Source organism: Crinia signifera, chromosome 1, assembly GCF_055691185.1.
Source record: "Crinia signifera chromosome 1, ASM5569118v1, whole genome shotgun sequence".
Lineage (NCBI taxonomy): Eukaryota > Metazoa > Chordata > Amphibia > Anura > Myobatrachidae > Crinia > Crinia signifera.
In genome coordinates, this window is record NC_139217.1 from 454,611,095 (window position 1) to 454,739,258 (window position 128,164).

General features: G+C 45.3%; 2 protein-coding genes, 4 non-coding genes and 1 pseudogene across 12 annotated transcripts; 5 read left to right on the forward strand and 2 right to left on the reverse strand.

The window, feature by feature from the left end:
- Nucleotides 1-42,353: 42,353 nt before the first annotated feature.
- SUB1 (SUB1 regulator of transcription) lies at nt 42,354-48,826 on the reverse strand. Of its 2 annotated transcripts, none has more exons than XM_083155037.1 (5): nt 48,668-48,826; nt 46,906-46,975; nt 45,045-45,176; nt 44,842-44,950; nt 42,354-43,240 (listed from the first exon to the last, which is right to left on the reverse strand). In XM_083155037.1, the coding sequence occupies exons 2-5, from the start codon at nt 46,972-46,974 to the stop codon at nt 43,161-43,163; spliced, it is 390 nt and encodes a 129-aa protein (XP_083011163.1). In that variant the 5' UTR covers nt 46,975; nt 48,668-48,826; the 3' UTR covers nt 42,354-43,160. The 2 variants fall into 2 exon arrangements, with proteins under 2 accessions (XP_083011163.1, XP_083011167.1); XM_083155041.1 differs by lacking the exon at nt 48,668-48,826 and adding an exon at nt 48,488-48,564.
- A 17,302-nt stretch (nt 48,827-66,128) lies between these two features.
- Nucleotides 66,129-121,248, forward strand: ZFR (zinc finger RNA binding protein). Of its 6 annotated transcripts, none has more exons than XM_083155048.1 (22): nt 66,129-66,286; nt 74,244-74,370; nt 77,785-77,866; nt 82,037-82,319; nt 82,933-83,037; nt 84,026-84,170; nt 85,477-85,722; nt 86,980-87,224; nt 87,722-87,916; nt 88,647-88,914; nt 91,456-91,643; nt 93,125-93,244; nt 93,371-93,516; nt 94,348-94,510; nt 94,953-95,158; nt 96,840-96,990; nt 98,218-98,359; nt 105,910-106,007; nt 106,876-106,971; nt 108,506-108,617; nt 117,807-117,904; nt 118,328-121,248. In XM_083155048.1, the coding sequence occupies exons 2-22, from the start codon at nt 74,334-74,336 to the stop codon at nt 118,505-118,507; spliced, it is 3,306 nt and encodes a 1,101-aa protein (XP_083011174.1). In that variant the 5' UTR covers nt 66,129-66,286; nt 74,244-74,333; the 3' UTR covers nt 118,508-121,248. The 6 variants fall into 6 exon arrangements, with proteins under 6 accessions (XP_083011174.1, XP_083011180.1, XP_083011187.1 ...); XM_083155054.1 differs by having other exon boundaries at nt 85,501-85,722; XM_083155061.1 differs by lacking the exon at nt 82,933-83,037.
- On the forward strand, nt 77,937-78,068 carry LOC146045541 (small nucleolar RNA SNORA66). Its single transcript, XR_014465466.1, has one exon. It is a non-coding gene; the product is annotated as a small nucleolar RNA SNORA66 (small nucleolar RNA).
- Nucleotides 87,463-87,593, forward strand: LOC146045535 (small nucleolar RNA SNORA66). Its single transcript, XR_014465464.1, has one exon. It is a non-coding gene; the product is annotated as a small nucleolar RNA SNORA66 (small nucleolar RNA).
- Nucleotides 91,241-91,375, forward strand: LOC146045532 (small nucleolar RNA SNORA66). The gene has a single exon (XR_014465463.1). It is a non-coding gene; the product is annotated as a small nucleolar RNA SNORA66 (small nucleolar RNA).
- On the forward strand, nt 94,629-94,765 carry LOC146045546 (small nucleolar RNA SNORA66). Its single transcript, XR_014465468.1, has one exon. It is a non-coding gene; the product is annotated as a small nucleolar RNA SNORA66 (small nucleolar RNA).
- On the reverse strand, nt 111,955-112,072 carry LOC146040793 (5S ribosomal RNA; annotated as a pseudogene).
- Nucleotides 121,249-128,164: the final 6,916 nt, after the last annotated feature.

Here is a 128,164-nt window from a genome sequence, read left to right on the forward strand (position 1 = left end):
AGACCCCCACAACCCCCCCTCCCGCAATTCGCGACCACGACCACCCCTTCCCACAATTCACGCACCCACCCTTGATTCACGGTCCCCACAAACCTTTTCTTTATTCACCTAATCATTGAGTACCGTTTCATCTATTCTACTCGACAAATTTGCAGCAGATGGCACCGGGCGAATAAAATGTTTGGAAGCGAGAGTGCCGGATATACAATTCGTCCATATATATATATATATATATATATATATATATATATATATATATATATATAAAATGAACACCAGCTGCAAGTGATTTGTAGGATTTAGCAAAAAATCCTCATATACTGTAGGAAACAAAAAATGGGGGGGGGGGGGGGGATTCCTGCAACTGGTGTAACATAATAAATAAGGTGAAAGTTACACTGGAAAATATATTGAGTATAAATGTTATGCTTTGTACAAACCATGAGTTGGGCTCAATTCCCCAATTTTGATGCGATTTCGACCGATTCTGATCCGATGCGCGTCCCCACCAGTCGTTTGGTCGCTTTGGAGATTTTACCTGCTGCACTAAAGATCTGTCATCTACATTGGATCGGGTACAGATCGGTAGCAGATCAAGTGCGGTTCGTGTGCTCCAACAGATCGTGCGACCATCGTACAATGTCAAGGAAATCATTGCGCGATCATGGTCGTTCTGGTTTGTACCCTGCATAAGATATGGATAAAAATATATATGGAGAGATTGCTTGCTTTCACAGACGGTACAGTGTGTGGACTTTTTAAGTTAATTTATTGATAAAATATAGTAATGGGCATTCGCTGGGGCGGCAGGTGGTGCTTACCTGCTCAATAGGCAGCGAGTGTTCGCTGTCTAGCGAGTGGGTCTGAATTAGACCCTACATTTGCTAGTCTGTCCCATATGCAACATTGCTGCCGGCTGGGATTTTATTGTGCGATTCGGTTTGCTGGCGTTGGAACTTGTGTTGAATAAGGAAGTCTAGCAGACCTTGACGTCCAAGCTTTCCGAGATGAACTCACTTCTCTTTGTCGTAAAATGGACTTTAACTTTTGCTAGAACCATGTAAATATTAATATTTAAAAAAAAATTCATACAAACTATGAAGAAATATTTTGCAATAAGTCCTAAGAAATCCCGCTTTGATGTATTTACTCTCCCAGTTTGATTATCGCTGTGGACAATGGCCCTTATTCTGGTTGGTGTGGTAATGTCCGTGTGCGGTCGGTCCGCCGATGTTTTGTGTCTGCGCATGTGCAGAGGCGTCTCTGCGCATGTGCGAACGGAACGCACGTCCAAATTCCGCATGAAATGTGTACACTACGAACAGGGGGTGGAGAGGGGCGTTAAGGGCTGTTTGGACTCATTACCATATGTTTACACCCCGCGTTTCATGGGCGTTCCCATGAAAACGCTGGGCGTACGTATGGTAATGCGGTCGTGACGCACGTGTAGGGGGCGGACATATGACATCGCCGGATGTCAGCTGCCCGCCCAGATCCCTGCTTTTGCACGGAGAAATGCCCGTGTGGTCTGAGGTTGCGACCATCGAATGATGGGGGAGGTTCCCTGAGATGGAGGAGGTGAATTCATGAGAAATACACGTGCGGTCCATTCGGTCAGCTTCTTACCGCATTCGGACGGAGTGAGCGATCCGTGCGAAAGGCGGGGTTTAGGACGCACGGTCCTGGCCGCATATTCGGCTCCGGACGCACAGACCAGAATAAGGCCCAATGTGTTGGGATCAAGTCGATGAAGCCAGATATTCAAGTGTTTGCACATAAATATTATTGAAAAGGGGATTCGGTCACTAGGTCGATATGACTGAAGGTCAAAAGGGTCATTAGGTCGACAGGGTCATTGGGTAAACCTGGGGAAGGTCGACATGGGATTTTTCAGTGCCCACAAGGGGTTTTTCATGCCCTACCATCCACTAGGGCATGGAGGGAGAATAAAATACTTCACCAAGCATGCTGAGCGCAGCGAGCTATGCGAGTGGACGCGGTGCACTTTTTAAGTGCCCGTGTCGACTATGTCAACATTCGGGACAAAAAAAAGTGAAAACCCTCATGTTGACCTTTTGCCTGTCGACCTTCCCCATGTTGACCTAATGACCCAGTCGACCTAATGACCCTGTCGACCTTTAGTCATGACGACCTTCATTCATGTCGACCTAGTGGTGTCGACTGAATGCTTGTCGACCTAGTTGCTGTCTATCCAATGACCCATACCCTTGAGAAGATAGAAATATTTAAATTATAATTTCAAAAACTAGAATTCCCGAAGAGTTTAATCTTTTAATCTTATTTCCTTTCTCGTATAATGAAAAAATGAATATCTTAATTTTGATATTATTTTGGCACACTGGCAATGTAATATACAATTACAGTTATTCAAAATAAATTTAGCAAGTTTAATAAAGAATTATAAATAATAACAGTGAAACCTTCCCAAATATATGTATTACTAGTATTGGAACAGGTACAGAGAAGGGCGACTCAGCTAGTAAAAAGGTCTCGAATCACTAGAATACACAGATAGGCTAACCAGGCTGAATATGTTTTCACTGGAGAAACGGAGGTTGAGCGGTGACAGTGGCGTAACTATAAATTTTGCTCCCCCCAGCCAAAAAGTTTGTGGGCCCCCCCATCTCCTCTCCAGCGTGTTTCCCCAGCGTGTGACGTGATGACATAACACGTATAACGGAGAAGCTGGAGCAGGAGAGAGGAAGAGAGACCAGCAGACACTGCTGCTTCCCTTGGCTCCGACGCATCCCAGGCAATGTTCCCTCTAATTTTACGAAGGCTGTGTGCGGCTAAAGGTTTTGGCTGTGCAACTTTGGAAGGAAATTTACATTTTTGTGCGTCACTTCTAACTAACTGGAAAATGACGTTCAGTATTTGTGTTAACTTTGCTTCAAAATGATATTAAACATTTAAACATTCAAAACACAGCGCACAATGTAGTTAATGGGTGAAACACACATTAATTGAGTCCACAACTGCAAAAAGAGACCACTGCTGTTTTGTGCGCTCTGTTGTAATGTCTGTGCGCAGGCTCGTCGAGGTGTGTGCGCGCACAGCTTAGAGGGAACACTGATCCCAGGCTGCCCCAGCACACCCATCTGCCTGCCCATCCTGTACACAGTAGCCAATAGCCTGCTCTGTGTACAGTCAATTGAATCAGTGGGGGGATTTGACATCTCTGCCATGGCCCGACCCGCGCTGCGGCTGACTCGGTCCAGTGCTCAGTCAGTGGGCAGCGGCAGGCAGCAGCATGTCAGTGCGTTGTACGGGTGCCGGCGCCCACACAGACCCGGCTGCTTGCTCCCCCAAGTGGCTGCTGGGGCTGCCTTACAGTAGTTACGCCACTGAGAGGTGATATGATTAGTATGTTCAAATACAGGACTGGGAATCATATGGAACTGGGAGATGATTTATTCACTAACAGGCCAATACTTAGGACACGCGGGCATGTACTGAGGCTCAAGGAAAATAAATTCCTAACTGAATTAATAAGAGGATTTTTCACCATTAAAGCAGTAACATTCTGGAACTCATTGCCGGTGGGGGTGGTTACAGAAACTACTGTTAATGAATTTAAATCAAAACTGGATACATTTTTGGCCACTAAGGGAATCCTATAGATATGACTTACTCAAATCAGTAGTTACAAGTTAAATAGGTTGAACTCAATGGACTAAGGTCTTTTTTCAACTATAATTACTATGTTACTATGTTAGTAAGCACGCTCGAAGCAAAAGCTTTGAAAGCTTGTTTGCTACCTTCTGTGTTTGTGCATGTGTGAGAAAGAGATGTAGTTTAACTCTTTGCCAGCAGATGGCAGTATTTCGGAGACTCATGGACACTAGCCATATATGAAGATGATTGTTCAAATAAGCTATTTGCTCATATTATTGATAGCAGACCTCAGACAGGGGCATCAAATATCCTTTATTGTGTTTTTTATGATTATGTATGTTTTTCATTTGGTTAATAAAGTTTATTGAATATGTACAATACAAACCCCAACTGTATTAGATATACTTTTACAAATATTTGTGTTTGTTTAATATATTTGCCTTAATTGATGATTTAATTGGATAATGGATCAATAAATTACTTTTGTATATTTTATTGGATTCTTTTTTTTATATCCCCCTACATTGTAAACTCTCCGACCAGAGTCCTCTACCCTCCTTGGTTTGTAATTATGTATTTATGTAAATTGAGCACAGCCAATCGGTGTGGTATGATATATTGATATATTGAATTGATCGATGTTCTTCATGTAGACAGTTATGAGCTGTCAACATAATAGAATGTCAACAAATCACCCCTGGTGGGCGGTGGCCAGGGCCGGTTCTACCATTAGGCAGCTTTAGGCAGCTGCCTAGGGCGCTGGGATCTGGGGGGGCGCCACCAAGTCTGCCTATCATAAAATCAAGGATGTCTATGAGGATCCTTGTTGTACTTAATGCAGGTGGCGGCTGTGGAACTTCTAAGACCTCACCACCATACTTTCCCTTGAGGCATACTTTCCTCCTTGTACTTTGTTGTGGCAAAGAGAGGCCTCCTGGAAAATCAAGGGATTTGCCCATCTTCCTAGGGGGCTTTGAGGACCACCCGATTTTTGGGGGCCGCCCTGTCATTCTCTAATGTTGAGGAAGTATGCCTTAAGGGGTTGAAAAGTGGGTATTGGTGGCAGTATGGGGGGGGGGGGCGGTAGGTTGACATTTTGCCTAGGGTGTTGAGAGGCCTTACACCGGCCCTGGCGGTGGCCCAGTAATGACTTACATGCACTTGATATCTGCAGCGGCTCCATCGCAGCTTCCGGGTCCAGGTGCGCATGTGACACTCACTTCCAGGTGAGACCTCTGATTCCCAGTATTTCAGTGAGCATTTATGACTTCAAATAAATGTGGTGCAATGTAACAAGATTTATAGAAATATTGGTACTTGTTTAGTTTCATGGCGGCCGATATATCGGATGCGATATCGGCTCATATATCATCCGATGCGACCGATGCGATTTTTTTACCTGTTCATAACCCCACTATCCACTACGCATGGAGTTGATTTTATATAGTGTGGTGAGCGCAGTAATCCGCGTCCGCTCGCCACGCTTCGGGCTCGGTGGCTCGCTTTGCTCGCCATACTATATAACATCAACTCCAGTGGCGGGCTGGGCCGGGTGGCAGGGTGCCACATGCCCCCCGTGCCGGTATGTATTGCTGTGTCCCGGGCCGGGCTTTGTGTGCCTGGCGGCTGGGTTATGCAGAAGATGGACAGGCTCAGCTTGCTGCTCCCGGGTAGAGAATGCCGTTGATAGCCCTGAGAGCCTCCGAGAGCAGCAGCAGCTAGTGAGGAGGCTGTCAGGTACTGCTGCTGGAAAAGACTGTGCGCCGAGCTCGGCTGTCCGTCTCCTGAATGCTGTGGCCGCACAGCCCCTCCTTACAGCCGACGTGCTCTCCTGCCAGTCTCCCGCTCGATCAGCCGGGGCCGGGAACAGGGAGATTTAAAGGTGGACAGTACAGTATGCCGTTCACCTCCCCCTGCTCAGCCCTGATCTCAGGTCCCCGGCCACATTGCTCATAGCTGGCTGCGGGAGGGAGACAGGCACAGAGGAAGCTTGCTGCCCAGCCTCTCTGCGCTGATTACAGTATTAACATGATTACTGTAATGATTACATGTATTAACATGATGGTGCTTGGAGGCTGAGCATGCTGTCCTCAGGGAGCAGCCTGCCACACTACACTGGGTAAAAGGTAAATTTGTGTGCACTGTCTGGGGGGTGAATATTGGGGGAAGGGGGATGTTTTATTGTGGAAATTGAACGGTGTGAGTGGATTGGGGGGGGGTGCTGTGTGGCAGTGTAGCTGAAGTAGCGATTTGCATCATTTTAGTCCATTCCCCTCCCCGCGGACCCAGCGGAGAAGGGGGGAGCGGGGGCTGCAGCAGTGATTCGGGAGACCTTCCCTCAATGGGGGGGGGGGGGGTTTGGGGGGTCGCGGGGCCGTTTACTAGTGTTGGCCCCCTGGGCTGAAAGTTGCCAGCCAGCCCCTGATCAACTCCATGCGTAGTGGGGTTATGAACAGGAGAAAAATCGCATCAGATAGACCGATATATTGGCCAATATCATATCCGATATATCTGCCGCCGTGAAACTAAACAAGTACCGAAATATTATATTTATATATAAGCTTGTGTGTTTGTACCAATATTTATTTTGCCTCCGGGCAACTGGGACGAACTTATGCCACTGGTTACAGGCTATGCTTAAAAAAATAAAAGTTAGAAGATGTTAAGGAGCCCATACACGCTCCGTTCTGTACTATGCGATGCGTGCTCACATAGTACGGTACAAAAAGTACGTGCTGCACATACTTTTTGTACTAGCTACACATCGGATCGCAGTGCATGCACAATGCATGCACAAGACATGCGATCCGATACAATGTGTACTTTAAAAGTACATAACGGAGCCGAAAAATGGAGCGTGTATGGGCTCCTTTAGGTTGTTGCTTTATCTCTCTCTACTTTGTAATTTTCCATAGTTTGATACATCTCCCCCTAATAGAGAAAAAACCAACAACAAAGTAATATAATGTTTCAAACAGTAATTAAGAAAAAAATACAAATCACCCTGTTTGCATCCTGACTACATACTGGAATGTATCTGTATACTGGAATGTATCTGTATACTGGAATGTTTCTGTATACTGGAATGTATCTGTATACTGGAATGTATTTATTTGCCTTGGAGTTGCGCCATTAGTTATACAATACATGTACGTTTGTTTTACTTTCTTTTTTTTTTGGTGTCAAGTTTATGTTCAATAAAAGAGGGATTAGTGGGTCTCTGGGAGAGCATTCTGGATGATGATATATATTATATTTATTAAATCCCATCCCAATACATGTATGCGAGGAAGCTGGGGCAGCCAAATAAGAGTGAACGATATAAAAACTGAGAACAAAGTTATAATTATGGAATGACCGAGTCTCAGCTTTACAATCAGAATCACAGAGTTCAGAACATCTGTATAAATTTGACATAGATTTACATGGTAGAGTCTCGCTTTGCACTAGACAGAGATAGACAATTAATGTGGCTCTTATAGAGGGAAATTAGGGCTTTTTCTGTAATAATAGGGCACATTGGGCCTGACTCAACATTGATTGGAAGAGGCCGAATTCGTATTTGCAGTTGTGCAGACTCTCTGTGCAAATGCTCTTGGTGAGTATCACACTCGCCGAGGTCTTTGCACGCTTAGGGGAGGGAGAAAGGTGGGCAGGGGGCAACATCAAGGGAAAGATAGACATGCATTTATTAGATAGTTAGACACTGACAAAAGGTAGACATGCATTAGTCAGACATTCACAAATGTCAGACATGCAATAGTTAGACATTGACAAACGTTAGACATGTATTAGTTAGACATTGATGAAAGTTAGACATGCATTAGTTAGGCACTGACAAAAGTTAGACATGCATTAGTCAGACATTCACAAAAGATAGACATGCGTTAGTTAGACATTCACAAATGTCATACATGTAATAGTTAGACATTGACAAACGTTAGACATGTATTAGTTAGACATTGATGAAAGTTAGACATGCATTAGTTAGATGTTGACAAAAGATATACATGTATTAGTTAGACATTGACAAAAGTTAGACATGCATTAGTTAGGCACTGACAAAAGTTAGACGTGCATTAGTTAGGCACTGACAAAAGTTAGACATGCATTAGTCAGACATTCACAAAAGATAGACATGCGTTAGTTAGACATTGACAAAAGATAGACGTGAATTAGTTAGACATTGACAAAAGGTAGACATGCATTAGTTAGACATTCACAAAAGTTAGACATGCATTAGTTAGACACTGACAAAAGTTAGACATGCATTAGTTAGACCAGTGGTTCCCAAACTGTGTGCCTAGGCACCCTGGGGTGCCTCAAGACATTTGCAGGGGTGCACTTGGTTGGTGGACCAGGATCAATTCATATTATTTATGGTCAATGTACCAGGCAAAACCAGTGCTTGTGGCTGCCAATCATAATATATGTGGACAAACAGAAGCAAATCCTGTCCCTCACCAGATAACTGTGACATATAAACACAATGCACTTAATTAAAAAAAAAATCTAAATTTCTCGATAAGAAGCATTTGGCCTAGGGGTGCCTTGAAAATATTTTGATGCTCTAGGGCGCCGTGATTCAAAAAAGTTTGGGAACCCCTGAGTTAGACATTGACAAAAGTTAGACATGCATTAGTTAGACACTGACAAAAGTTAGACATGTATTAGTTAGACACTGACAAAAGTTAGACATGCATTAGTTAGACACTGACAAAAGTTAGATATGCAATAATTAGACATTCACAAAAGTTAGACATGCATTAGTTAGACAGTGACAAAGGTTCAACACAAGTAAAATGCTCCAGCTAATGAAAAGTGAATGACCACGTGTGTGCGAAAAACACACATGGATCCCGAAGTGACTACCTATATTCCCCAATAAGCATCTGTCATTGTCCCTTTGGGACATTTACTTAAAAAAATACCTTATAAGGCCTTGGAGAATAGACCAAAAAGACCAGGTATTGTTAAATGGGACCTTAAAACGGGTCTGAGCCTCAAACCCCTTTCCCACTGCATGTTGTAAACGGTATATTACTGGTAAATTACCATTTTTGTACCTTTCACATTGCACCTGTTTTGAAAGGTACAAAAACGGTAATTCACCAGTAATATACCACCCCTCCCCTGGTACCTGTTCTGCCCCCCCCCCAGTACCTGCCAGTTGGTACCCCCACCCCCTCTCCTCTCTTGGTACCTTCGAGCTGGTACCCCCGCTCCCCCCCCCCCTGCCCTGGTACCCCTGCCCCGCCCTGTCATTTCATTGGCAGCGTCCCTGCAGCGAATGGGAAGTGGCAGAGCCGCTCGTTACATATGCGCATATGTAACGAGCAACTCATTAAATATGTGCATATTTAATAAGCAGCTCTGCTTAAGGCATCGGCCCGCCTTCATTCCCATGGGGCAGCCCAGCTTTTCTCATGGGGACGTTCCCCGTTTGTGCCCCGTCCTTCCTTTCCCGCAATGTTACTGGGTTCTGTACATGCGCAAATACGTAATACACCATCAGAATGAGGCCAAATTTGCCCTGTTCCAATTGTGCTGAATCGCCCTCAATATGTGGCAGAAGAATGCTGAGGACATAATACTAACGGAGGCGAGATAAATATTGGTGCCCCCCTCACAAACACTACATTTTACACTATATATATTTATATAGATAGATAGAACACATACATTTCAGGGGATGCGGTCACAGCATGATGGTCAACAGTCATTAGGTCGACACCATTAGGTCGACATGGGAAAACGTCGACATGGTTCTAGGTCGAAATATTATTAGTTAGACAGGTCGTTAGTTCGAAAGGTCATTAGTTCGACAATGTCTAGGTCGGCAGTCAAAAGGTCGACATGGGGTTTTACACTGGTTTTTGAGCCGACATGTGCCGACAGGTGGTATTTCGTGCCCTACCATCCACTGGGGTGTGGAGGGAGAAAAAAATAGTGTGCCGAGCTTAGCGAGCGATGCGAGGGGATGCGGACCACTTTAAACTGTGTCCATGTCAACTGCGTTGTCATTCAGGTAAAAACAGTGAAAACCCCATGTCGACCTTTTGACTGTCGACTAGACATTGTCGAACTAATGACCTGTCAAACTAATGACCTTTCGACCTATAACCATGTCGACCTTTTCCTATGTTGACCTTTTCCCATGTCGACCTAATGGTGTCGACCTAATGACTGTCAACCAAATGATCCCAACCCAGGTTCAGAAGAGATATATATCTAGATTCTGCCTCTCAACGCAGTTGTAATGTGTTTTATCCGAGTCGGCATTCTAACCATCCACAAGATGCTTTACGAACGTTTCAAGTCAAAATGCCGACACAGATGGGTGCCAGACGCGGTCCCGAACATGTTTAAAGTAAGATTACAGCCGTTTCGGCATTGACTGTCGACATATTGAGTGTTGATAAAACATATGTATTCCTGCTGAGTTCCAAACGAGATAATAAAAGTGAACAGGTTTTGCCATGGAGATCTTGGTTTGGATCCTGTTTGGAACGTTGCAGTTACATAGTTCCGTCCAGCATTGTACAGAATGTCAGAAAGACAACAGCAGATGTTTTTGAGAATAATCTCAAAAGGAAATCGGAAAACATAAACAAGAAACAACCAGGAAATATCGGTTTCAAGACAGAAGGGGGGGGGGGTAAATAAAAAGTAAAAAATGACTTACATCTGCTTGGAGATGGGGATGCTAAATTGAAATTGAATATACAATAGGAAAAATCATAGGAGGATTGAAACATTTTTATTTTGCTGCTAGAACTATGTTTTAAAATTCCCCAGTTATTTCATCAGCATTTTTGATAATTGGACGAAATGGAACAGTGTTGGCAATGTGCATGTGGGCTGGTGGGAGTATAGGATTCAGCTACGGCAGAGATCGACATATTTCTCATTGTTTCTGCAAATTGCAGGCAAACCGGATTCCAGACTGATTATGTTTCATTTGCACCTCCAGCACGATTTTACAGCAGGACTCCCGGCGGACGGTCGTAAGAGTTGAACAAAGTTACGATGTGATAGAGAGGTCATCGGACACAAATAACCAATATAACGCAAGTATTATCACACAGCTGCCATCGCTAAGATTTATCAAAAGTTATCATTATGTGATGGAGAGAGATAAAGTACTAGCCAATCAGGTCCCAGCTGTTATTTTGCCGGTGTGTTTGAAAGATGACAGGAGCTGGTTGGTTGGTCCTCTCTCCTCTTTTCCAATCTAAGGGGGGTTTTCAGAGGTAATTGCTGTTGTCCGCATTTGCACGGCTAACAAATATTAAAAGTAAACATGAAGAATCGAATCGCAATCCCCTCGCAACTTGACTGGCATGAAGCTGGCATTTATGGGTATCAACCTGTCGTTTTTCTGGTGTTTTAGAAGAAACGCAGATGTGCCAAGGCGTTTTTAGGGAGGGTGTGTGATGTCAGATTCGGCCTCGATATGCCTGTTTCTGTTGAGGAAGCATCAGGGTTACGCACAAACTGCACAAACTGGATAAATCATTCGGGATTGGTTTGCGAAAGGATTTGCAGCTGGATAACGATCAACGATATTTTCCGAAGCCATTTGCAGCCTTGCACAGAGCGGGTTTTCAGTCTGTATGGGTGGTGACTATCTGTTTGCAGGGCTCGGCAATAATCAGCAATCAGGTAGGAATAACCCCCTAAATATACACTATGACTATGGGGCAGATGTATGAACTGCAGATATGGGGGAGAAGTGGTATCAGAGCATGTTGTGTGCACTGGAACTGCTCTTCTCCCCCACTTATGACCAGGGGTGCCGACAGGTCGCGGGGCGGGGCCTCCGGGAGGGGGTGGGATCATGCCCCTGTGAAAAAAATAAATAAGAGGGAAAGAGGGGACAGGCTGCCACTGCAACTGTCTCTATCACCAACTCAGCAGCACTGAGCAGCGTGTACTGAGCAGAGGAGAGAGGCTGTGCTGCGGCACAAGCCTGTTATCTCTCTCCCCACTTCCCGGCTCCCTGCAACGGCGGAGGGCGGAGCTGGACCAGGGCCCCTCCAGCAGAACTGACCCTGCAGCAGCCTGTCATCTCTCTCCCTCTCGCACCCTCCAGGAGGCCCCACCCTGTCAACACGCCCCTCCATTTTACCGTGGCCCGACTGACCTGTTGTCACCTCTGAACACATCTACCGATCTAGGAGTACAAAATCGAAGACACATGTGCGGTGTGAATCGGACGTGTGCGCAGACAGTAAACATCGCTCCACTGCATCCGACATCGCTGCTACTGTCCGACTCTGGATCACTCCCGCTGTCTATATGCAGACAAACATATTGGCTGATAGGAATATATTTTCCTAATTGCCATTTTGATATTTTCAGCCGATTTTGAGATACAGATCACGGTGGTGCATGATGATCCCCTATAAATATCCTCCGAATGTGTTAAATCTCATATTGACAGAGGGATAAACCAGTGGACTCCCAATGTTTAGCATGCATTTATTTTAATTGCTGCAGCTGCCTTCAGCAGTTCAGCCAGGTGTATTTGTCTTTGAAGAATATAATAATATTTACATAGAGAATTAATCTTCCTTGTGTATACTTTTTAATATTGCCTGTGTATTTTCCAGGCACTGTTTAAATTGGCACCTCCACGTTTTTATGATATCACTTTGGCCATAGATCCCAACGCACAGATTTTCAACGGTACGTCCTGGCTTTTACAACTTTGTCCCAAGTTGCCCTGTACCCATCCTGCATTGTGCTGGCACCAGGAGCCACATCGGGACCTGGTACATTACGGGGGGGGGGGTTGGTGAGATGGACATCTGCCACCACAGCTGCCATCTGACTGTCCTCTCACTCGGTGCCGTTACTAAACCCAGGAGAAAAACTATTATCAACGTTCTATATTGTGAAATTATGGAGATAAAGAATCAACCAATCAGCTCATACCATTCAAATAATGACAGTTAGGAGATCTGACTGGTTGGAACAGTACCTTTCACAAAGCAGCAACAAATCTCCCCCCTTCAACCGCCACAAGTTTCACCATTTACAAAATGTTTAAAGTGCAATAAGTTGTAAAATACAATTTTTTTTTAAATCACCTGACCTCACTTGACCATTGGCCTAGCACTGCTAGCAGTACTCTCTTGCAAGTGATCTTGCTGTGCCAGCCCCCCTCGGCACGTGCCTCAGGTGCCTAGTGGAAAATACACCAACGCCTCTTGTTCTTCCACCAGAGAACACACTCCTGTATCACATGATATGGCAGAAAATGAGTCAGGCAAGAAGGGATGGACATCGACCATGAATGGATACAAACCACCTATGCTTTGCATCAAACGGCAATGGTTTCCTCAGTGGTAGAAGTCTCCATCCTCTCTGCTTTGTACTGGGTTGGGATCATTTGGTCTACAGCATGATGGTCGAGAGTCATTAGGTCGACACCATTAGTTCGACATGGGAAAAGGTTGACATGGGTCTAGGCTTCGCTCGCAATGCTTCGGGCACACTGTTTTATTCTCCCACCACGCCATAGTGGATGGTAGGGCATGAAATACCGCCTGTCAGCACATGTCAGCTTAAAAAACGGTGAAAAACCCCATGTCGACCTTTTGACTGTCGACCTAGACACTGTCGAACTAATGACCTGTCGAACTAATGACCTTTTGAACTAGAAGGTCTTTTCCCATGTCTACCTAGGCCCATGTGACTGACTAATAACTGTCGACCATGATGCTGTAGACCAAATGACCGCATCCCTTTGTAGGGTACAGGGGAGAGTGGGATAAAGCTGTGGTAACACTGGGTACATTATGCAACCAGAAACTCAGCTCCTGATTGGCTGATGGGCGGCCAATTGCGCACTTCAGGGGGAGGAGCGGAGAATGTAAACATTCCCCACTACTCCCGGTCCGCTTGGTGCGCGTAATGTTTTTTATTTTACCTGTCTGAGATGCCTACATGGCACGAAGCAGACCGATCTTCGCCGGAGGAGTCGGTAAGTATAATTTCCGTCCATGGGTACACACACTTGGATTCTACTGGACAAGGGAACAGACCAGAGGTGGACCAATATGTGAGTATAGTATGCTTAATTGTATTTTAAGTTAAAGTTATAATTTACTGATGTCTACTGGTGTCTGTGTGTTTTATTTAACTATTCGCAATGTTGTAGAACTACAAGTAACAGCAGGCCCTTTATTGCCCTGCATGCTGGGACTTGTGGTTCACCGAGTCCCCGCATGTGGTGCACACTCGCTGGGACTTGTAGTTCCACAACAATGCACAATAGTTAAGCCACTCACTAAGCAGCGAGCAACTGTTTAGCGAGTGGTGTAGAATTACCCCCATCATCTGTTCGCATTCAAGGACTATTCAACATCCCCCCCCCCCCCCCCCATCAATGATGCAGCAAAATATGAAGAGTTGCCCCTCTGGCCATCTGAGGTTTATGTTGCTTTTTCATGAAATCCCACTGGGGGAGATTTATCAAAACTTGGAGGGAAATAAAGTGGAGAGAGATCAAGTCCTAACCAATCAGCTTCTGTCATTTTACAGGCTGTGTATGAAAATGACAGCTAGGAGCTGATTGGTTAGGACTTGATGTATCGCCAATGTATCTCTTTCCAAGTTTTGATACATCTCCCCCTTTTGTCATATCTTTTCCCTTCATTGCAAAAAATGGATTTTTGAACTCAAACTGGCTGAAATGACTCCATAGCCTCTGTTTTGGTGCAATTGATCCAGTAATGTGTCCTAGGATTCAGCTCAGATCAGTAAAGCAGCATATTGCGTCCTGCTGCATTACCATATTAGCGCTTCCGTGTAAGCAGGCCCACTATTGGCTGCAGAATCACATGACCTCAGCACCCGCCCCGAATTCGGCTATCTCCAGCCAAGATAAAAGTCAGTCTATTTCTACTTTCAACTCTATTGCAGCAGGGCCTCCCATCGGGATCGATTTTGCAATGGGGTGCTGCAAAACACTGCAATAACGGTGCTGCCCAAGATCTTGGAATGAATCAAAATGTGAATGATCTTAGGGAGAATGAATACAGAACTGATTTAGAGGAGACTTTGGGCATGATTCAAACTCGTAGCGGGTCGAATTCTCACCCCTGGCCGATGGTACGGGTTTGTGCATACACATGCTCGATTCTGCGCATGTGCAACCCCCCCGAGCGAACACCGGGGTATTTGCTCCATAGAGTGCGGAATGGGGCAGGCATGGGCAGTGTTGGATTAATCCTTCGGGGGGCCCGGGGAACTTTAGACAGGGGGGCCCCCTCCCACTTGTTACTGGCCACAAACTGCATGGGAGAATATTTGACTGTCAAAACACAGAGTAAAGGCAGTATAACCTTGGTCAATGGGTAACTGCAGGGGGGGGGGAGTAAATATATATATATATATATACATACATCCCTGAGGACGGGCCGAGTGCCCGAAACATGTTGGATGAATAAATAAGTTTGTTCACGTTTTGCAAATCCGTGAGTGCCGCCTGATTCATTGACCCTATACAAGGACCAGCCAGTCCATGCTGGAAGGCACCGGGTCAGTATCGACTGCATCATCCACCTGGGAGTGCCGGCTTACGCAGCATATATATACATACACACATATACACCACATTAAGGCCCTTATTCTGAATCGGACGGTACGGCCCGCGTGCGGCCGTACCGCCGATGTTTTTAGTCTGCACATGCGCAGAGGTCAATCTGCGCATGTGCAGCCCCATTCGCCGCAGACGTATTTCGTCCGCCGCAAAGGGGGCGTATAGGGGCGTGAGGGGCTTCATACCCTCATTTCCCTATGTATACGCCCCGCGTTTCATGGGCGTTCCCATGCAAACGCGGGGCGTATGCATGCTAATCAGGGTATGACGCCACTGATGGGGGCGGAAAGCTGACGTCGCCGGATGTCAGCTCTCAGCCCCCATACAAGCTATCACACGGACGATTGTCCGTGTGGTCTCAGCTTGCGGGAGCTGCTGTGGCGTGCGGCCCTGCCTTCGATGGTCGACGACCATCGAATGCAGGGGGCAGCTCCCACCATGGTGGAGGCGTACGCCCCACCATTTTTATGCGGATCGCCAGCCGTCCGTGTACGGACGGCCGTGGCGATCCGTCTCGTGGGCGGGGATTGGTTTGTGCGGCCGGAGCACCGTGTGCGGCTCCGGCCGCACCAACCAGAATAAGGGCCTAAAAGCCTGATTGTCCGTCTGTACCTTACTCTGTAGGAGACCTCATAATAGGCTCAGCGCTGCCTCTGAGTAAAAACCCTCCTATGATGAAGCCGCTGCTGCTGCTGTCCTCCATGGGCCTGAGAAGCATGTGGTGTACTCCACCAATCAGAGCTCAGCACAAGTCTCTCAGCCTCTAACCTCCTAGTCTCATGGGACTTAGTCAACTCCCAGTAATGCACTCCACACTTGTGCGGTCAGTGTGCTGCCGCACTACCCCACGCCCATGCACAAAACTTTTAGCTAAAAAATAAATAAAAAAGTGCAGATGCAGGAATGTTGATGCCTGCTTGGGGCGGGCAGCTGACGTCACATGACGTCAGCGCCCCAAATTCAGCCATCTGCAGCCAACATAGAGCCTATGAATAGGAGAAAAATCATTCGATGGTGAGTGACAATCGAATGATTTTTTTTGCCCGTGTGCCCGCATGCGAGTGGATGTGCAAGCATACACATTCAATCACATGCAAATGCGGGGAATCGCTCGGAAGGGGGCGGACTTCCGCCGGGGCGACTTTTACCTGCTTAATGGGGCTCTACTGTGTGATGACACGTGTATAAGGAGCTCTACTCTGTGGTGTAATGAGTGTAAGGAACAACAAGGATAAATTGAGCGCTAGAAGGATAATACAGTTCCAGCTGCTGTCTAGAAGGACTACTCACTCCCAGTGAAAAAAGCAAATAAAAAAAGGGGCCAATAGGAACAGTATTAAACAAGCCAAATAACAAATTACCAATTTACCACTCTAATATAATACAGGGGACAAAATGAATAGGGGTCCCCCGTATTTCTGCAACCAGCACCAGGCTCAAACAGCCAGCAGGCAAATGCCACAGCCGGGGGACACATCGTATACCAGATCCCCCAGCTAAAGCATCAACCTGTGGCTGGTCAGCCAGGCCGGGACCCTGGGGGAGTGGGGATGCCCCATTATAAGGGGTCCTCCCTGGCCCAGGCTGAAACCCGAGGCTGTCCCCAGCCCCCCTGGGCTGTGGGGACCGGGCGGATGCCAGTAAAGTGTAAAAAGAATAGAAGCAAGTATTGGGTCTGTTATGGAACAACAAGATCCAGCAATCCTCCCCCCACATGCAGGGACTTGGAGAACCAAGCATGCAGGGGATCATTGGACCGCTGGTTATTGTAGTTCCACAACAGAACCAATACCTAAATAAAACACACGGTACTTGTTTCCTAGCACGGCCACAACGATTTAGATCGTTGTGGTCGTAAGATAAAAAATCGGATCGATCGCATCGCATGCGATTTGGTCGCATACGATGCGACCGATCCGACCGACCGATTTTTCACCCGATTTTTTTTTTTTTTCACCAGATTTGTTTCAATTGCCCCCCCAAATGTTACTAAGTGGGCTAGACCCCACGATAGACGTCAACCCGAAGCGTGGCGAGCGCAGCGAGCCCGCGAGGGGCGGCGGTGCGCGTCCTCCGACCTTTTCATTCCCCTACTATCCACGTCGGCGTGGAGTTGAGAATATATAGTGTGGCGAGCGCAGCGAGCCACCGAGCCCGAAGCGTGGCGAGCGCAGCGAGCCCCGCGAGGGGACGCGTATAACTTCACAGGTATACGCGTCCCCTCGCGGGGCTCGCTGCGCTCGCCACGCTTCGGGCTCGGTGGCTCGCTGCGCTCGCCACACTATATATTCTCAACTCCACGACGACGTGGATAGTAGGGGAATGAAAAGGTCGGAGGACGCGTAACGCCGCCCCTCGCGGGCTCGCTGCGCTCGCCACGCTTCGGGTTGACGTCTATCGTGGGGTCATGGCGGGCACATAAAAAATGTGAAATGGGTCATATTGGCCCATTTCACCTTTTTTATCATTTTTCCCTATGTGAGATGGACTTAATGAAGTCCATCTAATCTTGTGCCATTATAATGGCACAAGACCGACAAGATCCTCCCGATTTCAATGTTAAAAGATTTTTTAACATTGAAGTCTATGGAAAAATCGGGTGAATCGGTCGGTCGCATCGCGGCCGATTTTAATTGGTCGCGACCGACCGATTGACCCGATTTCTGTCATTCAAAGGGAAAAAATTGTAAAAAATCGGCCACATCGTGAGGATCGTGTCCCTTAATTAAGAGCCACGATCACTCACGACTGTGGCCGTTCTAGGAAACAAGTACCAAACACACTCACTGTAATAAAGTATAACTTTAATACACACCATGCACATACATACTTACCTATAGGGTCCACCGTAAGCCTGTCCTCTTCTCCAGTAGAATCCATAGGGTACCTGTGAAAAGAAATCATACTCAACACCCTTCTTCCGTCCATGCAGGCAATTGACGGGTTAAAAATAAACAAATGCAAAGATTCCCAAATCTAGTGAACAATGAGGAATTCCTCAGCCAATCAGGAGAGGGTTCACTGAGAGCTACGCACCTGATTGGCGTGCATGTTCTGAATTTTGACATGGGAACTGGCAAGTGAAGCTGACCGCAAAGTCAATTGGGGTCAACCACAAACTTGACCTGCTGGCTGTTTGACACCACTGCTGGTTGTCGAAATATGGGGGAGCCGTACTTGGCGAACTGGTTATAGCCGGGAGGGGGGACCACACGCATTTTTTTTAATGAATTTATTTATTTTTCCTATATTTAACACTGCTAGTAAATGAGCCAACCAACGTATTGCCATATACGGCAGAGTTCTATTGATAGTGTACTCATTCATACACTCAAGTGCACATGAGCTTGCCGTTCGTAAAAAAGCAAATCATACGAATTTGGATGATAGTAAATTTGCCGATGCGGTGATATCAGATTTATATGTCACATCAAATGGCTGCGAATCGGCGCTTTCGTAGCCATTCGATCTTACTAAATTTCCCCGAAAATGTTAAAAGTGTATCACACTGTAAGATATTAAAATCTTTTGGGGGATGATGATGATGTATAAACGGTCTCATTTTAAATATAAATATTATTCATATTTTGGAGAAATACGGTCAAAGAAACATTTTGATGCAAGTTTTCCTGTCTGCAGTTCTACAGTATCTACAATAAGGGCTTCTGAATTAATAAAGATTGTTAGTCTTTCTGCAATTTGGTGTTTGGGCCTTATTCTGGTTGTCACGCAAAGCTGTGAAATTTGCACGCAAGAACGGACGCTTTCTCCGCACGCTTGCGAATAGATGTTTAGCATGAACATTCGTTCGCAGCCTTGCGTTCGGGAGACAAAATCATTAGATGGTCTGCGGACCATTAAATGACTTTGCAGGTGCTCGCAGACCTCTCTGGTGTCTTATATCTGCGAGCGCTCTGTGCAGGAAGATGCCCGCCCATGTAAAGCTGGGAATTCTCATGGGCGCAGCGCGTTGTCGCCACCCCCCCGCCCACACTGATAGGTGCAAACTGGTGGCAGTTCATTGCGCCCGCACGCACCAAGGGGCTGCAAATGCTTATAACAGATTATGCGCATGCGCAGTCACACGTCATTGCAGTAGCAGTGTAACTGATCGATGTCTGCTGCAAATACAGCCGTGCGATCAGATCTGAATTGGGCCCTATGTCTCTGTCTCCCCAGTTGCTGCTGTGCAGATTTGACCATGTTACATCCGTTCCTTTGTGACTGCAGTGCAAAAAAAAGGCTGCCCCACTTGTGATTTGCACAAAAGACGCATGCATTGATTATTTTTTTGTGGTCTGAGGGTGCGTCTGGTGTTAATATTTATCGAAGAATTTGTGCTCAGTATAGAGAAAGGGTTTTGTTGCGAAAAAGTGTGCATGAATGGATAGAGAAGTTCCAAGAAGGTTGCACAAGTGTCAGCCATGAAGAAGGAGCCGGGCAAACATCCTTGTCTGAAGGATTATGCTGCAAATCATTTTTTAAAGAGGGAATACAAAAGATTGTTGACAGATAGACAAGTGTATTGAAAATCCCGCGGATTATGTAAAAAAAAAAATTACGTTTTTGTCTTTTCTGCAAATTCTGCAGCCAGAGTGTGGATAATTTTGACTCACCTTCGTATATTGTGTTTTTATGTACTTTCCATATGATCTTAGGGCCTGGCGCTGAGTCACAGGCTATGCCGATATTTGTGCAAATGGTCGATGTTTTTCAACTGCACTTGTCTAAGCGCCTGATTCTGTGTGACTTGCTAAGCAGCGTAACACCCGCCCTCCGCCACGGTTCGAATATCCCCACTGCATTGCAAATGGATGTTTAGCATAAATATCCATTCGCAGGTTCTGGGGGCGAAATAATTTGAATAATTTTTCCTCTGCTCGCAAATACAAGTCAGTCTTGACTGAACTATATTTGCGGCGTTCAGCTGCAAGGAGAGGGCGGGCGTCTGACGACCTGTGACACACCCGGGGGGGGGGGGTGCTGTGCCCACCTCCCCACAGCACCCCCCCCCCCCCCCGCCACCCAGGTATTACTGTAGCATAAAGTCACAGGGACTAAATCGTTCGCAGCTGCGATTCTGAATCAGCCACTTAGAGGGGCTCACACAGTCCAAGGTCCGAAGCAGCGCAGTACAGAGAACGCACTCTCCTCTAGCAGGCATAACAAACAATAAAGCCCTCAATATATAAACAAACTCTTAATTTCATGCACACATGCAGGAATTACACTGCCGGCTAGTATTTCATCCAATATCAGCTGTACGTGGCGCTGAGTCTCCTTGTGACACATTCCACCAATTCCTGTGTCTCTGGCTACTCTGTACATAAGACCACAAGAATGAAACCAGAGATGCTCATGTCTGACAGTAACACCGACCTAGGAGGACGGTTTGCCAAACAGCCTTGTAAGAGAAAGTTATGCTCACTCCTTACATTGCTGCTGGCGGGATCTATCTTTGCTGTGTGAGGTGTTTTCTGCAGGCGCCGGAATACTTCTTCTCCCCATTCCTAGGTGGTGGAGATGTGTAACCGCCACGACCTTGGGTAGGGTGATGTGATTACTGATAGCAGCTCATATGCTGCGGATTACCCAGATGGCGTCACAGGCTACTGTGGGTTGTTATAATGATGGATGTAGAGACTAATAATTATTGATGGGTTAATATGTTACACAGAGCTGTGCAGCTCAACAAATAAAGAACTTTGATTCAGCATCAGTTGCGGTTCTCTGAAAAATGCTAAACTGCCACTGCCCTCTCTAACAGACCGGGCAACCGCATCGCAGAAATGCGAGAACTTTGCAGAAAGCAGGCGCATAAGTCGTTGTCCCCTGCCGTCACTCAGAAGGCATGGGGCAAACGCAGGATTTTCAGAAGGGGGTTTCCAGAGGGGCGGAGCAAAGTATGGAGATGGACACTTAGGTGACCCAGTATATGCTTTGATGTCCCCCGGTGGTAGGGGGTATTATATCAACCGCTCAGCATGTAGGGCCTGGATCAGTAATCTCCACTAATTACCCCTTTACTGCACAGATGGTGGGAGATGAGGTGGGAGAGGGGGCATTGGGCTGAATGAAGGGGCCCTGATACATAACTTCCAGGGTGGTAGAGGATGTTTAATATGCAGAGGAGGGGTGTATAGTGGAGCGGGCTTATTATTCATAATTTTCTGGTGGGAGGACAACTTGCTTGACTGCAGATATCTCCAGTTCCCGGAAATAGATTTCTTAGATTTTAATGTAATTAAAAACTAGAGAATCCCACCTACCAAATGGTATTGGGGACTAGGGGATGAGAGTTCAGGAGGCAGAGCAATCTGCCAATAAGTATATAAAACTACATACCAGGTGTGTGGAGCTGGAGCAGTAACCAGCTGCTGGAAGGCTGATATCTCTGGTTCTGGGAACAGTACAGACAAGCTACTAGTGTCCACCAATGGGGGAGAGTCCCAGCTTTTGGAATATACCCTCAGAAAATCTCCAAGTCAGAGACAACCTGAAATATCTGACTGGGAATAGCAATTAACAGGCTTGGATGGGGACCACTGTTTTGAAGTCAGATATCTCTGGTTTCCAAGGTCCGATTTTAAAAATTCTTGTACTCATGGAAAGAGGGGACCCTCAGCTTTCAGCCTAGGGCCCTTAGACTCCTGGGGGGGTTTCTGGGTACTCGGAACCCCCCCTGCGTGCACTACTGAAGGCGGTCGCAATTTGAAGTCTTGCCCATGTGCGCTGTAATGTGGGCACATGCGCAGGTTTGATATAATCGCCGGTTTGCGATTTGAGCAAATCTAAGAAAATGGCAGAATTAGGCCCAGTGTTCAGATCAAAATAGACACGCTGCTTCAGAGTTGGACACAGATGTAACCTGTGTCTTTGGCCCATTTGGTTGCCCGTCTGTGCCATCACAGTTTACTTTTGTGCAAATTAATATGCAGATCACGTCTTGCAATGTCACTCGCGGATCCCTGTCAGCTGCAGCATGCATTGGGAGGGGGGGGGGGGGGCAGAGCAGAGCAGCACTGACAGTGAGGACTCCACCTCCCAACTTTGTAGACAGGCAAAGAGGGACTCCTGCGCGCGCCCGAAATTAGGGGGTGTGGCTTAGCCATGAGGGGGCATGGTCTGTAAACCACTTTGCTCCGCGAGGCCATGCCCCCCGTTTTTGCCGCTGAGGGGGCCTGACCAGCGGGTATGCAAGCTGCTGGTCAGCCCCCCACACTGTAGGTGTAGGGAAGCCAATCCCGGGGCATTTTTTCAATCCCGGGATTCGGGATTGAAAAATGCTCAATCCCGGGATTCCCGGGATCCCGGGATTGACTTTCCTAATAAAAAAAACCACCCTGGCCACCCGCATTTGCTTACTTTTGTGGCCGGGTTGCTGGGTGGGTGGGCAGTTTCATACTGCCAAGACCCCGGTTGTTGTTTGCTGGCTAGGTGGGCGGGCTGGAGTGCGCCTTCGTAGTCCGGGAGCCATGGGGGAGCGGGACTGCGGACTCTGCAGTGTCGCTTGCTGTGGGCGGGCGTGATCTCAGCCTTCCTGCGCAGCGTGACCTCTGATGTCACGCTGAGAGGTCACGCTGCGCAGTGCTCTCCGGGTATGGGAGAAGCCGGGCAGAGTCTGAGCGTGTGCTCAGACGCTGCCCGGCATTAGACTGCGCATGCGCAGTCTAATCCCGAAATCCCGGGATTGGAATCTCCAATCCCGGGATTGAAATCCCGGTGTTTTGGGCGCCAAATCCCGGGATCCCGCCGTTCCCGATCCCGGGATTGGCCACCCTATGTAGGTGTGTGCTGCTGCTGCTGAGGGGGGGGGGAGACAATAACAACTCCCCTTGACTTTAGAGTGTTTTCTCACCCCCCTTTAAACATTTTGTGGGGGTGGCCTAATCACGGGAGGTGGTCACGCCTCCTGTGATTAGGCCACGCCCCAAAATTTTCCTGGGGCCCGTCATACCTCTCGGCTGCCCTGCTCGTATAATCAGAAGGATAAGAACCATTTGGCATATCTAGTCTGCTATTAAGTTCAACCAGTTGGAGGCAGAGGAAGTAGGAATGGCATAATCTAATTCCACAATGGGATAATGCTTTTTTTTTATGGTATAGGATGATATATTTTTTTAAATCTTTCGATAGTTTAGTCTATGAATGGTTCAGTGCACAAAGCAATAGCTGGTTTGGGCATGACTGAAGGGGCACTGGCTCTCGGTCATTGTTGCTATATTTGGTGTATGACATCACTAAAGAAAAAACTTTATTACTGTATTCAAATTATATGGATGTATATGGAGTTAGGAGCTGATTGGCTGGTACTTTATCCATATTTGCCTAATTTGATTTTCACTTCTCCGGGAGAAGCCCGGAGAGGCAACACGTCAGGGAGGCGGGTGCTAGGCTGACATCACTTGGCCCTGCCCCATGCCATAAAACTCCCTGATTCACGGGCTGCAGAGAGGGTGCGGGGCTTAAATGCTGCATAATGCCGCTATCGCGTCATATTAGCCCCGCCACCTCTCCACGGACCTGCTATTTGCGGTACTTGAACCAACGGGCAAGGTGGAAGCAGGAGACTTGCAATCCTTCCCAGGGGGCCGGGAGGTGGACCCGATTTTCAGGAGCCTCCCGGCCATTCTGGGAGGGTAGGCAAGCTTGACTTTATCTCCATCCACTTTGTGAATCCCCAAGGCTTAGTACATACTGTATGCTCCGATGGGAATAATGGGGAAATAACAACAATAAGCAAGTTAGAAAATTGAAGCAGGCCTCGACCAATTGTGATTCTCCAGCTGTTGTGGAAACAGAGGTCCCAGCAAGTCCTGCCTGTCAGAGCATTTTGAGACTTGTGCTTCAAGCACATTAAGATGGTGCCTTCCGTCGGTACACGGGGTGACATAACATATAACGGTAGTTAATAGACTGAAACAGTTAACACAAATCTCCACTCTTTCTTGACAAATGTTTTCGTTTATGTCATGGAACAACACTGCCACCTAGAGGAGATATTTATATGTACAATAACCTGTACTAATGGAAACACATTTATTTATTAACAGTTTCTTACTGTATACAAAGCTATAGGATGAGGATGATATTTATACCTTCATTCAACTATTATTATTATTATTATTATTATTATTATTATTATTATTATTATACATTCTTCTAGCACCATCGTGGTAAATAAATATAGTAATAAAACAAGACTGGCCATTGACAAACAGTCAAAGAGATAATAGGTATCTGATCTCAGGTTCCTAATCTATAGATAGTATAGCATATTGTTTGTTTAAATAAATAAACATATACATACATACATACATACATAACTAGATAAATGCAAACATACATACATACATACATTCAGGGGCGCAACTATAGCACCGCAGCCCCCGCCACCGCGGGGGGGCGCTGTGCATGTGGGGGCGCCGGGGGCTGCGGTGCTATAGTTACCCCCCCCCCCCAATCCCCCGCAGACTTACGTAGCTCGCTGGTCCCGGCGGCTCCGTTCTTCTGATGAGGACCACCACAAAATGGCCGCCCCCATATAGCACACAGTTCTCTGAAACTGTCTGCTGTATGGGGGCGGCCATTTTGTGGTGGTCCTCAGCAGAAGAACGGAGCCACCGGGACCAGCGCAGCGCGATAGGTAAGACTGCGGGGGAGGGGGTTAGCATAGGCGACGGGGGGGGGTGCTTGACGGGGCGGCGGCGGCGGGGGGTGGGTATGGGCGCCCCCCCCCCTAACGGCGGGGGGGCGCCCAAAACGTAGCTACGCAACTGCATACATACATACATACATACATACACACACACACACACACATATATATATATATAGGTACTTATGTAGTAACTGGGCTGCCGATTTTTTGATTGTATGCCTTAAGTTAAGGCATACAATCAGATGCGATGCGATGCGATATCGCATCGCATCGCATCGCATCGCATCCGATATCGGATGCGATGACCCGATTTTTCCATAGGAATCAATGTTAAAATGATTCCTATGGAAAAATGGGTCCTTTTCATACCCCTACTATCCAAGTGGGCATGGAGTTGGATATAAACCTGTGGCGAGCGTAGCGAGCCACCGAGCCCGAAGCGTGGCGAGCGAAGCGAGCCCCGCGAGGGGACGGTATTCGTCCCCTCGCGGGGCTCGCTTCGCTCGCCACGCTTCGGGCTCGGTGGCTCGCTACGCTCGCCACAGGTTTATATCCAACTCCATGCCCACTTGGATAGTAGGGGTATGAAAAGGACCCATTTTTCCCATTGAATTCCATGTTAAAATGGACTCAGTCCATTTTAACATTGATTCCTATGGAAAAATCGGGTCATCGCATCGCATCGCATCGAATCGCATGGTCGCATGCGATGCGATGCGATCTCCCGATCCGACCCGATTTAGAAATCGGCAGCCCAGTTACTACATAAGTACCTATATATATATATATATATATATATATACTGTATATATACATAAATAACTAGACAAATGCAAACATACATACATACATACATACATACATAAAAAACATACATCACTTCATAAATAAATATAAACATACATACATGCATACAGTACATACATAACTAAATAAAACCATACCTGCATACATACATACATACATACATACATACATACAGTACATACATACATAAATAACTAAATAAATAAAACCATACATACATACATACATACATACATACATACATAAATACATTCATAAATATATAACTCAACCAAATCTAAAGACCCATACACACTGGGCAATTTCAGGGGTATTTCTAAGCAATCTGACTAGAACGCCTGTGCGCGCCGCTATTGCCTGACGAGATCTTGTCTGCATGCAGCCAAAATCTAGTCAGATCGCCAGTGTTCCCACAGGAGAACACTGGTCTGCACAGATCGCTAAGCACCATACTTAACTATTTTTGAAAACTAGTTTCAGGGAGATTATAGTTGGTAGCTGAATTTTGCACAGCGCCCCATTGAGGGGGCGTGTCATGCTAGACCCAAAGGGTGTGGCTAGTTCCATATATGGAGAGATTGTGAAAAGAGATTGCGCCCGTGGCACCTAGAAGCGCGGGGGTGTACTGCTACATGTGAGAGGAATCTTTAAAATGACTTATATTCAAATGTAGGTGAGCTCCAAAGCAGTTAGTAAGAGCTACTATACTTGGTAAAGTGCTGGGAAATGGCGCTGATGATACAATTTAAATGTATCTATCTCTCATTCCTTTTTCCCAAAAAATGTAACCGTGTATGTGGGCTAGGTGACATGAGGGAGATTGCTAGACTAATGAGGGAGAGAGGTAGATTGCTGCTATGTCAGAGAGTCTCCTGCAGAATGCGGGGGGGAGGTAACTATGGTGTAACAGTGTAATGTGGGCTAGGTGACATGATGGAGATTGCTAGACTAATGAGGGAGAGAGGTAGATTGCTGCTATGTCAGAGAGTCTCCTGCAGAATGCAGGTGGGGAGGTAACTATGCTAAGCACACATTGCTCAGCATGTGTGTATGGACCTTAACTCTCTCTGCACACTTTACATCTGCCCCACCTGCAGTGCAGGCTGCAGCATGGTTTTGCCCAGTTGTGTACGTTTTGACAAAGCTGAATTCGGCCTATTGGACAAATGCCGCAATATCACAATTGTTTATGAAAAATATATTTTTTAAACAAGTTTCCTAGGCTATCACAGTGACACGAAAACCGAAGTCTCCTACAGTCTACAGTCTGGTCATATCGTCCTTTTGCTCATATTTCAATGTTCATGTTGTCAGTTATGTCAATGCTGACAAAATAATTTGTTTTGGAACATTGAGATCTGTACATGGCTGTAGTCAGACTAAAATATTTTTCCATGGTCTGGAATATGTATAAACCGGTTGAGAATATTTTTCTCCAAAACAGACACTTATAAGAGATAAGGAGAATCGTGAAGGTGGAACAAGGAGTTGAGACCTTCTCAACCATGGGTCAGGGAACTTTTTACCTTTTAGGGAAAAGTGGCTCGAAAAGTGGCTATTTTACCCCAAAATATATTTAGATACGCCGACGTTACCCCCTTGATTTGAAAGGAAGGAAATCATATCATTGTAATAAACACTGTACCCCCCAAAAATTGATGATATATCCTGCCAGTACATATGGGTAGAAAAGTTTGGACTTTTTTTCCCCCAAGTGACTTTCTTGCTGGAGCAAAGAAAAAAAAATATTACCCTAGCATACAGATGGGATGAATCGTACGCTGGTGGTTTGGCTGCCATGCTGTGTTACCATGCTGTCACTTCAAACTCATAAAAGGATCACAGAGCTACAGCTGCGAAAACAGTACAAGACACAGCCGTGACGTTAATGTGGGACCTGATAGATTAACCATTAAAACCTCAAAGTAAACAGAATATTTTGCTGAGAAGATTAGAAGGGATTCATTGTGGAGAATGGGGACGCTGCACATTGGTTCCCTTTATTACACCAGTAGGAAGACTGGGGCAGTACGGACGGTGTAATGGTGAGCATTACTGCCTCACAGCGCTGAGGTCATGGGTTCAGTTCCCATTATGGTCTTAACTGTGTAGAGTTTGTATATTCTCCTTGTGGTGAAGTGGGTTTCCTCTGGGTGCTCCCACAATCGATAAATATGCTGGTAGGATAGTTATATTAATTGTATGTATATAAAATTTATTTTTACCTACATGCTCATTGCCATGGGTTTTATGCTCATTGCCAGCAGTTTCTTGCTCATTACCATGAAGTTACATGCTCGTTGCCAGGGGGATTCATGCTTGTTGCCACGGGTGTCATACTCGTTGCCATGGGTTTAGTGCTACAGCCAGTGCTACCACTTCCGGGTATCACTATATCCGCTGCACTCTCCTGACAGACAGCAAAGGTCGAGTAGAACTTTCAGCATCTGTCTCCTTTGAAGTGGTGGCTATTTTTGACCATGTGCCCCTACAGTGCCGGCTCCCCCCAGCCACCCCTAGGACTGCGGTGGCAATGTTATGCTACTGTGTGAATGTAGGTGTGTATACACGTGGTAGGCAATATAGATTGTAAGATCCACTGGGGCAGGGACTGATGTGAGTGTTCAAATATTTTCTGTACAGCGCTGCGGAATATGTGTGCGCTATATAAATGATTGGTAATAAATAATAAACAAATAAGACAATCTTTGTGCTCTCCGATACTGGCTGTATGGCCCAGTACCCAATAACTGCTGGTCTTATTGCACCAAGAGCCCTTATATTTCTGCCATTCATATTAAACCTTTTGTCTGCCACTGTAATATATATATATATATATATATATATATATATATATATATATATATGCGGAGGGATGCCGGCACTCCAATCCTCTTAGTAGTAGGTACCTGGTGCCTTCACAATGCGAGCAGCAACGCTGAACGCTGGATACAGTCGGGGGTGTAGTGCGGCACTCAGGACGGTGTTAAGAAAGAAAACAGGAGCCAAACTTGACGTTGACGTTTCTGTTATGTTAGCTGTTTTGATAAAAGCCGCAAGGCTGAAACGTCAACGTCAAGTTTGGCTCCTGTTTTCTTTCTTAACACCGTCCTGAGTGCCGCACTACACCCCCGACTATATATATATATATATATATATATATATATATATATATATATAAATATATATAGCATTCTAGTAGTCCCTTTCGTACCACCAAAACCCACACCCTCTATATTTACCCCTTTCACATTGCATCTTCAGCCCGGCAATTTGACCCCGGTTATAAGAACGTTTAAGCCCGGGTTGCCCTCTGTATACTGGGCAACCTGGGTTTAATGTCAGAACTGGGAACGCAATATCTCACACATGCACAAACACAGAGGCAATCACAAGGTAGCAGACTAGCTTTCGAAGCATTTGCTTCAAGCGGGCTTACTAGGGTAACTATACAACATATGTGGTAAATTGAGAACGGACACTAATATAAATCTGTCACATAGTACAAATACACATATGCACACAGGAGAATTGTGGAGAGTGGTAAAAAAAAAATCAGCTCCTACCAGTGATTTCTCAAACCCAGCCTATTAGAAGCTGATTGGCTAGTGGTTTATCACTCTCCATTTTATCAGTTTTTGAAGTTTGATACACCTGGCTGGAAATGTTCACATATGTGCGATTAATCTTAGGTACAGTATATTCAGAGCACTTCGCAAATGCTTTGCCTGGGCAGGTCTCCATGTAACTACTGGCTTCATTAGTTATCTATTACCAATTGCTAGGTGTGAGGTTAATGAGAAGCACATGCAGTGATTTGAACAAGAGATACATTCATTGGTCAGTATTCTGATCTTTTAAAATAAAGGTTTCCTATTCGTTTTTTTGGGTGTCCAAAAATCTGTGTTTTTATTATTTGAATGGTCTTTTTTTATTTAAAAAGATGCAGTACATAAATATATTTAAAATAAAAAAAAAATTCATGACGTCAGCAGGCGGGCGGGGACCCGCTCATTAGATATTCACTGCACTTGGTCCCGCTCATTACATATGCACGAGCGGGACCAGCACAGCTTCTGTGCCTGTCTCCCTGCCAGCCCTCCTCCTCCTTGATAATAGTTGCAAGGACCCCCTGCCTGCTGGTGGGTGGCATGCAGCGGGGTCTGGCAGCGCAGGGTCGGGTAGCGCTGGTGGGCAGGGGTTCCTGCAGCTTATGTGAAGTTAGCGGTTGGGTCCCTGCGGCGGGTGGAAACTAGTAGTTCACCTCCAACGTAAGGACCCCGCCGCTGATCTGACATACAATGCAGGGACCCCCTGCCCGCCAGTGCTGCCAACCTGACCCTGGGCTGCCAGACCCCGCTGTATGCCACCCAGCAACAGGCAGGGGGTCCCTGCAGCCCTTATGTGAGGTCAGCGGCACCAATATGTAATGTAATCTGCAGCGCAGCCCTCCTGCCTGCCTGCCTGCCTGCCGCCGCCGCCGTGTTGCCATTCTTGGTGACTTTCGCCGTCAGGGTCAGCGAGCCCCTGAGGTGTTCAATAGAGTGCACGGCGGGGCAGACAGTAAATCAAAATGCCAGCGAAGCCCGGTGAGCGCAGACGATAGGGTTGCAGTATCACAAATGTGAATATGGTGTTGGCTAGAGGTCTTCGCAGATTTGCGATCGCAATCAGTGTGCATTCATTCGTAATTGCAATCCATGCTGAACAAGGCCTAAGGTTCTAGGTCGGACCCCCCCTTTGCACCCAGAACAGCATGATTTTTCCATGGAATGTTGGACAAGGTAGTGGAAACATTCACACTTTGCTACCTCTCTTCAAAACCTCAAAGGACTCTCATCCCACTTCTTCACCAAACCCAGCCGAATTTCATCCTAACCTGTTCCATGCTCACTGTCTACCCCATCTGTGTCACCCCTGTCTGTCTGCCCCTCCGCTTTAGAATGTAAGCTCTCATGAGCAGGGCCCTCTTCACTTTTTCTTCTCTTACTTATCCGTTCGAGTGCAAACATCTCTGTGAGAGATGTTCAAAATATCCACTAAAAATGCCAGTGTCGCTCACATTTGTTATATAAATTCAAATAAAAAGTGTGTAAAAAAAGATGATGGGGGAAATTTAATAGGATGAGAGATTCAGAAAGTGACAGATTTGGTAAGAAATCTCCAGTTTTTTTAAAGCGGCAATCATTTACACTGCAAAACCAGTTTTATTTCAAAGTGTAAATGATTGCCGCTTTACCAAATCTCTCACTTTCTGATCTCTCATCCTATTAAATTTCACCTAAATTTCTTATATAAGGTAACATTACAGGCAATGTTCCCTCTAATTTTACGAAGGCTGTGTGCGGCTAAAGATTTTGGCTGTGCAACTTTGGAATGAAATTAAAATTTTTGTGCGTCACTTATATATAACTGGAAAATGACATTCAGCATTTGTTTTAACTTTACTTCAAATTGATATTAAACATTTAAAAATTCAAAATACAGTACACAATGTAGTTAATGGGTGAAACACACATTACTTGAGTCCACAACTGCAAAAAGGGACCACTTCTGCTTTGTGCGCTCAGTTGTAATGTCTGTGCGCATGCTCCTCAAGGTGTGTGCGCGCGCACGTGCGCACAGCTTAGAGAGAACACTGATTACAGGTCAATATGATGAATAAAAACATTTTCTTGGCAATTTTCACACTCGTTTTGACAAATTCACATCGTACTGAAAGGGTTAAGCCATTCTTCTGATGTAGCTATGTTTATGGACCCTGTACTTGTCTACTGTAATGGTTTTTGGTTTTGCTTACTCATTTTTCTACTGTAATTGGGCACTGCGGATCCCTTGTGGTGCCAAATAAATAAAGGACACTGTGTTGAAATGCGTTGGTGGAAAAAAAATTCGGACTATATTTGGAGCCGCCACCACTGTCACAGTGCACCCACTAATACCGGTCGGAAAGAGCAAAGATACCTAGATATGAGGATTTTCCACGTATACAAGTAAGCTTTGATGTAATCTGTGTATTTAAAGATACCTTTATGTGTTTAACCAACACTGTCCCAAAGTAAGCTTTAAGTAAGCCTTCTTTTCATTTCATGTATGAAATAACCAACATTCGTCGATAAGCATTTGTCAAGTTTTTGGACTTTGAAACTTCACGTATGTACCATATATATAATGTGTTTATACGCATAGTCGGCGCAACAGAGGTGGTTTTACTTTGTTTAATTCTGTGTACTTAATTGGTGTGTGCGGTGACACATCTTGTATTCCCACCACAGGTGCTGCCCACGGCCAGGGCTGGCAACAGAAATCTTGGGGCCCAGTACACTGATATATATTCGAGATGCCCAATACCCCGCCCCTTTTAGTACACTGCATATTGAACATGTTTTTTTATTGTTAATAAATAAACAAAATTAATATTCACTAATACTGGAGGGGGGTTCCAGGCAAGTACCCTTACAGGAATCCAGGCGGGTGCCTTTATAAACCATTGCTAGGCACTGCACTGCCGCAGACATGCTTACAGCCCCTGAGCCCCTCAGAACCTTGGGGCCCCTCAGAAGCTTGGGGCCCAGTACAGGTGTCCCCTTTGACCCCCCCTGTCGCCTGCCCTGCCCACGGCGCAGTGTTCTCTGTTCTTTTTTGTAAAGGATAATAATAATATGAAGTATATGGGGTTCATGGTGACATGGCAGCATTAAACAGTTCCTGCATATTTGATGGCCACACATTCACCCTATAAATCTCTGGCTGTGGTAACAAAGAGACATTCTGCACATGAGCAACAATTCCCAGGAAGGGTGTGACATTTTAACAATGATCTATTGATATTAATGGGTGCCAAAAAAAAACCTTTCCCCATGCCATTGCACCGCTAGCACCATCCGGAACTGTTGAAGACAGGGTGGATCCATACATTCATGGTGTTGTATGCTAAATTCTGACCTAAGGAAGAGAAAGACATCAGATCAGGTATCACTGCTCAACCGTCCATTGGTGGTGAGCCTGTGCCCGTTTCCTGCATGTCACTGTTGTAACGCACGTCATTTTCCTATTGGCTTATTAATCCGTCATTCTTTTCTTATATTTCTTATTATCAAGGGATGTTCACAGGGGCAGATTGGCAATAGATATCACAGGGCAGTTTCCTGGTGGGCTGATGATTCTGCTGGGCCATCTGTGGCTGGGAGAGAATGACAGGCTGGTGGTGTGGGTGTATTAGGAGCAGTGATGCAAACAGAATTTTTGGTACTTGTTTCCTAGCACGGCCACAAAGATCTTGATCGTGGGCATCGTGAGGAAAAATCGGGGGCATCGCGGCCATCGCATGCACTAAAAAATCGGGTGCGATGGTCCCGACGCGATGCCCGCGATTTCCCCATAGGGAACAATGTTAAATACCTCAATTTACCCGCGATGCCCCCGATTTCCCATAGGAATCAATGTTAAATGGCTCAATTTACCCAAATCACCATAGGGAACAATGGGAAATGGGCCAGAAAACCCAAAAAACACCACTGAACACTGAAATGTCCCCCCAAAAGTAGTTGACGCCCCCCCACGATCAACGCGAACCCGAAGCGTGGCGAGCACAGCGGTACGCGTCCTCCGACCTTTTCATACCCCCACTATCCACGTCGGCGTGGAGTTGAGAATAGAATAGTGTGGCGAGCGCAGCGAGCCACCGAGCCCGAAGCGTGGCGAGCGCAGCAGATACCTGTGAAGCCCGCGAAGGGACGCGTTTACCTGTGAAGGTATCCGCTGCGCTCGCCACGCTTCGGGCTCGGTGGCTCGCTGCGCTCGCCACACTATTCTATTCTCAACTCCACGCCGTCGTGGATAGTGGGGGTATGAAAAGGTCGGAGGACGCGTACCGCCGCCCCTCGCGGGCTCGCTGCGCTCGCCACGCTTCGGGTTCGCGTTGATCGTGGGGTGGCGTCAACTACTTTTGGGGGGACATTTCACTGTTAAGGGGTGTTTTTGGGGTTTTCTGGCCCATTTACCATTGTTCCCTATGATGATTTGGGTAAATTGAGCCATTTAACATTGATTCCTATGGGAAATCGGGGGCATCGCGGCTAAATTGAGGCATTTAACATTGTTCCCTATGGGGAAATCGGGGGCATCGCGTCTGGACCATTTAAGCTTTTTTTAGCCGCATACGACGCGACCGACGCGACCGACGCGATATTGACTTTTTTTCAATGGATTTCAATGGGAAAATCGGGGGCATCGCGTCGGTCGCGTCGCAGACCACTAAAAATTACACCCAAAGACCCGCGATTGTGGCCGTGCTAGGTAACAAGTACCGAATTTTTTTCTTAGCGGTACTGATAATGCACACCCCTTTTGCCATATGACTACGCACCTCTCACGTGTTATGAGGGGATGTGGTCATAGAACAATTGGGGTGTGACCACATTATGCCACAAAATGTAATGTCCATTACACATAATGCTCCTGTAGTGCTGCTTACACACATAGTACCCCCTGAAGTACCGTTTACACACACACACACAAAATGCCTCCTACAGGTGCCGCTTATACACATAATGCCCCCACTAAAGCCACTTACACATAATGCCCCTAGTAGGACTTACCACCCTACATGCTTGTTTCCAGGGGGCTTATTTCTCATTGCTATGGTTACATGCTCCTTGCCAGGTGGTTTCCTGCTCAATGCCTGTGGTTACATGCTCGATTTGATGGTGTAAGTGCACATAGCGCTGTGTACACTGCGGGTAGCACTGGGCACGATGGGTGTACCGTGCTTCCTTGACAGACGCTAGAGATCCAGTAGGACCTCTAGCATCTGTCTCCTCCAAGGTGGCAGACATTTTTACCAGTGGCGCCGGCCCTTGGTCCGTCACTGCCTCTTGGCGCCTGTACTCTGGCTCCCCCGGAGCTACTGGGGTACCAGAAATATACTTCTTAAAGATATGCGGTGGCAGGCTGGTGGGTGTATTAGGAGGCAGAAGGTGGCAGGCTGGTGGGTTGGGTGTATTAGGATGCAGAGGGTGTCCTCAGCCTCTCAAGAATGGTGAAGATGCAAAGTGACAGTGACTTGTAAAAAATCAGCTAATGAAAACCGATGAGTCTGGACTAAGCTGAAATTCATAACACGAACATCTGCCCCGCTCACTGTGCAGATTCTCCGGAGTTACATAGTACACACCGGGCAAAAGCGGACTGTTGGGCAACTGAAGATGGGGTAGAAGACGTCAATGAGTTGGATAAAACTTTATTGGAGTTGGAGACCGAGTTCTCTTTGAACAGAAAGAGATAAAACAAAAGTTATCACTTAAACTACAAAGAATTAGTAAATCCCCACAGAGACCAAGTGTTGCGTGAAGTCATCTGAAGCTGAGCTGTAGAAACACATACAATGTAGATCATCCCAGACTTAGTGGTCGGAAAGCTCTGGTGATGACAAGGGGGCTGTTCTCACCTCTCTCAGCAGAACCCCCTGGTCGCAGTGGAAACAGTCTGTGTGTACAGAAGTATTTGCAAATGTGTTTTTTTTTTAATTATTATTATTTTTTTGCTGGTGGGTCGGTGGTTCACCAGCGTGATGGAAAAGTTCTCGGAAGTGCAGTATAGATGTGCCAAACATTTGGTAATGAAGATCAAAACTGATTTTGGTGTGATTTTCTGCTAAACTGCCAATAACTGGGGAAAAAAGAAAGAAATATTACTAATAGCCATTTAGAAGTTTGGGAATGAATTCACTTTGAGATGGCCACAAAAACAAATAACTTTTCTTGGTAGCTAAGTATGCGTAAAACATTTCTAAATTGTTTTGCCTATAAATTACGACTACGGGAAGGTCTGCTGTACGAAACAAAAACACTATAATTTGTTGTACGGCTACGGATCTATGGCTATGGGTCATAGGGTCATCAACACTATGAAGGTGGACACATGGAATAAGTCTAGATGGCTTAGATCGAAAGAGTCAGAAGGTCGATAGAAGCATTAGGCCGACAATGGCAGTTTTTCACGCTTTTTTGTCCCTAATTTCGACGTAAGTCAACATGGACACCGTATCAGTGTACCGCTGCACTCGCCATGCTTCGGGCCCTATTATATTTTCCCTCCACACCCTAGTGGATGGTAGGGTATGAAATACCGCCTGTTTTGGGGAAAAAAATGTGAAAAACTCATGTTGACATTTTGACTGTCAGTCTTCCCATTGTCGACTTAATGCTTGTGTCGACCTTAGCCCTGTCAACCTATTTCAGGTGTCAATCTCTCTCCACGACAGTAAATAGACCCCATAGTTTCAGCTTTATTCACTACCTTATATCAGATTTAATGCAGGAGGTAGTCAAAAGATCGACAGTAACAATGTTGACAGTTATGGTATCAATACAGTTAAAATGTCGGCAGGCAAATCTGACATTAGGGTTAGGCTGCTGGGTTGGGGTAGGGTGTTAAGGATAGTGGAGGCTTGGGTTAGGCTAAGGGGGAGGTTAGGGTTCGGCAGCAGGTGGAGGGATTAGGGTTAGGCTTTATGGGGGAGGGATAGGGCATTGGGATGGCCATCGGTGCTATCGCCTTCGAGGATTACCATCGATGGCAATAGTTCAGTCATCGATGGCAGCATAATATCTAATGAATGACCATCAATGTTATTGACTATCGATGGTCATCTTTTTCCTTTATTTTGACTTTAATCAGAACCTAGGGGCGGGGCTTTACGGAGTGATGGGGGCAGAGCTCTGCTCTGTGTCTCTACAAGTTTTGGGAGGGAAAAAAAAATCAAACTGGTTATGCTGTGCCATCGATGGAGGAGAACCATCTGGTTCTCCCCATCAATGGCAAAACTATTCTACATCGGTCTAAAACCATCAATGATTGAATCATCGATGGACGATGGCCATCCATAATAGGGTCTGGCTAATGGTGGAGGTTGGAGTTAGGCACTAGAGGGAAGGTTTGGCTTGGGCTGCGTGGGGGGAGAATGGGGAGATTAGGAATACATCCTAGGGGGAGGATTAGGCTACAGGCCAAAATTATGGTTAGGCACAAGAGGGAGAGTTAGGCTGTGTGGGGGGGATTAGGCGAGTGAGGGATAGGGGTGAAATACTCACTGGAACGCTGGAGGATCAGAGGACTGCTAGGACCTGGAAGCCACCACTGGAGCACCAGGAGCCATCCGGAGCAGGTAAATCACCACTGGGAAACCAGGGATTATTTCATCACTGTCTACATAATGAATGTCGATATGGTCAACTTTGACATTCTGACTGTCTGCCTTTTATACCCAACTCTTCAATGCAGTATTTGGAGAATGAAATGTTGTGTAACCCCGATTTAGAAGTTCAATCATGGAAGCAATTTTCCAAGGCCTGATTGACCTGTATTACCGTAGTTCCCCATAGTTTAATAACAGATGCTGTAATAATCTTTTGTTTCATTAACATGTATGAAGACAAGTATAGCATTCACGTTATTAATCTAGTTATAACATATAGAAGTGGGACCATTTTAAAACTGGCATTTGTTATGGAACCATAACAATGGGGACCATCATATTATTTCCTAGGACTAGGACATTGATAGGAAAGGCCCTGTGGTTCCTTCTGTCTCAGCACCCATGGGGTTGGATAGGGACTAAAGACCCCTGAGGGAAGATCCAATTTGTGAGGTCTTGGCTTTTCTCATGGAACTCTATGGAGTGCACCAAAATATAAATATTGGCTTCCTACCTATGGTGTCAAGAGTTCAAGGTTTGTTGGACCCTCAAGAAACCAACTGGCCCCTTGTCTGGAAGAGGATAGTCTTTGGGGATTCAACTGAGAGTGGATACATTTTAAAAACCCTAATACACTGGGTTTTTGCCGCAGGGTTTTGCTATACAATTAAGACAGAAAATTAGACTTTTTTCACATAGAGCAAGTCTGATTTTGCTCAGGCACCCCCAATAATCTAACATTGTCACGCCCATGAAATGCTGTATGCCCACCCTGGACTGCCCCCCTGCCTGTTGATGTTGATGCCCCAGCGAATGAAAAATTTCCCGAAGCAAACCCACACATCAGAGATAGGACCGAATTTGGACCTGTATGAACAGATCCAAGAAAGGCCCTTAATGGCTGATAAGTCTGCATGCAAAGAATGTATCTGGTACGCCCACATACTGGGGCAGATGTATTAAGCTTTAACAAGAGATAAATGCAAGGGTGATAAGGAGAGATAAATGCCCAGCCAATCACCTGCTGACTGCCATGTTACAGGCTGTGTTTGAAAAAAGTCAGTAAGGAGCTGATTGGCTGGACGTTTATCTCTCCTTATCACCCTTGGATTTATCTCTTGTTAAGGCTTAATACATCTGCCCCACTAGTGTGCCTTGAGCTGGTCTCAATGTGCCCCCAGATCTAGATGCCCAAACCAGTTTATTACAGCCACCACCAGTTCAACTGTTATTTACTGGACTCTTGTTTTCATGTAAAGGGCCAATGTATTTTATTTTTGTTACCTGTGGGGACGAGTGTGATTGCTTTTCATATGGGGGCCAATAGGCTTGTTCTTTGTCCAGTGTGTTTTCCCTGTGGGACTCTCATGGTGTGCTTTGGCAATTTTTATATCTTGTTTGGAGTGCCACGAGGTAAAAAAAAAAAATCACTGCCCTAGACTATGTTAATAACTGATAAATACAATATCAGGTGCCTTTTTCTCTCCCCCCACCTCCATTGCTATTTATCTATGTTTATTAAAAATCTCCTTGATCAAATATCATTCCTAACAAATACTTTTCACATTAACTCATTACACAGTCCGAAGCTAAAGTCACATCCAAAATGTATTGGTAAGTCAAGCATTAATCCTCCAAATGTTTTGCAAAGATGTACGCAGGCCCAGCAACGTGCTCCTTACCCTGAGCTATCTAGTCTGTATGTAGCCAGCATGCTCGTCATCCTCACAGTCCAGCAATAAAGAAGCCTCTACTGTTTGTTTTTTGTACAGGTTTCAATAGAACATTCCTTTAATGATATTGGCAAAGTTATCATACTACCTTATCACCTCAAAGACATGCTATTTTTAGCATTCATCAGAATGCGGACCAGATGTATCAAATATTAACATTGGGTCATAGACTAAACAGCATATGCCCAATCACATACATTTAAACACCGCCGTAGGACTTCAAAGACATTCTGCACATTGTTTATCATTGTAAATGTGCGAACTATTCAAAAAGGGTGGAAAAGGGCTTTTATTAGGCTTTAACCCACTCATTGCCTTGCTCGTGGCTGTAACTACAAGAAGAGCGGCCAACCAGGATGCAAAAGTGTGGACACAGGGAATGAATAATGCTTGGCTGATTGGGTTAAGGTGCCCATACACTTGTAAGATTTATCTTCAGATCTGGCTGGTTGGAACAAAAACATGGTTATGGATGAGTGACAGTTTGGCAGTTTTCCAGCATTTCCAAGCAAATGGTCAACTGTCATTTGCTCTCATCCATAACCATGATTTTGTTCCAACTAGATAGATCTGAAGTTAAATCTGCGTGTGTATGGCCACCTTAACAGTCAAGGAGACTTCCTTTTTGGCCCATCAATCTAATTTCTAGTTAAGCCAAATGTTGGTGTTTTATGGTGCTTTTTTCAGCAGATCATATTTATCTTATGTTCCTTGATATTTTACCTTTATATACAATGAAAGAAAATATTTTTTAAGAGTCTGCGTAGCATTTGGTCCCTGTTTGGTTACATAACAAATAAACTGCTATGGGAGGATACAACGCCTGGGAGATGTAAGCATTGATGTGAGCTTCTAAAGATACCGTTATATGTGTGACTATTGTGTGTTCAATGTAAGCTACCTGTAAGCATTACTGAATTGTTCCTGCACAGAGGGTGACCCCAATAGAGGATTCATTGCACAACCCCTTATCAGAAGAGGAATTGTCCCTTTGGAAAATGGATTATTTTTTCTCCGTTATTTGAATTACTACAATATCTATATTCTTGTTTGATTTCTTTTTATGTGAAAATCACTGTGAGACATTGGAACAATGGTGAACCTACATCCGTGTTGGTATCTATACTTCTGGATCCGTAACTATATTAATTGAGCGTGATTAGAAATATTTCCTTTTTTTTTTTAGGTTTCATTTTTTTTTTTTGTAATTCCTAGTTAAGACTGTGGTTTGTACTGAATGCATCCAGGACAGCAGTAATACATAGGCTTGATAAAGGCTTCCAAGGGACATATGTCATAGACCGTATCGGCATCCTATTAGCAAGTGCAATTGGGAGCGCCTGGCAATGGGTTCCCCACAGACCTCATATTTACATTCCATCTACAGGTAAGGAGATGGGGATCCATTATAACCCTGATGTTCTCAAGGCATATCACATTCTCATTCCTAAATGTGCAGTTTTACCTACCACTCCTGGAGCAGAACAGCTGAGGCGTCTAACCATAGACAATCTGTACACACCAGATTACAATCTCCACGACTCCATGATAGTTACCAAGCAGTTAACATAGGCTGCTCGCGGCTGTGCTGTCAGGAGAGGGGGGGGTCGGGAAGCGCTGCCCACGGCTGTGCTGTCAGGAAAGGGGGTCGGAAAAGCGATGCCCGCGGCTGTGCTGTCAGGAGAGGGGGGGGGGGGGTCGGGATGCGAAGCCCGCAGCTTTGCGGTCAGGAGAGGGGGGGGGGGGTCGGGAAGCACTGCCCGCAGCTGTGCTGTCAGGAGAGGAGAGGGGGGGGGGGGGGGGTCGGGCAGCGCTGCCTGCACTACTGCTCTGTTGGGAGGTGGAGAAGGGGTGGGCAACCCTGGCCCACGACCAGATTCTGCTTCCTCCCATGTGGCAAACAAAATCTGGTCGCCATGGTGACCTGGATTTGTCGAGCCCTGTATTATTGTCATAGTCACTGATTTAAGAGGTTGTAGCCTAGGGATGGGGAACCTTCAGCTGTTGTTGAACTACACAACCCAGCATGCCCTGCAACAGTTTTAGCATGGCCAAATTGCAAAAATGTAGCGGGACACGCTGTGATGCATAGTTCAACAACAGCTGGAGGGCTGATTTTGTTTAGGTTTTAACCGTGGGGTGAAGTGTGTGTGGTGGGGAAGATAAAATGGAAGCTCCACTGGACTGATGTAAATAGCTAAATATTCTCTGTAAAGTATTGTGGAATAGGTCTGCCTTATGTATATATTCCTGTATGTGGTGTTTGTACATTCTCTCCATGTATGTAGTTTATGCCTACAATTCAAAAACATACTGGTAGGTCAATCAGCTTGGGTGTATGCAAGGAATATTCTGTTAAGGAATAAATATTTTAAGTGCTATATATACACACACACACATACACAATGGTCCATGAATATCAGCAGGGACTCTAAATGCACAGCACATACTGGGGCAGATGTATTAAGCTTGGTAAAGTGATAAAGCAAGAGGTGATAACTGTCATTTTTTTTTTCAAACACAGCAGGTTGGCTGGTGCGTTAGGAGTTGATAGGCTGGTGCATTATCACCTTCCACTTGACCAGGCTTAATACATCTGTCCCCTTGTAACTAAAGGGCTTCCTTCTTCATCCACTGGGGGACACTGTAGGATAGGTGGGCTCTACAGGTGCTGGGGCAAATCAGAGAGCAGTAATGGAGTGCTCACCAAATATAAATCAGAACCATTTAAAAAAAAAAGAAAAATATAATAATTTCTACCAATTAATTTACCAAAAGGCAAAGTATTTTTATTTTTTTGTTTCATTTTACTACTAAACATGGACGTTGCTACTTTCTAATATACATTGTATGGTCTTTAGCCCTCTAGTTTCTACAGGCATAACCACAAACTTAAAAATGAAAAATCAAATCCACCCAGGACTTAATGGGATCGCTTCAATTCAGAGCACAATGAATTGCACCAAGAAGGAGGTCTAGGAGCTATTCAATTCAACTGCTACGTCCGAGAGGTGAATTTCATCTACTGGGGAGCGAACACAAATCCGACTAGACTGCTGCCATTTAAGTCTGGGGCTAAAACACCCAGTTTAAAGTCATGGGTCCCAACACTCTTACTTAACATTGTGCTGAATGAAATCACTCCAGGACTGCAATAACGGTGCTATTCACTATGCATTGAATTGAATCACCACCAATGTGTTACAGAAAAATCTTAAATTCAGTAACATTAAAGGTGCGTACACACGGGGGGAGATATATTGCTCAGCAATATATTGCTCAGGGTCTCCTTTTCATCAGTGACCAGAGATGGTTACTGATGAAAAGGAACCTATGCCGGGGGAGCCGCAGAGGTAATCAGCTGGTCGCAGCAGTGATTACAATGGGGCAGAAAACGGGAGCGCGCACCCAGCGATTTATCGCCGGGGCACACTTCCTGCGACCATATTCCCAGCGATTATAGCCCCTATCGCCCCCGTGTGTACACAGCTTAAGTGATATTGTACATTCTGTTGTTGGCAAAAACCTGTAAAATGAAATATCATCTGCTGATAACCGCCATTAGTGTCAGCCTTACGCAGACCTACAATGCAGGTTCAGCTGAAATAAGGGGCATCAGAAGCCGCACTCTCTGTGCAGGAGAGAATATTCCTTTCGCCTAGTCAGATCCCACACACTCCTATTCCAAACGCAATAAAGAGACGATTCATAACAGCATCTTGCTTTTATCGCACTGATCTGAACAATTATTGTAATTAACACATTATTGCATTAGGTTACAAAAATGAGTATTTCAGACAAACTTTGCTGTATCTGTAGCTGGGCAGGTAAAAATCACACATTGTACACCAAGGAACTTCCTAACGCTAAACAAACATTACAGCGGGGCAAGGTGGTAGTGGGGGAAATGCAAAATGTAACAGAAATAATCTCACTTGGCTCTAGCACAGGGCAGTTTATACTAACCGTTTTCACGAAACGCGTTGAGATACTTTTATATGTGCACCAACCACTAGTCAAAGGAACAATGGCTCTGAGAAAATGCAGCCAAGCAGAATAATGAAAGTATCGCAATTAAGAAAGCAGACAAGACAGCTCATAACTTGCGGCAAAAACTGAATGGCGCCAAGTGTCACCTCGCTGGTAAATTTAGCTTTCAACTAACCCATCAGCGTTTTAATCCATAGAATTTAATGAGTGGTGCGATTTCCTAATGAAACTCCTAAATCTGTATTGTTCTAGAACAGATTGGCCTTAAAACAAGCAGATACGGGGCTAGAATATCTTTTGATCTTTATTTTATTTTTATTACTCCAAATGGAAAATGGAGGCTTCAACCGCATTTTAAATATGCTCAGTTTTAATGCACATAAAAAAAATGCTTCATCTTACAAATCGTTTCGCAATCCAAAAAGTACAACAGCTCGTAAAACAAACGAAAAAGTAAACAAAATATCAAATGTAAAAAGAGTGCTTAAAAGTAAAACATGAGGTTTCTTTTGCCAATGGATGGACGTTACAGGTTCTTTATTGCGTCATCAATATCGGACATTTGTTCCTTTAGCTGGTTCCACTGCTCAGGATTTAAGGAAATACCTACAAACAGAAACATACATCATTCACAAGAAGTAACATATAGGACTATAGGAAACAACAGGATTACTAATAGTCAAGTTCACTGTACACAAGGGCCGATGTTGCGGCCCCCTGATATCAATACGATGTCAGCTGCCGCAAGCATCAGCTATATGAAGATAGTAGACATTATGTGCAACAAAAAAAAAAAACACTTGCAAGGACCTGTTTTTTTTTAACTTTAACCAAGTGCAGCTCTCCCAAATACAGCAATACCAGAACAAATAGGTATTTCTGAATTTTAATGGTTGTCGGGCCTGTACATGAAAGCCGGTACCTATTTCCACCTGTAGAGACTATGGTTTTCTAAACAGATTGCTTCATTTGGTCAGCAATAAAACGATTCAGTAAAATCAGGAGTGGATTATTTTGATCCAGTTCATGCGACCTTAACAATAGGTAATGAGGGGATACGATCGTTTTATCGAATGACATTAGGTCGAATGTCATTTGGTCGACCCCACTAGGTCGAATGTGTAAAAAGGTCGACATGGGTTTATGTCGAACTTCCGACTATGTCGACTGCCATTAGGTCGACTGGGGTTAGGTCGAATTGCTCTTTTTGGGGTTTTTTTGGTGCCGACATGTGCCGACAGGCGGTGGTTCATGCCCTACCATCCACTAGGGCGTGGAGGAGGTTATTAAAGCTGTGGCGAGCGTAGCGAGCCACCGTGCCCGAAGCATCGCGAGCGAAGCGAGCGATGCGAGGGTCCGATTCACTATGTCAACAGTGTCCATGTCGACACTGTTGACATTTCGGCCCAAAAAAACCCAAAAAGAGCAATTTGCCCTAACCCCAGTCGACCTAATGGCAGTCGACATAGTCGGAAGTTCGACATAAACCCATGTCGACCCTTTTACACATTCGACCTATTGGGGTCGACCAAATGACATTCGACCTAATGTCATTCGATAAAACGAACCATATCCGTAATGAGGACCTTACAAATGTCCTGTCTGCACTGCCCCCTCCTGGAAAGCCTAGTGTCAAATGAGGAAACATGTAACAGTGTGCTGCATACAGGCCGCCAGGGAGTGCGAGATGCCCTCTACTGGTCAGTGACTGCAGGGACTAATGGTAACAGTGCTGTAGGAAAATCTCTCTCTGCCTGCTTTTTAATATCTGCTAAATACAGAGACCAGCGCACTGCAGTTTCACACCAATGCACTAAGCAGCGCATGTAAAGCATCTCTAACAGTGAGAAGTTGTTTTTTCCTTCGTGTTCCTCCACCCTTTAAAGCGCAACCAAAATTAAAGATATTGCTGCTCTCCTAATTGTACAAATTAAGGAGGAGATTTATCAAAAGCTTGGAGAGAAAGTACTGACCAATCAGCTCCTGTCGTTTTGCAGGCTGTGTTTAAAAAAAAAAAAAAAAAAAAAAACGACAGAAGCCGGTTGGTATTAAATCTCTCCATGCTTTAATAAATAAATACCCCCTTTAGATTTTTACATGGATTTTACACTGTTTTAATAATTGACCGTCCTATTAAAATCATAAGACGACAATTCATAATTCAATACTTGTTGACAGACAGGAAAGTTGTTTAACAGCAAGATTACCTTTCCTTCCTGGTTTCATGTCTCCTGATTGGTCCATAAAATATTCCCTAATATCAATGAGTACTTTTCCTTTGAAGTCCCGGACACTAACGAATCTCAATTTTCCGATCTGTTAAGAGACAGAGTTGATGAGGAGGAGGATGGTTCTAAACCAGACTGGCTGCAATATAAGCTCCTCACTTATACCCAGCGACAGAACGTACCTGGAACATGTTATCATCATCCCCGCTCCTATCTGCTTGTTTGGCGGATGCGGAACCTTTAGAGCTCTCCCCAGTCTTCTGCTTCTTTGTTGGCTTCTCTTTCTCTGGTGGTGGTTGCTTTTTTCGCTTTGGCTTAAAGCAGAGGAAAAAAGGGAGATTATTTATTTGTATTATTATAATGACGCCACCTTGCAGGGTAACTAACGATACCCCTATTCTCTAAGCCAGTGGTAGCCAACCCTAGCCCTCGAGAGCTACCAACAGTTCACATTTTCCAGACAACCTAGCTGCTGCACAGCTGCACTCATTAATCACTGACACATTTTAAAAGATACACAGATGGAGCTAATTAGCTCACATGTGATTCTGTGAGGAGACCTGCAAAACATGCACTGTTGGTAGCTCTCGAGGACTAGGGTTGGCTACCCCAGCTCTAAGCTGTACATATGTATGACCAACACACTAAGAAAAGTGGACATTAGCATTGGCAGTGTTAGTGCTGCCAATGTAATAGTCCCACATGATAATAGATAGTGATGGCACAATGATGCGTTGGCAGATAGTGCCCTGTGACAGGCCTATTTTGTCTCCTGTGTCAACAGTCCCTACATCAGGGGACTTATACAGGCTGCTGTGAAATACAAATCTCAGCATACCCGGACAGTTTTAGTATGCCCTAACAGCAAAACTGTGGCAGAGCATGCTGGTTTCATACAAGCTGGGGGAGAGGGTGCAGGAATACCCTGCCCTACATTGTGTGCAACTTCTTCAGCATAAAGGAAAACACTTATGCAACCCCTACGGAATTATGTCCCTTGTATAATGAGATTCCTGTTTAGTGTTTATTCGAGCACCCGCCATCTTTGAAAACCCATGCAGTTCCTCTTCCCTGCCTGGGGTGTCGCTGTCTGCTGTAGTGCTTCTAGCAGTGTGGTCTGTATATCAGCACTGATATGCAACAGACCTGTGCTAGAAACACCACATCAGACAGCGACACCCCAGGCAGGGAAGAGGAACTGCATGGGTTTTCAAAGATGGCGGGTGCTAGAATGAACACTACTGTTCTTCAAATATTTATTGAAAACCCTACACAATCAGTTGCTTAGTCCTCACACTAATTCATTCAGATCTAGTCCTGGGCTAGCTTAGGGTTTAGAAGAAAAAATAAATTAGCCTGCACAGTGCAGGCATCGGAAAGTTTCCATTTATCCATCAAACAGCAAATACAGGTCCCGCCACCATTTAACATGTATCCATCACCAGAGTGACGATTAAACTAAACTGCAATTCTGCTATCCAACTAAGAAGACCTAAATGGAAAACACAAACACTTGTTTCAGATGTATTGGGGGCAACGTCCCAATGGCCCAAAGGTCCGGTCAGGGTTTTTTTTCCTTTTAAAATTTCCCAGACGGATCACTGATCATAGATGGGATGATGATTGGTGGATCTTGTCAGCACCGATGTATTGGGGCCTTAAGTCAAGATACAACACAAACCTACTCCTTTTTGAGAGACCAAAAGGTAAAAAAGATATTTTAGCTGCAAACCACTAAATCTTTAGGGAGCCCATACACGGTCCGTTGTGTATGGCTCCGTTCTGTACTATGCGATGCGCGCTCCCACACATCACATAGTACGGTACAAAAAGTATGTGCTGCACATACTTTTTGTACTAGGTACACATCGGATCGGATCGCAGTGAATGCACACTGCATGCACTGGGGATGCGATCCGATGTGTGCTAATTAAGTCCCAAACAGATCCGTTAAACGGACCGTGTATGGGCTGCATTAGACAAGTTTTAACCATGTTTTTTTGTTTGTTTTTAATAATTAAGCATCCAAGATTTAATACTCACCTTTTCGTCAACTTCATCTGAATCACTTCCAGATGTGCTTGAAGAAAGGATCTCCTTTGATTTCGGCATTCTGAAATATGGGGGGGGGGTGAAATTTTATCAGATTAAACGCACCTGCCATTAGTTACCCAACAACCTGTACTCAACAAAAATCACACACAGCACTCTAATGCCCGGCATTGCAGTAAGCAGCTTTCTGGGGTTATATAACATATATACATATAAATACATATAATAGCAGTAGTGTTATTTCTAGCACCCTGCATCTTTGACACACCTATAGGAGAGATATTCAATGAGGTCAAGCACAGCGCTAAGTTGGAGAATGATGTACTAGCAGGTGTTTAGTTGCGAGAACCAGAATTTCTGACTTTAGAACCCACGGCAATGCTGCTTGCGCTAGTTTTCTCAGATTTCTGCTCACACCGAAACCCACTAGTCGTCGGTAATATCGCTCGGATTAGAATAGTGCCAGGAGCTTGCTCTTGGTACTATTCGCATAATAAAAATAGACTTTAATGGTTTTAGTGGGCCGTCGCTCATCATTACGGATGGCCATCGATGGTGATAGCATAAGTAGCTATTACAACATCGATGGTTTCATCTATCGAAGGTCATCCCTTTTCTTTGGCTAACTGACAAGGGAAGCAATCAGAAGCTAAGGGGCGGAGCTTCACAGGTGTCAGGGGCGGTACTTTGCTCCACATCCCAGCCCCTTGGGGAAAATTATTTAAAAAATGTGTCATTTATAAATCATTGATGGTCATCCCTACATATCATGGATTTCTATTTACACCAAAGAAGAGTTTTGGGCACCTTATAGCTGGACACTCACTGGGACAGTATGCACGGGGATCATGGGTACAAATTAATGACAGCAGGAGCAACACATCCCTCATTACATGACCCGGTCGCTAGCACTGCTGGGCCGATATGACAAATTTGTCGCTCTGATGTGGCAAGAAATAACAAAATCAAGCCAATTATCTCAGTGCATAACTGCAGTGAACAGTCCAAGTCACTTTAGGACCAAAAACAATGGAATGACCCCCAATGCTGGGATTGCAACAGCTGCCACTAGCAAGGATGCCCCAAAGCGGTGGTACCAGTTATTAGGGCCAGTATCAATAGGCCTACACATTAAAAGGTCAACCTGAGCTGGTCTTTTAACCGTCCTGTTGACACTTTACCGTTCCAAATTGTCGAAAATTAAAAAACCTTGTATCAACCATGTCCATATCAACCTTTTGTCAGTCAAGCTTTTTCATGTGTCGACTTAATCATAGTAATGTGCATAGCTCAGCTGCTTTGTGACAACATACAGCTCCCAGCAGTGCATTATGTAGCAGACATGGCTTATAATTGCATACATGATACAGCCACCTTGATGGTAACCATTGTGGTGTCTGCATGCCATGTCTACCAGTGCACCATTGTGCATCACTAGAACAGCTCATGAGAACAATAAGAACATATATACACCCCTCCCCTCAGGTGCTGCACATGGTTCGGGCCCCATACATGCAAGCCGCCTCATACTGCGCCACATAGGGTGCAGCGTATATACAATGCTCCCCCTCACATTATATTCTACAGCATATGGCGAGGGGTACACGGAGCGTCCTTCCCGCCATCAACCACCACCCACGAGGAGGCGGCGGCCGAGTGTCCCCGGGGAATCCCTCCCTCTCTCCCGCCCGCGCAAAGAATGATGGGTCCACAGAGCCTCACACCCCCGTGTCTGACCGCACAGGCATCTCACCTGCTGTCCGCGGTCTCTCACACACTCGTACACGCCGGGCTCAAAAACGGTCTTGGCTGCCGGGAAATGACGTCCGAGCGATGATGGAGGGTTGAGAGGGGTTTAGACGAGCGTAGAAGCGACGTGATAACGTATATAAGAGAAGGAGACACGCTGGGCGGCCATCTTGTGGTTGGCACGTCAGGTAGCGGGATGCTGAGTGGCTGGCGGCCAGTGACGTCAGCGCTGGCGGGAACGGAAGGGCCTCAGCCCAGAGATGGGCAAAACGGATCATTAAGCTGAGCCGGGATCCGATTGTTCACTCTCCCGCTGAGCCGGGATCCGATTGTTAAAAAGATACAGATCTTTTAGACGGATCCTCGGCTCGCTTTTAAAAAAAAAACCGACCGAGTAAAAACATTGATCGATGGCTGGGTGCAGAATCGCCATCGATGGCAACCATCACTGATGGCCATCCCTGGCAGCAGCAGCTAATCTTTCTATCACTTGTAGTCACAGCACTGTACTCAGTCAACAGAGGTAGTACATCTCAGTTGCCACAGGTGGCAGCACTGAGATCAGGGAAATGCATTGTAAACTGAAACGGGTCACCTTTTTGGGATCGGCGGCGCATTCGTTCTTGGATGGGATCCGTTCTAAAGATCCGGTTTGTTCGCGAACGACCCATCTCTACCTCAGTCACTGCAGGGAGCGAGGAAAGCTGCTGATCAAGATGGAGGATATTTAGGGTATATCAGGGGGTCTATTCTTGAAGCAGTAATAAGAGTGTTGAAGTGAGCAATGTATCATTTTATAGAATGTCCTTGATGTTACTTCAAAGCTTATTGGTTGCCATGGGAAACTTCAATGATAACATAACCTTGCTTATAACATCAAAATATATCCACAGGGAAAACGGAATTAAAAATTTATAACAATACCGTTACCTAAAGGCAGCTTAATTGTGTATTAATTAGGGATGGCCATTGTTGCCATCGATAGGGGCATACTATGCAATGGATGACTATCAATGTGTTTACCTATCGATGGTCATCCATTTTCTTTGACTGTTTGGCCAGTGGGCCAATCAAAACATGGGGGTGGGATTCACAGGTGTCAGAGGCGGAGCTAGGCACCGTGTCCCAGCCCCTTGGGGAAAAAAGAAAAAAATTGTTTATGCCTGACATCGATGGTTCTACACCATCGATGGAAAAACTATTCTACATCCACCATAAACCAAAGTCATTGAGGAACGATGGCCATCACTAGTATTAATCAGTGATCGGTTCTCTGCTTTTCTCAATCTATACTACATCTCTTGCAAAATAATCAGCTCTTGGATTTCATCATCTATACATGGATAATGCTCAAATCTACCTGACCTCCCTAGACCTATCTCTATTGGGCCTTGTCACTGAATGCCTTTGATCTTGGATATTATGTCGCCACCTCAAACTGAATATTTCCAAAATGGAATTAATTATATTTCTCTTTCGTCCAGTCCGGTGACACAGCTTCACCTTGGGATGTAGGAGGGTCCGCAGGAGCCAGGCACCTATGCTGAAATCTTTCCTCTGGTTGCAGGCTCCTCCCCTTCCACATCCCATCATGCTTCAGTCCGTTTTAGTTGCCCACAGGAGTGGGTGCTATGCTCGGCTGCACCTGCAGCCGCCAACTTTTTTACTTTGGATTTATACTAGAATAGTTAGGAATCTTTTTTATTTTATTAACTTAACCTAGTGCAGTTTTTTTATTTCCAGTGTGCTGCTTCTAGGATTCAGGATGCATATTAGTGATTGGTCGTTCGCGAACGAAGCAAATCTTTTGAACGGATCCCATGAAAGAACGAGTGAGCCACCGATCCCAAAAAGGTGATCCGTCGTTCTTTTACTTTCAGTTTCGTTTTTAATTACAATGCATTTTCCTGATCTCAGGACTGCCACCTGTGGCAGCTGAGATGTACTGACTCCGGAGACTGAGTTCAGTGCTGTGACTGCAAGTAAAATAAAGATTAATAAGGCTGATGCTGCTAGGGATGGCCATCGGTGCAGACGCCATCAATGGCGATTCTGCACCCAGCCATCGATCAGTGTTTTACTCGGTTATGTATGTTCTTATTTGTTCAGCTCACTGGGGTTTTTTTTAAAGTAAAAAATAATGTGAATAAATGATTGTAAGGCAAAGTATGCTTTGTTATTAACAAATTACCCCTTCTTTCAAAGTGAACCGTTGAGCTGGCTAAAAGATACAGATCTTTTCACTGACTGATCTGCTGGAACCCAGCTCTCGCTAGTGACCCGTTTTGCCCATCTCTAATGCATATCGTCACATACCCATATGCGCAGAGCATCAATCCTTACTTCGCTTTGCAATAGGGGAGACTCACTTGCAGTTTTAGGCTCTACTCTTTGGTCTGGCTACAGCACCGAGGGTATTCACAAAGGTGATGGCTGTCATGGCAGTGTCACTCAGGCTGAGGGGAATAGTGATTATTCCCTACCTGGACGATCTGCTATTCAAAGCAGAGTCAGAGAGCAAGTTGCAGGAACACCTTTCAGTGGCAACGCAGTTCTTGAGAGACATGGGTTGGGGACTCAATCTAATTTCCAAATTCCATTTAATCCCTTCACAGAAACTGCTGTTTCTAGGAGTAATATTGGACACCCCCTTGCACAGGGTATTTCTACCCAAAGCAAGGAACATTTGTCGGCTGGCATTACTGTTACTGCAGGCTTCAAGGCCTACAGTTTGGCAAGGGGTGAAGCTCCTCGGCAAAATGGTGGTGGCCTTCGAGACACTACAGTTTGCCAGGTTTCATTCCAGAACTCTTCAGTGGAACATCCTCTCCTGTTGGTCAGGGAATGCGAAAACCATGAAACAATAAAAGTAACTTTTCTCTCAGGAGACAAAGGAGTCCTTACTTTGGTGGACGAACATAGAAACCTTGCAGCTGGGACGGTCACTCTTGGGACCGGGTGGTCATGTCTTGGGACTGGGTGGGCATTTTCTCAGCAGAGAGGACTTGCTGGAGGGGGAATGGTCCTTACATCCAGAGGTATTCCAGGAGATTGTGAGTCGCTGGGGGCTCCCAGAAGTGGATCTAATGGCATCCAGGAACAACTGTCAGGTTCTGAGATTTTGTTCCAGGATCAGGGACCCAACCGCTTGGGCGGTGGATGTTATGACGGTTCCTTGGAAATTTCACCTGGTATACATTTTTCCTCCGTTCCCAATGATACTGCGGGTATTGCGAAGGGTGAAGTCTCAACAAGTGCAAGAAATTCTGATTGCACCAGACTGGCCCAAGAGGTCATTGTATTCAGACATTCTAAAGTTATCAGCGGCATCTTGGCCTCTTCATCAGGACCTTCTAAGACAAGGTCCATTTCTGCACCTGGACCTAGCTCGGCTCAGTTTGATGGCCTGGCTTATGATACCTTCTTACTAAGGAGGAAAGGATTGTCTGAGGCAGAGGGCTCATAAACTTTAAAAATTTACATTAGGTGGTGTGAGCGTCAGAAGATTCACACTTCCAGGTTCAAAGTGGCCAGATTGTTGGATTTCCTTCAAGATGGTTTCTCTACAGGTTTGGGATTACAGTCCCTAAAAGTACAGATTTCTGCTCTATCCATCTTCTTTCAGAAGAGGAAAGCCTTTTTGCCTGAAGTTCAAACCTTTTTACAGGGTGTTACCAGGTTAAAACCCCCATATAGGCAGCCGATGGCACCTTGGGATTTATCGTTGGTTCTGTCAGTTCTGCAGAACCCTCCTTTTGAACCGTTAAGGTCGGCTGGCCTAAAATATGTTTCTTGGAAATTGACTTTCTGTTAGCCATTGCTTCGGCTAGGCGTGTGTCGGAGTTAGGAGCTTTGTCCTGTAAATCTCCACATTTAATATTTCATGAAGATAGGGCTGTGCTTCGAACAGTACCTACGTTTTTACCAAAAGTGGTTTCTTCTTTTAATTTAAAACAGGAGATTGTGCTCCCGGTGTTTTCTCCACCAGAAGGTGCCAAAAATAGGGACAAATAAAGAAATTTGGACGTAGTTCACGCCTTGCGAATTTACATCAAAAGGGTAAAGGACATCTGCAAAACAGATCTGTTGTTGGTTCTAATAATAGGGATTTTTCTCTCTCAGATTTAGGCGAATATGACCCAAAAATAAAGGAAAAAATACAATAGTGTAATATTGTTTACAATATATGATAACACATATAGGCGGTGGAAGATAAACTCGTACCAAAGGAATATGTCTACGTTTTTAAGGCAGACAATAGCGTTTGATTGAGGGGGAGTCTCCAACTCTACCACTGGATTCTTTTTCTCTGGTATATCCGATTGGATGGCAATACACTCCAAAGGATAAGAAACAAATTATGGTGCAATACGTTTTATTAAGATAATCTAAAAACCAGGTAACATCAGGGGATAATAACAGAGGACTCTCACCATGACTTTTGGTCTACAGTTGGAAATGTAGACAATAGAGCATAATACAGATGTAACAACAGGCGTCCCCGGATGCTAATCGTCACAGCAGAGTTCCCTGAAGTCCTCCCTTTGTTCCTGTGTCACTGGCCGACCGGTTTCGATACTAAGTGTATCTTCTTCAAGGCGTGTGACTAAACCAGTGTTATGGCACTGGTATATATACCCCCTTCCGGGGAAACAAAAGAAAAGCCTATTTCCAGACATGGATTCACTGACCTCTAAACAACCTAACAAAATCCTCTAAAACATTCCCATTCATGTCCATATTTTGTAGCAAGCTTGGACGCCAGCTGATAGTCATAGTAATTAGTCTGTATAACAGCGTTTACCATGTCTCCGGCTGTCCACATAATACCGGAAGCGGATGTGACGCTTGCGGTTCATGTCTTTAGCTTGCGTTTCAGACGTTCCATGGCAATACGTAACTCCCCGCTTCCTGTCCACATGATAACGGAAGCGGCTGTGACGCCTGCGGTTCATGTCTTTAGCTTGCGTCTCAGACGTGTCATGGCAATGCGTACCTCCCCGCTTCCTGTTTTTCGACTGAAACGGATATGACATTTGCGGTCCACATCCCGATCTCTGGCTTATATCCTGGAGACATCTAAGAATGCTTGCGTTCCAGCTATGTTCTCCACAGTTCTTTACTTTTATGTATCGCGTAACCAAAGAAATTGATGTGACATATTGCTGTTCGCATAATGGAATGCTTAAATTGACGAAATACCTCAAATAAAAAAGGGCAATTAGTATAAATAATGTGGAACATAGACTTTATAAAAACATAATGTAAAAATACAATATAAAATCTATAAAAACCATTTTGTTTCAAAGTCCTTGTTCAAACCATTGGGTATGAGGGTTTTATAATAAAAAATCAAGGACATCTCACTTTTAGCTAATTTTTTTTTTTTTTTTTTTAGCTAAAAGTGAGATGTCCTTGATTTTTAATTATAAAACCCTCATACCCAATGGTTTGAACAAGGACTTTGAAACAAAATGGTTTTTATAGATTTTATATTGTATTTTTACATTATGTTTTTATAAAGTCTATGTTCCACATTATTTATACTAATTGCCCTTTTTTATTTGAGGTATTTTGTCAATTTAAGCATTCCATTATGCGAACAGCAATATGTCACATCAATTTCTTTGGTTACGCGATACATAAAAGTAAAGAACTGTGGAGAACATAGCTGGAACGCAAGCATTCTTAGATGTCTCCAGGATATAAGCCAGAGATCGGGATGTGGACCGCAAATGTCATATCCGTTTCAGTCGAAAAACAGGAAGCGGGGAGGTACGCATTGCCATGACACGTCTGAGACGCAAGCTAAAGACATGAACCGCAGGCGTCACAGCCGCTTCCGTTATCATGTGGACAGGAAGCGGGGAGTTACGTATTGCCATGGAACGTCTGAAACGCAAGCTAAAGACATGAACCGCAAGCGTCACATCCGCTTCCGGTATTATGTGGACAGCCGGAGACATGGTAAACGCTGTTATACAGACTAATTACTATGACTATCAGCTGGCGTCCAAGCTTGCTACAAAATATGGACATGAATGGGAATGTTTTAGAGGATTTTGTTAGGTTGTTTAGAGGTCAGTGAATCCATGTCTGGAAATAGGCTTTTCTTTTGTTTCCCCGGAAGGGGGTATATATACCAGTGCCATAACACTGGTTTAGTCACACGCCTTGAAGAAGATACACTTAGTATCGAAACCGGTCGGCCAGTGACACAGGAACAAAGGGAGGACTTCAGGGAACTCTGCTGTGACGATTAGCATCCGGGGACGCCTGTTGTTACATCTGTATTATGCTCTATTGTCTACATTTCCAACTGTAGACCAAAAGTCATGGTGAGAGTCCTCTGTTATTATCCCCTGATGTTACCTGGTTTTTAGATTATCTTAATAAAACGTATTGCACCATAATTTGTTTCTTATCCTTTGGAGTGTATTGCCATCCAATCGGATATACCAGAGAAAAAGAATCCAGTGGTAGAGTTGGAGACTCCCCCTCAATCAAACGCTATTGTCTGCCTTAAAAACGTAGACATATTCCTTTGGTACGAGTTTATCTTCCACCGCCTATATGTGTTATCATATATTGTAAACAATATTACACTATTGTATTTTTTCCTTTATTTTTGGGTCATATTCGCCTAAATCTGAGAGAGAAAAATCCCTATTATTAGCGCTCTGGGAACCTCAGACACTCATTTGGTATTGTATTTGTGTGTGGAGTGGTTCTTCACTGTCTGTGCACCCTAAGCAGCTTTTATTTGCGCACGGTATATTGGTCTTATCTGTTCTTTACCTGTTGTTGGTTCTGTATGATGTGCATAAAAGAGGTTGGCCTGCGTCTAAGCAGACAATTGCCAGGTGGTTAAGGTCAGTCATTGCCTTTGCTTACACCAAGGTCGGTAGACCTGTTCCCTCTTGGATTAATGCACACACCACCAGGTCAGATGCTTCCTCCTGGGCTGTGCGTCATGGAGCTACAGCGGAGCAGTTGTGCAGGGCTGCCACTTGGTCCTCTGTTCACACCTTTACCAAATTTTACAGGTTCCATGAGTTCGCGTCAGAGGACGCTTCATTTGGACGGGCAGTAATGAGAACTGGCAGAGTGAGTGTACCTTCCCATAATACCGGCTCGTGAACGTCCCAAGGTGAAGCTGTGTCACGGGACTGGATGAAAGAGAAAAGGGGATTTTTGTAAGAACTTACCGTTCTAACCCCTTTCTCTGAGTCCAGTCTGGTACACAGCAATCCCTCCCCTACGCTCAGTAAGTCATACCATTCATGTGTATCATGTTATGGTTATATATATGTGCATATAAGATGTCGGGCATTGTACTGAGTTGTGTATCCTAGTGTACTTTAGAAAGTGAACTGAAGCATGATGGGATGCGGAAGGGGAGGAGTCTGCAACCAGAGGAAAGATTTCAGCATAGGTGCCTGGCTCCTGCGGACCCTTCAAGGTGAAGCTGTGTCACCGGACTGGACTCAGAGAAAGGGGTTTGAACGGTAAGTTCTTATAAAATCCCCTTTTCCACTAGTTATCTCTATCACTGCCGAGGACACGACATTTCTACCCCACAAGCTCGCTGCCTAAAGGCCCATATACAATTGACGATTTTCACCTGAAAATCGGTCAAAACAGCCGTTTTGACCAATTTTCACCTGAAAATTGCCTAGTGTGTATGCCCCAGAGATGGCCGACTAGCGATGATGCGCGCTCCCGCATCATCGCTAGCGAGGTCCCACGTCAGCTGGTTTTACCAGCATGCCAGCAATGATGGATGTTTTTTTATCCATCATCGCTGTATGTGTACGCTGCACGGGCTGAAAGATTATCCACTTTCAGCCTGCGTACTGCCCCACTGCCTCCTCCTGCTCCCTCCCCCCCTCTCTCTGCTCCAAAACGCTGCATAGAGACGGAGCAGGGAGAAGACCAGCTGCATGCACTTTTTGAATTTAGTAAGCTAATAGCTAGTTGCCATCATCAATTCTTATATAAAACTCTATATATTTTTGTCTAGTCTTTAGTTGTGAGAAACCAAAGGCCCATACACAGCCAATGAGGAAGAATGTGATGGCCTTGGGGAGGAGGCCGCTACTGACATCAAGGGCCCTCCCTCCAAAGGCAATGTTTGCATTTTCTGGGGCATTCCCAGAAAAAGCTGGCATTCTACCCTCAAACGCCCAGCACCTGTAACTCAACTTGCGAACCATCGCTTGCTTTGTATGCATGGGACAGCTGTTAACATGTATGGCTTGCGCATGCGCACTGCAAACCGTGCGCATACACAGTCGTCCAATAATCACCAGGGCTGCGATCAGGGCATTGGCTGTACAGTATGTTTGGGGTTGTTGTCCTGAAGCAGAATACATTTGGAGATAATTATTATCAGACACCTCCATGCAGAGCCGGTGCAAGAATTGTAGGCACCCTAGGCAAACAAACCCAAATGCCCGCCCCCCCCCCCCCATCAGCCGCAGCAGCAATCTGCGGGTAACGCCCAACACCCTGGAGCGCAGGTGGGGCCCACTGCTCACCCCCAAGGTAAAAAAGCATTCTTAAATTATTATGGTGTGGGGCAGATTAACTTTGACCAGCTGGGGGGGGGGGGCAGCGGGCGCTCGAGGGGAGGTGGGTGTGGGCGCTACCCGCAGATTGCCGCTGCCAGCAGGGAGAAAGGCAGTGGGCGCCAGCCGCGGATTACACTTACCAGCACAGAGGGGCAGCGGGCACCAGCCGCTGATTACCAATGCCCGGGGAGGGGGGCACCCGCCGATTTATATCTACATCCAGCTCCAGGGTGGGTAGGTGCAGATGACCAGCAGGGTGGGGGCAGCGGGTGCCACCCACAGATTAACACTGATCTACGGGCGGGCTCCAGGGAGGGGCGGAGGTACGCTTACCTGCTCCCTGCTGGAAAAGCTGCTGGCCTGGTACTTGGCTGGAGCTTTCCTGCTGCAGCTCAGTACCGTCCTATATTTCTCAGTATTGTGGACACCATTAATAAGGACCAAGGGCTTAATTGTTGCAGACCTCGGTAACAAACAGCCTCAACGAGTTACACACTTGCCGGGCCATTCCTTGCAGGGAGGGAGGGCCCGGACATCGGCAGGAATGGGGCTAGATCATGGGCACACCCAGCATTTTATGGAGAGCCCATGGGTACGTGGGAGGGTTGATGCCTGCCAGGAGTTGCCCCGTCTACAACCAGGCACAGGTAAATGAAAGTCAGTTTCCACTCCCTTCTATTTGCGAAGGAAGGAGAAATCATTCAATGGTCGGCGACAATGAAATGACTTCTCCTGCAGCGGAGACATGCGGGGGGGATGTCTTTTCATTACACATCCCCTCACATGTTGTTACCGAGGGGAATCAGTGATGGTGGTGGGGCGTTCGGACAGGCATCATCTCGCAGCTTACCGAGCAAACCTGCATCAGGCCCCAAATCGCCAACTCCGTTTTCTGAAATGCAGCCCCAAACTTGCAAGAAACTTCCACCATGCTTCACCGTTCCCTCAAGACAGTTTGGCTGGTCCTCACTCGTTTTAAGCCTCCTGCGCAGCTGTTTGTGTCAGTTAATGTCTGAGATATATATATATATATATATATATATATATATATATATATATATATACACTGCTCAAAAAAATAAAGGGAACACTTAAACAACACAATGTAACTCCAAGTCAATCACACTTCTGTGAAATCAAACTGTCCACTGATGGAATACACAACAAGTGGAAATTATAGGCAATTAGCAAGACACCCCCAATAAAGGAGATGTTCTGCAGGTGGTGACCACAGACCACTTCTCAGCTCCTGTGCTTTCTGGCTGATGTTTTGGTCACTTTTGAAAGCTGGCGGTGCTTTCACTCTAGTGGTAGCATCAGAAGGAGTCTACAACCCACACAAGTGGCTCAGGTAGCTCATCCAGGATGGCACATCAATGCGAGCTGTGGCATGAAGGTTTGCTGTGTCTGCCAGCATAGTCCAGAGCATGGAGGTGCTACCAGGAGACAGGCCAGTACATCAAGAGATGTGGAGGAGGCCGTAGGAGGGCAACAACCCAGCAGCAGGACTACTACCTCTGCCTTTGTGCAAGGAGGAACAGGAGGAGCACTGCCAGAGCCCTGCAAAATGACCTCTAGTAGGCCACAAATGTGCATGTGTCTACTCAAACGGTCAGAAACAGACTCCATGAGGGTGGTATGAGGGACTGACGTCCACAGCTGGGGTTTATTCTTGCAGCCCAACACCATGCATGATGTTTGGCATTTGCCAGAGAACACCAAGATTGGTAAATTCACCACTGGTGCCCTGTGCTCTTCAAAGATGAAAGCAGGTTCACACTGAGCACGTGACAGAGTCTGGAGATGCCAAGGAGAACGTTCTGCTGCCTGCAACATCCTCCTTCATAACTGGTTTGGCAGTATGCCAGTAATGGTGTGGGGTGGCATTTCTTTGGGGGGGCGCACAGCCCTCCATGTGCTCCCCAGAGGTAGCCTGACTGCCATTAGGTACCGAGATGAGATCCTCAGACCCCTTGTGAGACCATACGCTGGTACATTTGTCCCTGGGTTCCAACTTGCTACTAATGCAAGACAATGCTAGACCTCATGTGGCTGTAGTGTGTCAGCAGTTCCTGCAAGACAAAGGCATTGATGCTATGGACTGGCCTGCCGGGTCCCCAGACCTGAATCCAATTGAGCACATCTGGGACATCATGTCTCGCTCCATCCACCAATGCCACGTTGCACCACAGACTGTCCAGGAAGTTGGTGGATGCTTTAGTCCAGATCTGGGAGATCCCTCAGAAGACCATCCGCCACCTCATCAGGAGCATGCCCAGACATTGTAGGGAGGTCATACAGGCACGTGAAGGGGACACACACACACACCTGAGCCTTATTTTGACTTGGTTTTACCCTCTGTCACCGCGTCTGTAGACGCGGTGGCACTTTTAAGTCATGACGTATATATACGTCATGTGTCGGGAAGTACATCCCGGCCATGACGTATACTGTATATACGTCAAATGTCGGGAAGGGGTTAAAGGCAGGAAATGGTTAATGAGATTGATAAGAGAGTAAAGTTTTATTCCTAAATGATGTGAAATATCCAAGGAGTGTTACAGAACTGTTTTCCATAACAAGGACATGAAAGATTTTAGAATTGAAGATATTGTTTACCCTTTTGAAAAAGCACAATGAATAGATCAAAGTTATTGCAATGTTTGTATGGGACAGTGATCAGCCATACCCAAGGATGACCTCCAGCCCCCTCCCCATTGCTTCCCTCATGTGATAATGTTGTTTTGTCAACATCTGTTTAAAAACTGCCATTTTTTTTTCCAAATGACAAATGCTAATATGATGTCTGAGCTTAATAATGCTATTGCTTTTGCTTGTTTTATTTAAATTAAATCCCAGCCAATAGAGGTGTGACCATTCCAGAGAAAAGATTAATTTACAAATTGATGCATTTCATTTTGCACAGAAAAAGCAAGTGTTTTAAAAAAAAATATTATTATTATTATTATTATTATTACTGAGCCACTAGAAATTCTTTAGAAAATAATATTGAGTCTGCAGGTACCTCTGCAGAATCCTTATCAAAGCCCTTATTGAAAAATATAGATTTTATAGTGATTATTATAAGATGCATATTGAGTTGCATTTTTATGCTTACTGATTTATCTGATTGCATGTTGCCACTTTACTAGATCCATTGGTCATGCATATGAGCCCACAAATAAGGAATGGAGGTCACAAATAGGTGCAGCACTACTGGGTACTGCTACTAGTAATCGCATTTGCTGCACAACTAATCATAATATTCTCTCAAATATTTGTAATGATTTAATGATTGTTTTTTCTCAGAGTGGTTTGGAAGAAATTGTGTATTATTAACAGGAATCCATGAGAGACTGCTGTCAGAAGGCACTAACCGATATGAGGACCCTGACAGGGTTAGAGGATACGAGTGATGCTCATAGGGCATTAGCAATTAGTATTTTGATGAGTTTTCAACTACTCATCCTGTCACAAGTTTCTGAACATCTATGGACCACAAGAAATAGTTTTTTTCCGATTTTACAACAAAGCATATTATCTAATACCCATAGTAGTTGCAACACTCCGTTATTGCAGGTTATCTGCCCAATGTGATTATTCTTATAATTTTTTTAGTGTAAATCAATTCACTTTACAGTTATGGAAGTATTACCGTCATCTAATCATTGATTTATGATCTGCATATCTCTTACTATCAAATAGCAGATAGTCAGGACTTAATACATTTATTTACAGCACAGTCCAATATACGTGGACTTAATTAAGCCAAAGTTTTATGGACAGCCCCACTATGTCCCACAATGAGTTGCATGATTGCTACCACAATGCTGATTCAATATGTTTATGATCTAATGATGTGTTTAAATTCTTTACAGGATTCTCTTACTGACACCTTTTCTATTACTACTACTAAATCTGACTGACACAGAGCTGACAAAGTACAATATACTGACATAATTGCTTCATTTGAGGCTCTGATACACGCACTGACAGAAACCACAGCACTGGATATATCAGATTTATCATATACCTGTCTTTACTGTAATGAACAACAAGCAGAGGCCTTGGGAGTTTGAACACATATACATGGGGATTCACATAGACCGATTGGGTATTACAGCTGCGCACTTGACCAAGTGGCAGCTGCATTACCGACATGCTTAAGAGCTGTGGCGGCTGCCGCGGCCTTAGTGCAGAAAGTAGAGGACATTGTACTACAACACCCACTGACATTATGTGTTCCTCATGCTGTTGCTTTCTTACTGAACTTTTCACGGACAAGACACATTTCCAGTGCATGGTTCTCTCGTTGGGAACTTTTGCTCCCAGCGCCACATGACCTGACTATTGTCAGGTGTGGTACGCTAAATCCTGCTATTCTGCTACCTGGTGGGACCCGGGAGTCCCAGAGGATGGATGAGATGCAGGATTTAGAACATGATTGTGAGGAATATTTAAAGCAAAATTTCTCCAATTAGACCTGATATCTCTGACACGCCACTACCATCTACAAAGATTGTAGTTGTCACCAACAAGGAGACTCAGGATGGCCATATACGGGATATGCGGTAGTATTGGATTTAGAGATCCTCATTTTCCATCGTGATTTTGCTATGATATAATACGCTAATATCACAGCAAGTAAAGGAGCTCATTGAGGCTGTGCAACTCCCTGCAAAGGCAGTAGTTGTTAAGTGTCAAGCTCACATGTTATAAAGTGATCTTGTTGCACTTGGTAACAAAAATAAGATGGCCACTGTTGTGAATCACACCACTATACAATTTAATGTTTTTACAATTGACCAGCAGAATCTCATAAAACATCAAGAGTTGTGTATTTAAAAGGAATGTGCCAATGGATGATAAATGGATGCAGTCAAAAGGCTAATGGCCTATGTAAAGATGGTGGGGGCAGATCAGTAGCTCCCCAAACCCCTCCTCCTGGCAGATGCGGAAGCTGCCCATGGGATGACCCATGTAAGGAGAGAGAGGGCATGTATTTTGATTTCATCTTATGCAGAGAAAAGGAGTCCCAAACTCAACTGCAAGAGAATGAACTCAGGAAAATTATTCCTATAGAACCATCAAACATTTCTCCTACCACTGGTCCATTCCTAAGGTTAAAAAAATATTTTTTTTTGGAATTTACATGCATATAAAATTGTCATTATATTTAAATGGTATCTGATATGTTATCTTGATTATAAGGAACATCCCAGCTGTCCCATGAACAGCATCCTTTACAGCAAAGAAATGTTTTGAGAAATTTGTGTTCAGATATGTTATCCCATAAGGTATATGGTATTAAAAAAATCATAGAGGTACATATTTGACAGGAAAGGTATTCTAAGGAATAAGTCAATATATGGGTATGAAATTTGGTTGCACTCACCACACACTAAAAGGTTTTAGTCAAAATTGAACATGTTAACAAATGCACATTGAGAACACATTATTTAGGGTGGGTGTGGAAATTACCATGAGTTGACTTGAAGTTTTGTCTTCGGTTTTGTATAACATTCACACTACTCCTCAGCAGCCACTGAACCTGTCCTCTTATAAGATCATTATTTTGATTGATATATACATTTTTTTATTTTTGGGAGACCAGCAAACTCTACTCAACATCCAGCAGCAGACTTGTCACTCTAATTCTCACATCAACTTAATACTTTACCAGAAAAGCAAACAAGCTTATGAAGGGATGTTGTTATAAGGTCCAGCCTGGAGACTATGCAATGGTGAGAAAATTCTTACAATTAAATGTCTCGTAGATCAAAGGCAAGACCCGTCCCTGTGAAACAAACCAATTGAATTAATGCGTCTCACTGCAAGAAGGTTTCCGACCTGGTGGTGATATCAGTTGAAAGAAATAGAAACTGATGCAGATAAATGACTGTGATTCTAACTTAATAAACTTATTGGATGATGGGCCTGTCCAGGGCCCCCACACAGACCAAGACAAGGTCCACGGAATCGGGGGGCATCCTTAGTGGTGTCCCTGCGGGTTGTGGGCAAGAAGAGGTCCACGGAATCGGGGGATACCCTTAGTGGTGTCCCTGCGGGTTGTGGACAAGGTGTAAAACAATGATCCCCATGAGTGACCAAGTTTCCCATACACTTACTAACTGAAGAAGTCATTTTTGTTTTTTAAGTTTTCATATTTTTATAGTTAATGAGGGTTACCAGGGATTGGTTGCTGGCAAGGACAGTGTGTATAGTTATCAAAGAGGTATTACTAGAGTCATGGTGGTGTATTCTACTTCTGCTTTTAATTTTAATCCCACAAGTATAATCATAACAGACACACATATACATCATACTACTGATGCTCCCAGGTTTCGGTATGCATCAGAGGATGGTAATAAAATACTGATAGCCAATATGTTCAATTAATTAGAAGGTTTAAAATAAATATATGAGTAATAACATAAAAGTAACTGAGAACGCCCACACAGGAACCATTGATAGAATACATCTAGTAAGGTATCAGTAAAGAAGAGGCATTCTAAGTAAGAATGGTAACAATGGTGCAAACATAATATCTATATGCAAACTGACATTTCTTCCTTAGACGCTCATCATGAGCTGATAAAAAGAACAATAAGGTAAACTGATTGTTGGTTATATTGTCATCTACGGTATCACTCCGGTAATGTTGGGTTAATGGCTACTTATATTTGCAGTCAAATCAAACAACACTTCATTTTCTATGTAGGATTTACACAAGTGAATCTTATAAGGTTACTGACTCTCCCTAGGTTTAAAATTGGTAAAGAGTGTAATAACAGGAGATATTTTGGAGTACAACAAAACATGTAGTTATGTGACAGAGTTGGGTGTGCTAGTATAAAATCTAGATAAAAAAGAGTACTCATTGAATTGTTTCTTATGATGTTTTCTCAAACATACTGTCTCTTAAGATATGGACATTACCACAAGGATTATATTATATTTACAAACTTAAGGTTTCTAAATGGTTACAAACAAGATCTATTGTAATAAAATTTACTTTTACTAATTAATACAGTGGTGATTCAACATGAAGATTTGAAAGTAACACATGGTATATTAAAGAAACACACTTATTTACATTATCCCAAGTTTATAAAATTGTATTTGAATTTGTGAATATAACTAAAATATGGTACAAAACTGATGGTGACGTTAAAAGGAAAGTTGAATTAAATTATTTGGGTTGAAAAAAAAATTAGTTTATTGAACAGGTGTGAGTGATGTGATTCCCTACAGTTGGTTTATTTGGTTGAACCCCAATAACTGGTTCGCATAAGTCAATGCTATATATGCTTTAAGAAGTTTAATGTTTTTGCCAAGATAATATTATTGATTTTTCTGTATACTAGTGAAATGCTTCAAGAAGGTTTTCCGATGTATTAAGAGAGAAACAAATGATGCGTTTTGCAAGAGATATGAACTTTCTTTGGAGAAGTTCAGAGGATGGACTGTTAAAACTGAAATAACGCATCAATAATTATATACTTTTGTTATACTCTGTTTTCTCAAATATTGTTATTTATTGCTGCAGGTGGCGTTAGCTTGTTGCACAAGGTACTAGCCACGCCGTATGAGGCCTACCCTTTGCGCTAAGCAGCAGATGTTTGTTAGAAGCAGCAGCCATTTTGTTAGGCATGACTTGCATAATAATATTATTAAAATGGCTGATCATTCAGAACAGTGCTGTAAAAGTGATTTCTTATAAAGAGTTGTTTTTGGTTTTAGAAGCTTAAGAATGTGATGTTGACAGTATAATGTAGCAAGGACAGGAAGCTAGTCTCCACAAACTGAATAAGATGGGAACAAGGCCACACATGCGTAGACCCACAAGGCCACTGAAGTTGGGTGTTGGGTTAATTATGACATCATGATTGAAAGCAGAGCTTTCCAATAAGACTCAATGCTTATGAGTAATTAATTAATTAATGTGATAAAGGTTTAAATATCAGAGTGATAGAAGGAGGGGGAAGGCAGTTGAGGAAGAACCAGCAAGCACGGGGGGGCTGGAGGTAATTATGAAGGAGGTTTAATCATGGCTGATCACTGTCCTTGAAAGGTGTCCATTTTGATTTGGTTTAGAATTACTGTTTAAGTATTAGCTAGTCAGTTTTATGTTTCTTGTGTTAGTCTGCATTTGCAAAATACCTGTAATGAAGCTATTCTTTAAGTAAAGCATTGTCATACCTTTTATAACAAGGTTGTGTGGGTGTGCAATCATTTCAGCGTTGTCGTTATATTTAAAGGTAATAAAGTAAATATATACAGGTTTGGGTTATCAATCATATCTAATCTTATCAGATAAATATCTGCTTTATCAGGACATTACATCAAAGTTGGATCAGCCTGTAGTGTGTTTTTCCACTTTAATTTTGAGGGTGACTCCAAATCCAGACCTCAATAGGTTAATACATTTGATTTCCATTGATAATTTTTGTGTGATTTTGTTGTCAGCGCATTCAACTATGTAAAGAAGAAAGTATTTAATAAGAATATTTAATTCATTCAGATCTAGGATGTGTTATGTTGGTGTTCCCTTAATTTGAGCAGTGTGTGTGTATATATTATATATATCTCAGTATGTGTAATCGAATTGATATGCTATATATCTATAATAAATAGATATATCTTGTTATAACTAAGGTAAACAGACAGGACGACCCTCAACACTGACTGCAGTGTACCGTGTGACCGCTGCACAGTGCACACACACACACATTTTTCTAGAATATTCGCAGCACCAGCAGTTAGAGACCACGTGGGCAAGACGTCCCTTGCGCCGTGACGTCACTGGTTGGCAAGCGACCTAGCGGCTGCTGGAACGCTTTGACTAGGCCAGGACGCTGTCGGCTTCCACCCCCCTCTGCCAGCCGCAAGATGGCCGTCTCTGGCGTTACGCAGTGCCGCGGTGTGTCGTCACACTTGCTCTCTCCTCCCACCTCGCTCTCTCAGCATCGCGGACGGACCGGCGCACGTCAGTTCCTGTCGGAGAGGATTGCGGTGGTTCAGTCGGACGCGGGTCTGAGATCTAACAGGTAAGCGAGGCAAAGAGAACGGCTGGTGGTCCGGGGGAGGCGGGAGAGGGCCCGGGGTGCGAGGAGTGGAGGTAGAGTGCAAGGTCTGGGCACCTCAGCCTCCAGTCACCGCGCCCGGCCTATTCCCCTGCACCAGGTGTGGGTGACGTCCCGGTGACCGGTGTGCTCTCCTGGTGGCCCGGGCATCATCCGTGAGGACCGTGTGCAGGAGGATGGCTTGGGGGGGAGGGGCAGAAAATGGCGTCGGGTAAGCAGGTGGCTGTGCCCTTATAACTGCTGAGGTAACCTGCCCCTTACCGGCCCATTGTCTACTGTGGTCTCCTGTAATGCCCTACCACACCCACCGAGGGGGTTGTGCTCGCATCATCCTGTACTAAAGTGAGGCCTAAATGGGTTTGCAGTTGCACATAGGAGCTTGCAATCTAATGTGGGAAAACAAGTTCACCAATATCTCCACTTTGTCCATTCTAGCTCTATAGCACGTTTTGCCCCTGATCATGCAGAAACGTTCAGGAAACCTTACAATCTTGATGTTGCCATTAGTTACAGTTACTGTGCTCATCCAGGCCTCACGGCGTGTTGCTAGTAGGGAAGCCAATGCCAGGATATTTTTTTTACAATCCTGGCATATGAGAAACTCCAGGATTGTCCTCCGTGTGCCTCACCACAACTGCTGTGAAGCTGTCCAAAAGTGCGGTCAGTCATGGCTGAAGGGACAGTCAGGTGCATGGCTGCGCAGCATGACCTCTAACATCACGCTGCGCAGTGCACAACCTGGTTGACAGGCAGACTCTTAGCTGAATAGTGGTCAGCGCTGTCCATCAGATGGTGAAATGCGCATTTTGATCTCCAAATCCTAGGATTGGAGGCACCAATCCTCGGGTTGATATCCTGGCAATTTTTTCCCTAAATCGCAGGATCCTGGGATCGGCATCCCTAGTTGCCAGGAGATGGAGGTGACCATTATAGCTGCTGGTGGGAATTTATTGGCCATGATTAAGAGATGCTTGTTTACTCAATGTTAGCACATATGTCCGATGGTTAGATATGCAGCACGTTCTGCAAAATCTTTCTATACCCTGGGGTGGGGGCTTGGGAGTGTATTACAAATCCAGGGCTTATCAGTTGTGTTTTGCGGGAGTGCAGCGGCCAGGATCTATCAACGCAGATTTACCTGCCTTTGCAGCATTATTTGGTACTTGTGTAGTATCACGGCTCCCACGATGGGCATCGCACAGGGAAAAATCGCATCGCATGCGATATAATTTTTCACTGAAATTATGGACATGAGTTTAAATCATGTAAAATGCACCCCAAATGTCATTTTTCACACTGTACCACCCCCACTATCAACGCCAACCCGAATCGTGGCGAGCGCAGCGGTACGCGTCCTAGGACCTTTTCATACCCCCACTATCCACATCGGCGTTGAGTTGAGAATAGAAAGTGTGGCGAGCGCAGCCGGATACCTGTGAAGCCCGCGAGGGGACACGGATACCTGTGAAGGTATCCGCGGGGCTCGCTGCGCTCGCCACACATTCTATTCTCAACTCCACGCCGACGTGGATAGTGGGGGTATGAAAAGGTTGTAGGATGTGTACCGCCGCCCCTCGCGGGCGCGCTGCGCTCGCCACGCTTCCGGTTGGCCTTGATAGTGGGGGTGGTACAGTGTGAAAAATGACATTTGAGGTGTATTTTACATGATTTCAACTCATGTCCATAATTTCAGTGAAAAATGACATTGCATCAGATCGCATGCTATGCGATTTTTATCAAAAATGCATAAAAACCCGGTAAAATCGCATCGCATGCCACTACATATGGCATGCGATGGGAGCCGTGAAGGTATACAAGTACCCATTATTTAGCCGGACATCCCGTGTAACTTTACTCCAATGTCTGATAGTAAAACGTTAGTGATGACACTGGTAATGCAACAGTTAATTGAAACTCACTGGTGTGGAAATGAAGTTAGCTCAGCCGCAGTATCATTGGGTGACAGGATAGATTAATGGTGATATATAATCTCCTGCTGAAGGTCATATACAGTATGACTTTACCATTAGATATATAGTATTTGGTAACCTTATTGCAGGAGTACAGTTACACTTGTAAGGGGATATTGCGATCCCCTCCCATCTCCACATGATCACAGGGTTCCGGTTGCTGGAACCTGAGCTGTATACCTTGAAGGTATTGGGGGAAATGTTTCAAGCCTTCTAAAGAGGAGATTCGCACTGCAACAAAGAAGTTAGCTAGAAGCGGACCGGTTAGTGTGGAAAGCTTTGCTACTTTCCCACATTTCCTTTCTTTAAGAGGCTAGAAACATCTCCCCCTTTGGGGTCAATTCAAATAGCCGTGAGGTGGGCGAATTGCTGTTGCAGCAGAATTGAAGCTCAACAACCGCACCACCTCATGCTCCCTTATCTTACCCCAAAGTCGCAGTTTTTGATACGCAGCCCTATGGGTCCTGCTATGACTCCCAGGTGAGAGCTATTGAATTGACCACTATTCCTTTAACTATGCAGCATGATGCACGTATAGGGATATAATTAATAAAGTAGTGTGTAAATTATCGTCACATTTTGCGATTATTTGTACCTCTCTTTGCACTTTATTTAGTAAAACAATTCCCACCAGACATGTTCTGCGTAAGCCTACCTACCTCTCCAGCAAGTGGGTTCGGGAGCTTGGCATCTGCGCAATCCTGATGCGGAGGTGACTTTTTTTTTTCCTGCAGTGACTTACAATGTTCATACATGATGACCCGGGTTACACGTTCACACTTAGCCTTGCCGTTTTAGGAAAACCCTCACTTGCGCTGTGGGATTCCCAGGTGGAGCTGTTTCTACTGATTTGACCACTATGGCAGGGGTTCCCAAACTTTTTGAATCAGGGCACCCTACAGTATCAGCATATTTTTCACGACACCCCTAGGCCAAGAGTTTGTTACTGAGAATTTCAGAAAAAAAAAATATTAACATGAAATAAATTGGGATAAAATGTTATCCTTAAGTCCAGTTATGTGGTGAAAAACCTGATTCACTTCTGTTTACCCACATATTCTATAACTGGAAGCACTGGTTTTGCCTATTTCATTGACCAAAAATAATTAGAATTGGTTCTAGACCAGCGACCTGAGGCACCCCTGCAAGTGTTCCGAGGCACCCCAGGGAGCCTAGGCGCACAGTTTGGGAACCATTGCACTATGGTGTTCTAATTTGCACAAAAGATGACAAGCGAGTCCTATTTAAATACTGGTTCTGCATAACCACCATTGTTACCAATAGGGGCTGCAAGGTTATGGCAACTGCAATGGAAAAGCAGATAATGTGATTTTTGTCTGCACTTTTTTGCTTAATAGATGGTGAGAAACAATGTTGCTTTCTCCATCTAAGATGCTTGAGATAGTTTCATAATTTCCTAAATGCATCTTATATAACATTTATGTTTAAGGAATTATATAAATTTATTACCATTATCTTTTGTTTATTACCAGTTATTTATACAGCGCACACATTCCGCAGCGCTTTACAGAGAATATTTGTTCATTCACATCAGTCCCTGCCCCAGTGGAGCTCACATGTACATGCACACATTCATTCTAAGGTTAATTTTATTGGGAGCCAATTAACCTACATTTTGTGGGAGGAAACCAAAGCACCCGGAGGAAACCCACGCAAGCAAAGGGAGAATATACAAGCTCTGCACAGTTAGGGACTTGTTGGGAATTGAACCCATGACCTCAGCAATGGGAGGCAGCGATGCTAACCATTACACCATCCGTTAAGTGGAAATAACAGAACACTATTGCGCATAAACCCCTTGTGCAGCTGAATACAAAACTGACAAAGAATGACTTCCAAAGCATTTGTGAATACTTTTTTTTTTATTACAAAGTTATATATAATGCACAAAGGGTAACCAAAAGTGGAGATGACAAGAGACAAGTAAAATATTGTCCCTTTAATGCAAGCCTTGTCCACACACAAAACAAAATACTTTGTTTTGTGTGAGGACAACATTTGCATTAAAGGGCCAGTATCATCACACTGAATAAATGCTCCCCTTATAGTTTATTATATCCCGTTTCCACTGAAACGAATAACCCGGGTTATCGCACATGTAACAACCTGGAATTTATGTCGGTGGAAACGGCTCGACTCTAGTATCCCATCCTGCCATTGAGCACGGTTTTTCCAGGAAGGACTCGTGTAAGGCTAAGTGTAAAGAGGTAACCTAGGTCATACGTCTCTGGACCCGTTTATAAAGCAGGAAGAGCCTCAGTCCTGCGCAAGGAGATGATGTCATCTACAAGCTACGGCAGTGTAAACGTTGATCATAATAACCTGGATTGGCACCGCAGTGGAAAGTCTCTTCTAAATCTAGTGTTGGACTTGGAATTTAATGGAAAAGTAGTATAAGAATTCCTGGGTGGGTGGACATCATGACGATGGAATGCGCTCCATTTTGAGGCCATTTCTAGTACTTTTTGATGCATTGGCTCTTGATAAGATGAATAAAGTCCCATACATACTAGAGGATATTGTGAACAATATCGCTTAGAAAGGGGCTTCTGAGCGATATTGTGAACAATATCATCTAGTGTGTACACTCAGTGTCATTAACAATAATTGATGTCTTCTGAACATAAAGCCAAATGGCATGCCTGTTCAGAGGGTCCTGGTGACGTTGCTGATCGATATCAGCGGCCATTATTGTTCAGTGTGTACACGCAATATCATGGCGGATGCTAATTATATCGGCCGCGGCCCCTGTCGTTTAATACGTATGTAGATGATGGGGGGGGGGGGGGGGTATTTAATAAAGGTTGCTATATTCGCCGGGCAGAAATAGTGGCCATTTCCAACATTGGCCCTTATTTTGATCGGCACGGTACGGCCCGCGTGCGGCCGTACCGCCGATGTTTTTTGTCTGCACATGCGCAGAGGTCATTCTGCGCATGTGCAGCCCCCTTCGCCGCAGACGGATTTCGTCCGCCGCAAAGGGGGCGTATAGGGGCGTGAGGGGCTTCAGCCCCTCATTTCCCTATGTGTACGCCCCGCGTTTCATGGGCGTTCCCATGCAAACGCGGGGCGTATGCATGGTAATGAGGGCATGACGCCCTCATTACCATGACATGGGGGCGGAAAGCTGACGTCGCCGGATGTCAGCTTTCAGCCCCCTTACAAGCTCCCACACGGACGATTGTCCGTGTGGTCTGAGCTTGCGGGAGCTGCCGCGGCGTGCGGGCCTGCCTTCGATGGTCGTCGACCATCGAAGGCAGGGGGCAGCTCCCACCATGGTGGAGGCGTAGCCTCCACCATTTTTGTGCGGATCGCCAGCCGTCCGTGTATGGACGGCCGTGGCGATCCGTCCGGTGGGCGGCCCTTGGTTTGTGCGGTCGGAGCCCCGTGTGCGGCTCTGACCGCACCAACCAGAATAAGGGCCATTATTAGGTCAAATGTTCAATTTGGGGCTCCGTTCTTCCGACTGGTGGAATATATTCCCTGCATCGGCTAAAACGTGCGCTGATAGTCGGAAACGGCCGCGGATCGGCAATCCATTTGCAACAATACAGATTCGTCTCCGGCTCGTGGATAATTGTAAGTTTTTTAGAGTTGTCAGAATTTTCGGTACTCTTTACCTAGAAGGGCGCCCACGATGTGATGCGACCGACGCGATGACCGCAATTTCCCATAGGGAACAATGTTAAATGTCCCAATTGACCCGATTTTCCATAGGGAACAATGTTAAATGGCCCAATTGACCAGATTTTCCATAGGGAACAATGTTAAATGGGCCACAGAGGCCAAATAGGCACCCTGAAGTGTGAAATGGCCCCCCCAATTGTTAACGTCACCCCACGATCAACGTCAACCCGAAGCGTGGCGAGCGCAGCGAGCCCACGTCCTACGACTTTTTCATACCCCCACTATCCACGTCGGCGTGGAGTTGAGAATAGAAAGTGTGGCGAGGGGACGCGGACAGCTGTGAAGCCCGTGAGGGGACGCGTATACCTGTGAAGGTGTCCGCGTCCCCTCGCGGGGCTCGCTGCGCTCGCCACACTTTCTATTCTCAACTCCACGCCGACGTGGATAGTGGGGGTATGAAAAGGTCGTAGGACGCGTACCGCCGCGCTTCGGGTTGGCGTTGATCGTGGGGTGGCATTAACAATTGGGGGGGCCATTTCACACTTCAGGGTGCCTATTTGGCCTCTGTGGGACATTTAACATTGTTTCCTATGGAAAATCGGGTCAATTGGGACATTTAACATTGTTCCCTATGGGAAATCGCGTCGGTCGCATCGCATGCGATTTTTTTTAGTACATGCGATCTGCGCCCTTCTAGGTAAAGAGTACAGAATTTTCTAAAATTATACTTTTCTTCCTTATTATTTTCTAGGTTCTAGAATGCAAATAAATTCTAAAAAAGAAATAAAATAGAGATCCTATAAAAAATCAGTACGTGTGTATATATAGCACTTGCCGGACTTTGACGTTTTACCATCTCCAACCAAATTCCCGGCAGTGTTCTCCTGCTGTTGGTGTACAGTCAAGCTGTGTTCTGGGTGTTGATCACAGACTGCTCTGTACCTAATTGTTGGTTGATAACATTCAGGTACAGACTACGATGAAGACATGTACAAGGTTGACACGTGAAAAGGTTGACATGAGTTGTCACAGTTTTCTTTTGGTGTCAGTGTTGACACCTGAGCATGTGATCTCCGAATTAGTGCATGGCTCACTTCACTTGCCACGCTTTTGGCCAAGTGTCTCAATACACACTTTGCCATCCACTTGGACTCCGGTTGAGTGCAGTAATGTATGAAAAAGTAAAGTGTTTACTCTTTCATGTGTTAGCAATAGCTATTTCAGCCATGTTTATGCCGACCATATGGTATCAACCTATTCACTATTGACCTAAAGACGCTGTGGGTTGTATTCAAATGATATATTGCACCCAATTTCCCATCTAAAGTGATGGTAGATCATAGGGAGACGTTCAGTATTTAACATCCAAATTTTCGCCTAGGTGGAAAATGTGCACTTTTTTTCCAGGTTATTTTATTTTAGAACTTCAATTGGACGGATGATTTTTCACCTAGGTGTAAAATTCTGAAGTGCCAAAAATACCCGGCTTGGTGAATCGGCCTCTTAACCTCGTGTTTTCGCCACTTTGCTGGTGAAATTGCATCCATCTTCAGCACATTTTGAGGCATTTTTAGCCTATGCCTTTTTGCTGAAAAAGTGAATAGGCTTTCAAATGCCTTCAATAGCAGTGAAAACGGGTGCAATTGCAAAAAAACAATTTTATTGAATCTCACCCCCTCATATGGTTAACGATGTGCGCTCCTGCGGGTCATTAACGATGCGTCAGCACGTTCGGCAGGGATCCTGGTGACTTCACCAAACAATATTGTTATGGATATCGTTCAGCGATTTAGCGCTATATCTTTTGTCCCGCAGCACCGTCGATATTATAGTGTGTACCCAGTTTAAGGATCATTCATTCAAATGTACCAGATATATCGTTCTTACAATTTTTATCTTCTACCGATTCTATGTTTAGAATGAATCGATTTCCAAAATAATTTAGAGCTAGCTCTTTTTTTTTTTTTAGATATATACCCATTTTGGATAATATATGTTCATGCCGCTTCCATATATTATCCTCCTCTCATACTGTAAGGCCAGCGTGTGTATGGCCCATGTGTGGGACAGTCATGCAGGACACCAATGTCATGTATCTGTGTTGTTTGTGCCTTGCTTGGCTCGTCATCAGGGTTCGCGATTCCTGTACACTGTATTGAGAGAAAGCCGTCTCTCTGGATGTCCTATTATCCTCCTCAGCTCTGTAGACAGTAATAAGACGGCTGATTAATATAAGCAGCTTTCAGCCCCCTGCCTGAACTTTCTCCTTGATAACAGACTTTGCACCTCTCTTTTCTTTACAGGTTTTGCACCGAAACCGTTCTCGCAGCTTGTTCGTGTAAGTTATGAACAGGCGATAAAAGTGTTTGGTTTGCCAAGAAACAGAAGAACCCATGATTCCTATATGCCCTGTAGTTTCCTTCACCTATGGTAAGTACCTGCAGATTGATTTCCTTCCAGCGACCTATGCCGTGCCTTGTGTTATACTTCCAGACATTTCATTAACTTACCTGTATTATGCGAATGTATGCTTAAGGTGTGCTGGCTGGTTATCGCCACTCTGTTTTAAAGGCAATTGTGCTTAAAGTATGTCTACCACTATTGTGATCTCAATTGTTTAAAAGAAGTAGCCCCCAAGTGGCTTTTATATGAACTACTGTATATTCAGACTGAGGCTGAGTGGGGAGCAAAGAAAATAAGAAGTAACCTTGTACCTGGTACAGATTTATAATGTGCAGAGACTTTTATTTGGATGGGTGATGTCCTAGCTCAGTATAAAGCTGTGTTTGGTCTACATGCCAAAGCAGACCTGCATGCAAAAAAAAAAAAAAAAAATACATGTATTTGCATCGGTTGCAGTGCAATATGATTTGTCCACGTACAAAGTTTTTTTTTTTTTTTTTGTGCGTGTGTTGTCGCTCTGCTTCCGACTCCTGTATGCTTGTAGTTGATTGCAAGCTCCTACTGGTGCATCGTCTACCTAATAACACAGCTTCAGGCATGGGAATGAGATTGGATTTATGCAGTTTGTTTTTGAATGCAAAGCTAAAGAAATCTGCTAGAAAACAACACCGTGACCTCTTAAATCAAAGCCTATTGTAAGGGTATACCTGGTGGTTTTCCACATTCTTGTTGCTTGTGGTCTTTATCTAAAGGCCACTATACACCAGAACGACCTGCAAACAACCTGCTCGTATACAGGTTGTAAGTGCGATGGAATGATCGATCGTATGTGCTTTAAACATACGTACAGTCCGCTTACAACCGCAGTGGAAGCCAATAGATCAGACATGCAGCACATTGGCCCTTATTCAGATTGGATTGCCGGACAAATTTGTTTGGAAGATGGGCAAAACCATGTGCAGTACAGGTGGGGCAGATGTAACATGTGCATGTGTTGAAACTGAAATCTAAATTGGTGTAAAAATAATGCAGCCAGTATTTACCCTGCACAGAAACAAAATAACTCACACAAATCTAACTCTCTCTGCACATGTTACATCTGCCCCACCTGCAGTGCACATGGTTTTGCCCATTTTCCAAACAAATTTATACTGCGATCAGATCTGAATAAAGGCCATTGTTCTGGTGTTTCGCCGCCTTAAGTAAGCTGAACCAATGCAGTAAATCACATACAACGAGATCAAGGGAGATGATTTGGATTAGAGAGGTGCTAAATCTGCCTAGCATCAAGCTTCTCCTCCCAAAATGTGTTAATCCTAATGTATTTCCCATTATTAAACAACTGACTTCTCAATCATCTTCAGCTAGTGTACAAAGAATTATTATTATTTTTTTTTGCTTTGTTCATTTGGCGTTTTGAAACAGGGACTGAAAAAGGCATCTAAACTAATGTTTAATGCCAGCACCATATCCAATGCTAATGCTGAACTTGTGGATTGTTAGGGGTCAATTTACTGAGATTGGTGTTCTATTGCAGATAGGTTGTTGCCCATAGCAACCTATCAGTCTTCTTATTTAGCACCTTCTAGATCTGGGGTAGCCAACCCTATTCCTCGAGAGCTACCAACAGTGCATGTTTTGCAGGTCTCCTCACAGAATCACAAGTGAGCTAATTAGCTCCATCTGTGTATCTTTTAAAATGTGTCAGTGATTAATGAGTGCAGCAGCTAGGTTGTCTGGAAAATGTGCACTGTTGGTAGCTCTCGAGGACTAGGGTTGGCTACCACTGATCTAGAAGATACTAGAATCTGATTGCTATGCCTATTTTCAATAGAACTTCTATCTTAGTAAAATTTCCCCTTGTTGGAAAGCATTAAAACATGGTTGTTCAAGGTTTCTAATGCATAGCAATGTGTCGCGGACAGTATTATAACAAACCAGGATTACATTTTTCCTTTAATTAAAACGTTATTGGAAAAAAATTGGTTTAAACACCCCCATAAAAGCTGCTTTTTTTATTTTAATTTTTTTTTTAGAGAAAGGAATTTTTTGGTACTTATGTAATATCTGGGCGCCCGATTTTTTTTTTTTTTTTTTTTCATCACATGCAATATAGTGGCATACAATTCATGCAATGCGATTTTTCATTGTAAAGACCTGATTTTTAATTGTATAGTCACCCATGGGTGATTTCATACCCCCACTATCCAACTACGCATGGAGTTGATTTTATATAGTGTGGCGAGCCACCGAGCCCGAAGCGTGGCGAGCGGACGCAGAATACATGTAAAGTAATCTGCGGGGCTCGGTGGCTCGCTGTGCTCTCCACACTATATAAAATCAACTCCATGCGTAGTTTGATAGTGGGGGTATGAAATCACCCATGGGGGACTATACAATTAAAAATCGGGTCTTTACAATGAAGCATCGCATGCCTTCAGTAGTGGCATGCAATGAAAAAATTGGTCGCCCAGATAATACAGAAGTACCAATTTTTTTTTTTTTTTTTACCAACCCTGCTACAAGTCTTTCATGTAAATAGTCTCCCGGAAGCAGTTTTGTGTCCTGACACTCCAAGAAGAGACATTGCAACAATGGTTTGAGGACCTCTGTATTTGAATTTGAGAAGTAATAATCTTTTATGGTCACTGATGTAGTTTAAACTAAAATGCAATAAAAATCAGTTGCCACGTAATCATAACTGGAAATGTTTATGTAACCAATGATTACTGAGGTGGACACCCCTTTCCATCAGTTGCAGTAAGCACAAGTGAACAGAGGGGGCAGTGTCCAAAAGAAACGCTGGACTGTGGCCTCTCTCACCTGTAAGGTGGTATGGAGTCTTTGGAACCATATACCTTACACTAGTGTTCCTTCTAGCACCCTGCATCTTTCAAAACCCGTGCAGTTCCTGTTCCCTGCCTGAGGTGTCACTCTCTGCTAGCACAGGTCTGCTCTGCATTTCTGTGCTGAAATACAGATCACACTACACTAGAAGCACCACAGTGCAGAACAACATCCCAGGCAGGGAAGAGGAAGTGCGCGGGTTTTGAAAGATGTTGGGTTCTAGAGTGAACACTACCATACACACTTCCATTGTAGCTTCTGATACTGCCCAGCATCAGAGGGTAACTGGTCTCTCTGTGTCTGCAATTCCTCCATGCATTCTGTGAGGGTCCTGCAGTGCAGTAAGCCTAATGTTCAGGCCTTAGATTTGCTGCTGTGTCATGTTTAGAAAGTGGTGGTGATTATGGGATAATAATAGAATCATTTACCGGATGCTTCAGGTCTTATACTGTACAGTCCAGCAAGTGACGCTCTTACCTCTGGTTACGCTGAAACATTTCACAGATCATAATCACTTATGCTGACAGAATGTGCCTGTGGGATTGTTACTGTCTGCGTTCTGTAACTTCATTTTTTATTCTATTTTCATATCAGTGCCCAGCCGGCTGGGTGAAGAAGCCAAAATGGCTACTGGCAACTATTTTGGCTTTACCCATGGTGGTGCTGCCCAGTACAGGTAATACACACCGATTCTTATTCTTATAATGCTGTTTTGTACAGTGCCATTGGACCTGTCACTGTAGTTCTTGCAAACAAGATCACTAGCACAGCATGTTGTTGCTGAAGCAAGGGGAACATGTTTGCTATAATAAGCCTGGTACTTGGAGTGCCCGATCCTCAGAAATGTGACTGATCACCGCTTCTATGCCAGCACACGCTGTGGCCCGATCATCTTGTTTATGTCGTGTCCATGCTTGCAATATGCAACTTTCAAAAACCCGTGCAGTTGCTCCCTATTGCCTGCGGTGTCGCTGTTGCTAGAAGATAATACAATGTGGTTGCTATGGGCAACATCCCATCTTCAATATAACTCCCATCTCAGTAATTGTACCCCTAGGTAGGCCTTCTGGGTGCCATTGGTAATGGACATTACAGCAGATCAGGCCCCATGTATTGACTTGTTTAGTGTATATCTAACTACTCCTCACATTTATGAGGTGAAGTACCGCCACTGACCACTAGAGATCACTCTGGACCAAATTACTCCTTTTCTGAAAGCAATTTGTGCAGGAACAATGTTTCAAATTTGATTAATATGAAGAGGGGGAGCTGCGAAGACAGAGATTGGAGGTAGGAGCAGATGGGGGGTGGGGTGGAGAGTTGTAAGCTAAAAACGGTCACAGCTCAAAGTGAAAGTACTTTGCAGAAGATGTCATTTTGAGTAGCTTTTACCTAATTACACCATGGGTCCTCAAACTGCGGCCCTCCAGATGTTGTGAAACTACAATTCCCAGCATGCCTTGCCACAGTTTTGCTATAAGGGAGTGTTAAAACTGTGGCAAGGCATGCTGGGATTTGTAGTTTCACAACATCTGGAGGGCCGCAGTTTGAGGACCCATGAATTACACTATAGAAGTGTATTTGATAAAACAGCATAAAGTATTTAGTTTTTCTGGTTTAAACAGACTACTTTTTTGTGATGCCTGGCTGCGGAATGTTCTGTACATTAATGACTCATTGCTTTTAACATTCATTTATATTCTATTGCTGTAAAATGCCTACACACTATGTGGGTAGCGCCTCAGGGGTTCTGGCTGCTATTTCGTAACCAATCCGGGCACCATTGCATTCCGTGGTTTCCCAGCTCCCTCTGTGTCTCGGCCGCCTGGCCTGTAGCTGCAGACGGCACTTATCAGCTGCCCAGTTAATTGAGTGTAAACCGCTGATTTCATGTTCTGATTAAAACGTTTCAGACCACTTGTTCTATTAAGGTTTTCTGAAACATTTCCTGATAGCCAAAGTAGCGAGCATTGAATGGAGATTAGGCAGCAGCCTTTGCACCTCTACAATGTGTTTCCTGGCCGCTAATCCATGCCTGGATGAGAGGTTTGCTGCTCTGCTTAAGCCCTATTGATGCTGTGCAGCACTATGGGATATAACACGGCTATGGGCCCTCACCTCTGCCGATGACTCTGCACTGGGTGCAGCCTTTAAGCCCGGACTTTAAGGGGGAATGGTGTCAAGTCTCCTAAGAAGAGAAGCTGCACATAGCAATCAGCCTCTAGGTAGCATTGATTAAGTTCATGCTAAAAGATGTTAGGCAGGCTTGATGTATTTCCCCCTTAATCACTTCCAAGGCTGAGTCACACAAGACTACAAAAGCCGAAATGACAGCGCCACCAGCCATACGGGCCTGAATGGCGATATATTTGAATAGCTCAGTTGGGTGCCCTCTAGTGGCCGCCGGCGCAATAATATTTGAATCTGGCCCTACAGTTTTAGGATGAGATTAAATTGTTGACAAAGGCATATTGCTAGCACCCCGTCCCGTACTCTACACCGAGCTGTCCGAATACCAGATTAGCACAAAAGTGCTGGTTACCCTAGAGGGCAGCCAATGGCTCTGAACGATTGCGAGCTGCCATACATCACGGCTATTGTCTCTCTGACGCGCCATTCGCCAGCAGTTGAATTCTTCGCCTAAGGCTGCTTGAAATAATTTTTGGAGCCTTTGTTCTAGTGGTGTTTTTTTTTTTTTTTTGGTTTGTTTGTTTTTATAATTATTCTGCATCAATGTTTGAGAAAACCATAATGGGAATGAGAATAAGAGTTAACTCAATGACCTCTTGATGTGAGAAAGTTATTGAATCTACAAGTGATGGCTGCTGTAATGCTGTGTGACGTGGCTGTCGCATGCAGAGGAACGGGAGAGAAATCATTCAATGGTCTCATGCGCCCGCCCACCGAGCTGTCAATCACCGGCCCCTCCCGTCGTGACTGTCTGCAGATCACGATATGCTGAAATATTAATTGATCTGCAGTTACGTCTATTGGTGTGTACCCAGCTCTAGACTTCAACACTATTCATGTTTCCAGCTTCCCTGTTTTGTCACACTTATTGTTATAATGTGGTTACAGATTAGCTGTCATTATACTATGCTGATGTGTAACGCATTCCCATCAGCGGCAGGTAGCAGAGATCAGAGGTCCTGTAATAAAAGGGAAGCTCCCACTTTTTTAGTAGTCCCCACATTATGTTTTGGTCAGCCTTCTCCACTTCTTTATCATTATGACGTTAGTGGAGATCAGGGATGTGGCTGCAATCAGGCATTGGCCGATGCTGTTGGACAAGGGAGCTTGCCATCTGTGTGATCTGCAGAACATGTGAAAAGCTGTAACAGTGAGCTTCCTTCTCCTCACTATGGGGGTTATTCTAGTTCACTTTCTGACAAAATCCTTCTTAGCTGGACAAAACCATGTGCACTGCAGGGGGGGGCAGATGTAACTTGTGCAGAGAGAGTTAGATTTGGGTGCGGTTTTACTCCAAAGTGAGATCTATATTGTGTATAGTGTAGTGTAGAAATAAAGCAGCCAGTATTTACCCTGCACAGAAACAAAATAACTCACCCAAATCTAATGGTCTCTGCCTATTTTACATCTGCCCCCCTGCAGTGCACATGGTTTTGTCCATCTAAGAAGGATGTTGTCAGAAAGAGTGAACTAGAATAAGGCCCCATGTCACCAGAACAGTGATTGTGTTATCAGAATGACCGTGTACATTAGTGGTTCTCAACCTCGGTTCTCAGGGACCCCCAATGATGCACGTTTTCCAGGTCACCTCACAGATACACAGGTGCACTAATTACTCACTGGCACATTTTAAAAGATCACAGGTGGAGCAAATTATTTCACCAGTCTGAGCTGTTGTGTTGGAAACGGGCACGGATTGTCGCGTTCACGGCTTTTTTACTACAGTCCGCGGCTCTTTTCGCCAATCTACAGACTTTCTGACACTTGACAGTGGGAACATTGAATTCCGACTGTCGAGTTGCTGTCCGATCGAACGAAAAAGTCTGAGATTCTGACTGTCAGGACATTCCAACAATCGGAATCCCATATTGAATGCCTGCCTTAATATCTCCAAAGCATTTGTGTTGCACTATAGCTCCTTCCCACCATAGGATTTGGTCATTGTTTTATTATCATAACCTTAAAACCTTGGCTGGGGATCGTTGGAACCAGCCGCATGTCATCTGTTGTGATGCTGTTGCAGTGTACGCTGCATGGTGTGGTCTTTTTGCAGTTGTAAATGTAAGTTTTAAGCTTGCCAAACGCTTATATGGTCTGGGCCCTTTTCACCCGATTCTGACGGATCAGGCTGAGCTATGGGGGGGTTATTCTGATTCACTCGGAAAGTCACAAAGTTAGATTTGGGTGGGGGGTGTACTTCAAACTGATATCTATATTGCAGTGCAAAAATAAAGCAGCCAGTATTTACCCTGCACAGAAACAATAAAAAGCCCAAATATAACTCTCCCTGCACATGTTACATCTTCCCCACCTGCAGGGCACATGGTTTTGTCCATTAGAGAGTAATTTTGACTTTCCGAGTGAATCGGAATAACCCCCATTGGGTGAAAAGTGACCAAATGTTAGGCGCCTACCCTCCAAATCCAGTCCGTTGCCCACAAGTGCTGCACATAAGATTAGTTGAATCCGGCAGCATTTGCTGGGGGTCACATAGGATACATCAAATGTTAAAGGACCCTGGCTGGCAGTTGCCATGGTATTGCATGTGATAGATTGGATTAGTGTATGGGGGCTGTTAGAGGCGTTTAGGATCACTGAGGAATTCCACTGATGTAACTTAATGTCTAATGGAATATATTTTCTCCTTTCTCATCAGCCAGCAGCCAGCATCAGGAGTAGCCTACTCCCATCCGACGACAGTGGGCAGCTATACCGTTCATCAGGCTCCTGTAGCTGCTCACACGGTAACCGCAGCCTACGCCCCCACGCCGGCCACAGTAGCTGTAGCTCGTCCTGCACCTGTCGCTGTGGCCGCTGCTGCAACTGCAGCTGCTTACGGCGGCTACCCGACAGCTCACACCGCAACAGATTATGGCTACGCCCAGCGGCAGCAGGAGGCTCCCCCACCGCCACCGCCGGTCACAACACAAAATTACCAGGTAATGTTACATAATCTGCATCTACCATTGGTAAATGGAGGCTTGGGGAATTGTTTGGCTCAGACCATTTCTGTGTATTAGCAGATTTTCATGTCAATTGGTGGAATAATTGTCTTCATCCTCAGTACCCAAGGGTTAAGTGTCACTGTAGGCAGTAGGGAAGACATGAGGGAAGAGGGCCCTGCTTGTGAAAGCTAACACTCTATATAGGAAAGTGCTAGATAAGGGTGACACATTGGAGACTAGTGTTCCTTCCAGCATCCCAGGAGGGCAGGGTGCTGGAGGAAAAGGGGCCCTTCATATGCGGCGGGCCCGCCGACGCCACTTGTGTGGGGGCGAGCCCACCCGCCGACGTCTGCCTTGGGGGGAAAATGTAGAAGCCCGCAGTGGGGTCCGATGGGCTAGGGTGTTTTTTACTTTCTAGTGACTATACCGTGGCTAAGTACTTTTATAATTCACCAGTGTCTGAGATGAGAAACTCAAGTACTCCCAACGTTCCTTGTAATAATGTCTGTTATAAAGGGTCGACGGGCAAGTAGGTGGACACTGAAATGGTGGACACATGCAAAAGGTCGACATGAGTTTTTTTTTTTTTTAAATCTTTTTGTGTCAGTTTGTAGATTTCAGCACATGGACCCCAAATTATTCTACCGCGTCCCCTCGCCATGCTCCGAACCACACTTTACCGTTTCCAGTTGGAGTCCGCGTTGATGATAAAGTATGAATCAAAATAGAGTAAATAAAAACACGTCAACTCGTTCATGTGTCGACACTGTCAATTTTGCCCATGTGTTGTCAACCTGCTGACTCGGACACTGTCGACCTATGGCCCATATATACCGTAGAAATATGGCAGGCTTTAGTTTATGGCAGTTCTGAGCTTTGAGCTCTAAGGGGGGTATTCAATGTTGCCAGGCAGAAATATCGGCCATCAGTATTAGACTTTTTGTTTAAAGTTGAATCTGCAATTTTGAAAATGGCCCCTAGATTGTGGAATCTGCGGCCGTTTTTGACTGCCGGCTATTTTTATCGAAATTGAGCCAACATTGAATAGGCCGAATGTCCATTTGACCTAATCTTGTCGGAAACTGACGATATTTCCGCCTGGGTGAAATAGATCACCCGGCATTGAATACCCCCCTAAGCATTTGAAATGTCTTTAAAATGCAGATAGAACTTTTATAGGTAATAATACAGACAGTGTGGAATCTGAGACGGGTAATCTGTGTATTTTGTATTTAATTGAATGTATCTAATCCAGTGTATAAACAAAAATGTAATACACTGGAGGCCTGTTGCAAAGTTTGGATGTACTCTTCTTTGCGCAGCGTATCGTGTGTAGAGCGTTTGGTGAAGCTCAGGACCCAAGTGCATAGATGGTTGATATAGACTCGCACACTGCAATAACACCTAAACTGTTGATGGAAGGAGGGTGATTTGGGTTGGAATTGGGGTGTTTATGCCTAGGAAGAGTTTGAGGATGAAACTGCAGCTTTTTGATTGGACAGAAGCATCAATGTACCGGTGTTCTGCACCAAATGTTGGCTGATGGCTAGTGGCAGACTAAGCATGCAGATAGGGTCTGAATGCGGCGCAAAGAGTGTTCTTTGTAGGAGCCTTTATGGACACCTTTAACTATGCATTAGCTGAGGGTATTTATGGTGCATGATTTTTATTGAGATAAACTTTGGTTTTCCTTCCTTTAGGATACGTATTCGTATGTCAGGTCTACGGCTCCTGCTGTGGCCTATGACAGCAAGCAGTACTACCAGCAGCCCACTGCAACCGCCGCAGCTGTAGCAGCTGCTGCTCAGCCGCAGCCATCTGTGGCGGAATCCTACTACCAGACAGGTAGGTTGTGTTATTATCTTTTCTGCAAAATAGCATTGCAAATGTTACTTTAGATGATACATTACATGCCTTTAGCACACTGGCGTCTATATAAATGCACTTTCCGCAAAGCTTACCCTTAAGCCACCCAGAATGCACGTTTGGCCGTATTCAATTGTCCCATCGCTCCCGATCTCCCATCTAAAATGACGAGAGCTTGTTGGTAGATCTGCAATTGATGATATCTTACACTCTACATCTGGTTTAGCCAACGCGTAGCTGCTTATCCCGACCAAACAAATGGGCACAACGGGGAAAGAATCACCCAAACAGGTGATTCTTTGCAGATTTCAACTTGCCACCCCAAGGGGTTACGAGCTGAATTTGCTAGCACCGGCATCTTGACGCGCTCGAATGGAGCAACATTTGAATAGCTCTTTTGGGCTCCCTCCTGTGGCTTCTGGCAAAAACAGCTTTGAATACGGCCCATTATGTAGGCAGTGGCCCAATAGATTACTAAGGCCTGATTTCAGTCTGTATCCGGCCTCATTACAACATAACTGTAACGTATGCTTATTACATTAGTGTGTCTGTACTGTATAACTGTATATGTATTGCTTTAGATTTTTGTACTGTATATGCATTGCCTTAGAGAATCCGTACAGTATTTATTGCATTAGTGTATGGCTAAAGTTTATGTATTGCTTTAATGCACCTTTATGGTATAATTATCACTTGAATAATATGCCTAATATTATTTATGCCTTTAGTGTACAATACAGTAAATGTCTTATCTTGGTCTGCCAGTACAGTGTATATTTGTGTTTAATGTACCAATACAGTATGCATTGTTTTAGTAGAGCAGTAAGAGGCATATGCTTACAGTACAGTATATTTAATGAGTGGCTATGGTCGTTACTTGTCGGCTAGTAATCACTGCTATAGCTAAATAGCTTATGAAGTTATTTTTCTCTGCATGGCTGAAAAGTGATTTAAAGGATTTCTATGATTTGATTAGTACCAGCGGCGGCTCCAGAGGAGGAACTGTAGCACAGTCCACAATTTAAAGAGCCACACCCACTGCCAATGAGTCCAGGCCGGTAGTGCTTGGGGTGGCAGTTGGTGCGGCTGCTCTAAGAATAACAGACTTACCTACAGCTCCACAGCTGGTGCTGCCCCTGGTGTGTACTGTATGTATTATACAAAGCTAGATAGCAAATACTATAGAAATGTACTAATTTGGTAAAGTATTTTAAAAAATTACCCAAACTGCAACTAAACCACATTATTTTATGCAACACATCTCTTTTTCCTCCCGTTGTACCAGCTCCTTTCGCATTGTCTTTTCCAGTTGCCCCCAAGGCTGGCTACAGCCAGGGTGCTGCTCAATACACTCAGGCGCAACAGACTCGACAAGTGACTGCAATCAAACCGGCTAACCCTAGTCCTGCTACGACTACCTTCTCGATATACCCAGTGTCCTCCACTGTGCAGCCTGTTGCTGCTGCCGCCACTGTGGTGCCCTCATACACACAGAGCGCCACCTACAGCACAACTGCTGTTACTTACTCTGGTAATCTCTTCTACATTTTCCATTTAATATCGGGCATACAGCTATAAGCAGTTCTTTATGGAGTGGGGTAGTTATTGATGTTGGGTTGTTAAGCCTTTGAGACTTGGGGGGGGGGGGGGGGGGATTCAATGTGTGGCAGTATTGCATGTTAACAGGTTTACCCTGTTCTAATTCAATACATTAGTCCAGTGGTTCCCAAACTGTGTGCCGTGGCACCCTGGGGTGCCTTGGGGGACTTGCAGGGGTGCCCTGGGTTGGTGGTTCAGGACCAATTCAAGTTTTTTATGTCCATTATAATAGTCAAATTATGGACAAATGTGCCGCAAAAACATTTCTGATGCTTTGGGGTGCCGTGATTCAAAAACTTTGGGAACCCCTGCATTAGTCAATATTTTGGGAGGGAGGGTAAGATTTCTATGATTTACTACTTCAGCGTGGTTAGGCCTCATATCCACTTGTGTTAATCACACAAATTTTGATAGAATTAATCATGTAAATGAGTAGAAAATTGGGAACCAATTGTTTTTACTGCTTTTACTCCCCAAACCAACTCTCACCGTTACAATTAAACACCGCACTTGTATCCTAGTATCTGTTCACGGGTACTCGCGCTTGCTACTGGGTCCCAATGAGCTCAAAACACTAGTAATAAATGTGCCAAATAAGTTTACATTTGTTTGGGTTTTTTGTCTGTTTTTAAAACATACCTGTGGCTTTGTTGCTTCTAGAATTTTCTACATTTATTTTCAATAACTGAATATTGGTTAGCAATTACCTTATTTGGTGGCTGTCAACATGAGGGAAAGTTGGGTGTCTTTTCTCTCATATTTTTTTTTTTAAATCTGTTTGCTACATCTAAGGAACCTGACAGCCAGTATGAATAAAATTGATTCCCAGCAAGTAACCTTAATTGCATAATTCAGGGATTTTTAAAACCGGTCCTCGATATCTGCCAACAGTTCATGTTTTCCAGACGACCTGTGGATCTGTAGAATGTGTCAGTTAGGAATGCATTCACTGCATGTTTGAAAAGGTGACAGTTCGCAATGATTGCACCTGTGCACCAGCTAGGTGGTCTGCAAAGTGAGATCTGTTGGTAGATCTCCAAGACCGATTTGGCCACCCCCTGGTAACATTTATGTCAACGGATCATACTGGCTTCAGGCTTTTTAGGTCTTTTTTCCAAGCTCCTAAATTTTATATTCTTTTATCTTGAATCTAAAATTTTACACAATTTTTTTTTTTTTTTTTCCCCAGGTGCGGCTTACTCAGGTTACGAAGCAGCAGTGTATTCCGCCGCCTCGTCTTATTACCAACAGCAGCAGCAACAACAAAAACAGGCGGCAGCTGCTGCTGCGGCTGCCGCCACCGCAGCCTGGACCGGGACCAACTTTACCAAAAAGCCTCCATTTCAAAATAAGCAACTAAAGCCTAAACAGCCTCCCAAACCACCTCAGATCCATTACTGTGATGTCTGCAAGATTAGCTGTGCTGGTCCGCAGGTAACTTGCATATCTACTTCTGACTGGCAGCCATAGCGGAAAGAAATGAACACCTTTTTGTAGAGCTTTGTTTATCTTCTCACGGTGGACCTATGTGTCATCACCTGCTCGGATGCATCAGCATTTTGTGTACTGTTGTAAGCTGTACAGTTAGTCAGCCTAGAAATGTATGGCTTGGATCCATACGTCATACATATCGATCTGTCCTAGTAAGATGAGTTTAAATTGCTTTACTTATTTGCAAACTAGATCACTAGCTCTGCATCCAGTTGCAGGAGCCAGGGGAACACGTTTGCTATATGAATTGGTGTGGAAACTGGAAGCTGTAGATTCTTATTTCTACGGCTGCCTTCTTTCCACATGACAGTATATAACGAGCTTGTCGTCATGGCTGATCGCGCGTCTCGCTGCCCGAGACTTCAGTGTATTTGGTCTTGTTACAACTGTGGCTCTTTTGGGAACCATGTTTTTCACTTCGGACTCTGTTTCCCCAACAGACCTACAAGGAGCATTTAGAAGGGCAAAAGCATAAGAAAAAAGAAGCGGCCTTAAAAGCCTCTCAAAACACCAGCGGCAGCAGCAGCACGGCTATCCGCGGGACCCAGAACCAGCTCCGCTGCGAGCTCTGCGACGTCTCCTGCACAGGGGCAGATGCCTATGCCGCCCACATCAGAGGCGCTAAACACCAGAAGGTATGTTCACCTCTAAATGGAACACCTCTGAGTTTGGAGTGAAACCCATTTTAATTCTCTGTTCTTAAGTTGCACAAATGTAAAAAACTAAATTTGTTCAAATAGCTCTAAACTGCCGTGACCCCCCCCCAGTGTAGTTCCATAACAGCTGAAGGGACATGAGTTTAACACCACTGCTCTAGTGGCTGCCGGCGGCGATAACCTTTGAATATGATGAATGTGTTTTCTTTATCTGGCCTCCCAGAGAGTATCTGCTGCCAGAGACAAAGCACTCACTGTGGAGGGACCGTTGACAGGGACAGGTGTGGTATAACACACTGACAGTCGGGATTCCGACAGTCATTAGCCCGATGTCGCAATCCCGACCGCCGGGACTCAGAAAGGGGGCTGAGCGCAACGAAACCCCTTGCGTGCACAGTGGCTCACTACACACTCCACCTATTCTATACTCCCTCTATCGTGGACCCCCACGAGGGAGAATAGCCGCTGCCCGCCTGGGTTTTAGCAGTCGGGATTTCGACGACCGTGTCAGCACCCGTTTGGACTCCCTGTATATGTAATAGGCTGTCACTAATGTGTTAAAGAATGGGCATACTTTAGTATGTAAGATATTTTTTTTTTCTTTTAAGCCAGGAAGTTTTTTTCTGCTTTCCTAAATAAATTTTACTTTTTTGGGTTGGGGGAGAGAGAAAAAAAAGAATCCTAATCCTCGGTTTTCTCCTTTCGACAGGTTGTGAAGCTGCACACCAAGCTTGGAAAACCCATTCCGTCAACAGAACCAAATGTTGTGAACCAGTCTGTCACTTCTGCAGCTGCCTCCAAAGCAGCTGCCTCCTCAAACAGCACATCCAGCACTAACGGGGGCTCCGTCACCACGCCGGCTTCAAAGCTGCTGACATCCAGCTCCTCCCCCGGCGCTGCGAGCGCGAGCAAAATGTCCAGCATCTCCTCCAACAGCATCGTCAAGAAAATCACCACGCCAAAAATAACCTTTGTAGGCAAGTAGATTTCCCATGGGGTTCTGTCTGCCTGTGTGCACCATGCAAAAAGAAAAACACCCACGGAACCTTATAGCTCAGGACAAATTTCTTTAAAATCTAGGAACCAGGATGAAAGTGTAGGAGTCAGACAAACTAACGAGAGGGGCAATGCGTGCCAAAAATCCCCACATGCGCGCGAATGGATGTTTAGCATAAACGTCCATTCGCAGCTTGCATGCAGGGTGGAAATAATTAGATGGTCACTGACCATTGAATGATTTCTACAACGCTCGCAGATATGAGACCCGGATCTACGAGCGCCCTGTGCAGGAAGCAGGTGGGCAGCTGACTTCCTGGAGGGGGTATAGTAACAGGAGTCCTGGGAGAACCTGACTGAACCACACAGAGAGCAGGGCCACTCTCACAGTGGCAGCGGAGAGCAGGCAGGAGGGCAGCATCTGTCTTAATGTGCAACAGCCAGCCCCTGGCAGCCTTGATCAGCTGCTGTCACTGGGTGCTGACCAGCCAGCAGTCCGTGCCCCATAGTAGACCATGCAGGGTACAGGAGGACGCAGTCTCTGGGGTAGGAACTGGAGAGTGGGCGGTGGCAGGCGCCAGCACCCCTGGCTGGGAACTGCAGACAGGAGGAGTCAGCAAAGGCTGAGGATCCGGGTGCTGGTATCCTGGCGTGCAGCCGCAGGGATCCCTGCGGCTGGTATCGATTGCTAAGACCTCAAATGCGGCAGGAGCTCAGTGCATGCTGATTAGGCCACACCCCCGCCGGGTCGAGTTTTGTAATGGCCACGGCGGAACTGCTCTCATACAGCTGGGGTGAGTTGTGTCCAGCGCTCTGCCTGGCTGTTACCATAAGCCATGACCAGATTCTGCTTGCTCCCCCCAAAAATCTGGTCGTCAGGAAACAGAATCTGGTCGCCATGGCGGCTTGGCCCCAAGGTTTGTCGAGCCCTGTTATAACTGTTGAAAAGAATCACTGAGGTTAACTGACAGTGAAATGAGCTCTATTTAATTTCGGCATCCGGAATTCACCCTTCCCTATTAAAAGTCTCACTTTATCTGGTTAAGACAACTTTCGTTAAAATCTTGCTCATACTGTAGGTGAAACATTTACTCTAGAAATGGTTCTTTAATATTTGCACTTTATGCAGGTAGGATCTGCAAAACAACCAGCAGGGACACGAATCGGATCCAAAACATGCCCAATTTATATACAATCGGTGGAAATTGTATCGAAATTGGGAGAATTGAGGCCAAATCATTCTGGTGTGTACCCAGCATGATATAATAGTAGTAGAACGTTTATTTATAAGGCGCCGCAAAGTGTCCGCAGCGCCATACATAGCAAACAAAAAACAAATGACAAGGTAACGTACAGGGTGTGTTGAAAAATACAGTATAAATAGGGGTATAGCTGGTACAAATAAAATCGGCATCAGTTCAGAAGTAGGTGTCAAAATTGTCGAGGAGACTGAAGATGAAGTAGAGGAAGGGAAGAACAGGACAGGAGGACAGGTGAGGTAAAGAGGTAGGCTGAGTACGTGAGGCAGGAGGACCCTACTCATAAGAGTTAACATACTAAAAATAGGTGGGTGGACGAACGAAAAACAACAGGGTAAGGGGGAACGGAGGCAGGATAGGAGGATCAAAAGAGGTTAGGAGGGATAGGCTAGTTGAAAAAAGTGGGTTTTGAGGGAGCGCTTGAAGGAGGTAAGGGAATCAGAAAGCCTGATGGGTGGCGGGAGGTTGTTCCAGTGCAGGGGGGCAGCGCGAGAGAAGTCTTGGACACGGGAGTGGGAGGAGGTGATTAGGTGAGAGGTCAGTCTGTGGTCAGTGATGGAGCGAAGAGGATGGGAGGGAGTGTGGATAGAGATCAGTGAAGAGATAGACAGAGGGGGGAGGCGGAGGTAGAGCGGCGGGAGAGGAAGATGAGCCTAGCAGCAGCGTTAAGAATGGTTTGGAGAGGTGAGAGGTAGCCCAGAAAGAAGGATGTTGCAGTAGTCAAGGCGGGAGATGACAAGAGAGTGAATATAGCTTGAGTGATATAATCAAGGGAATCTCACACACTTTATGCCCCTGGGGGTGCACTTCCCCGAAACCTCAGGATCTATGAGAAATAGACATGCGATTGTGCCCATTTCGTCCGATTCCTTGACTGGACATCCACGCTGGTCAAAGCCCGGCTTAAAGTCCTGGGATTTTTGACCCGTGTTCACCCATTCACGCGAAAAATGACCTGTGTTGACCCAGCAAATTACTTGGGCCAAAACTTTAAAAAGGGGGTGTTCGTTGCACTCTAGGTGTCTGTATCCTTTGGCTTTGACGTTTTCTGCAAACCAGATCACTAGCTCTGCATGATGTTGTGGCAGCAAGGGGAACACGTTTGCTAAATAAAAATCTGCAGAAGGAATATTTTTGCCTTAAAGAGTTGTCTTTCGGGGCTGTTATTCCTTCTCCAACAGTTTTTGTGATCTTGCAGAACAACAATCCGCACACATAATGTATCACACTGTAACTGCTGCAATGTATTTCTTCTATGCTTAGGTGGAAATAAATTACAGTCCACTGGGCTCAAGCCTGAAGACAGCAAAATGAGTGACAGCATTAAGGTCACTTCCAGCGCTAGTTCACATTCGGAAGACTCAAAGATGGATCCTATGTCCGAGGCCGTGCAGGCCCTTAGCGCCCTGCACAGTGATGTCCAACCGGTGGGGCACGATTATGTTGAAGAGGTACGTTTTGTAGCCCCCTTTCTTGTACACTGAGGGTTCTGGAGCGATATCTCCACCGTTCCATTTTCTTAAAGCGGAAAGTAAAATGCTGTCCCGTGAAATGTAAATTTCTTGGATTTTGGAGCTTTCAAAACACCATATTGCGTTGCTTTTATCCTCCCAGGCTTCCTACCCACGTAGTGTATGGCAGCTGGGGCTGCGTATCCCACTCTGAAATCTGTTTCCAATGATGACACGTCAGTGCCATCTGAGAAGGCAGAACCTTAATGTTCCTTCTCATTTTCACACTACTCCTATTGATTTGAAGTCTTTCTTGTGATCCGTATATAAAAGCAGTCAGTCTGTGCAGGCGTCAGCATGCCAAGCATGTGCCCGACGTCAAGGAGAGGGTGTCTGTTATGGAGCTCCATGAGCTTGTATGTAGGTAGCAGAGACGTTCAGTTTTACTCGGATTCACTCTGTTCTCAAATCATCATTGTATTGACTATTCAAAATATGTAACAGCCGATACGATCCTAATTTGAGAACCCACTAAAACCGAATCCACCCATCTCTAGTGGGTAGTAGACGAAGGAGGCTGCTGGCACATGTTCTTGGTGCTTTGGTGAAGCGTAAAGCCTTGCAACTGTTACCCTCTGTTCTGGGGGGGGGAGCTGAGTAACCAGGAGAGAATAATAGGGAGAATTTAGGAGAGAGTAATATGTAAACTGATTGACAAACGGGGCGGTGCATTGGTTCAGCACATTTGAGAGAGAGAGGGAGGGACGGGAGGAGAGGGGGTGCTTTGGATAGGGAGAAGGAGAGGAGGCAGTGCATGGGAGAGGGATGGGAGGAAGGGAGGCAGTGCATTAGGGAGGGTAGGGAGGGGTAGGAGGAGAACGGGGGGGAGGAGGCAGTGCATTGGGGAGGGAGGGGGACGGGAATAGGGGCAGCACATTTAAGAGTGATGGGAGAAAGGGAGGCAATGCATTGGAGAGGGACGGGAATAGGGGCAGAGCATTGGAGAGGGACGGGAATAGGGGCAGAGCATTGGAGAGGGACGGGAATAGGGGCAGAGCATTGGAGAGGGACGGGAATAGGGGCAGAGCGTTGAAGAGGGACGGGAATAGGGGCAGAGCGTTGAAGAGGGACGGGAATAGGGGCAGAGCGTTGGAGAGGGACGGGAATAGGGGCAGAGCGTTGGAGAGGGACGGGAATAGGGGCAGAGCGTTGGAGAGGGACGGGAATAGGGGCAGAGCGTTGGAGAGGGACGGGAATAGGGGCAGAGCGTTGGAGAGGGACGGGAATAGGGGCAGAGCGTTGGAGAGGGACGGGAATAGGGGCAGAGCGTTGGAGAGGGACGGGAATAGGGGCAGAGCGTTGGCGAGGGACGGGAATAGGGGCAGCGCATTGGAGAAATCCCACTGTTTAAAATCCCATGTTATTGGCTATTGCAGGAACTCTGTTTTACACACTTAAAATTTGTTAAAAAAAATTTTTAGGTTCGAAATGATGAAGGCAAAGTGATCCGATTCCACTGCAAGCTGTGCGAGTGCAGTTTTAATGATCCAAATGCAAAGGAAATGCATCTAAAAGGAAGGAGACATCGGCTGCAGTACAAGGTTCGTTCCGATTATGTTTTTTCCAGTCAATGCTCTAAGTGAATTTAAATGATGAAGCAAAGCCTTTTACAAAGGGACGTATCCATACAGGCAGAACAAATCCATAACTTCTGTGTTTTTAAACAGAAAAAAGTAAATCCAGATTTACAAGTGGAAGTGAAGCCCAGCATTCGAGCCAGGAAGATTCAGGAGGAGAAGATGCGTAAGCAGATGCAGAAAGAGGAGTACTGGCGAAGGCGGGAGGAAGAGGAGCGGTGGAGGATGGAAATGAGGTGAGACCAGAAGCGCATAGGATATTTGCGCCAAATTTGCTCGTGACCACTGCTATAGATGTGTGAAACCCATCCGTCAACTGCTAAATATTCCGGTAGTCATTGCAGCTGTCAATTAACAATACAGCTACTTAAGTGAAGTGACGAGCCATTGTGTAGGAGAATCTGGTATAAAAGAGTGTAAATGCACCAATTACATATGCTAAGTATACAGTTGAAAATAAATGTATATGATCAACTTTGAGTTTTACATCTTGTATCTCCATACAAGACTTGGGGAGGGACTCCTTTCAGTGCGGCTTGATGCCCAAGGTTGATTTGTGGGTCTGTTCTTCACCCGCGTTCCAGTTGAAGCCGCAGAACAAATGCTCCACAGTTCCATTCTTTAGCCAAATCCTCACACAAGCGATACTGCACGCCTCCCTACTGCTAGCTAATCCTGCATGTTTCCGTTTGCCCGGTTAATAATCTGCTAGTCTGTCTCAACACTCTGTGATCATTTTGCTAAACATTCAAGGTCCGTGTAGCAACATCCTTTGTTCTAGTTTACTTTCAACAAAGCGACTACGATGAATTCTAGCAACTGCAATGAGCACCATCCCGTACTACTCATAGCCTCTCGCCATAAGGGTTTTCTGACTGTTGCATCCATTCTCTTGTCCCCATGGTAACACAGCTCTATCATGTAGCTGCAAAGAAATGTACATTGTTCCAGAAACACATGTAACAAAGCTTATGATTTTCGTGACTGCAACCATTTAAAACGAAGTAGACTTTTGCACTGATACTTTTTAAATAGGGTTTTCCCTCTAACTGAATATTCTTTTGAAGGCGCTATGAAGAAGACATGTACTGGAGGAGGATGGAGGAAGAGAATCATCATTGGGATGACAGGCGTAGAGGCCCGGATGGAGGCTACCATCACGGCCCCCCTGGACCTCCTGGCTTGTTGGGAGTTAGACCGGGGATGCCACCACAACCCCAAGGGCCTGCGGTGAGTTCAGTAACGGTGGCGTCTGTGATGCAGGGGGGGAGAGCGATTGTTTAGCTGCGCTTTATATTGCTGGGGTTTGTGGTTCATCGATGTACAAGATTATATACGGACTATTCCACTGCAAACTAGATCACTGGCTCTGCATGGTGTTGTAGAAGCAAGGGGAACACGTTTGCTAAATAATAGTATGCAGAAGGAATTCACTGGCTTAAAGACTTATTTTTCTTAAGGCCTGTAACTCCTCCTCCAACAGGTTTGGTTTCCTGTGGGATCCATTACTGAGATCCTATTCTCTACTGCAGGGAAACGGCTTTGAGCGTTCATAAGATTGTGTAAATGTGGACGCCGGAGCTGCGTTACCCTCTGAGGAATAAGTAGGCGTCTAGTTTTAATTCGTTGCGCTCTGAAATGAAAAGTAAACTTCTCCGGTGTTTGTTTGCAGCCCTTACGCAGACCAGACTCTTCCGACGACCGATACGTTATGACCAAACACGCGGCAATATACCCAACAGAGGACGAGCTACAAGCGGTGCAGAAGATAGTGTCCCTCACAGAGCGGGCGCTGAAACTTGTGTCCGACGTCATGGCCGAGCAAGACAAGGACAAGGTGAAGGAGACGGAGGAGAAGAAAGACCCCACCAAGGAGAGGTATTATCCTTTATGCCAAAATATCATCTGTACACAGGGGTTTACCAGGCCCGAGTCTTACAATGATAACACGATGGTATGTTTTCAGATGCTTTCTCAGCCCGAACTCCATTTATGATGTGCACCATATATCGAATTGTTGTGTGAGAACACAACGTACAGATGGAGCGCCTCTGATCCTTGGCCGGGGATCGCCAGCATGCCTGTGCTGGCGATCGCCGGCGCATAGGCGCACCATCTGACTGGGACGTGTCCCAGCTTCAGGACGTCGCCGCGGTGGCGTCCTGCCCGTCTCCTCTTCAGGGAGACTGGCAGGGATAGGGGGGGCGGTGGCAAAGGGGCAGGCGGCGGAGCCAGCTCCATAGCCACGGGAAGGATGGAGCCTGCTCCATCTGCACTTTCTGGTGGGCTAATAGGCAACTACCTTTTTTCCCAGTGGTTACCTACTCTTAGCTTAGAAAAACAAGACCCTTCTCTCTCATGTCCTCATTACCTGCTACACAATATATACATCATCATTTGGGCTCTCTGCCTCTCTCCTGATGACCTAGGCCTCACATGGCCAAACTATGACCCTCCAGCTGTTGTGAAACTACATGTCCTATCATGCCTTGCAACAGTTTTGCTGTTAGGGAATGCTACAAGCTATGACCAGGCATGCTGGGATGTGTAGTTTCACAACAGCTGGAGGGCCACAGTTTGGCCATGCCTGACCCAGACCAATTATCAGGTACAGATTTCGGCTTAGGGGAGGTTTTTGTTTTTTCCATTGCACCCCTTGCATCAGGGGCTGTGATGAGAGCTATACTGCAATTTGTTACTTTGTCTACTGTATTATACTGAGGGTTTTTTTTTTCAACCTTATTGTGCATTGGTAATAATATTCATGAGAACGTAGCCAATCCACTAATTCTTGCCCCGAATTGATTTGCATACGGCATTTTACTTTCTGCGGACCTACACACTGGGATGCACTGCAGAACTAATGGAGCCCACACACGCACCGTTGACGGCGGTGCGATGCTGTACGATGGGGTGCGTGCTCCCGCGGCACCTCATCATACAGTACAAAAAGTATGTGCTGCACATACTTTTTGTACTAGCCTTTTCTAGCATAGCATCGCATGCACAAGGCATACGATGCGATGCTATGTGTGCTAGTTAAGCCCACAACGCACGCTGGGATCGGTGCGTGTGTGGGCTCCTTTACTTGCCCTAATTGCAGGGTTTGGCTAAATTCAAGTGATCTAAATGACCTATGACATCACCACCATGTGACCTTCAATGCCAGGGGGCAGAGCAAGTTCTGACCAAATTGTACCCCTGCAGGTTGTTTGCTCGACATGTTTTGAGCATGGTGGCTTGCTCTGTTCACCATGTCTAATGCTAGTCCACTGATCTCGGCCCTCCCCCTGCCTTTGCGGGTCACATGGTAATGTTGAATATCCTTTAGCCCACTTGGATCCGGCATCTAACCTAATTGCAGCGCTATGGTAGTGTAGTTCCACAGCAGCTAGAGGGCCGCATGTTGAATACCCCTCATGTTGGCACTACATGCGAATGACTTTTGCACCAGAGGCCATGCTGTATGTTTTGGTTTTAGTAAGATCTGAGTTCCCATTGACTTTATCCTTATTCTGCTGCATTGCTGTGACCGTACATGATTACATCTCCTCCGCAGGGCACTGAAGGGAGTGTTACGCGTGGGTGTACTGGCTAAAGGATTGCTGTTACGTGGAGATAGAAATGTCAGCCTGGTACTGCTCTGCTCCGAGAAGCCAACCAAGACGCTGCTGACCCGTATAGCCGAAAACCTTCCTAAGCAACTTGCTGTAAGTGATGCGCTGCCACCTCTGTAGCAAAGGAAAACACTTGGGGATCCATTGTGTTTATTCGATCTAAGTAGCTTCTTGTCTGGATTCATATATTTTAGCTGGGCATACACTATACAATTATCTGGCAGTTCTGCCAATTTCTCTAAACTATTTTTTTCTAATATTCCAATGTTTCAGTGCAAATCAAATTTTTATTTGTCACATACAAAAATCATACATAGCACAATATGTAGCGAAATGCTTATGAAACCACTGTCCTACATTACGATAAGTAGATCAACTGAGGAAGAGCGCAGAGAGAATACATTACCAGATTTTCATTCCAACCAGCCACATCCGGCAAATCTGCCAGATGATTGTATAATGTATCCCAAGCGTAACACTTGGATGATCATGGCAGAACTGGACCACCGTAGACAGCCACACGTATCGATGTTCCCAGGGAATTTGCCCTTTTAGCACAGAGCCTGTTGCGTTAATGTTAAGCGCCTGTAAATGCAGCAGAGGGCGTGGCCATAGGAGGACCAATCACAAGCAGTTTGAAGTTTGGGCTGTAAGATGGACAGTGGGCCAATGAGAGAGGCTGGAGGAGGTTGGGGTGGGGCTGTACAAAGTGGAAGCTATGACCTGTTTTAATATCAATGATGAATTAATTTCAATGCTAGATACGGGATTCCATTTCTAAAGTTATGTACTGGACACATTTACAGCATGAGAAAATGCAAGACAGTTATTGTTGCCCATAGCAACCTATCCTATTCTATCCTAGAAAATAATAGAATCTCATTGGTTGCAGCCAACTATCTATAGAGTAGAGAAGTTGCCCATAGCAACCTGTTGAGATGAGAGTGGGGAGATGTACTAAGCCTCTGAGGGAGTTAAAGAACCAGCCAATTGGCTCATAACTGTCATCTTACAAGCTATGGGTTAGATGTATGAAGCAGTGATTAGGGAGAAGTGGCCCATGGCAACCAATCGGCTGCTCTGTATAATTCTATATTATGCAAATTACAGATAATACATCCCTGCTGATTGGTTGCCATGTGCCACTTCTCCTCTGGCTCACTTGTCCTCCCTTATCACTGCTTCATACATCTACTCCTGTGTTTGAAATATAACAGTTAAGTGCTGGTTGGTTTGTTGGCATTTCTCTCTCTCTCCACTTTTTGCCTGTGCTTTGTGAATTGATCTGATACAAGATGTTATCTGGCTTGCTCCCTGTAGGTCATATGCCCCGAGAAGTATGAGGTGTCCTGTTCCATCCCGGAGGCAGCCATTGTTTTGGATTCTTGCGCGGAACCCAAAATGAAGGTCACCATAACGCTGACCTCGCCGGTTATAAGAGAAGAAAACCTGAGGGATGGAGGTTGGAATAAACTTCACAATGTTACGCCAATGGCGACTGTATTTTCTTTGTATTTTTTTTTTTTTTTTTTTTCAAATGACCTAGTAGAAAACATGGTGTCACTTGTGTTCATGTCCGATGCAAATGTCTGAGGTTTCTGTGTAACCAGCAGTGAGATGTGTTTTAGATTTATTTTCTTGCATGATACATTTTTATTTTTGTATGCAAGTAAATATCACTGACCAATATTTTATTTTTCATTATAAAGCCGATTTTTTTTTTTTCTTGACCCGACTTCAACGTTTATACATATAACTTTTTTTTCTTCTACGATCCCATGGCAGCCATCACATTGGGATATCGTCCCATTCCTTGAGTTAGACAGGTTACTTTTTTCCCAGGCTCCTCCCTCTTGGGTATATATCCCTGCTCCTCCCCTCTCCTGGTGTCTTTTTTTCCTGTCTCCTTGTTAGTTAGGGCAGGAAGGTTACTTTTATTTCTGGCTCACCTTTTAGATACAGGGTTCACTCAGGGGGTTGCAGCTTGGGAGCGTGACCCTTATTAGGGTGCCTGTCCATGCCATCAGGAGCACGGTAGCGGGCGTCTGTAGCTCCTCTCTCCTTCATATCACCAGCACCAGCGCTTGCAGCGTGTACACTCTCCGGCAAGGATACTATAAACTCCAGCATGAGGCTGCTAGCGCGGACGACGGGATTGGACTACAGGAGCCAGAATCCCTTGCGTCGCGTCTGCCTGTAGCGTACTTCCGGTTTCGGCAGTACGCGCAGAAACTACAGGACCCAGGATCCTTTGCATGATCGCGCACTTCCGGTACGCCGGCCGGCGTCTGCACGCTTCCAGCGCGCTCTGCTTGAATAAAAAGGCAACATGTCAGTATCTGCTGTGAGGCAAAGCAGCAGCAGTGGAGTTCTGACAAAGCGGCTGTAAGGTAGGACTATGGGTTATTTCTGCTATCAGCATCGGTAAACGCAGCATGTGTATACATACCTTATGGGTTTTTTATGTTGCTGCAGATAGTGGTGTTGTGAGATGGATCTGCCTTCCCCCAGTAGAGGAAACAGTGCCCCTGTGAGGTGAGCCTTATGCGTTTTTGTGATAGGGAGTTTTAGAAATTTTATTTCAGATTAGTAATAGGGGTTTTTTGTTGTTATAGTGTGCCTTCTGAACCTAAGAAGAAAGTGGCTAAGAAGAAGCATACAGAAATACGCTGCATGGCTTGTGATAAAGTGATTGATGCTGCACTTGACAAGACTATATGTGAGAGCTGTGAACCACAGCCGGAAGTCCCTGATAATCAGTCTATAATGCTGGAAAAATTAATGGACTGGATGAAAAAGTCCTTTGTGGCCAAAGAGGAGGAACCCCAGGGGTCTAAGAGAACAAGAGACCAGGCAGAATTGGAGTATGAAGGAAATGATACCTCTGAGGAAGAGGAGGAATTTAAAGATGGTTCTGATGAGCCAGGGGAGATTAAAGAGGATACTAGAGTATTCAATTTTGAGACAGTAGAATATGTGCTGAAACATATTTATAAATCAATGAATTATAAAGAGACTGTCACTCCCATAGAAGGGGCCGATTTATTATTTGAGGACAGATCCAAGAAGGGTCGTTCCTTCCCGGTTCATCGTGTTATGAAGGAGACTATTGTGAAGGAATGGTCAAATTTGGAGAAGAAGCAAGGGAAGTTATTCCGTATTGATAAAATGTATCCTATAAAGGATGAGGAATGTCTTAAATGGTGTGGTATACCCAAGATAGATGCCGCAGTGGCAGAGGTAACTTCACGCACTACATTACCATTGGAAGATGGAGCCTCATTCCGGGATCCAATGGATCGGAGAATGGAAGGTTCATTAAAGAAATTGCACCTTTCTACAGCAGTATCCCTGAAGTCTGGAGTAGCGATGGCCTCAGTCACAAGGGCGGTGAGAATGTGGTGTACTACACTTCATACGGACTTAGAGGAAAAGATCTCTAGACAGTACATTATGAAGAATCTAGAGGTGATTCAAAGGGCTGTTGAATTTCTTTGTGAAATGTCTTTAGATGTGACATCCTTTGCGGCCAGATCTATGGCAGCAGGGGTAGCTGCAAGGAGGGCTCTATGGCTGCGTTCCTGGTCAGCTGATTCTCATTCAAAAAACCGTCTGGTTTCACTACCGTTTGAAGGAGCATTTCTCTTTGGCACCAAGTTAGATGCCCTGATTCACAGGCTCACGGGGGGCAAGTCCCTAAAGCTTCCCCAGGATAAAAGAAATAAGTTCCCGTATCCAAGTACCTACAAGCAAACCTTTAGAGATGCCAAAGCATACAGGCCGGGCAGGCCGTACAGTCAGAGAGGCTCCTTTTCCAGTTCCAGACAGTCCTTTCGGCAGAGTTATAGGGGAGGTGGAAGACAATGACAACCAGCTACTTCCCCCGGTGGGAGCCCGTCTGGCCCAGTTTCCACAGGTATGGGACATTTCAATTCAGGACAGATGGGTACAGAGGATAATTCGAGAGGGTTATTCTTTGGAATTCAACCAGACTCCCACCGCAGATTTCTTCCAGAGGTCAAGACAACCCAGGTCGGCCTTAGAGTCAAGAGAGTTAGAAAAGATTCTAACCAATTTACTGTCCATAGAGGCAGTGGAGACGGTGCCAAAGAACCAGTGGGGGAAAGGGATGTACTCCAATCTGTTCCTCGTGGAGAAGAATACGGGGGGGTTCAGAACTATTATAGATCTGAGAAGACTGAACCGATTCTTAAAAGTGAGGAAGTTTCGGATGGAGACCATGAGAACCATTACGGCAGGAATAAGAAGAGGGGACTTCATGGTGTCCCTGGACCTAAAAGATGCCTACTATCATGTTCCAATACATCAGCTGCATCGGAAGTACCTCAGGTTTTGCATAAAAGGGAAGCATTACCAATTTACGTGTCTGCCCTTCGGCCTTGCGGCCTCTCCGAGGGTCTTCACAAAAGTGTTAGTAACTCTGGGATGGAGAATGAGGGAGTTGCAGTGGGCAATCCTACCGCTTCTAAAGAAAAGGGTCTCCGTAACAAGGAAGATAAATCTGTCTGCAGAAGCAAGAAGGTCTCTACATTGGTGGGCCAAAGAAGCTTTGGAAGACAAGGCGACATCACTACAGTCACCAAGATTCCGGTTAATCACAACCGACGCGAGTCAGCTAGGTTGGGGAGCTCATTGCGAAGGAGAGACAATTCAAGGCACGTGGAAGGCGAAAGAGAGTGCAAACTCGTCAAACTGGCGAGAAGCAGAGGCCGTATGGAGAGCGATGAGAAACTTTTCCCAGACGATCATGGGAACACATTTAAGAATCTTGTCCGACAATACCTCGGTGGTTGCCTACATAAATCACCAGGGGGGAACCAGGAGCAAGTCGCTCATGACAGTACTCTCAAGGATACTATCTTGGGCGGAAAAGAACGTGGAGTCGTTAACAGCCATTCATGTCCCAGGGGAGCAGAACATTCTGGCAGATTTCCTCAGCAGAAACAAGGTGCACCCAGGGGAATGGGAGCTGAACGGAAGAGTCTTCAGAGAAGTGATCAGCCGATTTGGGGTGCCGGAAGTAGATCTAATGGCGACACACTTAAACAAGAAGGTGAACAGATTCTTCTCCAGATACTCTCTTCCCCAGACAGCAGCGATAGATGCTTTCTCCGTCCAGTGGACGTGCAGTTTGGGGTACGTGTTTCCTCCGTTTCCACTAATTCCCAAGGTTCTAAGGAAGATAATGGACGATGGGACAGAGGTGATAGTCATTCTTCCCTTTTGGCCCCGGAGGGCATGGTTTACAACAGTGCTGAGAATGGCAGTTCAAGAACCTTGGACATTGCCGGTGGTCCCAGAACTTCTGATGCAGGGGCAGCTGCTACATCCAGATCCCGCAGGGTTAGCTTTGACGGCGTGGAGATTGAGCGGGGCCATCTGAGGCAGAAGGGTCTTTCGGACCAAGTGATTTCTCTGTTGCTTCAAGCAAGAAAGAAGATTTCGTCTGTGGCTTATTATAGGGTCTGGCGAGCGTTTCTCAACTGGAGAGGGTCAATGGAGGCAATACAAGAAGTTACAACTGCTGATGTCTTACAGTTCCTTTACAAGGGGTTCGCAGATGGTCTGGCTAATTCAACATTGAAGGTTCAGATTTCAGCCTTAAGTGTCTTATTAGAGAGAAGACTGGCGGAGGAACAACTGATTATTAGGTTCAGGAATGCGATCAAGAGGATGAGACCTCCAATTAGATCTCTGGTTGCTTCTTGGGACCTAAATCTAGTATTAAAAGCTCTGATGAATCCACCTTTTGAACCGTTAGCAGAGATCTCATTAAAGCACTTAAATTGGAAAACCGTATTTTTGGTCGCCATCACCTCAGCGAGAAGAGTCAGTGAACTCCAAGCGCTATGGGCAGAAGAGCCATATCTGAAGATTCTTCCTGATAAAATTGTTCTTAGAACCAATCCTCATTTTCTCCCCAAAGTCATTTCTGAATTTCATTTGAACCAAGAAATTTCTCTGCCAACGTTTTATCCAGAACCCAAGAATGAGGAAGAGATGGTCTTGCACAATTTGGATGTAGTAAGGAGTATTACTACTTATCTCAAGAGAACAGAGGAGATCAGGAAGGCAAAGAGTTTATTTATAATCCCTGAGGGGTCAAGGAAGGGATTGACTCCTACGAAGCAAACCATTTCAAGATGGATCAGGGAAGTCATTGTATTCGTGTACAAATTGGAGGGAAGAGAAGTTCCAGCAATTGTCACGGCACACTCCACAAGGGCTACGTCGACTTCGTGGGCTTTGAAGGCGAAGGCGTCGATAAAGGACTTGTGTGACGCTGCTACTTGGTCCTCAGTTCATACGTTTTCTAGACATTATGAAGTAAATGTGTCTGTCCCTCAATTTGGGGATCAAGTATTACATGGTGTGATGGATAATTAAAAGAATTATAACTTGACTGGGCCCTCCCGTGTATCTAGCTTTGGTATTCCCAATGTGATGGCTGCCATGGGATCGTAGAAGAAAACATCGGATTATACTTACCGATAATTCCTTTTCTTCCTAGAGACCATGGCAGCCATTATTTGCCCTCCCTTATGTTCTTTTTTCCCAGAGAGGAAGGAGACACTCGAAAAGACACCAGGAGAGGGGAGGAGCAGGGATATATACCCAAGAGGGAGGAGCCTGGGAAAAAAGTAACCTGTCTAACTCAAGGAATGGGACGATATCCCAATGTGATGGCTGCCATGGTCTCTAGGAAGAAAAGGAATTATCGGTAAGTATAATCCGATGTTTTTGAATGAACTATTTGCATCTTTTAAATGAAATGACGTGACACCAGTGTTGGCTATGTTGTGTATCGCCACGGAGACCCTGACCAGCTGTGAGATTGGAGGCCGCATGATCAGTGTCCGCAGTATGTTGGTGCTGTCGCTATGTAGGTCAGATAGAATGACGTTTGTTTCCTAAGCTGGTGACCGGGGCAAGTTGCAGTCTGCAATTATCACTTCCAATAGATGCAGTGTAATTGATGGCCCTTAATGAGCATTTCCCCGTCCTGTGGTAATTAATGAATTTGTCTCTTCCCAGAACCGTAGTTCTTTTTATTTGACTAGTATATTGGAGAATGTGGATTCGATCTGTTGGCCTGCATGCTTCGTTCTCCCTCCCCAAATAAAGGAAACAAAAGAGTCGTTTGTCTGACCTAGTATGGATCAGGTGCTGGCGTCACTAAACCCTCCTGCATATCTGAGACACCATGCAGATCTCCTCCTCCTCCTCTGACTGAGCAATGGCCGTTTTGTAACTCTGCTTCCTTGATGATGATGAGATTTTGCACCTAATACCGCGAAGGCTTTCTGTATAAATAAATGTAGCTAAGGAGTCATTTCTGCATGTGTACGCTTCCCATTTCCAGATCGGTCGCTGGGGAAAACAAAGTCTCCTTAATTGCGGATCCATTTGACCTGGTATTGAAACGGTTTAACCCTTGCTGCTGCGCCTCTCCAGCAGCAGCAAGTACATGTATGTCTGTGTGTTCTTTCATCCTTTATAGCTTTTCCTCTAAAGCCTTGTAGCAGAGAATTGGTTCCTGCCAGGAATTGCTGCCATGACATCGGAAGGATTTTTGACCAAGGTCTCTTAGCTCAGTGTCACACCAGCCTTGCTTATGTATAAATCCGTTAGGAGGGTACTTGGTTGCATAGTGCAGGCATCTCTCCTCCCCCCCTCCCCCCCCCATACCTCTGAAATGTAAGCAGTGTTCACACTATTTTTCTTTTGGTTATGTGTTTCAACGACTGTTTTCGCTGTGAGCTACTTGAAAGGCAAACCAGGAATGGTCTGTTTGTCGGCTATAGGTAAAACAGGTAGAAAATGTCACTTTTTTTAAGCGTTACATTTATTTTATTTTTCTCTACCGTTGGCTATGACTTGTGTACGAGCTTTTTCTCCCAAACGGAAGCATGAAATAGTGTGGGCACCGCATTCCTTTCACAGATGAACCTCTTATATCTTTCCAAGGGCATTTTAGAAATCCAGTTAAAGGAAATTTCCACTCAAATTTGTATTTTGAAGCGTTCCTTTCGACCTGATAATTAGATGGTTTGCAAACGTCATTCATTTTTCCACTCTCATTTTTCAAAAATGGACCAGCTTCCCCGCCATAATAACGTTAAACAGTTTTGCAGGTAGCGATGGAATAATTCCTGCGCTGCCTGACAAGTTCTAGAGTAGGAACTTGCAAAGGAATAGTGGACACGGAGCTTCTGGACTGGGTCAGGATTTACATTTCAGCTGCAATCTCCGGATCTGAAGCCGATAGGTTAGAAGCAACTTGAGCCCTTTGGTTTTTTTTTTTTTCGATTTAAACAACCGTCAATTAGTTTGCAGGTCATCTTTTTATCAGTTTGGAAGCTACACATTTTTCAAAACACACATTTGTGTGGAGATTCCTTTTAATTTCATTATATATTGCTAAAGTGTTCTTGAGCTGAACTTTAAAAGGGGTTGATCAAACCAATGTACAACGGATGCAAAAATCCACCCCCACCCCCCCAAAACAAAAATTTGTAATTTATTTTTTGTTACCGAACAATGTTCGTACTAGAGCATACAGATTGTCCGTGCAAAACACTCAGGAGATAGAGGTGTACCCTGCTACTGTGGATTTCTGCATCCTCTTGTTTCGTGATCTTTGGTCTAGTGCATTGTGGACAACCATCCTTCCTTGAACATACAATTTGCCGGAGTAGAAACCTTTATTTCACCAACACATTCAAGGCTGCTGAAAGCCGGTGATTCCCATTGTGCATTTAGGCGGCCCCCCTCTGCTCACCAATATTGTAGACGGGAATGACTATTCCATCAACTTTCTTCCAACCTCCCGGGGCATCGTGCAATGGTTCCGTTGCAACTCTAGGGTGCATTAGTAATTGTCATCTGAATGGCTTGTGTGACACTGTAGCTATATGAAAGGATGTGTCTTGCTCACCTGGTCAAACACCCGTTCCTCACTGCACTTTTGCCAATTCAATTCATTTTTAGATGTAACCTCGAGTATGGTGAAAGACCCACCGGACGTCTTGGAGAGGCAAAAATGCCTTGACGCTCTGGCTGCCCTACGCCACGCTAAGTGGTTCCAGGTTCGCAAAATCATTTTTACTTTTTCTTCTTGTAGCCTTATGAGAGAATAGCACGATCAATGTATAATTTGTCCGCTTGTCCGTGGTGACGTTAATCTTTAAATTTTAAATGACCAGAAAAAAATGTGAACGGAAAATTCCTAATTGTTTACTACATACATCCTGCTGTTTTTATTGCTACTTTTTTTTGTTTGTTTTAGGTTTTCTGTTTTCATTTTGCTTCATTTTATGATTGTGGTTTTTTCTTTTTTTTTTTCTGGTCATCGAGTAGTCCTTAAAGACTAACTCGCTGGTTTTTTTTACAGTGTCCCCATCGTAAAAGGTGTTGTAAACCTGTAATATTTCCATAAGGCTGCATAGTATCTTTGCTTAACAATTGGAATACATGTTAACTGCTTCCTGTTTTAGCTTTTAAAAGGACCTTCTGTTATATTGCCAGTGTAGGAAGTGAAAGGTACCAAGGACCTATTTGGTTATGTGACTTTTTCTCAATGACAAAGTAACAGCACAACACCAAACAGATTCTGGCCGCCTTTCAGTCCCTACCTTTTGGGGAGGGGGGTTGTTTTTTCTTTTGTTTGTTTTTTTGTTTATGGTTTTTATTTTTATATTATTTGCTTAGAGCTTTGTTCTTTTCTATTGTGCTTTTGATTAAATCCTTTTGTGTCTACAAGGCTTAGAAGTCAAAGTTTACAGGAAATCACGAAGTCTAGTTTGTGCAACTTGACCGTTCTGTTTTGAGTATTGATAAGTCTAAAATACCAGCGACATTGGAAGCTCACGCATTGCGCTTCCAGTCAACCCGGTATTTTAGTCTCCTCGTGTTTTTTACTTGTGTAAGTAACTTTCTTTTATTCTCGCACACAAGGCTAGAGCCAATGGGTTACAATCCTGCGTAATTATCATCCGCATCCTGCGTGACTTGTGCCAACGTGTGCCCACGTGGTCTGATTTCCCAAGTTGGGTATGTATATTGTTATTGTGATTTGCCTTATATTATGGTTGATTTACGTATCTGAAGAGACAGGAAATGGCAATGCTGGTTAGGTAAGCAATCCTGTCTTAAAGGAGAAGTACACGTCTTCTATATAAATCGTATATATGGCTGTTCTTAATCATCTGTGTGATAAATGCTTGCGCATAATTCCAGTTTTTTTCTTCCAATTTAAATATATATTTTTTAAATCCGCAGCCCAGGGGTTCTCAAACTCTGTCCTCAGTGGCACATTGTGGGTGCTAAGCACCCGTGATGTATTGCATCCGATACTGAGTGGGGTCTGGCAGGTGGGGAGCAGTTTGCAGTGGGTAAAATGCAAAAATCCTATTCAAAACACTGGGCAGACGCGGATTGGTTGAGCGCTCTGTCAGCCAATCCGCAGCAGCCCCGTCTTTTGAATATGGTTTTTCAATTCTGCAATATGAAAAATCTTACATGTGATCTACATGCGATTTATCACATAAATCTGTATTTATATTTATCACATCTACTGCATGCGATTTATCACATGTAAAGAAAATGGACACGTTAAGTGCATAATTTTAGTGAGCTCTCTGGGTTCTTAGGACAAGTCTACCTAATGTCTGGGGTCTTTAAGGGTTGATTTGGTGGTACTTTATCTCCGTCCACTTTATCTCTAAGGTTTAAGTACATGGATCCTACGGTCTTCCTGTAGCCACAGATGAAGCAAAGTTCTACTGTACTCCAGCCGCGAGGAAGAGACTGGGGCCAGCGGCTGGTCAGAGCTAGTAGATTAGATTCCAACAGCGCGCTGGTTGGCGTGCCTGCAATGGTCAGATGCATCAGTGACAGGGAATACACATCATAGCGTGGGTGCCTCTCATGCAACTGTGCCAGGCTAGTGGTTGAAATGCAATAAACTGCATCTTGCAGACTGTTATGTAAGGCCCTTAATGTTTGTAAGTACAGGTGTTTGCCTAAATTATATAGTTTTATCTCTCAGAATATAGCTTCATGCAGCACTGGTTCTCTTAGCTAATATTCAGTAGATTGATTTAAATAGAACAAATGGCTTCGTAGGTTCAACATCCAATGCACTAAAAGTAGTAGTCAAAAGTATTACTTATTAGTACACATTCTAACCGTATATACTGTATTATAGTTGTACATTTTGTACCAATGGTTCCCAGATAACACCGGTATGTCATGTTATGTGGATTGCTTTCATCTTGCACAGGTTAATCTTGTATTGCTGGGTTAGTAATTCTCCCACCTGCACAAGACATGACCAGGCAGCGGTGCTCGAGGGCTGCAGTTCAGAACTTACTTGTGAGAGCTCATTACACAGTGAAACGGTCAACATGCCATAAAAAGTGTCCTGTCCTTATGTGCAGTTGTAAGAGTAATACTGTAGATGGCTCTCAGGTGTCTGTTATTATCACAGTAATACACTCCTACATGAGTTTACTGGAGTGCGTGTGTTCTGTCCATAACTCTGCACAATGAATCCAAAACATTTTTTGGTTACTGTCTTTTCAAGGCCATGGAACTGTTGGTAGAGAAGGCAATAAGCAGCTCTTCTGGCCCTCAGAGCCCCGGGGATGCTTTGAGGAGAGTCTTTGAGTGCATTTCATCTGGAATCATCCTAAAGGGTAAGTGTAAACCTGTTCGGTCATTACTAGGTATTGCCCATTTCTTTGGGATTGAGCAGGACATTTGTAGTGGAAGCCGTGTTTGCTGATGAATAGTTTTTTTTTTAAAAGTAATGTCACACGTGTTAAGCCTGGTACACATTAGGCCAATACCGGCACGATTTACCTGATCAGGATGATAGATTGTGTATATCACCTAATGTGTACACCCAATTGCGTGCTCCTGTGCTTCACATGTAGCCTTTTCTGGTCTGCTGTGCCGCGCGGCCAAGCAGAAGTAGTTGAATGCGATTCGGTGCAGTGCAATGAAGAATGGAAGGAGGTATCGCTCTGTCGTCCATGTCATTGGGCTAGTGTGTATCGCCGATTGGTTTGGCAGATGTCTCCGTCAAAATTCAGTGTATATGAAAAATAGATAAAACTGCAATGGGTCAGAGAAAGTAATTCACTAAAGGGTTATCTCAGTGACTCTAGATACCCCTTTAGTGAATTACTTTCTCTGACCCATTGCATTTTTATCTATTTTTCATATACACTGAATTTTGACGGAGACATCTGCCAAACCAATTTGTGACAACAAATCCAGCGCCAACAAGTTTGTTCTTCTGCCAAGTCTAACCAGCAGGGACGTCGTTTGTGGTCTCTTCCAACTTGTGGCTGCAAAGATTGACTACGTCTTGGGACTATTTCACCCTTTGTCTTTTTTAGTGTGTATCGCCAATCGGGGTTGTTACAGTGCAAAAGGAAATCGCTAGTCAGCCTAATGTGTACTGTTTTTCTTGGTGGTTTCCCGGGCCTATTAACTTCTTATATCTATAGATTAACCATAATGTACAAATCTTTTAAAGCCTTTGGCTACATCCACCAAAAGTGGTGATAAATTCTAAGAAAAGGAGGTTTCTGGGTAGTACGCTTTGGTTCAGGTCACTTCTGGAGAACCCAATCTCTGCAAGTTGGTGGTTGTACCTAGACACCATCATATCTATGTCAGGTAGGCCCCAGCAACAGACCAGTTACTAGAAAACGTGTGGATGTTAAGTCCACTCACCGAAATGGACTGCAATAGCTAGAAAGTGACTGTCCGGGAGAGAATGCTGCTGAACTTCATGGCGCCTTGACTGCAAGCGCCGTCCTGAGTTGTAGGACCTTGATGGATAGTTGGCCAACCTCTGCCCCTGGAACAATACATGGCGAGCCACCACCCACGACTACTGAAGCCTGGCGTAGGTGGTGGACAGTACCCACTCCTGGAACCAAAAGTGAGCGGCCATTGTCCAGGTGGGACTATTGCAGAAAACTCAAGAGTTAGTGACGAACCTCCTCTGAGGAAATGAACATCTGTGCCCTGAGATGCACATAGGACTTATTCCACTGTGGTTGAATTTTCAGTTGAAGAGTGCGGAAGTGAAACTGGGCATACTCCACCAAGTAGAATGTGGAGACCAAAAAATCCAGGATTTGCCTGCAGGAGTGGATCAACAGCAGACAATGACCGGAGAGTTTATAAATCTTGGATTGCAGGGCTTGAATCTGGTCTGCTTGAAGGGAGACTCCATGAATTCATGAGGTGCCGTGGGCAATGCCTGAAATCGGTGGTGATCTGGACCACCCTGCAAATCTGAATAAGTGCTGGTGGCTGACTTTAGAGGGTATGTGTAAATAGCCTGGATGTCCCAAGCTGTCATAAAATCCCCGGTTTCCATGGCCCAAGATGCAGTCTCATTGTCAAATCTGGGGATCTGCAGATTCCTCTTCAGCACCTGCAGATTAAAGATAGGTTGGGAAAAGCCGACAATGAAGAGGTTGGCGTCTAAACCTGTAACTTTTAGAGAATGGGGATGATGACCTTGAAGTTAAGAAAGGAGCGAACGGATTCCCAAGAAAGCTTGTGTTTCTCCTTCATCCACTGGAGTAACAGTGGGGAATAGAAGGGTGACCGCTGGGAGCATGGGCACTTGAAATTAAATTGAGTGTGTGGGCTGACTCCTCCCTTTTTACTTTCCCTCCCAGGCAGTCTTAGATTGTGCCCTGCGGGAGCTGGTCCCGCTTTGGGCTTTCTCCTTAGGGCAAGGTATTAGATGAGATTTAAGCAGGACCAGAGGTCTCTTCCAAAGCGTCAGTGTATCCCTGAGAAAACTATGCCTCTGCTCTGTGTATGTGTCCTTTTCCAAACATCAGTGAAAAGCAAAAGTCTTCCTTCATCGTGTCAATAACCGCCTCCCCATGGAGGTTCGAGCTCACCATCTTAATATTCCCCACTTGAGGCATTAGCTCATCTGTGTTCTAAAACGGAGGCATCCTTTAGCCTCTCTGCCCAGTGGCTACTAGCCATGGCCACTTAAACCTATATGAAGCCAGGGAGTGTACAAGCATCTGCATTATCATGGCCTAGATTAAGCTATCCAGCTGCCCATACATTGGATCTTGAAGGGAAGCGGTATTCGGAATAGGGACAGTAGTATCTAACAGGTCAGACAATGTGGGCAGCAACTGGAGGAGAAAACTGCTATCTTGCCCAAGTTGCAGGAGGTAGCAGATTTAAACAATTTGCCTAGATACCTGTAAGCACCTATTAGGGGTTAGTCCATGCCTCAGAAAGGATTCTTTGAATAATCACAGAAGTGGTCATACTCTCTTCTGACTCTTACCTGGGTGCTTGATATGGAGTTTCAAAGAGTTGGGGTGGATCGTCACAAGCAAAGGAATGACAGTAAAGTAACAATTATAAGGATATAATGATTTAAGCAATCAATAAGGATACCAACATACAACCAGTGTGACTTTTCAGTGGTACTAGGTTGGTGGTGCTCCCAAAGGTTCAGCAGTGAAGCTGATAGAGAGTAGGGTGTCCAGAGAAAGACAAAGGAAGAACAAAACTAGGTTTTTGGGGCACTCTTCTTCGAATTATAATGTGTGAGGTAGTAAGATGATTGGCATAAAAAATAACTTATTAGAATTCACTTAAAAAAGGTTGGCGTCAAAAATAAATGAATGAAACATATCAAGTGAATACAATTTTACAATGGTGCATCACAGTATAAGTATACAATATAGTGTCACATAGACTAGGCAAAAATGTTTAACACCGAGGGGACCACCCCCTGTAAGGTTGAAAAAATGTGTTCAACCCGTGAGAATTCCCTTAATGGGGTAAATGCTGAGGAGGTACACGGAAATGGTACTTCTAAACTAGTCAGTAGACTGAGTTATGAAAAAATTATAAATAAAGGACAGAAAAAATGGATGGACAGAAAAAATATATAGAATTACTAGAGTTAATTCAGAACAGGAGAAAATGGTCATTGGTGTCGTGCCTGATATTCGGGGTGTTCCGTTGTTCATACGACACCAGATCTTCCCTATCAGTCGCCCGATTAGGTACTGATCTGGCCAGACACTGTTTAGCTACTGAGATCGGACGAGATCAGGCGGCCCAGTGGTGTATGGTCGTATACTTAGTGTATTGGATGTAACGACACAGGACTGACATTTGGGACCATAAATTGCTTCTGCTTTCCAGAGACACAGAGTGACCACGGCCTGATACTCAAGGTATTGCAGGACGGGTCAAGTATGCCAAGGGATGAGAGAGCAACGATATAGAAGAGTACAGAGCACTGAATTTATTGCAGTGACCAGACCCTTCTACTACCCTCCATCATATAGAATAAATTGGATGGAGGTTGAGAGTAATAGTCTGGTTGTGCTCAATTCAATAAAAGGAGATAAAGAAATGAGAAAATATCCAAAGAGAAAGTTGGTATGTGCCCCCTATCCGATTTGTCAACTGGTGAGAATGATGGATTGACACTTAACACCAGATTCGATCCGGGGGTTGTGTGGTACAGTTCTGTGGGGTACGTGTCACAGAGGGAAAACAATGATGGTTATTGGTCCCAAGGTGGTCACAAGAGGGTACAGAGCCACCTATGGAGGTTGAAAAAACAGGCAAACATAAATGCTATTAAATATATTGGGCCACAAATTATGTGGTTATGCGGATCAGACAGACCTGGAAAACAATTACAGGGTTGAGAGACCGTACAATAAAAATCACTCGATGTATATTTGAAGCGCACATATATTGGATGAAAAGCACTAGATGTATGGGATTGCGATTTGCACAGTAGAGTTGGGGTGACAAGCAAAAACAGACTGTCACTGACACAGTGTACTGGGAATGAACACACTATAACTAATTGAAGCCAATCCTGTATGCATCTGCCTGATTGGATATCCAATCAGTGGGGTTCACGTTGAGGCGTCAATTTTAAACTACACAAATAAAGAAGTTTGCAACGTAAATCAGGTTACAGTAATAGATCCAGAAACATGGCAAGCCAGCAGTGTATTAGGCAGGGGCAAATGTTAACGATAGTGCATTTAAGACAAACCCTCACATGCAGATATATGCAGACACAGGTGGTACAGGTTAATATCACAATAAATCATTCAAGATAATCTGTTCGCAGTGATATGTGCACACAGAGCAAATAGGTTGTAAAATGGATAATTCATGTGTGGTTCTCTGCGGCGGATATAATGTACGCTACTCCTTTAGAGGGTAATCCTCCCTTGTGCCCCAGTTTTTTAATAAATGATTGGTGGAGAGGAGATACAGGGGTCCGTTTTAAAGAGAGGAGCAGTCTAATACATGAATAGAGCTTACTAATTACTAAAGCAGTCTAATAAGTAAGCAAAAGAAAGTAAAGCTGTAGGTGGGAGATCCCACAGAAATTAGATAGGGTAGGGTGCCGTGTGGGGTGCCGGTACCTGGCGGGTGATAACCCGCTGATGTCGAGGACTCAGTCTGGGTGGGTCCCTGAGTCAGGCTGCGTCTGCCAAGAATTACAGCGTGAATGGCTGTGTAGAGGTGGCCGGGTGATCCGCCCGTGGCTTGCGGCGGATAGACAGGCTCCGGGTGTGGAGTGACGTCAGGGGGTGGTCCTAGGTGCGTCAGTGGACACGTGTTTCGCCGTAGAGGCTTGTTCACCGTGACTGAATTCTAATAAAAGTTATTTTTTATGCCAATCATCTTACTACCTCACACATTATGCTTGATATGGAGGCCTGCTTAGAAACCTTGCTTAAAATTGCAGATTTAGGAGTGCCTCTACAGTCAATGTGATAGGGATTCTACTGGCACAGAGAAGCCGTCCATGGCTGAGGGCACTAACACCGTAGCTTCTGATTCTGAGGTCATGTCACAACCAGACATGGAGTACAACTGCGCTGCCTGGAAGGCCTACTCCCTCTGTTGAGCATCTGGTGGAAGGATGCTGATGACTGCACCAACTCTTGTACTAAGAGGAGAAAACAGAATGGGATGGCAGATAACCACTTGGCCCATCTAGTCTGCCCCGTTTCTATTTTTTTATGTGGACAGAAGTGCTTCTATGCGGAAGTCAGATTCTCTGTTAGTCCAGTATGGATGATGCTCAGCAGGGCTGGAGAGTTGGATTCGTGTTCCGATTAGACAAGCTTACCTGGCCGTATCTAAAGTTCCCCCTGTGGTGAAAGCTTACTCCCCTCGCTCATTGGTGGATGTACGTCCAAGGCACTAATACGAGAAACAGGTGTAAATATAATTTATTTACAAAACTTCTTTTAAACTTGAGAAACAATAAGATTTGTGTCCCGAGCTACATTTTTAATTAATCATACACTAAATATAAAAGGTCACCTACAATTTACCTTTTTTTTTCACATTCAATTTTTATTGTAAGATTTCGTCTGAAAGACATTTTGTATGGGGGGGGGAGGGGTACAGAAAGGGGGAAGGGGGGGGGGGGGAAACAAAGGCACAGTAGAGATACAGAGAGCAATCGCATCAAATTGCCTAGCTAATAACAGTCAAATTTGAACAAGTAGACATCTCTGATCTAGAAAAGCAAAGGCATACCAGTGTTTACATCAATCTGTGGACCATCTGACTCTAGAGGCATACGGGGGTACAATATGTACTGTAGGGCTAAGGCTTAGAGCCGACCGTGGGCAAAGGTATAGTTGTGCTTTAGTCCTCAGAGGAGGGATTGCTTAACAGGTTAGTGGTACCCACCCTGTCACAGTAAAGGGACCATCCCCACCATTTCATCAGAATAGAGTTTGCTGCAGAGGAGTATTTCGCACCAGCGGTTTCAAAGGTATAGTGTTTGTGGATTTTTTTACGAATGGAGTCTATTGTCGGTATGACCTCTGACCTCCACTGTTTGGCGATCATGGCTTTGGTGGCTATGAGCACATGTCCAATTAAGTATCTGTCCGCGGCAGAGAAACAGGGTGGGATAATGTGAAGCAGTGCCAGAGCTGGGTTTGCGGCAATGGGGCGGGAGAGTATAAACCCTATCAGGAGAAACACCTCCTCCCAGAGAGGCCGCAGAGCCGGGCACTTCCAGAATACATGGATAATGTCTCCAACCGAGCCGCATTTCCTCCAACAGAGGTTTGTGGTGGTCGGCCATATCCTATGTAGCCTCTCCGGGGTGAAGTATGCCCTGTGGATGAGTTTAAAGAACATTTCAGAGTGGTGTAGGCAGCGCGATATCTTAAAGCACGACCTGTGAACATCGCCCCAGTCCTCCTCTGAAAGAGAGATTTGTAAGTCTCTTTCCCACTGTATTTGGGCAAGTGATTTATTCCCCTCTGGTCCTGGGGCGAGCTGGGCGTACCATTTAGAGATTCCTCCTTTGTGGGACGGGGCACTCACTAAGTTTTTAAGATATGTAGGGAGGAGAGGGGGCTGGGCCGATGCCGGCAGGTGTGTCTGGAGCCAGTTTCTTATTTGTAAATATATAAAAAAGTCCTGCTTTGGGATGTTGTAAGTGTTCTGGATATCAGCGAATGAGCTGAGGTGTCCCCCTTTATAGAGATCGCCCACTGAGGATATACCCTGAGCCACCCATCTGCTCAGCTGCGGTATAGGGATTAGGGACTTAAGGGTTTTAAGTGACAGGTGAGGAGCCGGTAGGGTTGCCCCGTCTGTGGAGTCCACTACTTTATGCCAGGCTTCCAGTGTTACCTGGATAGATTTACACTTTGCAGCAAGTTTACGCGATATCGTAGGGGGTAGCCATAGTAATTCCGTTAGAGGGATGGAATGGGGGTAGGAGCTTTCCAGGGCTACCCAAGGTTTCTGGTCAAGAGGTGACATCCAATCCCTAATTTGGTTTAGGATGCAGGAAGCGTGATAGCGCTCTAAGTCAGGAAATGCCACACCTCCCTCTGATTTGGGTTTTATTAGGGTTTTCTTTGCTATCTTAGGCTTAGCCCCCCTCCAGACATATCTAGTCACCAGCCGATTGAACCTTTGAAGGACGGACTTCGGGGGAAATCTTGGGATGGACCTGAAGAGGTACATTAGCTTTGGGAGGAGAACCATTTTGGCAGCCGCAATTCTCCCCAGCCAAGAGACCTCGTGTAGCATCCATTCTTTAGTTAAATCTGTGAATGCCTTTAGCAAGGGGTTGTAATTGCATTCAATGATACGTTTACCAGGGGCCAATTGAATTCCTAAGTATTTTAAAGAGCAGGGCTGCCAGGAGTAGTTATAGTTTTCTTTCAGCTGGGAGACCAGGTCTGGAGGGAGGCCCAGCGGCAGGGCCTCCGTTTTACTGGTGTTGAGCTTATAGTAGGAGACTTCGGCATATTCCTGTAGGACTCTATGCAGGGTGGGAAGAGAGTTTATGGGGTCTATGATACATAACAGAACATCGTCTGCAAATAAGCTTATCTTATGGGAAAGATTGCCGATTCTAGGGCCTAGAATGGAGTCCTCACATCTAATGCGTTCAGCTAGTGGCTCAATTGCGAGGGCGAATATTAAAGGGTAGAGGGGACACCCTTGGCGAGTGCCATTGGTGATTTGGAAGCTCCTCGATGTGCAGCCATTGGTGAATACTTTGGCGGAGGGTTGCGAGTAAAGGGCCAATATGGAGTCTAATATGCGGCCCTGGAAGCCAAACCTCTCCAGGGTCGTTTGCATAAAGCCCCAGTGGAGCCTATCAAATGCCTTCTCGGCGTCTAGTGACAGGACCAGTAGGGGGGTCTGTTCTGCCGTGCAGTGATCAATAATATCTATCACCCTGCGGGTGTTATCTGGGGCCTGTCTGTTTAGGACAAAACCGACCTGATCGTTCTTAATGAAGGAGGGGAGGAGAGGGCTTATCCGATTTGCAACGAGTTTGGCATAGAGCTTTAAGTCCGAATTAAGCAGGGCAATGGGCCTATAGTTTTGGGCCGAGGCAGGAGATTTACCTGGTTTGGGTATGGTGACTATACGGGATTCAAGCATTTCTGAGGGGAAATGCTTAGTTTCCGAGGCCTCGTTAAAAACTTCGACAAGTATAGGGGATAGTTGGGATTTAAATGTTTTATAGAAATTTGATGGGAAGCCATCAGGTCCAGGTGCCTTGTCTCTTGGGAGGGAGTCAATGGCGCACTGAACCTCCTCCGAGGTCCAGGGGGCATTCAGGGACGACTGGGCCTCTGGTGACAGGGAAGGCAGGGAGACTCTGTCAAGGAAATTTTCTATTTCCCCTGCCTCAGGCTGGGGGGTGGAGGGATCTCCCTGTAGGTTGTAGAGCTTAGAGTAGTATGTCGCAAAGACATTGGCTATCTCGTCCGGGTCATAAATTTTCGTACCATGTTCTGAGTATAACATGTGGATCTTTTCTTTGGCTCTCCTACCCCTTAGCTTCCTAGCCAATAGCCTACCCGCCCTGTCACCGAGAATGTTACAATTTACCTTTTTATGATGTAAGTTGTTAGTCATTGCATAACTTGTACTGAACATAACTCTTGAGGTTCAAGTCACACGGAGATCACGCGACTTGTATCTGTAGGAGACCTTTTTTATTATTATTTTTGTTAAATAACGTCTTGCAAATATGAATAGGACGCACAAGCAGCTTCTGATTGAAATGTTATGTCTGCCTTCTGCCGGGCGGGTTGACAGACATGGGTAACATGGGGTCTCCCCTTATGTGAGGAGATAGAGGTAGCAGCCTTTCCAATTTGTGCAGAAGTCAAACTATGTATCCAACACCTTGACTGCGCTCTTTACCCCTTGATTTAAGTATCCCCTAATTTGGTGAGAGAACGATGTAGCACGTTACGAAGTTTGTCCCAACTTTGGTAAATCAACATGAATGACCTCTAACGGAGTTTGGTTCCCTTCTTCCTGTCTTCCAGGTGGCCCAGGCTTACTTGACCCCTGTGAAAAAGATCCGTATGACACTTTAGCTACTATGACGAATCAGCAACGAGAGGATATTACTTCCAGTGCACAGGTAACAATTCTCTACTTGCAAGTGCGTCACCGCTATGTGTTCTTGGATGTGGCTCTGTCTTATTTATAATGGGTGCAGTGTGTGCACACTGAGTACATGGGACACACGCGCTGCACTTGTTTCTTGACTACTTACTTTCGTAGTCCTGCGCTGACTGCGGCATCAGTTCTCTAGAGATCACCTGGAAAATGGAGCTGTGGCCATTCTTTTGTATGTTTTGCACATGCGCAGTACAGATATCCTGGGGAAATGGCACAGCGGCCATATGTCTGCAGAGGGGAGGAGCCAGCACAAGGTCCCGCCTCCTCTCTTAAAACGCCCCAGCCCTCTCTTATGTATATAAATCTCCCAGTCTTTTAAATGTCTTTGCATTTTGATCCCCACCTGAATCTGACTTTCCTACTTTCCCTTCCTCCCGGACAGTTTGCACTCAGGCTGCTCGCGTTCCGACAAATACATAAGGTCCTCGGCATGGATCCACTGTCTCAGATGAACCAGCGCTTTAACATTCACAACAACCGCAAGAGAAGGCGAGACAGCGACGGCGTGGACAGCTTCGAAGCCGAAGGAAAGAAGGATAAAAAGGATTACGACAACTTCTAAAAGAACACGAACGATACAGACTCTGGCACTCTACCCCCTGAGAAATACATTTCCACTGACAGAGGCCTTTCATCCCGTCTGCTGCAGGGTTACGTGTCCTGATCCAACCTATGGTGTCTTGTGGTTACCCTGCTCCAGACCCGATGCGTCGTCTCTGTAGTTGTTAATAGGTTTAAATATTTGTATAGTTGATTTCAAGTTAGAAGCGACTTGCGTTGGTAGTACTATTCCATTGGGAAACACCAGGAGGTGCAGCTTTTGTGGATAGATGTGCAGTATATATAGGGTACATATAAAGCACTGGACCCTACCACCAGTGACGTGTCTCCTTTTACCTAATAGTTGTAGTATTTAATTTTCCAGCTGTGTCTTTTAGTTTTGTGTTGAGTTGTATTTAAAGAGGAAAAAAAAAAAAAAGATTGCGGCAGGGGAAAAGCGAGGGCTGCATTTAGTTGTGCGTTTTATTACTAAATATGGCGTATGCCGCACTAATTCTTCTGTTCCTAAGTTTTTATTTCTGTAAATTGATACACATTGATGTGATGTGTGAAGACTTTTTTTTTTTTTTTTTGCATTTTTATTTTCCGTTTTGAGCACTCAGAAGCAAGTGTCTCCGGATATCTTGTGGCACCGGTCGCAACATAAGTGTCTCCAGATATCTTGTGGCACCGGTCGCAACATGTTGTATAGTTGTAACGAAGGCAGCTTAATGTTCATTTGTTTGCTTTTAGTTGTGCTGGGGTTGGAATAAAGCGACCGTCTACCTGTCCTTCAGACACGGATACTGCCAGTATTGCATGAATTTCTTTTCATTAGAATAGTTTTGAAGTCACCCGCTAAATTATTTGGGGGTTTCGTGTATAGGAAGGGGTTATGAGGATAAGGTTACTTTTTCCCTCCGACTGGAAGATCGTTCCCTTCCCTGCACTCAAAGCAGGCGGCTATTTTAATGGGCTGGAACATCCGCAATGAAGCCTGGAATTCCATGGAACTAGCGACGGTTTTGATGCGTGGGATGATGACACTTCTTTCTTTGATGAATTGTGTACAGGTGATGGGGGTTCGCCTTTTTTAAACCTTCACCCAGCAATCCCAGTGATCCAGCTAAGGAGAAAGTGAGACGATCGGACTGGTTGGTTAATGAGCGTGGGTTTGTTACTGTGAATCCTGCAAACAAAACAAAAAAATACTTTTAAGGTTATTTTTTAAATTCAAATACAAGCAGAGGGAGTCTCCACATTTAGGGAACATAGTTAATCTTGTAAAACACTACATAAGGACATACCTTACATTGAGGGGGTTGGGAAGATCTTACTAGCAGGCATCAGAAATGTTGCTGTCATTAGTGCTTTCGTTGTACCCTCTTCCAAGTGTGATGTTGATGCTGTGTTCATAGAGCCAGTGTGGTGGTAGCATTTGACATAAGTGGTGCAAAAAACTAGGCCACCTGTTTTCCTGCATGTTCAGGTTTCATTGCAACCGTGTGTTCTGTAGGTGTATAGACCAAGATTGTGCAAATACTAGTAAGATATAGGGGGCAAAGGAATATACCCCTTTCCTGACCATGACAAGATGCTTTTTACATATGAGCCCCTTGTCCCCCTGGCATTGTAATCCTGTGGTGACTGTACAAGGAACAGGTCTTGTCAGAATACATGATTACACAGAATCAACAATTCTGTATTCAGAACTTTCTGGACAGTGGATTCCCATCAGTAGAGCCCAACTCTGACCGTATATCTTCAGTGTAGTTACCATATACATCTCAGACTTCCTATACCTTGTGCAGCTCTCATTTCAACTTCTATTAACCATTACTAGACCTAGAACCTTTGACCCTCCAGCTGTTGTGGGACTCAAAGTTCCAGAGCCGCTGCCAGCCAATTGTGTTGGCAGTTGAGGCGTTAATACCTGCTACTCACATTAGACTTGAGTAATAGGAGGCGCAGAGTCCAGAAACCAGTAAGTCGTACGTTCTTGAGAATGGATCAAATTGACTTCTCTATCTTGATTTATCTATAGGGCAGAATCCACTGCTGCTGTCTTACTTCCTATACGGCAGGGGTGGCCAAAACTGTCCTCAAGATCTGACAACTGTTCATGTATCTCGGGCAACCTGTGGATCTAGAGTAGGAATAACTGCAGCAGGTTTGACAATGTGACAGTTAGTAATGAATACAGCTGTGCACCAGCTAGGTGATTTGGGCAATGTTGTACCATTGGTAGATCTCGAGGAACCGTTTGGCCAGCCCTGGTCTAGATAACAAGGTCTCACACTTTGTTTAGTTCCATTTGAAAAGCAAAAAATGTAAAACAAATTTCACAAGCAAAAGTAAATAATTGTGTGTTTCAAGAGTTAGGTCACAAGTGCAGGAGATTCCCGATGCACATTCCAATGATGTGTAACTTCTGGTAACCGGAAGCCTCATTTGCAGGATGTGTGTTAAGGAGAGTTTGGCCTGGCCTTGGATCATCTCACGTGAATAACGGAGTATAAAGACAGTAATTTTACTATCATTTGCAACATTCTGTTCATGTTACTTGCCACTTAACCCGTCTGTCAGATCTGCAGTGAAATAAACCTGAAGTGGACAATCTTAATCTCCTCCTATATCTTGTGTGCACGTTTGTTCCTGAGAAGATGAACATGGAGAATGTTAACCTGGTTTTAATTTTCCCCTTTATAAATGTGTGATGTAAAATCAGGAATAAATGTGAAATAAATCGGTTATAAGACTTCACATATGTTTCTGAAGATGGTGCTTCCATGTGATTCCGTAGATACTTCAAATATGACCGGTTATGTTTACACTGAATAATCATTTCATTAGGAGTTAGAACCACATTTGATATTAGACCATGGGTAAGCTTTTTTTTTTATTGATTTTTTTAAATTGATGAAAATTGATCTTAACTGATAGTGTTTTAGGGTCTGAACAACACATTTACTGAAAGATCATTTTTCCTATTAACTTGAAGTACTATTGATTTTTATTTTTCAGGAGACTTCAGGGGCCACAGGGCTAACAGTGGGTAGTGAGCGGGAGAGTGACCATTCCAACACAAGAAAGGTTAAAGTTCTCGGCTGCTCCCAGTCAGCCAGGCTCCTCCCCTACTCTACCCCACCTCCAGGTCAAGCTACTCAGTTTATTTGGTGCTGGCAGGAGCTAACATGCACCACAGTCGGGCTGCTTTATGTAGCCTTCTTATTTTTTATTTTATTTTTACACAATGTTCAGTGACATGGGCAGCAGTACTGGGGGTCTCAGAGCGACTACCCCATCACCCGGCTCTGGCAGCCACACACCACTCCCTGGTGCGTGACTGTGGCTGGCCCCGGGCACTTGGGGGACTGCAGCCTTGACTGGGCATCAGAACTTCAAGACTGAAGGTAACGCGCTCTCTGCTGGACCACCAGGGAGATTGGCTGTGTGTGGGCAGCAGCGCCGGTAAGTGGCGTTGCCTGTGTGCACCGGATCTCTGCCATTTTACTGGCGTCGCATGAGATCATCATTCCCTGGCAGCCATTTGCTAGCAGGGGGAGTGTGCTCTCCTCACACAGCCCCTCCCACCAGGGACAGTAGGAAGGGTATACCCACGTGAGTTCTCTCCACTGATTTCTGCCTGCTTGCACGTGCAAGAGGGACACGGAGAGCACTCAGCCATTCCAGGGTTCCACTCCTTAACTGCCGGGCCACTTGGTCAAGTCCTTCCTGTAACTCTCCTACAAGGACACAGGTTACATTATTTTATGCTCCAGTCAGCCATAGCTGCTTTAGGGATCTCAGTGCCAGCTTTTATTAGCATTGTATGCTTTTGTATGTGTGCTGTCTGTACTGTTTTAACACTCATTGCCTGTCAGAAGTATACTATGTTAACTGTCACAGTCCAGGGCAGCCAAACATCTTTACAAAGTAGGACTGGTAGCCGTCTGGCTCAGGTCAGACGTCGTTCTCTGTGGCTCCGATCATGGAAGGCGGATTCTAAGAAAATCCTAGAGGCTCTTCCCTTTTAGGGTTCCCTCGTATTTGGGTCAGAGTTGGACAAATTGTGGCTATGTTGGCTGCTTCCAAAGCAGCTTTCCTGCCGTCCACACCCCCGTGCTCTTTTTCCAGTCCTTACAGGGCAGGGATAGAGGAAATTCCTTCACAAGAACCCTGCCCACAAAGTCCTCCAAGGCCAAGAATAAACATCCCTAGGTGACCTGACAAGCCCTCTGCATGATGAGGTGGCGCTCTACCTGGGGGATCCCAGGGAGGGGGTCACCTGCTGTGGTTTTCAGATGTCTGGCTGGAATCCACAACAGACACATAGGTTCGGGATGTGGTCTCCCAAGGCTACTTCATATCCTTCCGACGTCGTCTACTAAGCTTGTTCTTTTCCACAAGTTCTCCTAAGAACTTGGTAAAGCGCAGAGCTCTGGAGCAGGTCATCCAGGGTCATAGCTCTGGTTCCCATGTTGCATCGAGGCATAGGTTTTTTACGCCAGCCCTTCTTTGTTTGGAGACCTAACTGGTCTTTCCGTCCGATCCTCAATTGAAAGCGGCTCAAATTTCATCAGGGTCCCAAAATTCAGGATGGAAACCTTGAGGTCTATAGTCCTGGCCTTACACCCAGGTGACTACATGGACACGTATCTGCATATCCCCATCAAACAGGAACATCAACGGTTTCTGCGGTTTGCACTGCAGGACTGTCATTTCCAGTTTCTAGCACTGACTTTGGGTCTAACCATTGCACCCAGGGTGTTTACAAAGGTCATGGCGGTAATGGGCAGCAGACTTCGCAATCAGGGTATCCGAATACTTCCATATCGATGACCTGTTGATCCTGGCACAGTCGGCAGAGGTTCTCCAGGCCCACTTGACCAAGGTGGTAGAGGTCCTAGAACATCTCGGCTGGATCATAGATTGGCCCAAGTCTTCTATGCTTCCTGCTCAGTCCATGATCCATCTGGGTGCCCAGTTAGACAGTTCATCTGCGTATCTACTTGCCAGAAGTACACCGCAGGACTCTTCAGTCCCGTGTTCGGTGTCTCCTCTCCCTCAGGCGAGTTTCACTCCATGCCTGCATGAGGGTCCTGGGCTTGATGGTGTCAGCCTTTGCAGTTATACTCATGCCCTCTCCAATGAGAGATCCTCAGCAAGTGGTCGGGGGTCTTACAGCAATCTTCGGTCCCACCAAATTGTCTTGTCACCCGCAGTACAGATCTCCCTGTCCTGGTGGCCTCTGGACCAGAACCTCAGGGAGGGGAGACCATTTCGGATGCATCGTGGACCAATCTCCATGGTTGGGGAGCGGTGACGGATTAAAGAGCTTTCCAGGGATTGTAGAATGCACAGGAATCCTTGCTGTCTATCAATGTCCTCGAACTGAGGGCAGTACTGCTGGTCCTCCACCAGGCCGAACTTTGGCTCCGAGGTCACCCTGTGCAGGTCCAGTCGGACGACGGTGGCTTATATCAACCACCAGGGGGCACTAGGAGTTGGTCGGCCATGGCAGAGACCTCCCGTATCTTTCATTGGTTGGAGGGGAAGATCCCGGCTCTATCGGCTGTCTATCCCGGGAGTCCTTAATCGGGAAGCAGACTTTCTCAGCCGTCAGACTCTCTGGATGCTGGCGAATGGGCCATCCATCCGGAGGTGTTCCAGATGTTGGGGCAGACCCGATGTGGACTTGATGGCCTCATGCCACAATCACCAGGTCACCCTGTACGGGTCCAGGTCTCACGACCCAGGGGCCTGCATGGTAGAAGCACTGTCAGCTCGTGGCTATTTGCTCTGATATATGCCTTTCCCCCATTTTGCTCCTCCTCAGAGTCCTTCGCACGGACTTTGAAGGCGGAAAGAGGCATGTTGATCCTGGTGGCCCAGGAGGATTTGGTTCTCAAATCTACAGGCCCTTTCATTGGCCCCTCCGATCTGTCTACCTCTATGGCCAAACCTGCTCACTCAAGGTCCATGTCTACATCCGAACCTGCAGTGTCTGGTTTTGATCGGGTGACTGTTGAGCAGGGCCGCCGACGGGGGGGGGTCTGGGGGTACTTGAGTCCCGGACCCCGCTGCTCTGACAGAGGGTAGGGGCCCAGGCAACTCTCCCCAGCAGCACAGTAGTCACTCTCACCCCCGCCCTCCCCTTCACTGTCTGTCGCTTGAGCCCGCTGCCTACCCAGCCCCGAGTTCCCGGCGGCCGCGGCAGCACATTGTGACTGCGCAGTCACATCATCCTCCAATGAGAAGTCGGCCGCCGGGACTCGGGAAAGGAAGCCCCAACCGCTGCGTGACGTAATGATGTCACGCTGTGTGTGATAACTGAAGAGCAGCACCATGGGAGAACAGTCAGGAGACTTGCTGCTGCATATGGGGAGAGGAGCTGCCAGCCACCCTGAGTCCCTGTCTGACCCTGGCCCCAAGGTAAAAATGCATTAAAAGTGCCGAGGGGAGGGGGGTGGTAATGCGTGCCCACTGCCCACCAATGTGTTAATTTTTATACACTCACCGCTGCCCACCAATGTGTATATATTATTTATACATCCACTGCCCACCAATGCAATATATTTTTATATGCCTACTGCTACCAATCTATATTTAAACACCACTGCCCACCAATGTTTATTAATAATAGGTGGCAACGTATAAATTACTGGTGCAGGCCAGCGATGTATATGTTAATGCCTATTCTTAATAAACATTGGAGGGCAATGGAGTTTAAATAAATAAAATTGGTGGGCAATAGGCATATAAAAATATATACATTGCTGGGCAGTGGGCATAGGAAAAAAAAAAAATAATATATATATATATATATATATATATATATATATATATATATATATATATATATATATATATATATATATATATATATATGTGGGCCAAAATATCTGACTAAAATATATATATTTTCTCCTTCATCCACTAGGTGTTACTGGAGTAACAGTGCGGAATAGGTGACCCCAGTGTGTCCAACTCCTCCCCTTCTACTTCCCCCTCCTAAGCAGTCTTAGAATGTGCCCTTGGGAGCTGGTCACACTGGCTTGCTCTAGGGCAAAAATGTTTTAGTCAGAAGAATGAAGATTTCTTGGCAGCACAGACAGACAGGGACTTGCCGTTGCCTGTCTGCAACGTGGGCACTCCCCGGCTACAGAGACCACCGTCTCCGGAGTGACAGCCGCCACCGCGTGTGGTATGTGCCCAGTCCTCCCTCAGCCTCTACCGCCTCCGGCCAGCACAGGTATCGGGTATGTATGCCTGGCCCCCCGGCTAGCTGCGCGGGCCAGTTAAAAAGATGCCGGTACTGCAGGATCTGGGTTTATTTTAAACTTTGGCGCCATTAAGGGAGCGGAGTCGCCGGGTGGGCGGAGCTACCACGTGGTCCCGGCTTCTCCCCAGTGTGACTCAAGCAGTGGCGGCCATCTTTTAAGGACACACTGCTGCATGCATAGAAGCATGCTGCTTTGCTGTGACAGTCTCCGGGACCCACGAACAGCCTCTTCTACCGGTGTCCAGACCTGCATCAGCTTCCCCAGGTTCTGGGTGAGACAGATTGTGGCTGTATGCAAATTAGGCTATAGCGCTCCCTGGTATATACCATAGCGCTATTGTTAGCCTGTGGCAGCTTCTTTTCTTTTACTGTCTCTCCTGTCCAGTGTTTCACTCTGGCTTTTGTCTGTTCTATCCTCTTGTGTGTATGTACAGTCATAACTTGCTGGTTGTTGCAGATATATTTATACTGTATTTCAATAGCAGTTACAATGGCAGGGGTTAGCTCTAATAAGTCTTGCAAGAAGTGTAATACTAAGCTTACACCATCTGCGGCGGGCACCCTGGTGTGCGATAAGTGCACCCCAGATCCCTCTGCCTCTCAGGCACAGGCCTCCCCTGCTTGGGCTTTACAGCTCAATGATGTGATGTCACGTCTGTCCTCTGAGCTTACAGCTTCACAGAGGGACAGAGAAGCCTCCAGAACACAACAGCGTGATTTAGCCTTAGCTGTGGAAGGCTTAACTAAGGCCTTGGCCCCAGAAATGGTTCAGCCCACTCTTAGCACCCCAGTGCTAATAAGACTGCTCACGCAGGTCTTAGACACTGACACGGATGATATGCCAGACCTAGAGGAGGTTGAATTTGTCACCCCAGATGTGGATGTGCAACAAGCTTTGCTACCACAGCAGCCGGACCATGCTGCGCAAGGCTTAGATATCCTTATTGATATGGTCAAACTGGCTCTGGATATTGATGACAGGGCTGCTGCACCCACTCGCCCCTCCCTTTTTGGTAAAAAAACAAAACACACGGCCTCTTTTCCTCCTGCAGAGGAACTAGATGAGCACGTTTTGTTGGCATGGAAAAAAATTCGAATTTCTCGTAGACAGTTGGCATCATACCCCTTGTCTGCCGAGGGCAGAAAGTTGGTAGAGACACCCCCGGTGGTTGACCCTTCGGTGATCGCCTCGGACTGTAAGCTTGAGCTTATCCTTAAGTCCATTTATACCGCAGCTGGGGTAGTACAGCGTCCGTCTCATGTCGGATGCTGGGTCAATAAGGCCATCAGGGTTTGGGCCTCTCAGATGGTTATGCATCTGAATCAGGGAGCTGAGGTTGATGTCCTGCTGCAGTTAGCAGAACATACACGTGAGGCCTCAGCATATATGGTGGAGGCCTCTAATGATGATCAGCACACCGATCACTCTGAGTCCAAGCGGGCGGTGGAGGCTCTCCCTTTTGCAGGAGGTGTCCTGTTTGGTCCCGAACTAGACAAGTGGATATCACAGGCTACTGGGGGGTAAATCCACGTTCCTTTCCTCCACTGCTCCCACCCCCCCCCCCCCCCCCACACTTACTTTTCAAGGCAAATCGTTTCGGTCCTTTCGCCCACAGGCAAATTTCCGAGGACATTCCAGAGGGGGTGCTGGCTCTCGGGCTTGTGGCAGAGGTGCTTCCTCTCCCGCCCAAGAGGCAAAAGCCTCCACTAGGCCCTCAGCATGACGGGCTTCAGGCCCACCTGGGGGACCCCAAGGTGGGAGCTCGTCTTCAAGACTACAGGCATGTGTGGCTTCAGTCTTGTCAAGATGCATGGGTTCGAGATCTGATCGCTTTTGCTACAAGATACATTTTCGAAAACCACCTCCTCGCCGGTTTTTCAAAACAGGTTTGCCAGTTTCAGAACAAAGGGGCCTGCTCTTATCTGCGGCCATTTCGAAACTGGTAAATGCGGGGGTGGTGATCCCAGTCTTGGAAGAACAAAGGACCATGGTATTTTACTCCAGTCTTTTTCTGGTTCCAAAGCCGGACGGCTCTGCTCGACCTATCCTCAACTTGAAGGATCTGAATCAGTGATCGCCGGATTGGAGGAGGGCGAGTTCTTGGTATCACTTGATATCAAAGATGCCTACCTCCATATACCCATTTGGCCACCCCATCAGGCGTTCCTACAGTTCGCGGTCCGCAACCAACATTGGCAGTTTCAGGCCCTTCCATTCGGCCTCTCCTCTGCTCCCCGCATCTTCACCAAGGTCATGGCGGTGACAATGGAGATTTTGTGGACCCAAGGGGTGACGTAATCCCGTATCTCGACGACCTTCTGTCCAGGGAGGCTTTGTTGGCGAACATCGCTCTGACACAGAGGACTCTCATTCATCACGGATGGATCCTCAAT

Coding starts and splice junctions, on each gene's coding strand:
- SUB1 (XM_083155037.1), bottom strand. CDS start 46,974: ATGCCGAAATCAAAGGAGATCCTTTCTTCAAGCACATCTGGAAGTGAT. Junction 45,177..46,905: donor CAGATGAAGTTGACGAAAAG/GTGAGTATTAAA, acceptor CTCTGCTTTAAG/CCAAAGCGAAAAAAGCAACC. Junction 43,241..44,841: donor CATGAAACCAGGAAGGAAAG/GTAATCTTGCTG, acceptor TTCTGTTTGTAG/GTATTTCCTTAAATCCTGAG.
- ZFR (XM_083155048.1), top strand. CDS start 74,334: ATGATTCCTATATGCCCTGTAGTTTCCTTCACCTATG. Junction 83,038..84,025: donor GAGTCCGCGTTGATGATAAA/GTATGAATCAAA, acceptor TCCTTCCTTTAG/GATACGTATTCGTATGTCAG. Junction 88,915..91,455: donor GCCAAAAATAACCTTTGTAG/GCAAGTAGATTT, acceptor TTCTATGCTTAG/GTGGAAATAAATTACAGTCC.